This window comes from Coregonus clupeaformis, chromosome 17 (genome assembly GCF_020615455.1).
Source record: "Coregonus clupeaformis isolate EN_2021a chromosome 17, ASM2061545v1, whole genome shotgun sequence".
NCBI lineage: Eukaryota > Metazoa > Chordata > Actinopteri > Salmoniformes > Salmonidae > Coregonus > Coregonus clupeaformis.
Window position 1 is genome coordinate 69,309,374 of NC_059208.1, and position 129,685 is coordinate 69,439,058.

A 129,685-nucleotide genomic window follows, 5' to 3' on the forward strand; every position below is an offset into this window, starting at 1 on the left:
TTGTTTCACTGAAACACCCGAATATAACTCTCCCAACTTCCACTTTAGAAATTATAATTGTTGTAAACTACAGCGGTTCAATGTTTCTAGGAATAGACTCTAACTTACTTTATTCAGCTAGTTAACTTGGTACAGTATTCTTCCATGAAAACCGCCCAGGGCACCGTATCCTATGACGCCATAGCTAACTAGCATGTTAGCATCCAATAACACACGGTTTAGCACCAATACTTGGTTACAACAAACTACCAGTAGTGTGTTAACACACTAAACAGATAATTCGTGTCGGTGTCTAGTTCCTTTCATAACGCAGCAATAATTAAACGTTGGCTAGCTAGCACAAAGTCAGTCATGCTAGCTACACAAGTGGACTACACATCTCGAATGTTCAGAAAGGGAAGCTTTATGTTGCAAAATTCTCATTGACTAAAATTATATTGTATTTAGCTGCTACAGTACTGCTAGCTGGTAGTGTTGGCTAGCTAGCAATGGCTGTGGTGTTGACTTTGTTTGAAAAACGGCGTCGCTGCGAACGAATGTAGCTGGCTAAAATGATATTGTATTTAGTTGCTACAGTACTGCTAGCTGGTAGTGTTGGCTAGCTAGCAATGGCTGCTGTGTTGACTTTGTTTGAAAAACGGCGTCATGGCTACGAACGAATGTAGCTGGCTAAAAATTATATTGTATTTAGTTGCTACAGTACTGCTAGCTGGTAGCGTTGGCTAGCTAGCAATGGCTGCGGTGTTGACTTTGTTTGAAAAAACGGCGTCGCTGCGAACGAATGTAGCTGGCTAAAAGGATATTGTATTTAGTTGCTACAGTACTGCTAGCTGGTAGTGTTGGCTAGCTAGCAATGGCTGCGTGTGTTGACTTTGTTTGAAAAAGCGGCGTCGCTGCGAACGAATGTAGCTGGCTAAAAGGATATTGTATTTAGTTGCTACAGTACTGCTAGCTGGTAGTGTTGGCTAGCTAGCAATGGCTGCGGTGTTGACTTTGTTTGAAAAACGGCGTCGCTGCGAACGAATGTAGCTGGCTAGCTAACCTCGATAGTTTCTCTATACTACACCTTTATCTTTGATACAAATACAACTATGTAGCTAGCTAACATTACACTAATCAAATCGTTCCATTGTAATGTAATGTGTCATATTACCTGCGGAGCGAAGTACAGCACGAAGTACAGCATGACATCACGCATTCTACATGAATATGTATTATATCTTAATGCATACTTGTCGCCCTGTGGCAATGCAGGTGGATGGCTTCCTGCAGGCGCTGGTGTCGTATGACAAGGAGCACATCACTGAGTCATGTCTGGTGGTGGTGAAGCAGGAGTACCTGAGGAACCCAGAGTTTCACCCTGACCTGGTCAGGACCAAGTCCACCGCCGCCGCAGGACTCTGTGCCTGGGCCATCAACATCGTCAGATAATACAAGGTCAGACAGAGACCAGTCTGAAATAGAGCTTTGATGTGTATCATTAAGACAGTTTGAATGTCAGATGATATGGTCCTGTGTGGCTCAGTTAGTAGAGCATGGAGCTTTGCAACGACAGTATACGGAAATGTAGAACTGTAAGTCACTTTGGTTAAAAGCATTTGCTAAATGGCACATATTATTATAATATCAGATTGAATGACATTGATAGAATATCATTAAATCATTCATCAATTGTTTTATTCATATACAGTACCAGTCCAAAAATGTGGACACACCTACTCATTCAAGGGTTTTTCTTTATTCTTACTATTTTCTATATTGTAGAATAATAGTGAAGACATCAAAACTATGAAATAACACATATGGAATCATGTAGCAACCAAAAAAGTGTTAAACAAATCTACATATATTTTATATTTGAGATTCTTCAAAGTAGCCACCCTTTGCATTGATGACAGCTTTGCACACTCTTGGCATTTTCTCAAACAGCTTCATGAGGAATGCCTTTCCAACAGACTTGAAGGAGTTCCCACATATGCTGAAAACTTTTTGGCTGCTTTTCCTTCACTCTGCGGTCCAACTCATCCCAAACCATCTCAATTGGGTTGAGGTCAGGTGATTGTGGAGGCAAGGTCATCTGATGCAGCACTCTCCTTCTTGGTCAAATAGCCCTTACACAGCCTGGAGGTGTGTTTTGGGTAATTGTCCTGTTGAAAAACAAATGATAGTCCCATTAAGCGCAAAACAGATGGGATGGCGTATCACTGCAGAATGCTGTGGTAGCCATGCTGGTTAAGTGTGCCTTGAATTCAAAATAGATCACAGACAGTGTCACCAGCAAAGCACCCCCACACCATCACACCTCCTCCATGAAGGCCTGATTCACACAGTCTCCTCTGAACAGTTGATGTTGAGATGTGTCTGTTACTTGAACTCTGTAAAGCATTTATTTGGGCTGCAATCTGAGGAGCATTTAACTCTAATTACCTTATCCTCTGCAGCAGAGGTAACTCTGGGTCTTCCTTTCATATGGCGGTCCTCATGAGAGCCAGTTTCATCATAGCGCTTGATGGTTTTTGTGACTGTACTTGAACAAACGTTCAAAGTTCTTGACATTTTCCTTATTGACTGACCTTCATGTCTTAAAGTAATGATGGACTGTCATTTCTCTTTGCTTATTTGAGCTGTTCTTGCCATAATATGGACTTGGTATTTGACCAAATAGGGCTATCTTCTGTATACCCCCCTACCTTGTCACAACACAACTGATTGGCTCAAACGCATTAAGAAGGAAAGAAATTCCACAAATTAACTTTTAACATGGCATACCTGTTAATTGAAATGTATTCCAGGTAACTACCTCATGAAGCTGCTTGAGAGAATGCCAAGAGTGTGCAAAGCTGTCATAAAGGCAAAGGGTGGCTACTTTGAAGAATCTCAAATATAAATTATATTTTGATTTGTTTAACACTTTTTTGGTTACTATATGATTCCATATGTGTTATTTCATAGTTTTGATGTTTTCACTATTATTCTACAATGTAGAACATAGTAAAAATAAAGAAAAACACTGGAATGAGTAGGTGTGTCCAAACGTTTGACTGGGGGTGTACATGCAGGAAGGAACAATGCAATTATTAGCACAGTTAACAAAATTGTCTGTACATAGTTGAATTTCAACGCTAGTTAATGTAGTATGCCTGTTTTTTCTTTTTCTGTTTGTCTCAATGATAGGTTTACTGTGAGGTAGCACCAAAGAGACAAGCTTTGTCCCAGGCTAACAGCGAGCTGGAGAGTGCAACAGCCAAACTGCTGACAGTTAGAAAGAAACTGGAGGTAAGAAGTGTTATATTATCAGTCACCATGCTGGGTTGAAATCACCAACTCTCACAATGACCATATGCCACTCAGCATTGTCTTGTCATGAAGCCTATCTAATCTGTGGTGTGTTGAACAACAGGGGTTGGATGTGAACCAATGACCAGATGACATTCCACATTGTTTTGTCATGTGTCTGTGATTCTGTGGTGTTTCTGTCAACCTGCAGAGCCTCACAGTCCAGTTTGAGACGGCTGCTGATGAGAAGGTCCAGTGCCAGGAGGAAGTGACCCATCGAGCTGGCCAACCGGCTGGCCAAGGGCCTGGAGGTACAGAGAGGAGGGGCTGGGCCGGGGGTCAGTCCTGTTATGCCTGATACAAACTATAGAGCCAAACCCAGCTGCTCTGGACTGCGTGGTGGTTACAATCCACCGTAGTTTCTGGAACCGTGCTGGAAAGGACAATGTGAAAAGAAACTACACAAGCCAGCACCGTACGGTTCGGCACTACAGTGTGTATCAGGGATCAGTGTGTCAGTGTGTCTCATCTGGCATAGAGGAAGTGACTGGTCACAGGGCCCGAGGTACGGTGTCTACCAGGAGGTGGGGTTGACAGAAGTGCATCAGTAACCTGGATGAGGACTTGTTATAATGTCCCTGTGATGTGGCTGTGTTTGGTTGTAGTGTGGTGGAGGGGATGGAGCTTCAGGTGTGGCTAGCCAGCCTGTTGGGGATCAGGGACGAGGGGGATGGACCACAGCAAATGCACCATTAAACTGGGCAACTGTCTCTCTGTCTGGCCAACGGCCCAGAGGAGAAGAGATATGGTAGGAAGGCTGCATGGACAGTACATTCAAGCTGGGCAGCAGACTGGCCTGAAGAAGTGTGTGTGTGTGTGTGTGTGTGTGTGTGTATGTATTCGGTATTGATATGTATACATTGTAATTGATACTGCTCTTTAGTATCAATCTTTTGACCAGTATTCATGCTAAATTGTTTGGAATTCATATTTTGCCTACAGTGTCTTATATTCTACGCACATCAAGTCCAGGTGTTACCTCTTAAAACCAAGTGGTCCTGTGGATATCCAACATCTTTATGTCGGTCCGTTAATGTGAAATCCCAAAAGGGAGTCATGTTTTTCTGCAATGGCCATATTCATACGTTCTACTTTCTTATTCAACAAAACAAATGTGGCTAGCATGGGACAGCTTGGCTTTTCAACATATCAAGATAAATGATTTGTCTTTATGGCATTGATCTGGAAGCGATGGTGTTTAAACTAATAAATCAGACAGTCTATATTTAATCATTAACTTACCTCACAGGCTCAACAGCTGTTGGAAATTAAAAACACTTCACCCCAAGACTGAGTGATATTACAGACAACCCATAATAAAATTATAGTGATTTTTAACTGTCTGGGAATTTATTATGCCCAGATTCTGGCCCCTTGTGAAGAAACGCCACACGTGATTTACCGTGTTCAAGATGTCACAGATGGTCATACTATTGAAGGATTAAATGGATGCTAAATAAAACCTGAGCGAATTTGCAGGCAAACATTCAAAGCCAGTTTGGTGGAATTACCGTTGTATACTTTATTGCTTTAGGTTTTTCTAGTTTGGCCGATAGACTGGGTGGGGAAATACATTTCAGCCTAGATTAACAGTTCATCCCATAGTTTGAAATATTTGAGGTGGCTTTGAAGCTAAATGTTTATACCAATTTTCCAGTTCATCCTAAAAGGGATCATATACATATATTGTAGACTACATTTCATACTGCTTTTGGTGGTGTATATTGTCATGAAGAAGCCTGGTGTGTGTGTGTGTGAGTGTGAGTGTGAGCGTGTCCCAGTCAGAAAAGGAGCGGTGGTCCCAGGCAGTAGTTCAGTATGAGAACCAGGAGAAGACTGTGTGGTGATGTTCACCTCACCTCAGCATTCATCTCCTACGTGGGTTACTTCACCAGGCCCTGCCGACACCAACTGCTCTACGAAGCCTGGATACCCTTTGTACAGTCACAACGGGCAAGATCCCAAATGGCACCCTATTCCCTATGTAGTGCACTACTTTTGACCAACAGTGCAGTATAAAGCTTCTCATTTTTCCTTTATTGTGTAGATATATCCTAAACTGTCTTTATTCATGGTCTTTAATTTATTTTATTTGAACATTTTGAGTTTGGATGTTAATTTAGGGATAACCCGCCTGGAAATGAATCTTGGTGAAACACTGTTGCCTCTCTCTCTCTCTCTCTCTCTCTCTCTCTCTCTCTCTCTCTAACAGTCTGTACCCCACACACAGCCAACCGAGTGACATCACCGCCTCACTGCTGTCGCTTCCAAATGGCACCCCATTCCTTATGTAGCGCACTATAAAGTGAACAGGGTGCCATCTGTCTGTCTTTCCGTGTGTTCCAGGTCCAAATCCCCCTGACAGACGGCCTGGACCCTGTCCTCATGCTTACAGACGACGACGCCGTGGCTGCCTGGCACAACCAGGGCCTGCCAAACGATAGGATGTCCACAGAGGACGCCGCCATCCTGACCACCGGCGAGCGCTGGCCACTCATGATCGACACCCCAGCAGCAGGGCATCAAGTGGCGCCGCAGGCGCTGTGGGCCAGAGCTCAGGGTGGAGCAGCTCCACCAGATGGGGTGAGAGAGGGAGGGCGTTGTTTTGATGGATTTCATCAATGATAGTAGAGATTTCAGAGGGGCTGTGAAAAAGGAAGGGAAGCAAGTTGGACTTGGAACATTGATGGTCACAAGGGTTTGTTTTGTATCACTGGACAGTGTCTGTCCAAGTGGTCCAGTCTGTTTGTGCTTTAGCCAAACATATACAGTAGGGTATGATAACCATAGAATATGGTGTCTGGACAGTAGATTCAGGATGGGACCAGGCTAATCCCTGGTCACTACTAATCATCAACTACATAAGTGTCCAGTTACACAATGTCAAAAAGTATTCAAGTTACCTCTTCTAGTGAATCATTCTGGTAACACTTTATATGAAATACTTACTGTACGTTTAATGCTTTATAACATCCTTTATAATGCTTCATAATACAATTGTAAGTGTATTATAAGTCAATATACAGGATGTTATAAAGCATTATTCGTATGTACTTCCTATAAAGTGTTACCATCATCATTCTCTACAGGTATTTGGATGTGGTAGAGCGAGCCCTGGCCTGTGGAGAGACTGTTCTGATTGAGTTGACCCATTCCTGGAGCCACTCCTGGGGAGAAACACCAGAGACTGTTCTGATTGAGAACCTACAGGAGAGAGTTGACCCATTCCTGGAGCCACTCCTGGGGAGAAACACCAGAGACTGTTCTGATTGAGAACCTACAGTAGAGAGTTGAACCAGTCCTGGAGCCACTCCTGGGGAGAAACACCAGAGACTGTTCTGATTGAGAACCTACAGGAGAGAGTTGAACCAGTCCTGGAGCCACAACTGGGGAGAAACACCAGAGACTGTTCTGATTGAGAACCTACAGGAGAGAGTTGACCCATTCCTGGAGCCACTCCTGGGGAGAAACACCAGAGACTGTTCTGATTGAGAACCTACAGGAGAGAGTTGAACCAGTCCTGGAGCCACTCCTGGGGAGAAACACCAGAGACTGTTCTGATTGAGAACCTACAGGAGAGAGTTGAACCAGTCCTGGAGCCACAACTGGGGAGAAACACCAGAGACTGTTCTGATTGAGAACCTACAGGAGAGAGTTGAACCAGTCCTGGAGCCACAACTGGGGAGAAACACCAGAGACTGTTCTGATTGAGAACCTACAGGAGAGAGTTGACCCAGTCCTGGAGCCACAACTGGGTAGAAACACCATCAAGGAAGGAAGGCAAGTAGTGACAATGGTCCTTGGTTTACCTGTCCCTATACAGATCTACTGGCTCAGGAATCGACCAATGAAATCTCTAGGTGGGGCGGTTTCCCAGACAGATTAACCCTTTTACTGGACTAAAAAGCACTTTCAACTAAGAATTTCCATTGAAAGTCCTTTTTAGTCTAGGATTAGCCTTAATCTGTGTTCAGGAAACTGGCCTTGCAGGAGACAAATCGTGAGGCTTTTTGTCTTTAAGCCACAGTTGCCCTATGCAATTACCATACTGTACACAATGTGCTTTCTTTGCTAAAGCTATTTATTCTAGAGTTGTGCTAATAGCCTGTAACTAGTCTTGTCTACACATTACTAATCGATCCATGGTTTTATATCCTTTGATATACAAGTCAATACTAGCCCAACGTGTCTAAATATGGGCCTGTGGGACAGTATTAGACAATGTCTGCGATCCCGAATGGCTGCGAACCCTATTCCCTATATAGTGCACAACCCTATGGGCCCTGGTCAAAAGTAGTGCACTATATACAGTGAGGGAAAAAAGTATTTGATCCCCAGCTGATTTTGTATGTTTGCCCACTGACAAAGACATGATCAGTCTATAATTTTAATGGTAGGTTTATTTGAACAGTGAGAGACAGAATAACAACAAAAAAATCCAGAAAAACGCATGTCAAAAAATTTATAAATTGATTTGCATTTTAATGAGGGAAATAAGACCCCTCTGCAAAACATGATTTAGTACTTGGTGGCAAAACCCTTGTTGGCAATCACAGAGGTCAGACGTTTCTTGTAGTTGGCCACCAGGTTTGCACACATCTCAGGAGGGATTTTGTCCCACTCCTCTTTGCAGATCTTCTCCAAGTCATTAAGGTTTCGAGGCTGACGTTTGGAAACTCGAACCTTCAGCTCCCTCCACAGATTTTCTATGGGATTAAGGTCTGGAGACTGGCTAGGCCACTCCAGGACCTTAATGTGCTTCTTCTTGAGCCACTCCTTTGTTGCCTTGGCCGTGTGTTTTGGGTCATTGTCATGCTGGAATACCCATCCACGACCCATTTTCAATGCCCTGGCTGAGGGAAGGACATGGCCCCGTCCATCGTCCCTTTGATGCGGTGAAGTTGTCCTGTCCCCTTAGCAGAAAAACACCCCCAAAGCATAATGTTTCCACCTCCATGTTTGACGGTGGGGATGGTGTTCTTGGGGTCATAGGCAGCATTCGTCCTCCTCCAAACACGGCGAGTTGAGTTGATGCCAAAGAGCTCGATTTTGGTCTCATCTGACCACAACACTTTCACCTAGTTCTCCTCTGAATCATTCAGATGTTCATTGGAAAACTTCAGACGGGCCTGTATATGTGCTTTCTTGAGCAGGGGGTCCTTGCGGGCGCTGTAGGATTTCAGTCCTTCACAGCGTAGTGTGTTAACAATTGTTTTCTTGGTGACTATGGTCCCAGCTGCCTTGAGATCATTGACAAGATCCTCCCGTGTAGTTCTGGACTGATTCCTCACCGTTGTCATGATCATTGCAACTCCACGAGGTGAGATCTTGCATGGAGCACCAGGCCGAGGGAGATTTACAGTTATTTTGTGTTTCTTCCATTTGCGAATTATCACACCAACTGTTGTCACCTTCTCACCAAGCTGCTTGGCGATGGTTTTGTAGCCCATTCCAGCCTTGTGTAGGTCTACAATCTTGTCCCTGACATCCTTGGAGAGCTCTTTGGTCTTGGCCATGGTGGAGAGTTTGGAATCTGATTGATTGATTGCTTCTGTGGACAGGTATCTTTTATACAGGTAACAAAGTGAGATTAGGAGCACTCCCTTTAAGAGTGTGCTCCTAATCTCAGCTCGTTACCTGTATAAAAGACAGCTGGGAGCCAGAAATCTTTCTGATTGAGAGGGGGTCAAATACTTATTTCCCTCATTAAAAATGCTAATCAATTTATAACATTTTTAACATACGTTTTTCTGGATTTTATTGTTGTTATTCTGTCTCTCATTCTGTCTCTCACTGTTCAAATAAACCTACCATTAAAATTATAGACTGATCATTTCTTTGTCAGTGGGCAAACGTACAAAACCAGCAGGGGATCAAATACTTTTTTCCCTCACTGTAGGGACTAGAGTGCCATTTGGGACACAAACAATGCCAGAGGATTTGCCTGACTGACGCTAGAGTCTCACTGAGCGGTGGACAGCTCCAGGGACATGACTGAGTGGGATATGATTGCTCCCTGCTCTTTAGATTATAGATGAATTTGTATTGCGTGTTCTGAATCCCTGAGGCAGATGTATCGACCGAACCTCTCACGCCTGATGATAGATGTTCGTTTGCCTGCTCATAGTCTTTATGTGGTGAATATTGAACAGTTATTCTGCAGTGGTTAGCCCTGAATAGTGGGCAGCCAGCCTCTCTTGTGGGTAAGGGACTTTTGCCTTTCCCTTTCTGAGAACGAATGGGAACAACACAACACCACCACCACACTCAACAGCTCCTTGGTCAGGAGTGTATCCAGGACAATCTCCAATACACATCATTAGGCTGCATAGGCTTATCATTAGGCTACATAGGCCTATCATTAGGCTACATAGGCATATAATTAGGCCACATAGGCTTATCATTAGGTTACATAGGCATATCATTAGGCTACATAAGCCTATAGTTTGTAGTTGATTTGGACATTTGCAGTAGCGTATGTTATGGAAAGAAGATGATGAATCCACTATGATGTGAAAAAAAAATTTTTGTGGATATATTTCAATCTATTACACGGAGTCCCTTTGAACCAATGGAGCAAATAATCCAATCCCCAAGCGTATTAATTCACCTCAACACCACCGTTGTTTTATGATTATCTGAGTTCAATCCTCTAAATGAACAACATATCACAATGTAACAAGAAGTAACTACGGTGCGAACGGAAAAATGAAAATACTATAAATCGACCTCCTGTTTTCAACCACCGACACACATCTTTCTTGTTCCTTCCTTTCCCTGTGAAACCAAAGTGTCTGAATATTATTTAACATCTGAAATTGGACATGTATTGAACTCCTACCAGATACAGTGCTGCTGCTGTCTGTCGACCCGTGACAATTCATCCCTGTGGTAAATCTGATTATAAGTTCATCCGCTGTAGATGACCCGCTCTTGTTTCTGCTTGTGATTAATACAACCTGCTGTGGTGGCCATGATGGATATGGTGGGGCTCCACAGCTGAAGTTCATTAATAATTGGAATGTTGTAGAGTGTGAAGTAATGAATACTAATTATTTCCTTTCATGGCTGACGGAGGACTACAAGCCAATCCATCAGCCCGGGACTTTAATTTGGTGGAGTAATGGTTCTATCAATAGTACATTAATTTTTTGCTTGTGAAGATATAGAGTGAAACATGATCCGGGCCATGGGAAACCTGGGCCCTAAAAAATGGGGGCCATTGCCTGACATGGGAAGGGTAATTAGTGAAAAATGAAAAGCAACTGGGTCGGGTTTGTCGAGCCTCTGCTAATTGAATTGAAATGCAGGAACAGATAAATACTGTATCGGCTGCTTTGGGAGACTATAGATTATCTCTTGGATTTATTTAAGATTATTAACCTGTGGTTAACATTTTAAACCATTCAAAGTTTGGAGTAGCGTGAGGATTTCTGACCAGAGGGCTTCTGGTTTAAAGGGATACTTCGGGACTGTATCTACTTCCCCAGAGTCATATGAGCTCGTGAATACCATTTGTATGTCTCTGTGTCCAGTATGAAGGAAGTTAGAGGTAGTTTTGTGAGCCAATGCTAACTAGCGTTAGCGCAATGACTGGAAGACTATGGGTATCTACTAGCATGCTAGCAGATACCCATAGACTTTCTAGCAATTGCGCTAGCACTAGTTAGCAACTTCCTTGAAACTGCACACAGAGACATAAAAATGGTATCCATGAGTTCATCCGACTCTGAGGAGGACCTTATTGCCAAAATCCCGAAGTATCCCTTTAAAGATCAAGTGGGCTAGTGTAATTACTGCAATACACATGAGTAATAGAATGATAATATCACAAGTTATACAGTATATTATACAGGATTATGAATGCAGGTATTGTATCTATCTTGGTGTATAAATGCTATGTACTGTACATGATAATCAGGGTCAAATGAATCATACAATACCATCACTGTGCATCCTGCTCTGACACAGGTACATTTGGCTGGGGGGTAAGGAGTGTGAGTATAACAGCAGCTTTTAGCTCATCCTCCAGCTCACCCCTCTTCCCCCCCGGAGCTGCAGGCCCAGACCAGCCTCATCAACTTCACAGTGACCCCTATAGGTCTGGAGGAGCAGCTGCTGGGACAGGTGGTGACCCACGAGAGACCGGACCTGGAGACACTCAAGGTCCACAGCACACAACCTGCTGAGGAACCGATCATGTGTGCAGCAGTTACCTATTATAATGGAGTCCACAGCCCCACATACTGGAGAAGCAGAGAGAAGTATCGAAAAATTCTCATTCTCTCCTGCAAGACTCTTTAGTGATCATTGTATATGTCAGTTGTTACATTGTAGACCTGGGTGCTGGGTTGAATACTCCAAAATATTTGAGTTGCACTTGATTTGACTTGCTGGGTACAATTGAACCAATGGAAATGGCAAACCACAGTAGAGTAGTATTTGGGAGTTAATAATAATAATATGCCATTTAGCAGACACTATCCAAAGCGACTTACAGTCATGCGTGCATACATTTTTACGTATGGGTGGTCCCGGGGATCGAACCCACTACCCTGGCGTTACAAGCGCCATGCTCTACCAATTGAGCTACAGAGGACCACAGTTAAGTAGTTGAAGCTGAAGGGTCACTCTGATGTACAGTAGAGTAGTATTTGGGAGTTAAGTAGTTGAAGCTGAAGGGTCACTGATGTACAGTAGAGTAGTATTTGGGAGTTAAGTAGTTGAAGCTGAAGGGTCACTCTGATGTACAGTAGAGTAGTATTTGGGAGTTAAGTAGCTCTGGTTTAGGATGTCTACTAGCGTCAAGACTTAAATTCCATGTGTTATTATATAGGCCTACTGTTTTATAGTCTAGTTAGTAGAACAATGTGCGCTCCATTTCACCGTGTTAGCTGCAAATGACATGTACTTATGGCTACGCTGAAATGGGGAGAAATCTGGAGCATAACTAAGGCCATAGTTCATAGCTCATTGTGTTAACTGACACACACACACACACACACACACACACACACACAGGTGGTGGAGGCCAGAGAGATCGAGACAAAGATCAACGAGGCCAGAGAGCCTCTCTGTTCTACTTCGTCATCTACGACCTGCACAGAATCAACCCCATGTAACAGTTCCCCCTCAAGGTGATTATAACCTCTTATAACCCCATGTACCAGTTCTCACTGAAGTTGATTATAACCTCTTATAAACCTCTTACAACCGCATGTACCCGTCTCCCTGTACCCGTCTCCCTGTACCCGCCCCCATGTACCGCCTCCCTGTATCTGTCTCCCTGTACCTGTCTCCCTGTACCTGTCTCCCTGTATATGTCTTCCTGTTTATGTCTCCCTGTCCATGCCTCCCTATATCTGTCTCCCTGTAGTATATGTCTCCCTGTATATGTCTCCCTGTATCTGACTCCCTGTACCTGTGCTCCAGACCTTCAACATAGTCTTCCACAAAGCCATGGAGCGAGCGGAGTGGGACGAGGACGTGAGGGCCAAAGTGCTCTCCTTGACCGAGGCCGTCACCTACTCAGCATTCCTCCGCACCAGCCGGGGCCTCTTCCAGAGAGACAAGTTAACCTTCCTGTCACACAACGCCTTCCAGGTAAGTGGCCCGGGGCCGCCCCAAAAGGTTGGGCCCCCCTGTCATCCTCATCAATCAAAGCACTTATTCTGGCCCCACATTAGCTTCAATTAGAGGCCGTCAGCAGGACAGAAGCACCATACGCTGCTTTTGATTAGCTCTCCTATCTGGCCTGGCCAAAGCTGTTCAGACTGTTACCTCTGACAGGTGGTGTGGCCTGACGGCAGAATGCTAATATCTGTCATGGCCACCAGCCTGTCGCCAACTGTTCTCAACTCCACTGTGAGAAAGGGTCTATCGTAAGGCTGTCATTCACATGGTCATGGCTTCACATGTCTCTGTTTCAGATGACTGTTTCTGGTAGCTGAGGCCATAATCTTGTTTGATCAAAAACGTTATTGATATGATAGAAGCTCTGATATGAAGAATCTACTTTTCTAATCTAAACCTGTTGTTATCTTTCTGTTCTCCCTCCTCTCCAGATTCTGCTGACCCGGGGGCAGATTGAGGCCCAGGACTTCCTGTTGCATTTCCCAGTGGAGCCCAGCGGAGCCAGTCCTGTCTCATTCCTGTCCCCACAGGCCTGGGGTATCGTCAGGGTAACACACATCTCCAAGGCTGCACCTCAAATCACACCCTATTCCCCATAGAGTGCACCAATCACACCCTATTCCCCATAAAGTGCACTAATCACACCCTATTACCCATAGAGTGCACTAAAATGAGTGCACTAAGAAGTACTGTAGCACACTGTGTGTGCGATCCAAATGGCAGCTTATTCCCTATGTAGTACACTACTTTTGACCAGGGCCCATAGGGAGCCTGCACTGGGGCATTGGGAGCTTAGGGTGGTGTGATGATGATCTCCTCAGACCCTGTCTACCCTGGATGAGTTCCGGGTGTTGGACCGGGACGTTGAGGGCTCAGCCAAGTGCTGGAGGATGCTGGTGGACTGAGTATCCTGAGAGAGAGGGGTTTCCTCAGGACTGGAAGAATAAGAGCTCCCTACAGAAACTCATTATGCTGAGAGCCATACGCCCTGACAGAATGACCTACGCCCTCAGGTGAGACATCGGTTGTGTCCCAAATGGCCCCCTATTATTCCCTATATAGTGCCCATGGGGTTCTTGTCAAAAGTAGTGTACTATGTAGGGAAAAGGGTACCATTTGGGACTGAGACATTAGCATTACATATTCAACAGTATTCTTTCATTTCTGGTGAGGAAGTGTGGCCCCTGCACTTGTTTGATGTAACTGCAACAGTGTTTCATGTACCTCAAGTGTTGCCAGTAAGGAAATTATAGTGACGTACTGTATTTCACCTCTATCAGTCCCATAGTGAGTAGGTAACTAAATCTGTGATTTGAACTGTGACAGGAGCTTTGTGGAGGAGAGCTTGGGAGCGAGCTATGTGGACGCTGCCAGGGTGGAGAGCAGCCCCTCCACGCCTGTGTTCTTCACCCTCTCTCCTTTAGTGGACCCGCTCAACGATGTGGAGAACCTGGGTACACAACACTACAGTCGAACACCGGGCTGCCAACCCTCCTCCTAGAGTGCTACTGGGTTGTGCAGCAGACTCCAGTTCTGTTCTTACTGTACACATCAAATCACATTTTATTGGTCACATACATGTGTTTAGCAGATGTTATTGCAGGTGTAGTGAAATGCTTGTGTTTCTAGCTCTGACAGTGCGGTAATATCTAACAATTTCACAACATATACCCAATACACACAAATCTAAGAAATGCAATAGAATTAAGAATATATAAATAAATATATGGACGAGCATCCTACACACCTGATTCAGCTACATCCTGATGATAAGAAGCACATGGTGACTGTAGAGAGAGATTCTGAGTGTCCTGTGTTGTAGGCTCCTCATTCCTGTCCCCACAGGCCTGGGGTATCGTCAGGGTAACACACATCTCCAAGGCTGCACCTCAAATCACACCCTATTCCCCATAGAGTGCACCAATCACACCCTATTCCCCATAAAGTGCACTAATCACACCCTATTACCCATAGAGTGCACTAAAATGAGTGCACTAAGAAGTAACTCCTGAGTGGCGCAGTGGTCTAAGGCACTGCATCGCAGTGCTAACTGTGCCACTAGAGATCCTGGTTCGAATCCAGGCTCTGTCGCCGCCGGCCGCGACCAGGAGACTCATGGGCGGCGCACAATTGGCCCAGCGTCGTCCAGGGTAGGGGAGGGAATGGCCGGCAGGGATGTAGCTCAGTTGATAGAGCATGGCGTTTGCAACGCCAGGGTTGTGGGTTCAATTCCCACGGGGGGCCAGTATAAAAAAAAATATATATATAAAAAAATATGTATTCACTAACTGTAAGTCGCTCTGGATAAGAGCGTCTGCTAAATGACTAAAATGTAAATGTAAATGTAAATGTAGGCTTGAGGCTTGGTTTTTCCATAGAGCTGGGGACTCTACACAACGTGTCTCTGGGTCAGGAGGAGATGGCTGACAGGGCCCTGCAGAAGGCCTCTCAACACGGACACTGGGTCATCCTGCAGGTAGGGAACAGCAGACACTGGGTCATCCTGCAGGTAGGGAACAGCAGACACTGGGTCATCCTGCAGGTAGGGAACAGCAGACACTGGGTCAACCTGCAGGTAGGGAACAACAGACACTGGGTCATCCTGCAGGTAGGGAACAACAGACACTGGGTCATCCTGCAGGTAGGGAACAGCAGACACTGGGTCAACCTGCAGGTAAGGAACAACAGACACTGGGTCATCCTGCAGGTAGGGAACAGCAGACACTGGGTCAACCTGCAGGTAGGGAACAACAGACACTGGGTCATCCTGCAGGTAGGGAACAGCAGACACTGGGTCATCCTGCAGGTAGGGAACAGCAGACACTGGGTCATCCTGCAGGTAGGGAACAACAGACACTGGGTCATCCTGCAGGTAGGGAACAACAGACACTGGGTCATCCTGCAGGTAGGGAACAACAGACACTGGGTCATCCTGCAGGTAGGGAACAACAGACACTGGGTCATCCTGCAGGTAGGGAACAGCATCTGAAATAGTGTCAACTTGATTGTATTTGTGTGTTTCCGTCAGTATGGAAGTATTTAATTGTGGTTGCATGGCTCAGTTGAACAAATGGAATAGTCCAAAAAGTGCATACAGTACCCTGGCCTTCAGGCACTCAGACTTTCACACTATTTTCTGAATGCTGTTTCTGAATGCTTTATTACAGTGTACAGCAGAGCTGCCCAATTCCAGTCCTGGAGGGCTAAAACACTTCTGGTTTTTGTTTCTACCTGGTAGTTAATTACACTCTGAATCAGTCCTTGATTAGAAGGAGAGGATGAAAACCGGAAGTGTCTCTCCAGGACCGGAGTTGAACAGCCCTCCTGTACACTGTAATACAGTAAGGAAGCCTAGACTAGTGGTAGTCTGGAGTGTCATAGTGACTGTATGATATTGTTCCAGCCAGCCAGTCCAGAGCACCTGATTCAACATTATTATCTGCCTTCCTGAGCTGAGCCAGGGAACCTAAGGCAATTTGGTTCAATCAATTTGGTTCAATCAAAAGCGTGATTAGATTAGATCAGCTAAATCAGCTGCTTCAGTACTTGGCTGGAACAAAAGCGTTTAGGTCTTGTTTCTAGAAACATTTCCCTTCATTAAGCCACCTTGATGAACACATAAAAGCCAATAAATACAGTATAGTGTGTGTGTGCTTTGGTCAGAATGTGCACTTGGTGGCGCGTTGGTTGCCCACTCTGGAAGCCCTCCTGGAGAGGACCGGGTGAACAGCCACCCTGACTACCGGGTGTTCATCAGCGGGGAGCCGGCGCCCAGCCCTGTCCAGCACGTCATCCCCAGAGGCATCCTGAATACTCGTTCAAGATCACCAACAAGCCGCCCACCGGCATGCACGCCAGACTGCACGCTGCCCTCCACAACTTCAACCAGGTCAGAGGCAAACATATGGCTGATTAAAAAAAGTTGTTTTATAGATATAGAATTTAGCTATTGCTCTCTCTCTCTCTCTCTCTCTGTTTACAGGATACTCTGGAGATGTGTTCTTGGGAGCAGGAGTTCAACGGTCTGTTCTTCTCCATCTGCTACTTCCATGCTTGTGTGACGGAGCACAGGAAGTTTTGTCCCCAAGGCTGGAACAGATCTTACCCCTTCAACACAGGAGACCTGGCCATCTCTGTCAACGTGATCTACAACTAACTGGAGGCCAACACCAAAGTAATGCTCACATTCGCCTTAGGGATGCAACAATGGGCCCTGTGTAGCTCAGTTGGTAGAGCATGGTGCTTGCAACGCCAGGGTTGTGGGTTCGATTCCCACGGGGGGCTGGTATAGAAAATAAAAATTCAATAAATGTATGCACTCACTAACTGTAAGTCGCTCTGGATAAGAGCGTCTGCTAAATGACTAAAATGTAAAAAAAAATCCAAGGTTTTCCACAAATCCAGGTTGGAGAAATCAGGATTTACTCAGTAAATAATTTACCATTCGCTAAACCCCGCCCCCTCAGGTCAACATTTTCCCGGGAAGCCCGTTTCCCTATGCGAACCGCTGGCGAAATCCCCTCACAATGATCTCAAACTCTCCGGTAAATTGTTGTGGACTGTCATTACAATCGCTTCACGGGAACCTGGTAAAATGACGGTTGTAGTGTGTCTAGCCACTGGATGGCTCTGAATGCACTGTCAGCATGCAGCCAAAACTAGAAAACTAGTGGTGTGCTGATCTCATCATACTCGAAAATCGGATTTACTGGTGTTCGGAAAACCCGAAAGTGCGTTTTAAATACCGGTAAAGCCTATACCTCAAGTGCACATTACTGCTCCATCACTCAGAGTGCATCATTATGTTCCTTCACACACACGACCCCGACAGATGAAAATGCACATTATTTACTTTGTCCTATTCAATTATCAACGAAATAGGCTAATAAATAGCCTAATGCATAGATGGCTACTGCGGCCTGCATTTATTCCAGACACAGATTTAAAAAAAAATGTCATTTAGCAGACGCTCTTATCCAGAGCGATTTACAGTTAGTGAGTGCATACATTTTCCATATATTTTTTTTTAGATGAAGGTAGGCTAATGTGCTTGCTCCATATATTGTTTCACTTTCGAGAAGAGCTAAACTTCTCTCCCGACACTTATGCCACAACATTTGTACAATCAAAATCGTCATTTTATTTTCTAATGATCTGTCGCTCAGGAAACATGCCTGGGCGAGAAGAAATAATAATAGCAAGCATGGGTTTAGATCACGACATAACAACAGACGTCGTCAGCAATGGACTATTTATACGGATAGACAAAGTGGTAACCTACTAAACAGCGTCAAGAAGACAGACAAACAACGATGTGGCCTCAGAAAAGTCAACAGAAAATAACTAGATTGCAAGCTAGAACAATGACTAGCCACGGATTCTGATTCACACACAATGTTTGGAGAAGGGGAGATTTGTGACTATGTGAGTGATTAAAAGTCGCGCGTTTTCTAATCCAATCCAATCGTTGCACCAAGCTCAACCGATATCCCACCCGTTTCTTTACAGATAGAACAAGCTAATTGTTGTTTAGAGCACACAGCGCTTCATACTGTTTGAGAGAGATTTCTGATCATGGATAATAATAAAAAATACTTAAAATCATATTCGGAAAATTCTCCATATCCGTTACGATACTCGTTTTGTCAGAGTACTCGGCACACCACTACTACTAACCACTTTTGGGGCTTACTAGTGCTCTCAAATCATATCCTGATGTCGACAGCATATGAGTTGTTTTCATTACATTTCTAACTTAACTAGCCAACATACATTTTGAAAAAAAAAAGTTATATTAACTGGCTAGCTAGTGTTAGCAACATTGGGTGGTCAATGCGACTGAGACTCAGCTGAGCTAGCAAACAATGTAACAAAAGTATAATTTCAGATTCGAAAAATACTCCCAACAGGCTCTGCATTTCAGGAATCATTTCTGGTTCACTGTTAAATTATTTAGCCATTTTAAACAATTTGTTTTTTAATGAAAACTCTCCATCTTTGCAATGCCCTCAATGGCTTCCATGTGTTTAAAACGGGAGCTTGTCAGAGGTGTCGGACTCGACAATAGTTGCTATCCATTGGAGCGCTGCAATTGGTTGCCCCAAATTCTGGGGTGTGGCTTAGTGAAGGGGCAATAAGAGTCCATTGGAAACTCATCCAAGATATGAGATTTCAGATTTGTATTAAGACAATATATTTTGATCAATTACTTCAATTCGTTTTTAAAATATAGTAATATAAGTTATTTCAATAAGCAAAACAAGTGCAGTTAGTAAATGTTCCATTCATATGCAGTGAAATCTTCCACACTTAAAAAAGGACATAATTTCCATTCCTATCATACTCTATATATACTAAAGTATGTTGACACCCCTTCAAATGAGTGGATTCGGCTATTTCAGTCACACCCGTTGCTGACAGGTGTATAAAATCGAGTGCATGGCCATGCAATCTCCATAGACAAACATTGGCAGTAGAATGGCCTTACTGAAGAGCTCAGTGACTTTCAACATGACACCGTCATAGGATGCCACCTTTCCAACAAGTCAGTTCGTCAAATTTCTGCCCTGCTAGAGCTGCCCCGGTCAACTGTAAGTGCTGTTTTTGTGAAGTGGAAACATCTAGGAGCAACAATGGCTCAGCCGCGAAGTGGTAGGCCAAACAAGCTCACAGAACGGGACCGCCAGGTGCTGAAGCGCGTAGCGCATAAAAATCGTCTGTCCTCGGTTGCAACACTCACTACTGAGTTCCAAGCTTTCTCTGGAAGCAACATCAGCACAATAACTGTTCGTTGGGAGCTTCATGAAATGGGTTTCCATGGCCGAGCAGCCGCACACAAGCCTAAGATCACCATGGGCAATGCCAAGTGTCGGCTGGAGTGGTGTAAAGCTCTGGAGCAGTGGAAATGCGCATTGGAAATGCGTTCTCTGTATGATGAATCACGCTTCACCATCTGGCAGTCCAACAGATTAATATGGATTTGGTGGATGCCAGGAGAACGCTACCTGCCCGACTGCGTAGTGCCAACTGTAAAGTTTGGTGGAGGAGGAATAATGGTCTGGGGCTGTTTGTCATGGTTCGGACTAAGGCCCCTTAGTTCCAGTGAAGGGAAATCTTAACGCTATAGCATACAATGACATTCTAGACAATTCTGTTCTTCCAACTTTGTGGCAATAGTTTGGGGAAGGCCCTTTCCTGTTTCAGCATGACAATGCCCCTGTGCACAAAGCGAGGTCCATACAGAAATGGTTTGTCGAGATCGGTGTGGAAGAACTTGACTGGCCTGCACAGAGCCATGACCTCAACCCCATCTAACATCTTTGGGATGAATTGGAACACCGACTGCGAGCCAGGCCTAATTACCCAACATCAGTGCCCGACCTCACTAATACTCTTGTGGCTGAATGCAACTCCCCGCAGCAATGTTCCAACATCTAGTGGAAAGCCTTCCCAGAAGAGTGGAGGCTGTTATTAGCAGCAAAGGGGGAACCAACTCCATATTAATGCCCATGATTTTGGAATGAGATGGTCAACGAGCAGGTGTCCACATACTTTTGGTCATGTAGTGTATCTTCACATCTCCACTCACACAGCCCAACCTATCACATCACTGTATCTCCACTCACACAGCCCAACCTATCATATCACTGTATCTCCACTCACACAGCCCAGCCTATCATATCACTGTATCTCCACTCACACAGCCCAGCCTATCATATCACTCTATCTCCACTCACACAGCCCAGCCTATCATATCACTGTATCTCCACTCACACAGCCTAGCCTATCATATCACGGTATCTCCACTCACACAGCCCAGCCAATAATTTCACTATCTCCACTCACACAGCCTAGCCTATCATATCACTGTATCTCCACTCACACAGCCAATCATTTCACTATCTCCGACACACAAAGAAAGAATCCTTCCGTTATTATTCTGTTGCGCCCTTCAGTCACACTCACAACAACTAATGTGTTTTTCTCTTCTAAACACCATTCCTATTACTCCGGTCACAACCAATTATCTCCTCAGATTCTGCCCACCAAAAAACGAATGTCCTTCATTATGTTAACCAAACACTAACCTGTATTACACAGAGAATTCATTAGGGGGGAAATGAAGCGTTGGTCTCGGTGTAATTACACGCAGGCCGACGTGACAGTTCACCACGCCGCATAAGTGATCGCTGCAATTAGTGCTGAAGAAGAAAGTCATTTGCTAAACAATACAGGTACAAATGGTTGTGATCTCCATTTTTTGTCATTTGTTATTATAAATCACACACATTCCTTTCTTTCCTCCGTCACCCTCATGGATCATCATCGCTTTCTACTGAGGAAGAAGAGAGTGTTGTGTCAGAGATGGCCTGTACGCCAAATGGCGCCCTATTCCCAATGTAGTGCACTACTTTTGACAAGGACCCATAGGGCTCTGGTCAAAAGTAGTGCACTATGTAGGGAATAGTGTGCCATTTCAGATGAAGAGAGTGTGAATGTTTGTTCATTTCAGATAAAAGTAGATCTGCAATTGCTATGATCCATTTTGACACCTGTTATGTCGTCTGAGAAACGTGGCCTTCATAGCAAATCTGGTGCCTGCTAGTGTAGCGGACGTGAGTCGTTCATGGCTGCTCATTGTCACGTGATGGGTAGCCCCGCCTGCGACTTCAAAATCAGTGTTGGCCCTCGGGTCAATAGAGCATTTCCTCTTGGTCTAATGGTCAAGACGTTGGTTTCTCCCGCGTTAGCCGTGGGTTCATCCCGCCGGTTACACTAGCACAGTTATCCAGTTTGTTGTTAATTCAGTATCAGCTTTGATACTGTGGCACCTTGGAAATATTGTGCCATGGCTCATGGCTGTTAGTAGCAGATAACTCCAACATTCAGTGTGTTGTGTTTCAGACAAACGAAGAGGTGGAATTGGTTCGCACCCAAAAATATGTCGCATAAAGATTACTTCATTATTCAATGTTTGTAAATATTTTCAATGCATCAGGGATAGTGTACACATGTTTCGGGTTTACAGCCTTCTTCAGTGTGTAGGTAGAATTTTATTTTAATTCAAAACAACATTTGTAAAGAACAACAGATGAGCAGCAGGTGCTTTCCTCCAGGTAGAATAAAAAGTACATCTACACACTGTTACAAAGCTCCCAAAGTGTTTCATAGAGCAAGGTTTAGACCCGGTACTGGGTCTTTATCAGGACAAAATGTTCACCAAGTACAGTATACAAATCACAGGAGGTTGGTGGCACCTTAATTGGGGAGGACGGGCTCGTGGTAATGGCTGGAGCGGAATTAGTGGAATGGTTAAAATACATCCAACACATGGTTTCCATGTGTTTGATGCCATTCCATTTGCTCCGTTACAGCCATTATTATGAGCCGTCCTCCCATAAGCAGCCTACACTGATACAAATACGTTCAATGTTTCCTCCAGGTGCCTGGGGAGGACCTGGAGAGATAATGTATGGAGGACACATCACAGTCGACTGGGACAGAAGACCACACTGGACCTACCTACAGGAGTACGTGCATCCCAACACGGTGAACCTAACCCAGGCATATGTCTTTTGAGCTCTACCAACCAACAGTGGTAAAGTAATGACCATCTCAGCCATAAACACTGATCTGATTGTAACAGGGGAGGCTGCTGAGGGGAGGACGGCTCATAATAATGGCTGGAAATTACCAAATGGAATGGCATCAAACACATGGAACCTGTGTGTTTGATGCATTTGATAACATTCCACCAATTCCGCTCCAGCTATTACCACGAGCCTGTCCTCCCCAATTAAGGTGCCACCAACCTCCTGTGGCTTGTCATAATGTCAAACAAATAGCGGACAACATTACTCATCTTGTCTAAGTTGGAATTGATATGATTCCTTTTTTTTAAGTCCCAAAAGAGCTTCAGATTCAGAGTACTGTATGTACCAAAGGTAAAGGGTGCCCTCTTGAAATGTGTGCATAAATTGCAATTATACAGTGCCTTGCAAAAGTATTCATCCCCCATGGCATTTTTCCTATTTTGTTGCATTACAACCTGTAATAATTTTTTTTATTTGGATTTCATGTAATGGACATACACAAAATAGTCCAAATAGGTGAAGTGAATTGAAAAAATAAATTGTTTCAAAAAATTATAAAAAATAAATAACGGAAAAGTGGTGCGTGCATACAGTGGGGGAAAAAAGTATTTAGTCAGCCACCAATTGTGCAAGTTCTCCCACTTAAAAAGATGAGAGAGGCCTGTAATTTTCATCATAGGTACACGTCAACTATGACAGACAAAATGAGGGAAAAAAATCCAGAAAATCACATTGTAGGATTTTTTATGAATTTATTTGCAAATTATGGTGGAAAATACGTATTTGGTCAATAACAAAAGTTTCTCAATACTTTGTTATATACCCTTTGTTGGCAATGACACAGGTCAAACGTTTTCTGTAAGTCTTCACAAGGTTTTCACACACTGTTGCTGGTATTTTGGCCCATTCCTCCATGCAGATCTCCTCTAGAGCAGTGATGTTTTGGGGCTGTCGCTGGGCAACACGGACTTTCAACTCCCTCCAAAGATTTTCTATGGGGTTGAGATCTGGAGACTGGCTAGGCCACTCCAGGACCTTGAAATTCTTCTTACGAAGCCACTCCTTCGTTGCCCGGGCGGTGTGTTTGGGATCATTGTCATGCTGAAAGACCCAGCCACGTTTCATCTTCAATGCCCTTGCTGAATGAAGGAGGTTTTCACTCGAAATCTCACGATACATGGCCCCATTCATTCTTTCCTTTACACGGATCAGTCGTCCTGGTCCCTTTGCAGAAAAACAGCCCCAAAGCATGATGTTTCCACCCCCATGCTTCACAGTAGGTATGGTGTTCTTTGGATGCAACTCAGCATTCTTTGTCCTCCAAACAAGACGAGTTGAGTTTTTACCAAAAAGTTATATTTTGGTTTCATCTGACCATATGACATTCTCCCAATCCTCTTCTGGATCATCCAAATGCACTCTAGCAAACTTCAGACGGGCCTGGACATGTACTGGCTTAAGCAGGGGGACACGTCTGGCACTGCAGGATTTGAGTCCCTGGCGGCGTAGTGTGTTACTGATGGTAGGCTTGTTACTTTGGTCCCAGCTCTCTGCAGATCATTCACTAGGTCCCCCCGTGTGGTTCTGGGATTTTTGCTCACCGTTCTTGTGATCATTTTGACCCCACGGGGTGAGATCTTGCGTGGAGCCCCAGATCGAGGGAGATTATCAGTGGTCTTGTATGTCTTCCATTTCCTAATAATTGCTCCCACAGTTGATTTCTTCAAACCAAGCTGCTTACCTATTGCAGATTCAGTCTTCCCAGCCTGGTGCAGGTCTACAATTTTGTTTCTGGTGTCCTTTGACAGCTCTTTGGTCTTGACCATAGTGGAGTTTGGAGTGTGACTGTTTGAGGTTGTGGACAGGTGTCTTTTATACTGATAACAAGTTCAAACAGGTGCCATTAATACAGGTAACGAGTGGAGGACAGAGGAGCCTCTTAAAGAAGAAGTTACAGGTCTGTGAGAGCCAGAACTCTTGCTTGTTTGTAGGTGACCAAATACTTATTTTCCACCATAATTTGCAAATAAATTCATTAAAAATCCTACAATGTGATTTTCAGGAATTTCTTTTCTCAATTTGTCTGTCATAGTTGACGTGCACCTATGATGAAAATTACAGGCCTCTCTCATCTTTTTAAGTGGGAGAACTTGCACAATTGGTGGCTGACTAAATACTTTTTTTCCCCACTGTATGTATTCACTCCCTTTGCTATGAAGCCCCTAAATAAGCTAAATAAGATCTGGTGCAACCAATTACCTTCAGAAGTCACATCATTAGTTAAATAAAGTCCACCTGTGTGCAATCTAAGTGTCACATGATCTGTCACATGATCTCAGTATATATACACCTGTTCTGAAAGGCCCCAGTGTCTGCAACACCACTAAGCAAGGGGCACCACCAAGCAAGCGGCACCATGAAGACCAAGGAGCTCTCCAAACAGGTCAGGGACAAAGTTGTGGAGAAGTATAGATCGGGGTTGGGTTATAAAAAATATCTGAAACTTTGAACATCCCATGGAGCACCATTAAATCCATTATTAAAAAATGGAAAGAATATGATACCACAACAAACCTGCCAAGAGAGGGCCGCCCACCAAAACTCACGGACCAGGCAAGGAGGGCATTAATCAGAGAGGCAACAAAGACACCAAAGATAACCCTGAAGGAGCTGCAAAGCTCCACAGCGGAGATTGGAGTATCTGTCCATAGGACCACTTTTAAGCCATACACTCCACAGAGATGGGCTTTACGGAAGAGTGGCCAGAAAAAAGCCATTGCTTTAACCAAAAAATAAGCAAACACATTTGATGTTCACCAAAAGGCATGTGGGAGACTCCCCAAACATATGGAAGAAGGTACTCTGGTCAGATGAGACTAAAATTGAGCTTTTTGGCCATCAAGGAAAACGCTATGTCTGGCGCAAACCCAACACTTCTCATCACCCCGAGAACAACATCCCCACATTGATGTCCTACCAACGGGACATTAAAAACTGTAATATATTATGTTTCACCGAGTCGTGGCTGAACGACGACATGGACAACATACAGCTAGCGGGCTATATGCTGCATCGGCAGGATAGAACGGCTGACTCCGGTAATAAAAGGGGTGGCGGTCTGTGTATATTTGTAAACAACAGCTGGTGCAAAAAATCAAATACTAAGGAAGTCTCGAGGTTTTGCTCGCCTGAGGTGGAGGATCTTATGATAAGCTGTAGACCACACTATTTACCAAGATAGTTTTCATCTATATTTTTCATAGCTGTCTATTTACCACCACATACCAATGCTGGCATTAAGATTGCACTGAATGAGCTGTATAAGGCCATAAGTGAACAGGAAAACGCTCATCCAGAGGCAGCGCTCCTAGTGGCCGGGGACTTTAATGCAGGGAAACCTAAATCAGTTCTACCTAATTTCTACCAGCATGTTAAATGTGCAACCAGAGGAAAAAAACCTCTAGACCACCTTTACTCCACACACAGAGACGCATACAAAGCTCTCCCTCACCCTCCATTTGGCAAATCTGACCATAACTCTATCCTCCTGATTCCTGCTTATAAGCAAAAACTAAAGCAGGAAGCACCAGTGACTCGGTTAATAAAAAAGTGGTCAGATGACGCAGATGTTAAGCTACAGGACTGTTTTGCTAGCACAGACTGGAACATGTTCCGGGATTCTTCAGATAGCATTGAGGAGTACGCCACATCAGTCACTGGCTTCATCAATAAGTGGATCGATGACGTCGTCCCCACAGTGACCGTACGTACATACCCCAACCAGAAGCCATAGATTACAGGCAATATCCGCACTGAGCTAAAGGGTAGAGCTGCCGCTTTCAAGGAGCGGGACTCTAACCCGGACGCTTATAAGAAATCCCGCTTTGCCCTCCGACGAACCATCAAACAGGCAAAGAGTCAGTACAGGACTAAGATTGAATCGTACTATACCGGCTCTGACACTCGTCGGATGTGGCAGGGCTTGAAAACTATTACAGACTACAAAGGGAAGCATGGCCACGAGCTGCCCAGTGACACAAGACTTCCAGACGAGCTAAACCACTTCTATGCTCGCTTCGAGGCAAGCAACACTGAAGCATGCATGAGAGCACCAGCTGTTCCGGATGACTATGTGATCACGCTCTCCGTAGCCGATGTGAGTAAGACTTTTAAGCAGGTCAACATTCACAAGGCTGCAGGGCCAGACGGATTACCAGGACGTGTACTCCGAGCATGTGCTGACCAACTGGCAAGTGTCTTCACTGACATTTTCAAAATGTCCCTGACTGAGTCTGTGGACACTAAGATAACCTGCCTAAATGACTACCGACCCGTAGCACTGATGTCTGTAGCCATGAAGTGCTTTGAAAGGCTGGTCATGGCTCACATCAACACCATTATCCCAGAAACCCTAGACCCACTCCAATTTGCATACCGCCCCAACAGATCCACAGATGATGCAATCTCTATTGCACTCCACACTGCCCTTTCCCACCTGGACAAGAGGAACACCTACGTGAGAATGCTATTCATTGACTACAGCTCAGCATTCAACACCATAGTGCCCTCAAAGCTCATCACTAAGCTAAGGATCCTGGGACTAAACACCTCCCTCAGCAACTGGATCCTGGACTTCCTGATGGGCCGGCCCCAGGTGGTAAGGGTAGGTAGCAACACATCTGCCACACTGATCCTCAACATGGGGGCCCCTCAGGGGTGCATGCTCAGTCCCCTCCTGTACTCCCTGTTCACCCATGACTGCATGGCCAGGCACGATTCCAACACCATCATTAAGTTTGCCGACAACACAACAGTGGTAGGCCTGATCACCGACAACGATGAGACAGCCTATAGGGTGGAGGTCAGAGACCTGGCCGTGTGGTGCCAGGATAACAACCTCTCCCTCAACGTGACCAAGACAAAGGAGATGATTGTGGACTACAGGAAAAAAAATAGGACTGAGCACGCCCCCATTCTCATCGACGGGGCTGTAGTGGAACAGGTTGAGAGCTTCAAGTTCCTTGGTGTCCAAATCACCAACGAACTATCATGGTCCAAACACACCAAGACAGTCGTGAAGAGGGCACGACAAAGCCTATTCCCCCTCAGGAGACTGAAAAGATTTGGCATGGGTCCTCAGATCCTTACAAATTCTACAGCTGCACCATCGAGAGCATCCTGACTGGTTGCATCACCGCCTGGTATGGCAACTGCTCGGCCTCCGACCGCAAGGCACTACAGAGGGTAGTGCGTACGGCCCAGTACATCACTGGGGCCAAGCTTCCTGCCATCCAGGACCTCTATAACAGGCGGTGTCAGAGGAAGGCCCTCAAAATTTTCAAAGACTCCAGCCACCCTAGTCATAGACTGTTCTCTCTGCTACCGCACGGCAAGCGGTGCCGGAGTGCCAAGTCTAGGTCCAAAATACTTCTCAACAGCTTCTACCCCCAAGCCATAAGACTCCTGAACAGCTAATCATGGCTACCCTGACTATTTGCACTGCCCCCCCACCCCCACCCCATCTTTTTACGCTGCTGCTACTCTGTTAATTATTTATGCATAGTCACTTTAACTCTACCCACATGTACATATTACCTCAACTACCTCAACTAGCCGGTGCCCCCGCACATTGACTCTACACCGGTACCCCCATGGAAATATATAGCCTCCCTACTGTTATTTTATTTTACTTCTGCTCTTTTTTTCTCAACACTTTTTTGTTGTTGTTTTATTTTACTTTTTTATAAAAAAATAAATGCATTGTTGGTTAAGGGCTGTAAGTAAGCATTTCACTGTAATGTCTACACCTGTTGTATTCGGTGCATGTGGCCAATAAAATTGGATTTGATTTGATTTTAAGCATGGTGGTGGCAGGATTATGCTGTGGGATGTTTTTTATCAGCAGGGACTGGGAAACTGGTCAGAATTGAAGGAATGATGGATGGCGCTAAATACAGGGAAATTCTTGAGGGAAACCTGTTTCAGTCTTCCAGAGATTTGAGACTGGGACGGAGGTTCACCTTCCAGCAGGACAATGACCCTAAGCATACTGCTAAAGCAACACTCGACTGGCTTAAGGGGAAACATTTAAATGTCTTGGAATGGCCTAGTCAAAGCCCAGACCTCAATCCAATTGAGAATCTGTGGTATGACTTAAAGATTTCTGTACACCAGCGGAACCCATCCAACTTGAAGGAGCTGGAGCAGTTTTGCCTTGAAGAATGGGCAAAAATCCAAGTGGCTAGATTTGCCAAGCTTATAGAGACATACCCCAAGAGACTTGCAGCTGTAATTGCTGCAAAAGGTGGCTCTACAAAGTATTGACTTTGGGGGGGGGGGGTGAATAGTTATGCACGCTCAAGTTTTCTGTTTTTTGTCTTATTTCTTGTTTGTTTCACACAACAACAAAAAAAATCTTCAAAGTGGTAGGCATGTTGTGGTAATCAAATGATACAAACCCCCCAAAAATCCATTTATATTCCAGGTTGTAAGGCAACAAAATAGGAATAATGCCAAGGGGGTGAATACTTTCGCAAGCCACTGTATATTTGATATTATAATTGTGTGTGTGTGTGTGTGTGTGTGTGTGTGTGTGTGTGTGTGTGTGAGAGATACAGTTCCTCAAATATAAAATACATAGGGTGAGTAAGTGGGACACGTTCTGAAAATGTGCTTTCTGGAACCCCTTACAGAATCATCTCATTGTCTTAACCCCCAACATGATACCATTCTAGATAGCTTTAGAACTCTACTACACTAGACATAAGAAAACACTAAGAAATATTAAACACAGGAATTGTCCTGAGACCACATTTTGTCCTGAGACCACATTTTGTCAGCCGATACTGGCAAATTGGGACACCTTGATTGTCAGTGGGACGTGTAATCCTTTACTGCAAAGAAGGATACATGAGAGTATATGATTAATTTCAATATTTTAATGATAAACTATTATTTATACAAATTACATGTATTAACATTCTTTAGTTATTTTTGTGTAATGTTAATAATGATCATTTATTATTATTATTAATATCATACTTGATTATAATTATATGATGTAGCCTATATGTAATTGTATAGCCTATAAATAACATAAAATTAACTACATCTAGGCCTATAAGCTCAACATTCTCAACACTTTACTCTAGTGGACATTTCGTAGAATGCAACCAGAAAGACCCCTCAACAATTTCAGTGACTGTTTTATTGTCAACAGAGTCAAATACAGTAAAATCAAACTTTTTGGTCATAAACCTGTACGGTTATGACTATAGCTAGCTAATGTTTTTAGTGTTGGTGAGGTAATATCCTTCTAAGTAAAATGCAGCTATGCTAGCTTTCGCTTGCAAGCTAGCTGATAGCAGATTTGAGAAATGAAATTGAACATTTGATCCTATTTAGAAAATTGATTTCTGTTCCGAAAGCATGCATTTCATAATCCCCCAAAACATATTTTCTCCATTAAAATGACCTAGAGGAGTGTCCCAGTTTGACAGTAACAGGATGTCCCAGTTTCACAGTAGGCCATTGGCATTCTGGGACACTGTCAAAATGTCAACATTCGAAGAAGGTGAGATTAGTAAATCATTATGATTCACAATTACATACAAAATATGTTGTAATGAGACACTGAATATCCTTTCTTAGTTTTTTATAACCTTAACATTATTTACCTCCGAACGCTGTCATTTTACTTACCGCTATGCCTCCGGAGATGCGGGTCATTACACGGGGTGCCACGCCCACAGTGATGACGTCATACCCATTGAACCCATTGTTTATCATCACATACTTTCTCATTAACACAGAGGCATTGATTGTAGGTTATGTTATTGTGCATGTTTAAAGATATCCATTACAAAGCTTAAATCTCCCACTTCGCTACGTGTCCCACTTAACCAATACTCACCTGACATTAGACACCATGTTTTGGATTTAGAGCATCTGTAGGTATCCTAAGGTCTTATTTTATTTCAACACCAAATTAATTCCACGCAGAAAATGATACATTTTGCACTCAAATGAAGCCTTTTCAATTGCATCACTTAGCTACCAAAAACCGATCATCCCAAAGTGGTCCAGCTCAAACTGTTCTGGAAACTTTGTTTTTGGAACAGATGTATTTAGGTGGTAATCAATAGCTGGGACAGCAGTGTTAGTGGGAGATGGATGTTGCTGTGCTATACAGCCAACCACATTGACAGATGACTGCTAGTCCTGGGCCCTAATAGCACCTTGGTCAGGAGGAACAGTGGTGGGGTGAATACATACCTGACTGCTTTAAGGTATATCTGATTGTGTAGAGGTGTAATCAGAGCAGGTTGACATGTGTTGTCATGAGTCTTGTCCTGGAGCGATTTCCCCTAAAATAGGCCAGCTGAAAAGTCAGAATTGGCTATATTGTAAAAATGTCTGAAAAGTAAAATGAGCTTTTTGGTCTTAATTTAAGGTTAGTATTAGGAGTGTGGTTCAAACCCTTTCCTGCAGTCAAATGACCAAATCACCCTCTAGTGGCCTCATGGGTGGAATGTTATTAATATCTTTCATAATTATGAAAATAAAACGTTCTTTAAAAATCCGGTGTTTCTATGTCAAATGGTTTTGTTATATTTCTGTCTTCTGTGATGCATATAAAGTGTTATATTGGGGTGCAAACTCAAAATTGAATATATTTCAACTCGATATCTGACATGGTACAGGTGTCTTAACCATGTCCCATAACCATGTGTGTGAGGTGTATACTTTTGTTTCAAAGTAGATTTGTTGAAGACTACCAAGAAACACTGTGTGACCGTGATTTAGCCCACTGCAGTAAAAGGTTAAATCTAACCCTAACCTTAATAACCTTTTACTGCAGTGGGCTAAATCAGGGTCACACAGCTAGGTAGGTCCTACAGGCCCTAGTTTTGTCGCACCTGGACTACTGTTCAGTCGTGTGGTCAGGTGCTACAAAGAGGGCAATTGGCTCAGAACAGGGCAGCACGGCTGGCCCTTGGATGTACACAGAGAGCTAACATTAATAATATTCATGTCAATCTCTCCTGGCTCAAAGTGGAGGAGAGATTGACTTCATCACTACTTGTATTTGTGAGAGGTATTGACATGTTGAATGCACGGAGCTGTCTGTTTGAACTACAGGCACACAGCTCAGACACCCATGCTTACCCCACAAGACATGCCACCAGAGGTCTCTTCACAGTCCCCAAGTCAAGAACAGACTATGGGAGGCGCACAGTACTGCATAGAGCCATGACTACATGGAACTCTATTCCACATCAAGTAACTCATGCCAGCAGTAAAATTAGATATAAAAAATACACTTTATGGAACAGCGGGGACTGTAAAGCAACACAAACATAGACACATGCATACACACGATAACATACGCACTATACATACATGTACACATGGATTTTGTGTTATAGATATGTGGTAGTAGAGTAGAGGCCTGAGGGCACACACTTAATATGTTGTGAAATCTGTTATGAATGTATTGTAATGTTTTTAAAATGTATAACTGCCTTAATTTTGCTGGACCCCAGGAAGAGTAGCTGCTGCCTTGGCAGCAGCTAATGGGGATCCATAATAAATACAAATACAAATATGGTGGTGTTCAAGCTGAGGTTAATCAATAAATGCAAACAGCTATTTTGATTACCTATCATTACCTAGCTAACGTTAGCTTGCTTGTCCAGCAGATAGCCTCTGTAGCTAGCTAACACCAGTCAGCTGAAAGTTAGCTAGCTAACGAATAGGCAAACAAAGTTAGCTAGCTAACACCAGTCAGCTGAAAGTTAGCTAGCTAACGAACAGGCAAACAAAGATAGCTAGTTATATTTGGTTATGGAAGAGGAAGAGAGAGGCCCAACATGGCAGAAAAACGGTTTCCCTCCAGCATGAGGCATTTTTTGTTGTTTCGCCCACCAAGCAAGGAGTTTCTGTATGGAGGTCAATGAGTGTGTCGAATTTGGTCAACAACAAAAAATTATGTGTTATTTCCTATGTGAGGTTTATTTGATTGAATAGAAGTTTCGTAACGCTTAAGTTGTTACGAGCGTACTGATATAAGCAGTGCTTAATTTGTAAATCGGGAGGTGCCGGAACAAAAAGTGAGCGCTGACCTGGGGAGCTCTGATGTACCGGAGCGCATGAGAAAAAAAAAAAATCACCTTTATAATAAAGCATTGCTTATCATCACATTTGCATAGAGGCATAGTGCAGTAGAGTAGAGGCACTTACATAAATTGCACACATAGGATTTATTTTGGTGGCCTAGAGTCTGGGAAATATTTGGCCTTTTATAAACATATGTCATGCAATTTTACGTCATTTTACATGACTGGAGACTTTGGCATAATCTTTTTTTAATGCCACATTCAAAACAACTGGGAACTCTGAGCTGGGAAATCTCAGACTTCAGTGCGTTCAAGACAACTGGGAAATCAGGAAAAAACAAGCTCCGACTGAGAACATTAATTTTGAACGGTCATCCAACTCGGAATTCCAAGTGGGGAACTCTGGCCTCTTTCTAGAGCTCTGACTTTCCGACCTGAAGATCACTAACGTCATGATTCGACCTCGTTTTTTTCAGAGTTCCCAGTTGTCTTGAAAGCACCATAATACCGCACAAATTATCGAAAAGAAACGCTACTTTGACACTGACAAACTGAGAATCTAAGATCAATGAAAACGAACGTCTTGAATCCATCAATAGCCTAGGCCTAGGAGTGTGGCGATACATTGTATGCTACAGTATGAGGAAGAAATTATAGTTCTAAAAATGCTTTCCAGTTTCACTGACTCACCCAATGATGCACAGCTAACTCGCTGGTGATGGCATATGTACTCGTGCCAAAAGCCTCTCTCTCTCTCTCTCTCTCTCTCTTATTTTATCTTTTTAAAACAATATTTGGATGTTGATCAAATATTTTGGTAGCCTACAACTGAACGATTAGTCTTCTCTTTTCAGCAGGAGCCATTTGCTTTCCAACCTGAGTTTTCCTGTGATTGTAGACTATTTTAAGTATTGCAAAAGGCCAGTTCTTTCTGTATGCTGTTTGTTCACTGACAGATTTACCGCTCGTTCCCGACTGTAGGCTATGCCCTGTTATTGGGCTAGACTTCCATAGCTAGGCTATTTTTAAAGTAAGTTATTTATCCTCTGTGGCTAAATTTTAGGCTTTCTCGTGGTGTAGTATGCTATTCTGAATTATTTAATTTCTTTCTGAACAGACAGTGATGTGTAGTTTTAATGGGTTATCAGATGAAATTGAGTTAATCATGAACATATAGTTAAAATTCTTTGTGGCTGACTGAATTGGGCCTTTTGTTTTTGTCTCTCTCTTCAAACACAGTGAAGGGAGCGGCACCAGGGTTGAATAGAGTTTGGGCTAGACCTTTAACTCCTTGGTATCTTCTTAATTGATTACAGCTTGAGGGGGTGAGGTACAGGGGAGCGGGTGATTGGTTGGAGTAATAGTTCAGCCGTCCTCAGGGACAAAGGAAGTGGGCGGAGCAATAAAAGAGCGAGAAAACGGAAGAGGACTATATAAGGTGGAGAAAGACCTTAAGAAGGGGTGCTCCTCTGCAGACGGGTATCGGCTTTGTTGAAAACTTTAATAAAGTCATTTTTTGATGCAACAAAAACTCTGTAAGACCTTATTTGTAATAAAATATGGTGGTTATTTTCCACAACAACAGCAGTAACTCTATAACTTTTGGCAAACTTTTTTCAACTTATCAGGCGTCCTGCAGCTCTGAGATGGAATAAGGATGAACGTGTGCCAGCAATTTACCCGTGGCCAAGTCTGCTGGTGATTAAGTATGTGAAATACTTCCCCTGCCATTGTTTAGTTGGAGCCCGCCTTTTGTTAAATTATCTAGGGGAAACACTGATCTAACCACTGACACTGAGCACAATGACAACTGTTTGATTGGTAAAGCAGCATAGTGTTCCATGCTGTGTCATGTGGGGATTATGTATTACCAGGGGCGCAATTTTCACTGGGGACGGGGGGGACATGTCCCCCCCACACACATTCTGAAATTGCATTTTTGTCCCCCCCGTTTATCATTGGAATGTGATAGAAAACATGGCAACTGTGTGCTTTAGGACCATGCGGACGCCTCCAAGCGGTCGGGTAGGCGCCCCTCTGTATTATGGTGTGGTGTGTCTCTTGAATCAGTAGAACAAGAAACTATTAGTATTTTTTTAGCTTTTATAACATATAATAAGCTAAGGATTTTAAAAAGTACTAATTCCTATGTTATATAAGCAATAACTAATATACTTTTCTCTGAATGTATTTTTGAATTACTTTCAGTATTACACCAATGCAAATTAAAATGTCAATATGAATAAAGAGGAATTCATGAAAAGATGTACTTGCTGGTGTACATATGTGTGTGTGAACTACTCCCCTGAGACTGTTTACCCAAGAGGGAGCAGGATTTGTCGGGAGCTTATGCTTCTATTTGGACCATCTAATTCAGTATGGAGAGCATATTTTATTGGAAGGTCGGCTAACTGAATGATACACAATAGCGTCTGGAGCAGAGTCCCAGGCCTGGCATTCCCAGGAGATGTGTGCACGGCGCCTATTGACTTTTAAATGAGCTGCGTTTGATTTTGACCTTTTTGTACACCGGAGACAGAATAGTAACAGGCTGGTGTAATTCATTCAGGGCATGCAATAATGATAATCAACTCTATATATAACTAACCATTTCATAATGTTCAGTTTAAACGGTGTACCTTTAAAAATGATCAATATTATTGTTTGACATTGCTGATGTATACGGGGTGGGAAGGTGGGAGGTGGTGGTAACATCACAAAGATGCCTTAAACTGATGAGATGACAGTTGCCTGCTGCATATAAAGGCTATGACGCCATCTGTTGGCCCTGTTCCATAGTACTCAGAGGGGAAAGACGTGACACCTCTTTAAAGGTCCAATGCAGCCGTTTTATCTCAGTATCAAATCATTTCTTGGTAACAATTAAGTACCTTACAGTGATTGTTTTCAATTAGAATGGTCAAAAAGAAACAAAAATAGCTTCTTACCGTCTTAGCAAAATGCAATTTCTCAAGCTATAATTTTGCTAGGACTGTCTGGGAGTGGTCTGAGAGAGGGGCATAATTGGAGGAGCCTAATGGGAAGGATGTGTAACCTGAACATTTCCTGTTATTGGTAGAGAGGAGGGCAAACTCTCTTTGTTATTGGTCTATTAACCAAAAACTCCACCCAGCCACACAAGCTGAAATCTCACACAAGCTGACACTAAAAGTTCATTATCATAATTTTCCCAATTTCACAGTAATATTCCAACCTCATAGTGTGGAAATATATTTAAAAAACACACAGGAAAACCACATTTTTGACTACACTGCCCCTTTACAACCACGCACTTGCGTGAAGTGTGTATGACTGACGCACGTTTTGTGTTGTTAAACTCATTAAATTACACACTTCTATGAGCACTTTCACCAATTAATGTCGCCACGGTAATCTCTAGTTGGGAGTCCTACTTAGAAGGATTCTGTCTTCTCACCCGGCACCTAACGCACGCCGACGCAAATAGCTGTTGTGTTGCACTTAATTCCTTCCTGGGAGCCAAAGTGGCTTCTACACTGTCAGGCTACAACAACAGAACAGGCAGCAGATGGAAGATTGATTCTGTGGGTTTATTGTATCCTCAACGGGGAAATTGAGCCTTCTCTCCGCTCTCTAGGGCTACGTCCAAAATGGCAACCTATTCCCTCTCTACATAGTGCACTACTTTGGACCAGAAGTAGTCTAAAAGTAGTGCGCTATATAGGGAGTAAGGTGCCATGTGGGACAGAACCTAGGCCTTCATCTGCCTCCTCTCTTCCCCCCCCCCCCATTAGCGTGCGGTGGCGGCGGTTAGGCAGTCATTAGGTGACAGGGAAATGAGGGGGTGCCTGCGATGTTGGGGAGGAAATGGCAGGGTGCACAGCCTGGCCCAGCAGGGCGCATGTCATAGAGAGGCATGTTAAAGGCCACACAGGGCACCTGGTTAAGGTCAATGAGGGCATTGGGCGGGGGAACAGACGCTTTTAGGGAACTGGAGGAAAGCTGGTCTTGTTTGTCGTTGTACAGGGCTCTATGCAAAGTGTGCAGATAGTGATATTTGAGAGATTTCTGTTTGGTAAATAGCAACCTTGAGGATGAAGACTGAATATTTAAGGCATTATTTCTTTGAGAACATGTTGTATTTTAGTTACTAAACATGAAGAAAAAAAACCACCCAGAATTGTAAATATGAGTTAAGAAAGTGTTAACGTCAACATCTGTGTTCATGAATTGAAATGTTTATCGCTTGACCATGTGATAGTAGTTTCAGGATAGGAGCGCTCAAAGTTGTGCCACTAGGAAGCAGTGGTAGACTGATGTACCTACTCTAACTGTATTGGTCTGATTCCATTTAAAGGCAGACTCAGCGAGATGCAGAAAGTAAACAGCATAGTGGGTACATTTCCGTAATTATTAAAAGCGTTGAAGTGCTAGGCTCTGCTTCTCTGTACACAGCGTGAAGCGAACCCGCGCACATGCGCAGACACTGTGTGTATGAAGTCGTGCATCTCGCTCATCTCAATATTTGTGATGCTGCTCGTGGCAACGTCATTTCGCTGAGTCTCCCTTTAACATGTATTCGCACTTATTTCCAAAGAAACTCAACACACTGTATTCATAAAACAAAACATTTGATTTATTATTTAAAATTTCAAAATGATTGTAAAAAATGAAATGCATAAAGAAAACAGTGATGCGAGAGAAGATAATTGACTTTGTATTGCTTTGTTGCCCTTTTGGAAATAATATTTCTTAGTATAGGCTAATTTGGGCATTGTAGCGACATGTAGAATAAAAGTAGTTTACAAGGAAATTCTTATTGTTACATGCATATTTTACTTGGTGGTCAATCCATGGCTTTGCCACATCATGCAGACCAGCTCCTAACCCATTGGAACCATGGCAGGTACTAAACACTTGGTGTGCGTCCCAAATGGCACCCTATTCCCTACATAGTGCACTACTTTTGACAAGAGCCCTATGGGACCTGGTCAAAAGTAATGCACAATAGGGAATAGGAGGCCATTTGGGGCGCAGACACGACATGGAAGGGAATTATATTCAGCCAAAGAGCAGCAACTATACAAGTAATAAATATAATAATAAATAATTATCCATCTCCATGTCCAACCAGCGAATGCACAACATACTACAGTATATACATGGAATCTATAGTACATGACCTGCCTCAAAACACTATACACACCATAGATATAGATCTGTTCTATCTCTATGATACACACGTTACATATCAGGGGAATCCACAACAGGAGAACTGATGGTGGTACTGAAGAATCTCTATATCATGGTCTAATCTATTTTCAAAACCAGTGAAACATTCACAAAGAGGATTCCCTAGAATAGGATACAACATCCTGAGGGTGGATACGTGTACAGTTTATTGTTAAAAGCCATTTCTACAAGCTGAACTAATACTGCCACTGAAAGAAATAGGCAAAGGCATTTTCAACTGGACTAGAATGTTCAAAGGCAAAAGTGTTGACTTGATGTATTGCTGTTTCTTTATAGTGCCAGATACAGAGACATGACAGGTAATGTAAGGATCTGATGCCTCAAGCTACGTCTCTGATTGTCCACAGCTAAGACCAAACATCTAAGTCCACCGCTAAGTCCATAACTGTAGCATAACCCTTCTACTACTGTTGAGGATGGTTTTATTACATTATCTATAACTGTAACATAACCCTTCTACCGTTGGATGGTTTATTAGATTATCTATAACTGTAACATAACCCTTCTACTGTTGAGGATGGTTTATTACATTATAACTGTAACATAACCCTTCTACTGTTGAGGATGGTTTATTACATTATCTAGAACTGTAACATAACCCTTCTACCGTTGAGGATGGTTTATTACATTATTTATAACTATAACATAACCCTTCTACTGTTGAGGATGGTTTATTACATTATCTATAACTGTAACATAACCCTTCTACTGTTGAGGGTGGTTTATTACATTATCTAGAACTGTAACATAACCCTTCTACCGTTGACAATGGTTTATTACATTATCTATAACTGTAACCTAACCATTGTACCGTTGAGATGGTTCATAACATTATCTATAACTGTAACAAAACCCTTCTACTGTTGAGGATGGTTTATTACATTATCTATAACTGTAACATAACCCTTCTACTGTTGAGGATGTTTTATTACCTTTCTCACTTTACTCAGAAAATGAATCTTAAAAAAACATAATTTCAGTCCTTGAGCCTATTTGGAAGTGACATTTATGCAATAATCACACACACACACACACCCTTTTCAATATTGTTGTTTAAATCAATTTAGCTTAACAGCAGTCTAGTGTGTGGTGGTCATGTACTGGAGGTCTGGCAAGTGTAGTGTCCTGGTTTATTTTTTAAATTTTTTTTCTCATTTAGCAGACGCTCTTATCCAGAGCGACTTACAGGAGCAATTAGGGTTAAGTGCCTTGCTCAAGGGCACATCGACAGATTTTTCACCTAGTTTGCTCGGGGATAAGAACCAGCGACCTTTCGGTTACTGGCACAACGCTCTTAACCACTAAGCTACCTGCCGCCCGGGGTAAGTGTCGTGGTTTGAAAGTGTCCTGGTTTGAAAGTGTCCTGGTTTAAAAGTGTCCTGGTTTGAAAGTGTCCTATTTTGAAAGTCCCCAGAAGGTTGATGCTTTAATTGGTTTTGTGTAGATAGATAATCAAGGTGTGGTCACCTGTTTGGAAGCAGATAACAACAACCTGAAGCTATCAATACACAATTACTGAAGCAGGGTCCACATTCATAAAGCGTCTCAGAGTAGGAGCATTGGTGTAGTGGAGGAAGGGCCCCAACAATGTACCCACCTTTTGCAGAAAAATGCACTGAAAGAATAGGAAGCCTTACTTTTTTCACTGCAACCAGCGATCCGAGTTTATCCAGCTATTTATCCACCACGACATACTGAATAGGAGTGCTGATCTAGGTCCCCCCTGTCCATTCATTATGATCTAAAAGGCTAAACTGATCCTAGATCAGCACTCCTATTCTGGGATCCTTTGATCAATACGGATCCAGATCTATTTGTTCAACTGAGAAGCTCTTTGGTTATCTCTGCTCCATCGTTGCTCAGTATTCCAGTATGCCTTTTGGCGCCATCTTGTGGTTGGCCAGCGTCACACGGTCATCTCTCTGTCGGCTCTGGCCAACCCTACTCCCGGGGAGCTTCAGGGCATGCAGGCTTTTGTTCCAGCCCTGCATTAACCCACTTAATTAAACTCATCAAAGTCCTGCTGTGTGTGCAGCTGATTAGTAGAACCCTGTGTGTGTCTGTGTGTGTGTGTGTCTGTTAGAGCTGGGCTGGAACAAAAGCCTCCACACTTTGTAGCACTCTAATAGAGTTGGCTAACCCATGTTTCTCTAGGTTGATAACCGAGTGCTGAGGGATGTTTCCAGAGACTGGTTGGTACCCTGCTCCTTGGTTGTCTGACTTTGAGGGGTGGAGGGAGGGAGGGAGGCAGCCTCAGAGAGTGTATGTGTGGTCTATCTACACACGGGGCTCCAGTCTGTGGGAAAGTTCAAACAGAGTCTGCTGATTGTCAATGACGTGAAGGTAGTCGACATAGGCCCGCAGCTCCGGACTGATCTTCTGGGGCATCCCGTTCCCTAGGAGGTAAACCACACAGTAAATACACACATTTACACTTACACACTCACGCATGCACACACGCACGCTCACACTCACACACTTAAACACACACACATGCTGGCTGAGCATTATCCTTGACAGGAGATAGTCGTTGGTGCACTGTCTTCATTACTGTAAGTGGTTGTGTACTGTATGGGGTTCTCAGCATCAATGAGTCTATCAATTTACTATAGTAACACATCATGTTGTTATTGATGAACTGATGATCTAATTGGATACTGTTATTCTGTTGACTGCTGTAGTTGAGTCATTTTGAATGGACAATGACTGTAGAAAGTCAACACTGTGACATGTTTACTGCGTTATAGGGGATGACTGTAGAAAGTCAACACTGTGACATGTTTACTGTGTTATAGTGGATGACTGTAGAAAGTCAACACTGTCACCTAATAACTGTGTTATAGTGGATGACTGTAGAAAGTCAACACTTTTACATGTTTACTGTTATAGTGGCTGACTGTAGAAAGTCAACACTGTGACATGATTACTGTGTTATAGTGGATGACTGTAGAAAGTCAACACTGTGACATGATTACTGTGTTATAGTGGATGACTGTAGAAAGTCAACACTGTGACATGTTTACTGTGTTATAGTGGATGACTGTAGAAAGTCAACACTGTGACATGTTTACTGTTATAGTGGATGACTGTAGAAAGTCAACACTGTGACATGTTTACTGTGTTATAGTGGCTGACTGTAGAAAGTCAACACTGTGACATGTTTACTGTGCTATAGTGGCTGACTGTAGAAAGTCAACACTGTGACATGTTTACTGTGTTATAGTGGCTGACTGTAGAAAGTCAACACTGTGACATGATTACTGTGTTATAGTGGATGACTGTAGAAAGTCAACACTGTGACATGTTTACTGTGCTATAGTGGCTGACTGTAGAAAGTCAACACTGTGACATGTTTACTGTGTTATAGTGGCTGACTGTAGAAAGTCAACACTGTGACATGATTACTGTGTTATAGTGGATGACTGTAGAAAGTCAACACTGTGACATGTTTACTGTGTTATAGTGGCTGACTGTAGAAAGTCAACACTGTGACATGATTACTGTGTTATAGTGGATGACTGTAGAAAGTCAACACTGTGACATGTTTACTGTGTTATAGTGGCTGACTGTAGAAAGTCAACACTGTGACCTGTTTACAGGATGTAAGTAATGACTTGAGCATGGAGGTTCAAGGCTCATCAAAGTTGATGGTCATTGATCTAAGACCGTGTGAGAGTAAGACACACAAGTACACACATACACGTACACACGCACACACACACGCACACACGTACATGCACACAAACACACACACACTCTTCACCCACCCATGTGATCCTCCTGACAGTGTCTGATGAGACGCACAGTGTCGGCTATCATGTGCTGCAAGAGGAGATGGACATCATCATATACATCAAATACACATCAATCACATATTTTAGATGACATGTTTTCTGCGTTATAGATTGTCTATAGTTGAGGAGTTGAGGAAACACGAGGTACATTGACATGTTCAACACCCTCCATCATAATGGAGCGACTTACCAGCTTTTCAAAATTGACCAGGTTATCGAGAAACGTTTTGTTGCCCTCGTGAATGAACGTGATGTCTAAGAGAAAGGGAGTAATGTACCAGCGTTAAAATACTGAGCGCTAGTGCGTCGATCCTGATTTTAAATTTAGCTCACAATATTCCTGTTGGCATTTCAGACCACTGCAGGGTTCAGGAGGCAGTGATGACAGTAACATTTCAGACCACTGCAGGGTTCAGGGGGCAGTGATGACAGTAACATTTCAGACCACTGCAGGGTTCAGGGGGCAGTGATGACAGTAACATTTCAGACCACTGCAGGGTTCAGGGGCAGTGATGACAGTAACATTTCAGACCACTGCAGGGATCAGGAGGCAGTGATGACAGTAACATTTCAGACCACTGCAGGGTTCAGGGGGCAGTGATGACAATAACATTTCAGACCACTGTAGGGATCAGGAGGCAGTGATGACAGTAACATTTCAGACCACTGCAGGGATCAGGAGGCAGTGATGACAGTAACATTTCAGACCACTGCAGGGATCAGGAGGCAGTGATGACAGTAACATTTCAGACCACTGCAGGGATCAGAGGGCAGTGATGACAGTAACATTTCAGACCACTGCAGGGTTCAGGGGGCAGTGATGACAGTAACATGCAGTGTTCTCTGAGTCTAGGCACCTTTCAGTAACAGAAGAAGGAAAGGGATCTTGGGCGTCTTCATCTTCTTGAAAGCGTCCCTGTAGGCTTTGTGGTTGAGAGAGGGGTCCTGTGAAGACATGTTCAGACAGATGTGATGTGTGACGCTTGTCTTTGGCGAGAAACGTGTTCTGCTGCGTTCCAAATGGCAACATATACTTATGACTAGGGCCCATAGGGGGTCCATAGGGCTCTGGTCAAATGTACAGTGAGGGAAAAAAGTATTTGATCCCCTGATGATTTTGTACGTTTGCCCACTGATAAAGACATGATCAGTCTATAATTTTAATGGTAGGTTTATTTGAACAGTGAGAGACAGAATAGCAACAAAAAAATCCAGAAAAACGCATGTCAAAAATTTTATAAATTGATTTGCATTTTAATGAGGGAAATAAGTATTTGACCCCTCTGCAAAACATGACTTAGTACTTGGTGGCAAAACCCTTGTTGGCAATCACAGAGGTCAGACGTTTCTTGTAGTTGGCCACCAGGTTTGCACACATCTCAGGAGGGATTTTGTCCCACTCCTCTTTGCAGATCTTCTCCAAGTCATTAAGGTTTCGAGCCTGACGTTTGGCAACTCGAACCTTCAGCTCCCTCCACAGATTTTCTATGGGATTAAGGTCTGGAGACTGGCTAGGCCACTCCAGGACCTTAATGTGCTTCTTCTTGAGCCACTCCTTTGTTGCCTTGGCCGTGTGTTTTGGGTCATTGTCATGCTGGAATACCCATCCACGACCCATTTTCAATGCCCTGGCTGAGGGAAGGTTCTCACCCAAGATTTGACGGTACATGGCCCCGTCCATCGTCCCTTTGATGCGGTGAAGTTGTCCTGTCCCCTTAGCAGAAAAACACCCCAAAGCATAATGTTTCCACCTCCATGTTTGACGGTGGGGATGGTGTTCTTGGGGTCATAGGCAGCATTCCTCCTCCTCCAAACACGGCGAGTTGAGTTGATGCCAAAGAGCTCGATTTTGGTCTCATCTGACCACAACACTTTCACCCAGTTCTCCTCTGAATCATTCAGATGTTCATTGGCAAACTTCAGACGGCCCTGTATATGTGCTTTCTTGAGCAGGGGGGACCTTGCCGGGCGCTGCAGGATTTTAGTCCTTCACGGCGTAGTGTGTTACCAATTGTTTTCTTGGTGACTATGGTCCCAGCTGCCTTGAGATCATTGACAAGATCCTCCCGTGTAGTTCTGGGCTGATTCCTCACCGTTCTCATGATCATTGCAACTCCACGAGGTGAGATCTTGCATGGAGCCCCAGGCCGAGGGAGATTGACAGTTATTTTGTGTTTCTTCCATTTGCGAATAATCGCACCAACGGTTGTCAACTTCTCACCAAGCTGCTTGGCGATGGTCTTGTAGCCCATTCCAGCCTTGTGTAGGTCTACAATCTTGTCCCTGACATCCTTGGAGAGCTCTTTGGTCTTGGCCATGGTGGAGAGTTTGGAATCTGATTGATTGATTGCTTCTGTGGACAGGTGTCTTTTATAGAGGTAACACGCTGAGATTAGGAGCACTCCCTTTAAGAGTGTGCTCCTAATCTCAGCTCATTACCTGTATAAAAGACACCTGGGAGCCAGAAATCTTTCTGATTGAGAGGGGGTCAAATACTTATTTCCCTCATTAAAATGCAAATCAATTTATAACATTTTTAACATGCGTTTTTCTGGATTTTATTGTTGTTATTCTGTCTCTCACTGTTCAAATAAACCTACCATTAAAATTATAGACTGATCATTTCTTTGTCAGTGGGCAAATGTACAAAATCAGCAGGGGATCAAATACTTTTTTCCCTCACTGTAGTGCACTATGTAAGTCATAGGGTGCCATTTGGGACTCAAACATGTGCACTGAAGGAGCCCTCACAACCCCTACCATATGTTACTGTGTCCCCAGAGACCAGACCTAGTGATAATTATCAAGCCTGCTGCTTCTATTAACTCAACGTTGAAAACGTGTAGCCTGTTTAATGGCCAGATGACCCAACATGTTCTTAATACTAGACGTGCAACACAGAATTCCATGTAGAGTCACGTTCATTATTACAGGATCTCTATACAATCTGAGAAAAATGAACTTACTGTCAACATCTCCAGCTCCGAAAACTGTTTTTTGAATTTTCCTGGAACTTTCTGATGGAAAGAAAAACAGGTTGAGTTGGGGACAGTTCGAAATGTACTGGGTCTACTCAGACCCTCCCCTTGTACTGTAAAAATATTTGTATTATTACCACCATAAATAACAATAACTGTAGTAACCCTGTGTTTGTAAACGTGGATATCGACTTTGCCACTTCAGCATGGTTTTGTGGCACAGTCGATGCCGCACAGGGCTACCGGCCAGAAGGTCGACCACCACATACGAGCTCACTCTCCCTGGTTGTCTCATTACACTACGATCAGACCCGGCTGTAGACAATGATCAGCTAAGGGGAAATCAGATTTTCAACAGTTTGATGCTATATTTATAATTATATACAATATTTGCACTTAATTTCCCACCAGGGGAGGATGCTGAGGAGAGGACGGCTCATATTAATAGCCGGAACTGAACAAATGGAATGTCATCAAACACATGGAAATCATGTTTTGTTGTATTTGATACCATTCCACTTATTCCGCTCCAGCCATTACCACAAGCCCGTCCTCCCCAATTAAGGTGCCACACCAACTTCCTGTGTTTTCCACCAACAGGTTTCTATGCCGATGCACCACACACAACCATTAAGCAACGCATACCGATTACTGACTTAGAGCGCTTATCATCATGGTTTGCGTTTTTAACATCACAATCAAGTAGAGTTTGTCGATCTCCAAAAACAGGAAATACATCCCTCCCTACTCAGTATCGAAGGCTTAGTGTGACAATCTCCGAACGTCATTAAACTTTTTGGTGTTTTGTAACAGATGTCTCTTTCCATTAATCGAATGGTCGTTGCGCAGTTAAGATGCTGGAATTGAGTGTACAAAACATTAGGAACACCTGCTCTTTCCATGACATAGTCTGACCAGGTGAATCCAGGTGAAAGCTATGATCCCTTATTGATGTCACTTGTTAAATCTACTTCAATCAGTGTAGATGAAGGGGAGTAGAAAGGTTAAAGAAGGATATTTAAGCCTTAAGACAAATGAGAGATGGATTGTGTATGTGTGCCATTCAGAGGGTGAATGGGCAAGACAAAAGATTGAAGTGCCTTTGAACGGGGTATGGTAGTAGGTGCCAGGCACACCGGTTTGTGTGTCAAGAACTGCAATGCTGCTGGGTTTTTCACGCTCAACAGTTTCCTGTGTGTATCAAGAACGGTCCACCACCCAAAGTACATCCAGCCAACTTGACACAACTGTGGGAAGCATTGGAGTCAACATGGGGCAGTATCCCTGTGGAACGCTTTCGACACCTTGCAGAGTCCATGCCCCGACGAATTGAGGCTGTTCTAAGGGCAAAAGGGGGTGCAACTCAATATTAGGGAGGTGTTCCTAATGTTTTGTACACTGTGTATATTAGAGTGGAGTGGATGAACGTGAGCAAGTAGCCTACAGGAGACTTTTGAAGTAGCCTTATCAGATTAAAACATTGTGACTATATTTAGGCGTTTAGGTTCTAGGTCGAAGAATAGCCGCTCAGATGGGAAAGGAGGCAGAACGCGTGTTAAGCTTTCCTGAATAACTGGGCCTGCTGGGAGCACAGGCCTACGTGGAGAAGACTTGGGAGAATGACGATCGGCAACAGACAGTGCATCAGCTGTAAAAATACAGCCAGACTGACCTGCTACTGTGCCTTTCTAGAATCTGTAGAGAGTAGACCCACAACTGATCCATGGAATGAAACATTCAAATAACACGGCTTTTACGCCATTATTCAAATGACATTTTCACTACAGTCTACAGCCTAGAGTAGAATTGTACTCACTTGAAAACAATAATGGAATTATTCATTCCATTGTGGTGTTGTAGGCTAGTTCAGGTAGGATCATTGTATTGTCCCTAAACAAGACCAATAGGGGAGCTTTTTGATTTACATTTTACATTTTTTTTTATTTAGCAGACGCTCTTATCCAGAGCGACTTACAGGAGCAATTAGGGTTAAGTGCCTTGCTCAAGGGCACATCGACAGATTTTTCACCTAGTCGGCTCTGGGATTAGAACCAGCGACCTTTCGGTTACTGGCACAACGCTCTTAACCACTAAGCTACCTGCCGCCCCCTTTTGAGCTGCATGTCTTCACTCTTCTTTCATGCGCAATGATGCACCTGGCCTGTCTGCTGCCTATCAGCTATTCCTCTATCCTGGGGATTTATATTGAACATTGGTGCAGATTTGAATGATTTTATATGTGGTATGATTGCTAGTTAACCTATTGCAGATCTGGACAAAGTATCCACCTACTACTGTAGTCACTGGATAGAGGGCAGTTAGACTGGTACACTATATATGATCCACCTGCTACTGTAGTCACTGGATAGAGGGCAGTTAGACTGGTACACTATATATGATCCACCTGCTACTGTAGTCACTGGATAGAGGGCAGTTAGACTGGTAGACTATATATGATCCACCTGCTACTGTAGTCACTGGATAGAGGGCAGTTAGACTGGTAGACTATATATGATCCACCTACTACTGTAGTCACTGGATAGAGGGCAGTTAGACTGGTAGACTATATATGATCCACCTGCTACTGTAGTCACTGGATAGAGGACAGTTAGACTGGTAGACTATATATGATCCACCTGCTACTGTAGTCACTGGATAGAGGACAGTTAGACTGGTAGACTATATATGATCCACCTGCTACTGTAGTCACTGGATAGAGGGCAGTTAGACTGGTAGACTATATATGATCCACCTGCTACTGTAGTCACTGGATAGAGGGCAGTTAGACTGGTAGACTATATATGATCCACCTACTACTGTAGTCACTATGGATAGAGGGCAGTTAGACTGGTAGACTATATATGATCCACCTACTACTGTAGTCACTGGATAGAGGACAGTTAGACTGGTAGACTATATATGATCCACCTACTACTGTAGTCACTATGGATAGAGGACAGTTAGACTGGTACACTATATATGATCCACCTGCTACTGTAGTCACTGGATAGAGGGCAGTTAGACTGGTAGACTATATATGATCCACCTACTACTGTAGTCACTATGGATAGAGGACAGTTAGACTGGTAGACTATATTGACCTGTGGTATAGAAAGCATGTGGAAAAGCATAGTGCAGAAGGGAAGTACCAAAACACCTTGATAGGGGAGGTGCATGCAAGCAGATGAGGAAATGTGTCTATATGGAAGACATTATATAGTAAACCAGAGAAAAATGCACTACCCTCCCCTGTGCCCAATAAAAACACTATCCTCCCCTGTGCCCAATAAAAACACTATCCTCCCCTGTGCCCAATAAAAACACTACCCTCCCCTGTGCCAAATAAAAACACTATCCTCCCCTGTGCCCAATAAAAACACTACCCTCCACTGTGTCCAATAAAAACACTACCCTCCACTGAGCCCAATAAAAACACTATCCCCCACTGTGCCCAATAAAAACACTATCCTCCACTGTGACCAATAAAAACACTATCCTCCACTGTGCCCAATAAAAACACTACCCTCCCCTGTGCCCAATAAAAACACTATCCTCCACTGTGACCAATAAAAACACTACCCTCCACTGTGTCCAATAAAAACACTATCCTCCACTGTGACCAATGAAAACACTACCCTCCCCTGTGCCCAATAAAAACACACTACCCTCCCCTGTGCCCAATAAAAACACTACCCTCCCCTGTGCCCAATAAAAACACTACACTCCACGGTGCCCAATAAAAACACTACCCTCCACTGTGTCCAATAAAAACACTACCCTCCCCTGTGCCCAATAAAAACACTACCCTCCCCTGTGCCCAATAAAAACACTACCCTCCCCTGTGCCCAATAAAAACACTATCCTCCACTGTGACCAATAAAAACACTACCCTCCCCTGTGTCCAATAAAAACACACTACCCTCCCCTGTGCCCAATAAAAACACTACCCTCCCCTGTGTCCAATAAAAACACTACCCTCCCCTGTGCCCAATAAACACTCAACCCTCCCCAAAGCAACAAAAGAAAGTTACACAACTCTCTCCTATTTTGACAATGAAGACAATCATAAACAGTCACGTACAGAAGCAGATACACACTACAGAAGCAGATACACACTGACCTCCCAGGTCTGACTGAGGCGGCTAACTGCTGCGGTGTTCAGACCCATAACGATGGCAAAGAAAGAGTTGAGGTTCCTCTGGGCTTTACAGCTGAGGAAATAAAGACAGACACACTGTTAACACCAGCTTCATACAGTGGTGAGACAGGAATACTATCTGTAATTCCTCACTAAACCACAGGAGGGGGCATCCTGTCCATGCAAACCTCACTATTGAATACGTTAGACCAGCTATAATAGGATTGTAGATTGCTGTAGTTGAAGTATTGGGCTCTTAGTGAAATGGACCAGTCATACTGCTGTAGAAGAGGACATCAGTACATTTTGAGGGTGTAACAACTCTGCTCTGAATGCTGGATCCTACTATGTTGTGGTCAGAGAAGAGGAGAGGGAAGAGGAGAGTTGCTCACTGGGCAGCGATCTTGATGAACTTCTTGATGAGCTGGACTCTCTTGCAGAGCGTAGGACACATCAGGACTTCTGTCATCACCCACAGCTGTACCTCGTTGCAGCGTTGCAGCAGAAGCTCCAGCGCCACCGTGTGGCCACCACTGGCATGACGGCTGAACGTGAAGTACACAAGCTCTTGCTGTACGGGAGAGAGACCGGACCGGACCGGACAGGACAGGGTTGAGCTTGTAGAAAGCTTTGAATCACTAAGATCTTTAACTGTGTCCCAAATGGCACCATATTCCCTTTATAGTGCAGTACTTTGGACCAGAGCTCTATGGGCCCTGGTCAAAAAAAAGTGCAGTATAGTGAATAGGGTGCCAATTGGGACGCATGCATAGTGTAGGTGATGGACAAAAGATGATGTCACGGACCTCATGTATTGAGTTGAAGATGCTCCAGTCAAAGTTTGTAAGGGTGACAGCCACGTCCCATGTGTTCGTACTCAGCATGCGAGCTGACCTCTGTTGTAGCTCTGTGTTGTCTGTGAACGGGTTCTGAGAGGAGAAATGAATGTGTTATATGTTCTGTTGGGACATGTAATAACATTATTTTCTGATGTTATTACCCTGTGGGTTATAGGCTGGAAGCAGGTCCAATAGGTATCAGGAATAGAATGTGATAAACCAAATAATAAGTTGTTTGATAGGAGGCCTGAGTACTGTCAAATCTGCTAGATTCATTCACATTGTAGCCTGCTGAGGAACTTCATTGAAGTGGACTCATTGTGATTCCTACCATGACTTCACTCAGGTCCTTTCTGCGCACGTGCAGCCTCCCCACCGCTGTCAGCGAATCAGAGTAGAGCCTGTCCTGAGGCTTCAGGAGGAGTTTCTCTGGAGAGAGGAAGCATCACACACACACAGACACACACACACACACAGCACAGCACAGCCATTATAAATATGTCAGCCAGCGTGTCACCTGCTATCTGGTGTAGATAAGTGTCCGTTCTGTTCTGCACGGAGAGTCAGTCAGTGTAGGGTTGGGTCTGTTCTGCAGGAGTCAGTCAGTGTAGGGTTGGTTCTGTTCTGCAGGAGTCAGTCAGTGTGGTGTTGGTTCTGCTCTGCAGGAGTCAGTCAGTGTAGGGTTGGTTCTGCTCTGCAGGAGAGTCAGTCAGTGTAGGGTTGTTTCTTCTCTGCAGGAGTCAGTCAGTGTAGGGTTGGTTCTGCTCTGCAGGAGTCAGTCAGTGTAGGGTTGGTTCTGCTCTGCAGGAGAGTCAGTCAGTGTAGGGTTGGTTCTGCTCTGCAGGAGTCAGTCAGTGTAGCCACAGCGGCTGATAACAGAAAAGGACTACATGTCGGGACCGCAGGCCTTTGTTCATTCCTGCTCGCTTTCCAAGTCTACAGAATTTCACTCATTCATTTAACAGAATATATAATGTTGTGTCACTGGGCGTTAAGGTCAGTAGATGACGGCATGGTTTAATCATTGTTTTTACAGTCGTGCTTTCAGAGTATCTGGATGTGTATATTAATCATTGTTTTTACAGTCATGTGCTTTCAGAGTATCTGGATGTGTATATTGGCTATAGAAGGAGATACTGTCCCAGAATACTGCATCTACACAGAGTCAAAGACAGGCAGACAGGTGGACAGACTTTATATGTATATACTGTATTCTTGTCAAGGCTCATCCTATATAACTAATGCTGTACACACCTTTTCTATTCATATACTGTCCATACTGTCTTTACACACCATTATATGGACATAATATACATATATATATACAGTGAGGGAAAAAAGTATTTGATCCCCTGCTAATTTTGTACGTTTGCCCACTGACAAAGACATGATCAGTCTATAATTTTAATGGTAGGTTTATTTGAACAGTGAGAGACAGGATAACAACAACAAAATCCAGAAAAACGCATGTCAAAAATGTTATTAATTGATTTGCATTTTAATGAGGGAAATAAGTATTTGACCCCTCTGCAAAACATGACTTAGTACTTGGTGGCAAAACCCTTGTTGGCAATCACAGAGGTCAGACGTTTTTTTGTAGTTGGCCACCAGGTTTGCACACATCTCAGGAGGGATTTTGTCCCACTCCTCTTTGCAGAACTTCTCCAAGTCATTAAGGTTTCGAGGCTGACGTTTGGCAACTCGAACCTTCAGCTCCCTCCACAGATTTTCTATGGGATTAAGGTCTGGAGACTGGCTAGGACACTCCAGGACCTTAATGTGCTTCTTCTTGAGCCACTCCTTTGTTGCCTTGGCCGTGTGTTTTGGGTCATTGTCATGCTGGAATACCCATCCACGACCCATTTTCAATGCCCTGGCTGAGGGAAGGAGGTTCCCACCCAAGATTTGACGGTACATGGCCCCGTCCATCGTCCCTTTTGATGCGGTGAAGTTGTCCTGTCCCCTTAGCAGAAAAACACCCCCAAAGCATAATGTTTCCACCTCCATGTTTGACGGTGGGGATGGTGTTCTTGGGGTCATAGGCAGCATTCCTCCTCCTCCAAACACGGCGAGTTGAGTTGATGCCAAAGAGCTCGATTTTGGTCTCATCTGACCACAACACTTTCACCCAGTTCTCCTCTGAATCATTCAGATGTTCATTGGTAAACTTCAGACGGGCCTGTATATGTGCTTTCTTGAGCAGGGGGACCTTGCGGGCGCTGCAGGATTTCAGTCTTTCACGGCGTAGTGTGTTACCAATTGTTTTCTTGGTGACTATGGTCCCAGCTGCCTTGAAATCATTGACAAGATCCTCCCATGTAGTTCTGGGCTGATTCCTCACCGTTCTCATGATCATTGCAACTCCACGAGGTGAGATGTTGCATGGAGCCCCAGGCCGAGGGAGATTGACAGTTCTTTTGTGGTTCTTCCATTTGCGAATAATCGCACCAACTGTTGTCACCTTCTCACCAAGCTGCTTGGCGATGGTCTTGTAGCCCATTCCAGCCTTGTGTAGGTCTACAATCTTGTCCCTGACATCCTTGGAGAGCTCTTTGGTCTTGGCCATGGTGGAGAGTTTGGAATCTGATTGATTGATTGCTTCTGTGGACAGGTGTCTTTTATACAGGTAACAAACTGAGATTAGGAGATTTCCCTTTAAGAGTGTGCTCCTAATCTCAGCTCGTTACCTGTATAAAAGACACCTGGGAGTCAGAAATCTTTCTGATTGAGAGGGGGTCAAATACTTATTTCCCTCATTAAAATGCAAATCAATTTATAACATTTTTGACATGCGTTTTTCTGGATTTTTTTGTTGTTATTCTGTCTCTCACTGTTCAAATAAACCTACCATTAAAATTATAGACTGATCATTTCTCTGTCAGTGGGCAAACGTACAAAATCAGTTCCATTTTTTTCCCTCACTGTATATATATATATATATATATATATATATATATATATATATATATATATATATATATATATATATATTCTGGTCTCTGACATTGCTTGTTCTGATATTTCTTAATTTCTCTGGATTTTTCTGGATTCTGTGTGTGTTGTGTTTTTATTTGTATTTATATAATTTTTTATATTGCTAAGTATTACTGCACTGTTGGAGCTAGAAACACAAGTATTTCGCTGCACTTGTGATAACATCTGCAAATCTGTGTACGTGACCAATAAACTTTGATGTGATATGATTTAGACAAGCAGGCAGACAGACAGACAGATCATTGAAACTCTAGTGAATCCCTGTGTGTGTCAGATTGTGGTTAGTTACCTCCAGGGTAGGTGACAGCCAGCAGGACCAGCTCCTCCAGTGTATTGTATTAGGTATGGTTAGGTTGTGGTTAGGGTAGAATAGATACTATTTTCCATTGGTTGGAAACTAAATGTGTCTTCTGCCTTTTCCAGCATCCCCAGATACACGCACACACGCACGCACACACGCACGCGCGTGCACACACACACACGCACATGCACGCACGCACACACACACACACACAAACACACAGGGTCAGCTGCAGTGTAGCATCACTGGATGGAGAGCAATTGTGTGGGGTTTAGTGCCTTGCTCAAGGGCACAACGGCATGAAACAGTACTTAGGATCAGAGACCAGCAGCCATCCAGCTGCCAGTTCAGTTCCATTCCCATTTTTTGGTGTCGCCCGGCCCGGGGCTTGAAGCTTCCGGTTGCTGGTCCACCTCGCTAACCCCTAGGCTACTGGCGTCAGGTTAGAGTAAGGGTTAGGCTATGGTTGGGGTTAGGTTATGTCGTGTTAGGTTGCGGTTAGTAACCTCAAGGGTAGGTGACAGCCAGCAGGACCATCTCCTCCAGTGTGTTGTGTTATGGTTGGGGTTAGGTTATGGTTAGGTTAGGGTTAGGTTGTGGTGAGTTACCTCCTGGGTAGGTGACAGCCAGCAGGACCATCTCCTCCAGTGTGTTGTGTTGTGTTAGGTTAGGCTATGGTTGGGGTTAGGTTATGGTTAGGTTGTGGTTAGTTACCTCCAGGGTCGGTGACAGCCTGCAGAACCAGCTCCTCCAGTGTGTTGTGTTGTCTTAGGTATGGTTAGGTTAGGGTTAGATTAGATACCTCCAGGGTAGGTGACAGCCAGCAGGACCAGCTCCTCCAGGGGGACATCCAGTCTCTCAGCCACCTCCTGCAGCAGCCCCTGGGCCACAACACTGGCCAGGCTCCTCACACTCAGATATGAGTCCATGGTCACGTACACATGACACAACACTGAGGAGGAAGGGAGAGAGGTAGAGAGAACACTGTTTATCCCATAGAAGTAGAACAAATAGAACGGAGTTGGAACTTCTGACCATAGCAATTTGAATGGTCAACTCATGGGTGTTCTCAAATGGCAAACCTGCTACATAAAGTGGTAAATAAGATGATGCATGTGAATTATGAGACCATTAAACAGAAAATTGGGAATTTCATTGTCTCATTCTGTCCAACCTCAAGGATTCCCATTGTTACTCTGTCTCCTCACAGTGCCTACTGATGTTTAGACAGCGACGGGTGAGGTTGTGTCTCTCTCTGGCGGGAGGTAAGCTTGGCTCATATGGTGTCGAGTAAAGATTAAACCATGTATTTAGATTGTAGGTAGGTAGGTATTGTAGTTAGGTATTGTAGGTAGTTTATCTAGGTAGTTATTGTAGGTTATTGTAGGTAATTATTGTAGGTAAGTATTGTATTCGGCTGAGCCCGGTGAAGCACGAGGCTAGCTAACTCACTACCTGGACCAATACTGGTAACTATTAGCAACTGTGGATAGTTGTTTCCAATGTTATTCCATGCTTAAGAGTACCTGTAATTATGCCAGCTAGCTACCTACCATTCAGCTGTTTTTCTAACCTCATTATCTGAAGCGTTAACGTTAGGTAGTTTGTAGCTACTGTACTCGAAATGTAGCTACCTGGATAGCTAACTAAACAATAGCTGGAACGACCTAGCGTTAATATTTGGAGACGCTTTCTCTCCGTTGGGACAGACGCGAACTGGCTGAATTGATTCAGTGGCTAGCTTTGCACTTAACTGGCTAACAGTAGCTACTAAGGGTAAGCTATAACCTACATTTATTTTTGTTTTGTTTTTACATACTGGTAACCAGAGTCGTTCAAGGGAATTCGGGACATGGGTGACTAGCTAACGTTAGCTTGGCTCTCTGTGTGTTCGTGCCGTGGGAGGAGGGGTTAGTTCATTGGCAGAGAGCAATGGCTAGCTAGTATGCTAACTATTCTAGCTAACTAACTGGCTGAATAAGTTGACGACGTACTCACTCAAACTGTCAAAACTACCCCAAAACTTTACACAACGTTAGACACGGACACGAATGATCTGCTTGGCGTGTTAACACACTGGTGGTTTGTTGTAACCGAGTATTGGTGCTAAACCGTGTTATTGGAGGCTGGCATGCTAGTTGGCTTTGGCGTCATATGATTCGGTGTACCAAGTTAGCTAGCTGAATAAACTAAGTTAGAGTCTATTCCTAGAAACATTGAACCGCTGTAGTTTACAACAATTATAATTTCTAAAGTGGAAGTTGGGAGAGTTATATTTGAGTGTTTCAGTGAAACGTAAGTGAGGGAGGCCCCGCTCTCTCGCTTTCCCAGATGTTTAGTTCATTTCATTCCGATCTCCTTTGCATTATTGTAGCCTTTCTCTGTAGCCTGTCAACTATGTGTCTGTCTATCCCTGTTCTCTCCTCTCTGCACAGGCCATACAAACGCTTCACACCATGTGGCTGTTGCCACTCTAATCTGGTGGTCCCTGCGCGCATGACCCACGTGGAGTTCCAGGTCTCAGGCAGCCTCTGGAACTGCCGTTCTGCGGCCAACAAGGCAGAGTTCATCTCAGCCTATGCTACCCTCCAGTCCCTCGACTTCTTGGCGCTGACGGAAACATGGATTACCACAGAAAACACTGCTACTCCTACTGCTCTTTCCTCGTCTAACCATGTGTTCTCGCATACCCCGAGAGCATCTGGTCAGCGCGGCGGTGGCACAGGAATCCTCATCTCTCCAAAGTGGACATTCTCTCTTTTTCCCCTGACCCATCTGTCTATCTCCTCATTTGAATTCCATGCTGTCGCAGTCACTAGCCCATTCAAGCTTAACATCCTTGTCATTTATCGCCCTCCAGGTTCCCTTGGAGAGTTCATCAATGAGCTTGACGCCTTGATAAGTTCCTTTCCTGAGGATGGCTCACCCATCACAGTTCTGGGTGACTTTAACCTCCCTACGTCTGCCTTTCACTCATTTCTCTCTGCCTCCTTCTTTCCACTCCTTTCCTCTTTTGACCTCACCCTCTCACCGTCCCCCCTACTCACAAGGCAGGCAATATGCTTGACCTCATCTTTACTAGATGCTGTTCTTCTACTAATCTCACTGCAACTCCCCTCCAAGTCTCCGACCACTACTTTGTATCCTTTTCTCTCTCGCTCTCCTCCAACACTACTCACTCTGCCCCTACTCAGATGGTAATGTGCCGTCGCAACCTTCGCTCTCTCTCTCCCGCTACTCTCTCCTCTTCCATCCAATCATCCCCTCCCTCTGCTAAATCCTTCTCCCTCCGATCTCCTGATACTTCCTCCTCAACCCTCCTCTCCTCCCTTTCTGCATCTTTTGACTCTCTATGTCCCCTATCCTCCCGGCCGGCTCGGTCTTCCCCTCCTGCTCTGTGGCTTGACAACTCATTGCGAGCTCACAGAAGAGGGCTCCGGGCAGCCGAGCGGAAATGGAGGAAAACTAGACTCCCTACGGACCTGTCATCTTTTCACTCCCTCCTCTCTACATTCTCTTCCTCTGTTTCCGCTGCTAAAGCCACTTTCTACCACTCAAAATGTCAAGCCTCTGCCTCTAACCCTAGGAAGCTCTTTGCCACCTTCTCCTCCCTGCTGAATCCTCCTCCTCCTCCCCCTTCCTCCTCCCTCTCTGTGGATGACTTCGTCAACCATTTTGAAAAGAAGGTTGACGACATCCGATCCTCATTTATTAAGTTAAATGACACCGCTGGTCCTGCTCACACTGCCCTACCCTATGGTTTGACTTCTTGCTCCCCTCTCTCTCCAGATGAATTCTTGCGACTTGTGACGGCCGGCCGCCCAACAACCTGCCCGCTTGACCCTATCCCCTCCTCTCTTCTCCAGACCATTTCCGGAGACCTTCTCCCTTAACTCACCTCGCTCATCAACTCATCCTTGACCGCTGGCCATGTCCTTTCCATCTTCAAGAGAGCAAGAGTTGCACCCCTCCTCAAAAAACCTACACTCGATCCCTCCGATGTCAACAACTACAGACCAGTATCCCTTCTTTCTTTTCTCTCCAAAACTCTTGAGCGTGCCGTCTCTAGCCAACTCTCCTGCTATCTCTCTCAGAATGACCTTCTTGATCCAAACCAGTCAGGTTTCAAGACTGGTCATTCAACTGAGACTTCTCTTCTCTGTGTCACGGAGGCTCTCCGCACTGCTAAAGCTAACTCTCTCTCCTCTGCTCTTATCCTTTTTTATTTTATTGTATTTCACCTTTATTTAACCAGGTAAGCCAGTTGAGAACAAGTTCTCATTTACAACTGCGACCTGGCCAAGATAAAGCAAAGCAGTGCGATAAAAACAACAACACAGAGTTACATATGGGGTAAAAAAGGATCAGAAAATATATATACAGTGTGTGCAAATGTAGCAAGTTATGGAGGTAAGGCAATAAATAGGCCATAGTGCAAAATAATTACAATTAGTATTAACACTGGAATGCTAGATGTGCAAGAGATGATGTGCAAATAGAGATACTGGGGTGCAAAAGAGCAAAATAAAAAACAATATAGGGATGAGGTAGTTGGGTGGGCTAATTTCAGATGGGCTGTGTACAGGTGCATTGATCGGTAAGGTGCTCTGACAACTGATGCTTAAAGTTAGTGAGGGAGATAAGAGTCTCCAGCTTCAGAGATTTTTGCAATTCGTTCCAGTCATTGGCAGCAGAGAACTGGAAGGAATGGCGGCCAAAGGAGGTGTTGGCTTTGGGGATGACCAGTGAGATATACCTGCTGGAGCGCAGACTACGGGTGGGTGCTGCTATGGTGACCAATGAGCTAAGATAAGGCAGGGATTTGCCTAGCAGTGATTTATAGATGGCCTGGAGCCAGTGGGTTTGACAACAAACATGTAGTGAGGACCAGCCAACAAGAGCGTACAGGTCACAGTGGTGGGTAGTGTATGGGGCTTTGGAGACAAAACGGATGGCACTGTGATAGACTACATCCAATTTGCTGAGTAGAGTGTTGGAGGCTATTTTGTAAATGACATCGCCGAAGTCAAGGATCGGTAGGATAGTGAGTTTTACGAGGGCATGTTTGGCAGCATGAGTGAAGGAGGCTTTGTTGCGAAATAGGAAGCCGATTCTAGATTTAACTTTGGATTGGAGATTCTTAATGTGAGTCTGGAAGGATAATTTACAGTCTAACCAGACACCTAGGTATTTGTAGTTGTCCACATACTCTAGGTCAGACCCGTCGAGAGTAGTGATTCTAGTTGGGTGGGCGGGTGCCAGCAGCGTTCGATTGAAGAGCATGCATTTAGTTTTACTAGTGTTTAAGAGCCGTTGGAGGCTACTGAAGGAGTGTTGTATGGCATTGAAGCTCGTTTGGAGGTTTGTTAACACAGTGTCCAATGAAGGGCCAGATGTATACAAAATGGTGTCGTCTGCGTAGAGGTGGATCTGAGAGTCACCAGCAGCAAGAGCGACATCATTGATAAGAGTCGGCCCAAGAATTGAACCCTGTGGCACCCCCATAGAGACTGCCATAGGTCCAGACAACAGGCCCTCCGATTTGACACATTGAACTCTATCTGAGAAGTAGTTGGTGAACCAGGCGAGGCAGTCATTTGAGAAACCAAGGCTATTTAGTCTGCCAATAAGAATGCGGTGGTTGACAGAGTCGAAAGCCTTGGCCAGGTCGATGAAGACGGCTGCACAGTACTGTCTATTATCGATCGCTGTTATAATATCGTTTAGGACCTTGAGCGTGGCTGAAGTGCACCCATGACCAGCTCGGAAACCGGATTGCATAGCGGAGAAGGTACGGTGGGATTCGAAATGGTCGGTGATCTGTTTGTTAACTTGGCTTTCAAATACTTTCGAAAGGCAGAGCAGGATGGATATAGGTCTGTAACAGTTTGGATCTAGAGTGTCACCCCCTTTGAAGAGGGGGGATGACCGCGGCAGCTTTCAATCTCTGGGGATCTCTGACGTTACGAAAGAGAGGTTGAACAGGCTAGTAATAGGGGTTGCGACAATTTCGGCGGCTAGTTTTAGAAAGAAAGGGTCCAGATTGTCTAGCCCAGCTGATTTGTAGGGGTCCAGATTTTGCAGCTCTTTCAGAACATCAGCTGTCTGAATTTGTGTGAAGGAGAAGCGGGGGGCATGGGCAAGTTGCACGGAGAGTGCAGAGTTGGTGGCCGGGGTAGTGGTAGCCAGGTGGAAAGCATGGCCAGCCGTAGCAAAATGCTTGTTGAAATTCTCGATTATTGTAGATTTATCGGTGGTGATAGTGTTTCTAGCCTCAGTGCAGTGGGCAGCTGGGAGGAAGTGCTCTTATTCTCCATGGACTTTACAGTGTCCCAAAACGTTTTGGAGTTAGTGCTACAGGATGCAAATTTCTGTTTGAAAAAGTTAGCCTTTGCTTTCCTGACTGCTTGTGTATATTGGTTCCTAACTTCCCTGAAAAGTTGCATATCACGGGGGCTATTTGATGCTAATGCAGTACGCCACAGGATGTTTTTGTGCTGGTCAAGGGCAGTCAAGTCTGAGGAGAACCAGGGGCTATATCTGTTCTTAGTTCTGTATTTTTTGAATGGGGCATATTTATTTAAGATTGAGAGGAAATTACTTTTAAAGAACAACCAGGCATCCTCTACTGACGGAATGAGATCTACAGTGGGGGAAAAAAGTATTTAGTCAGCCACCAATTGTGCAAGTTCTCCCACTTAAAAAGATGAGAGAGGCCTGTAATTTTCATCATAGGTACACGTCAACTATGACAGACAAATTGAGATTTTTTTTCTCCAGAAAATCACATTGTAGGATTTTTAATGAATTTATTTGCAAATTATGCTGGAAAATAAGTATTTGGTCACCTACAAACAAGCAAGATTTCTGGCTCTCACAGACCTGTAACTTCTTCTTTAAGAGGCTCCTCTGTCCTCCACTTGTTACCTGTATTAATGGCACCTGTTTGAACTTGTTATCAGTATAAAAGACACCTATCCACAACCTCAAACAGTCACACTCCAAACTCCACTATGGCCAAGACCAAGAGCTGTCAAAGGACACCAGAAACAAAATTGTAGACCTGCACCAGGCTGGGAAGACTGAATCTGCAATAGGTAAGCAGCTTGGTTTGAAGAAATCAACTGTGGGAGCAATTATTAGGAAATGGAATACATACAAGACCACTGATAATCTCCCTCGATCTGGGGCTCCACGCAAGATCTCACCCCATGGGGTCAAAATGATCACAAGAATGGTGAGCAAAAATCCCAGAACCACACGGGGGGACCTAGTGAATGACCTGCAGAGAGCTGGGACCAAAGTAACAAAGCCTACCATCAGTAACACACTACGCCGCCAGGGACTCAAATCCTGCAGTGCGAGACGTGTCCCCCTGCTTAAGCCAGTACATGTCCAGGCCCGTCTGAAGTTTGCTAGAGTGCATTTGGATGATCCAGAAGAGAGAGATTGGGAGAATGTCATATGGTCAGATGAAATCAAAATATAACTTTTTGGTAAAAACTCAACTCGTCGTGTTTGGAGGACAAAGAATGCTGAGTTGCATCCAAAGAACACCATACCTACTGTGAAGCATGGGGGTGGAAACATCATGCTTTGGGGCTGTTTTTCTGCAAAGGGACCAGGACAACTGATCCGTGTAAAGGAAAGAATGAATGGGGCCATGTATCCTGAGATTTTGAGTGAAAACCTCCTTCTATCAGCAAGGGCATTGAAGATGAAACATGGCTGGGTCTTTCAGCATGACAATGATCCCAAACACACCACCCGGGCAACGAAGGAGTGGCTTCGTAAGAAGCATTTCAAGGTCCTGGAGTGGCCTAGCCAGTCTCCAGATCTCAACCCCATAGAAAATCTTTGGAGGGAGTTGAAAGTCTGTGTTGCCCAGCGACAGTCCCAAAACATCACTGCTCTAGAGGAGATCTGCATGGAGGAATGGGCCAAAATACCAGCAACAGTGTGTGAAAACCTTGTGAAGACTTACAGAAAACGTTTGACCTGTGTCATTGCCAACAAAGGGTATATAACAAAGTATTGAGAAACTTTTGTTATTGACCAAATACTTATTTTCCACCATAATTTGCTAATAAATTCATAAAAAATCCTCATTTTCTAATTTTGTCTGTCATAGTTGACGTGTACCTATGATGAAAATTATAGGCCTCTCTCATCTTTTTAAGTGGGAGAACTTGCACAATTGGTGGCTGACTAAATACTTTTTTTCCCCACTGTATATCCATCCAGGATACCTGGGCCAGGTCAATTAGGAAGGCCTGCTCGCTAAAGTGTTTTAGGGAGCGTTTGACAGTGATGAGGGGTGGTCGTTTGACCGCGGACCCGTTACGGACGCAGGCAATAAGGCAGTGATCGCTGAGATCCTGGTTGAAGACAGCGGAGGTGTATTTAGAGGGTAAGTTAGTCAGGATGATATCTATGAGGGTACCCATGTTTACGGATTTAGGATTGTACCTGGTAAGTTCGTTGATAATTTGTGTAAGATTGAGGGCATCTAGTTTGGATTGTAGGATGGCCGGGGTGTTAAGCATATCCCAATTTAGATCACCAAGCAGTACGAACTCTGAGGATAAATGGGAGGCAATCAATTCACATATGGTGTCCAGGGCACAGCTGGGGGCTGAGGGGGGTCTGTAGCAAGCGGGAACAGTGAGAGACTTATTTCTGGAAAGGTGGATTTTTAGAAGTAGAAGCTCAAACTGTTTGGGCACAGACCTGGATAGTATGATAGAGCTCTGCAGGCTATCTCTACAGTAGATTGCAACTCCACCCCCTTTGGCAGTTCTATCTAGACGGAAAATGTTATAGTTGGGGACATTTCAGAATTTTTGGTGGCCTTCCTAAGCCAGGATTCAGACACTGCTAGAACATCAGGGTTGGCGGAGTGTGCTAACGCAGTGAATAACTCAAACTTAGGAAGTAGACTTCTGATATTAACATACAAGAAACCAAGGCTTTTGCGATTACAGAAGTCAACAAATGATAGCGCCTGGGGAGTAGGAGTGATACTGAGGGCTGCAGGGCCTGGGTTAGCCTCTACATCACCAGAGGAACAGAGGAGGACTAGAATAAGGATACGGCTAAAGGCTTTAAGAACTGGTCTTCTAGTGCGTTGGGTACATAGAATAAAGGGGGCAGATTTCCGGGCGTTGTAGAAAAGATTCAGGGCATTATGTACAGACAAGGATATGGAAGGATATGAGTAAAGTGGAGGTAAACCTAAGTGTTGGGTAACAATGAAAGAGATAGCATCACTGGAGGCACCGATTGAGTCGGTCTCCGCGTGTATGGGGGGTGGGACAAAGGAGCTATCTAAGGCAGGTTTAGCTGGGCTGGGGGATCTACAGTGAAATAGTACAATTAGAAATAACTGAAACAGCAATAAGCAAACCATATTGACATGGGAGAGAGGCATAAAGCAATCACAGGTGTCATTTGAGAGAGCTAAGACAACAGCTGGTAATGACGACACAGTTTGGGCTGAGGCTAAACATAAACAGGATGCGGTACCGTAAAAAGGAACAGTCCAGCAGGCATCAGCTGTATAGCTGAGTTATCATAAGGTCCGGTGAACAGCAATAGGATAGTTCGGAGGTAGTTTGGGGGCTGCTAAAGCACTAGCGAGCAAGAGGCCATGGCTAGCGTGTGCTAGCGGGCCGGGGCTAGCAGATGGAATCTTCGTGGTCGACGTCGTAACGGGAAGCCTGTTGTAACCACATCAGACGATTTCGTCGGCAGACCAGTCGTGTAGGATCGGCGGGGCTCCGTGTCAACACTAGGTGGTCCCGTCCGGTTGACAGAGAGGTAGATAGCCGGGAGATGGGCCTAGCTCAGGATGATTAGCCAAACCATAACGTCCATTTTGTTGCAGCTAGCTGGTAGCGTTAAATCCGGAGTTAAAGGTCCAGTGATTCAGTGATTCCGGCAGAAAAACTGATATGTTCTGGGTCGATAATGCGCTGTGCAGACAGTGCAGACTGGCCGAATAATAGTCCAGGCTAGAGCTGGCTGGTAGGTGGAGCAGGCCACGGACAATGGTGAAAAACCGCTAACGGTAGCTAATAGCAAGTAGCTAGTTAGCTGGCTACTCCCGTCCGGTAGACTGAGAGGTAGATAGCCGGGATATGGGCCTGGCTCTAGGCTAGCTCGAGGCTAACTGGTGCTTGCATCGGGGGCAGTGGTGATTAGCCAAACAACAACATCCATTCGGTTGCGGCTAGCTAGTTGCGATTCGGTGATTAATGTCCAGTGATTAAATTATTCCGGCAGAAAAATCCAATGTTCTGGGTGAAATACCGCTAACTGTGGCTAATAGCAAGTAGCTAGTTAGCTGGCTAGCTAGTTTCAACTGGAGATTCTAGATAAAAGGTAAGTCAATAATAGAATCTGTTCCACATTGAGTGAGGCGGGTTGCAGAAAAGTATATTTTGTAGAAGGATGAAAAGTCTGATAGGGAAATATGTACGAAAAATAAAAAAAAAACAGGGTATTTACAGGCTATTTACAGAAACACGACAAAAACAGGACTGCACTACTACGCCATCTTGGATCTATATATATCCTTCTAGACCTATCCGCTGCCTTTGATACTGTGAACCATCAGATCCTCCTCTCCACCCTCTCCGAGTTGGGTATCTCCGGCGCTACTCAATTGCGTCCTACCTGACAGGTCGCTCCTACCAGGTGGCGTGGCGAGAATCTGTCTCCGCTCCACGTGCTCTCACCACTGGTGTCCCCCAGGGCTCAGTTCTAGGCCCTCTCCTATTCCCTCTATACACCAAGTCACTTGGCTCTGTCATATCCTCACATGGTCTCTCCTATCATTGCTACGCAGACGACACACAATTAATTTTCTCCTTTCCCCCTTCTGAAAACCAGGTGGCGAATTGCATCTCTGCATGTCTGGCAGACATATCAGTGTGGATGTCGGATCCCCACCTCAAGCTGAACCTCGGAGCTGCTCTTCCTCCCTGGGAAGGACTGCCCGCTCCATGATCTCGCCATCACGGTTGACAACTCCATTGTGTCCTCCTCACAGAGTGCAAAGAGCCTTGGTGTGACCCTGGACATCAGCCTGTCGTTCTCTGCTAACATCAAAGCGGTGAACCGATCTTGCAGGTTCATGCTCTACAACATTCACAGAGTACGACCCTACCTTACACAGAAAGCGGCACAGATCCTAATCCAGGCACTTGTCATCTCCCGTCTGGATTACTGCAACTCGCTGTTGGCTGGGCTCCCTGCCTGTGCCATTAAACCCCTACAACTTATCCAGAACGCCGCAGCCCGTCTGGTGTTCGACCTTCCCAAGTTCTCTCATGTCACCCCGCTCCTCCGCACACTCCACTGGCTTCCAGTTGAGGCTTGCATCTACTACAAGACCATGGTGCTTGCCTACGGAGCTGTGAGGGTAACGGCACCTCCTTACCTTCAGGCTCTGATCAGACCCTACACCCAAACGAGGGCACTACGTTCATCCACCTCTGGCCTGCTAGCTCCCCTACCTCTACAGAAGCACAGTTCCCGCTCAGCCCAGTCAAAGCTATTTGCTGCTCTGGCACCCCAATGGTGGAACAAGCTCCCCCACGACGCCAGGACAGCGGAGTCACTGACCACCTTCCGGAGACACTTGAAACCCTACCTCTTTAAGGAATACCTGGAATAGTATAAAGCAATCCTTCCCCCAACCCCCCCCCATAAAAAAAAAGAAGAAAAAAAGTGGTTGTCCCACTTGCTATCATAAGTTGAATGCACCAATTTGTAAGTCGCTCTGGATAAGAGCATCTGCTAAATGATGTAAATGTAAATGTAAATGTGCTAGCTACCTCAAAAAGAATGGCACTGAAATGCTCTATACAGAACGTCATCAGCAGACACAAACTGTGGAAACAATGCATGATGGGAGGAATGTAGGAAGAAAAAAGAAAGACAGGGTCTGCGTCCCTTAATGGCCATAGGGCCCTGCTCAAAAGTAGTACCCTATATAGGGAATAGGGTGCCATTTGGGACGCAGACAGGTTTTATGACCGACTCACCTTCCCTGGTCTCTCTTTGTGTTCCTCTGGTGTGGCGCCCGTTCTCTTTCAGGCTCAGTTGGTGGGAAAGAAGTTTGCTCTAAATGGAGGGACATACATGGAATTCAGAACACATTCATACTGTGTGAGAACACATTCTAACTGTTCTGGACTGTTGTGGTGTGGTTTCTACAGGAAATAAGAGGACAATAGTCTTTAACAGCCCAAACTGTTACAAATAGGCTATAAGGAAACCTGGCTATTCAAAAGTAAACATATCCCTACAACAGGGATCCTCAACTAAATTCAGCCGCGGGGTGATTTTTTTCTTGAGCGGATGGTCAGGGGGCCAGAACATAATTACAAATAATTTGTAGACTGCAAATTAACCGCAAGAAGCCCAAACAGATATAATATTTTACTAAAAGATAATAATTTCAAACCTTGCTTACATTTGTATTCAATCACATATATCTCTCTATTATGCGTGGTAATACTTTGGAACAGATTTCCAAAATAAAAAATCACTTGGAGCTGATTTGCTGGAGTTTTTTACTCAGAAAACTTGGGGGCAAAATAAAATCACCGGCGGGCCAAATTCGGCCCGTGGGCCGCCAGTTGGGAAACCCTGCCAACAATGATGTACTCTTACCACAGGAGGTTGGTGGCACCTTAATTGGGGAGGACGAGCTCGTGGTAATGGCTGGAGTGGAATTAGTGGAATGGTATCAAATACATCCAACACATGGTTTCCATGTGTTTGATGCCGTTCCATTTACTCCGTTCCAGCCATTATTATGAGCTGTCCTCCCCTCAGCAGCCTCCTGTGACTCATACAATAGCTCCATTACATCTCATGCAGTTTGGCCTATTACCTTTCTGTGGGGTGAATAGTCATCTCACGCAGTTTGGCCTCTTACCCTTCTGTGGGGTGAATACTCATCTCATGCAGTTTGGCCCCTTACCTTTCTGTGGGGTGAATAGTCATCTCATGCAGTTTGGCCCCTTACCTTTTTGTGGGGTGAATACTCATCTCATGCAGTTTGGCCCCTTACCTTTCTGTGGGGTGAATAGTCATCTCATGCAGTTTGGCCCCTTACCTTTCTGTGGGGTGAATACTCATCTCATGCAGTTTGGCCTCTTACCTTTCTGTGGGGTGAATACTCATCTCATGCAGTTTGGCCCCTTACCTTTCTGTGGGGTGAATAGTCATCTCATGCAGTTTGGCCCCTTACCTTTCTGTGGGGTGAATAGTCATCTCATGCAGTTTGGCCCCTTACCTTTTTGTGGGGTGAATACTCATCTCATGCAGTTTGGCCCCTTACCTTTCTGTGGGGTGAATAGTCATCTCATGCAGTTTGGCCCCTTACCTTTCTGTGGGGTGAATACTCATCTCATGCAGTTTGGCCTCTTACCTTTCTGTGGGGTGAATACTCATCTCATGCAGTTTGGCCCCTTACCTTTCTGTGGGGTGAATAGTCATCTCATGCAGTTTGGCCCCTTACCTTTCTGTGGGGTGAATAGTCATCTCATGCAGTTTGACCTCTTACCTTTCTGTGGGGTGAATAGTCATCCACTGTACTGGAGAGAGAAACAAAATCAAACAATTAGACCATGAGACAAGAACGACAAAAAAACTATACACAATCAAATAGTAACATAGTACTGTGATTTTCCATCAATCAATTAGTAACCTGGTATTACTGTGATTTTCCATCAATCAATTAGTAACCTAGTAGTACTGTGATTTTCCATCAATCAACTAGTAACCTAGTAGTACTGTGATTTTCCATCAATCAACTAGTAACCTGGTATTACTGTGATTTTCCATCAATCAACTAGTAACCTAGTAGTACTGTGATTTTCCATAAATCAACTAGTAACCTAGTAGTACTGTGATTTTCCATCAATCAACTAGTAACATAGTAGTACTGTGATTTTCCATCAATCAACTAGTAACCTGGTAGTACTGTGATTTTCCATCAATCAACTAGTAACCTGGTAGTACTGTGATTTTCCATCAATCAACTAGTAACCTGGTATTACTGTGATTTTCCATAAATCAACTAGTACCCTGGTATTACTGTGATTTTCCATCAATCAACTAGTAACCTGGTAGTACTGTGATTTTCCATCAATCAACTAGTAACCTGGTAGTACTGTGATTTTCCATCAATCAACTAGTAACCTGGTATTACTGTGATTTTCCATCAATCAACTAGTAACCTGGTAGTACTGTGATTTTCCATCAATCAACTAGTAACCTGGTATTACTGTGATTTTCCATCAATCAACTAGTAACCTGGTATTACTGTGATTTTCCATCAATCAACTAGTAACCTGGTAGTACTGTGATTTTCCATCAATCAACTAGTAACCTAGTAGTACTGTGATTTTCCATCACTCAACTAGTAACCTGGTATTACTGTGATTTTCCATCAATTAACTAGTAACATAGTAGTACTGTGATTTTCCATCAATCAACTAGTAACCTGATATTACTGTGATTTTCCATCAATCAACTAGTAACCTGGTATTACTGTGATTTTCCATCAATCAACTAGTAACCTGGTAGTACTGTGATTTTCCATCAATCAACTAGTAACCTGATATTACTGTGATTTTCCATCAATCAACTAGTAACCTGGTAGTACTGTGATTTTCCATCAATCAACTAGTAACCTAGTAGTACTGTGATTTTCCATCAATCAACTAGTAACCTGGTAGTACTGTGATTTTCCATCAATCAACTAGTAACCTGGTAGTACTGTGATTTTCCATCAATCAACTAGTAACCTGGTAGTACTGTGATTTTCCATCAATCAACTAGTAACCTGGTATTACTGTGATTTTCCATCAATCAACTAGTAACCTGGTAGTACTGTGATTTTCCATCAATCAACAAGTAACCTAGTAGTACTGTGACTTTCCATCAATCAACTAGTAACCTAGTAGTACTGTGATATTCCATCAATCAACTAGTAACCTGGTAGTACTGTGATTTTCCATCAATCAACTAGTAACCTGGTATTACTGTGATTTTCCATCAATCAACTAGTAACCTGATATTACTGTGATTTTCCATCAATCAACTAATAACCTGGTAGTACTGTGATTTTCCATCAATCAATTAGTAACCTGGTAGTACTGTGATTTTCCATCAATCAACTAGTAACCTGGTAGTACTGTGATTTTCCATCAATCAATTAGTAACCTGGTAGTACTGTGATTTTCCATCAATCAACTAGTAACCTGATATTACTGTGATTTTCCATCAATCAACTAGTAACCTGATATTACTGTGATTTTCCATCAATCAATTAGTAACCTGGTAGTATTGTGATTTTCCATCAATCAACTAGTAACCTGGTAGTACTGTGATTTTCCATTAATCAACTAGTAACCTAGTAGTACTGTGATTTTCCATCAATCAACTAGTAACCTGGTAGTACTGTGATTTTCCATCAATCAACTAGTAACCTGGTAGTACTGTGATTTTCCATCAATCAACTAGTAACCTGGTATTACTGTGATTTTCCATCAATCAACTAGTAACCTGGTATTACTGTGATTTTCCATCAATCAACTAGTAACCTGGTATTACTGTGATTTTCCATCAATCAACTAGTAACCTGGTATTACTGTGATTTTCCATCAATCAACTAGTAACCTGGTAGTAGAGCTTCTCGGTGGAGAGCTTCTCATATGGTGTTGAGTAAAGCTTAACCATATATTAGATCGTAGGTTGGTAGTTAGTTGTAGTTAGGTATTGTATTTATTATAGGTTAGTATTGTTGTTATTGTAGGTTTCCGTAGGTAATTGTAGGTTAGTATTGAAGCACGAGGCTAGCTAGCTAGCGGGTAGCTACTGGTAACGATTAGCTGTTTCCAATGTTAAATGTGCTGCTAGCCAACGTTTAATTTTTGCTGCGTTATGCGTTATGAAAGGAACTAGACACGGACATGAATTATCTGTTTAGTGTGCTAACACACTCTTGGCAGTTTGTTGTAACCAAGTATTGGTGCTAAATTGTGTGTTAATGGATGCTAGCTTGCTAGTTAGCTACGGCGTCATAGCTAGGTATCGTGGGTAGTTACTGTGTCTTGGCAGTGTCTTCCGCCGTGCCGGCTGTAGCACGAAGCGAGCTAACTAGCCGTTTTTTCGAACAGAGTCAGAGTCAACACAGTAGCCATTGTGTGCCGGGTGTAGCACGAAGCTAGCTAGCTAGCCGTTCTTCAAACAAAGTCAACACAGTGGCCATTGCTAGCTACCCAACACGACCAGCGAACTGTACGGTAGTAGCTAATTACAATATACTTGTCCTAGCTAGCCAACGTTGAATCATTGCTGCGTCATGAAAGGAACTTGACACAGACACGAATGATCTGTTTAGTGTGTTATCACACTATTGGTGGTTTGCTGTGACCAAGTGTTTGTGCTAAACTGTGTGTTACTGGATGCTAGCATGCTAGTTAGCTAGTTAACACACTATTGGTGGTTTGTTGTGACCAAGTATTGGTGCTTAACTGTGTGTTAAACTGTGTGTTATTGGATGCTAGCATGCTAGTCAGCTATGGTGTCATAGTTAGCTAGCTGAATAAAGTGGGTTGAGTCTATTCCTTTAAACATTGAACAACTGTGGTTCACAACAATTTCTGATTTCTAAAGGTGGAAGTTGGGAGAGTTTCTTGTTCGGGTGGTTCAGTGAAACAATTTTAGTTTCTGAGGTAGAAGTTTTTGGTGAGGAGGCCCCCTCTCTCCTCTCCCAGATGCTTAGCTCATTTCATTCCGATCTCCTCTGCATTTTTGTAGCCATTTGCTACAGCCTGTCAACTATGCCTCTGCCTATCCCTGTTCTCTCCTCTCTGCACAGGCTACACAAACAACGCACCACACCGCGCGGCTGCTGCCTCTCTAACCTGGTGGTCCCTGCACGCACCCCCTCACCTGGAGTTCCAGGTCGCAGGCAGCCTCTGGAACTGCCGTTCTGCTGCCAACAAAGCTGACTTCATCCCAGCCTATGCCAACCTCCAGTCCCTCGACTTCCTGGCGCTGACGGAAACATGGATCACCACTGAAAACACGGCTACTCCTACTGCTCTCTCCTCGTCTGACCATGTGTTCTCGCATACCCCGAGAGCATCTGGTCAGAGGGGTGGTGGTACAGGAATCCTCATCTCTCCCAAGTGGACATTCTCAATTTTTCCCCTAACCCATCTGTCTATCTCCTCATTTGAATTCCATGCTGTCACAGTCACTAGCCCATTTAAGCTTAATATCCTTGTCATCTATCGCCCTCCAGGTTCCCTTGGAGAGTTCATCAACGAGCTTGACGCCTTGATAAGTTCCTTTCCTGAGGATGGCTCACCCCTCACAGTTTTGGGGGATTTCAACCTCCCTATGTCCACGTTTGACTCATTTCTCTCTGCCTCCTTCTTTCCACTCCTCTCCTCTTTTGACTTCACCCTCTCACCGTCCCCCTACTCACAAGGCAGGCAATACGCTTGACCTCATCTTCACTAGATGCTGCTCCTCTACTAATCTCACTGCAACTCCCCTCCAAGTCTCCGACCACTACTTTGTTTCCTTTTCTCTCTCGCTCTCCTCCCACACTACTCACTCTGCCCCTACACAGATGGTAATGCGCCGCCGCAACCTTCGCTCTCTCTCTCCCACTACTCTCTCCTCTTCCATCCTATCATCTCTTCCCTCTGCTCAATCCTTCTCCCTCCAATCTCCTGATTCTGCCTCCTCAACCCTCCTCTCCTCCCTTTCTGCATCCTTTGACTCTCTGTGTCCCCTATCCTCCCGGCCGGCTCGGTCCTCCCCTCCAGCTCCGTGGCTTGATGACTCACTGCGAGCTCACAGAACAGAGCTCCGGGCAGCGGAGCGGAAATGGAAGAAAACTAAACTCCCTACCGACCTGGCATCTTTTCACTCCCTCCTCTCTACATTTTCTTCATCTGTTTCTGCTGCTAAGGCCACCTTCTACCACTCTAAATTCCAAGCATCTGCCTCTAACCCTAGGAAGCTCTTTGCCACATTTTCCTCCCTCCTGAATCCCCCCCTCTCTCTCTGTGGATGACTTCGTCAACCACTTTGAAAAAGAAGGTTGACGACATCCGATCCTCGTTTGTTAAGTCTAATGACACTGCTGGTCCTGCTCACACTGCCCTACCCTATGCTTTGACTTCTTTCTCCCCTCTCTCTCCAGATAAAATCCTGCGACTTGTGACTGCAGGCCGCCCAACAACCTGCCCGCTTGACCCCATCCCCTCCTCCCTTCTCCAGACCATCTCCGGTGACCTTCTCCCCTACCTCACCTCGCTGATCAACTCATCCTTGACCGCCGGCCATGTCCCTTCCGTCTTCAAGAGAGCGAGAGTTGCTCCCCTTCTCAAAAAACCAACACTCGACCCCACTGATGTCAACAACTACAGACCAGTATCCCTTCTCTCTTTTCTTTCCAAAACTATTGAGCGTGCCGTCTTTAGCCAACTCTCTTGCTATCTCTCTCAGAATGACCTTCTTGATCCAAACCAATCAGGTTTCAGGACTGGTCATTCAACTGAGACTGCTCTCCTCTGTGTCACGGAGACTCTCCGCACTGCTAAAGCTAACTCTCTCTCCTCTGCTCTTGTCCTTCTAGACCTGTCTGCTGCCTTTGATACTGTGAACCATCAGATCCTCCTCTCCACCCTCTCCGAGCTGGGCATCTCCGGCGCGGCTCACTCCTGGATTGCGTCCTACCTGACCGGTCGCTCCTACCAAGTGGCGTGGCGAGAAGCTGTCTCCGCACCACGTGCTCTCACCACTGGTGTCCCCCAAGGCTCAGTTCTAGGCCCTCTCCTTTTCTCCCTATACACCAAGTCACTTGGCTCTGTCATATCCTCACATGGTCTCTCCTATCATTGCTACGCTGACGATACACAACTAATCTTCTCCTTTCCCCCTTCTGATAACCAGGTGGCGAATCGCATCTCTGCATGTCTGGCAGACATATCAGCATGGATGACGGATCACCACCTCAAGCTGAACCCTGGCAAGACGGAGCTGCTCTTCCTCCCGGGGAAGGACTGCCCGTTCCATGATCTCGCCATCACGGTTGACAACTCCGCTGTGTCCTCCTCCCAGAGTGCGAAGAGCCTAGGCGTGACCCTGGACAACACCCTGTCGTTCTCCGCCAACATCAAGGCGGTGACCCGCTCCTGCAGGTTCATGCTCTACAACATTCGGAGAGTACGACCCTGCCTTACACAGGAAGCGGCACAGGTCCTAATCCAGGCACTTGTCATCTCCCGTCTGGACTACTGCAACTCGCTGTTGGCTGGCCTCCCTGCCTGTGCCATTAAACCCCTACAACTCATCCAGAATGCCGCAGCCCGTCTGGTGTTCAACCTTCCCAAGTTCTCTCACGTCACCCCCTCCTCCGCACACTCCACTGGCTTCCAGTTGAAGCTCGCATCCGCTACAAGACCATGGTGCTTGCCTATGGAGCAGTGAGGGGAACGGCACCTCTGTACCTTCAGGCTCTGATCAGTCCCTACACCCAAACGAGGGCATTGCGCTCATCCACCTCTGGCCTGCTGGCTCCCTTCCTCTGCGGAAGCATAGTTCCCGCTCAGCCCAGTCAAAACTGTTCGCTGCTCTGGCACCCCAATGGTGGAACAAGCTCCCTCACGACGCCAGGACAGCGGAGTCACTCACCACCTTCCGGAGACATTTGAAACCCCACCTCTTTAAGGAATACCTGGGATAGGATAAAGGAATCCTCCCCCAATTGTAAAGTGGTTATCCCACTGGCTATAGGGTGAACGCACCAATTTGTGAGTCGCTCTGGCTAAGAGCGTCTGCTAAATGACGTTAATGTGCCCTTGAGCAAGGCACTTAACCCTAATTGCTCCTGTAAGTCGCTCTGGATAAGAGCGTCTGCTAAATGACTAAAATGTAAATGTAAAATGTAGTACTGTGATTTTCCATCAATCAACTAGTAACCTAGTAGTACTGTGATTTTCCATCACTCAACTAGTAACCTGGTATTACTGTGATTTTCCATCAATTAACTAGTAACATAGTAGTACTGTGATTTTCCATCAATCAACTAGTAACCTGATATTACTGTGATTTTCCATCAATCAACTAGTAACCTGGTATTACTGTGATTTTCCATCAATCAACTAGTAACCTGGTAGTACTGTGATTTTCCATCAATCAACTAGTAACCTGATATTACTGTGATTTTCCATCAATCAACTAGTAACCTGGTAGTACTGTGATTTTCCATCAATCAACTAGTAACCTGGTAGTACTGTGATTTTCCATCAATCAACTAGTAACCTGGTAGTACTGTGATTTTCCATCAATCAACTAGTAACCTGGTAGTACTGTGATTTTCCATCAATCAACTAGTAACCTGGTAGTACTGTGATTTTCCATCAATCAACTAGTAACCTGGTATTACTGTGATTTTCCATCAATCAACTAGTAACCTGGTAGTACTGTGATTTTCCATCAATCAACAAGTAACCTAGTAGTACTGTGACTTTCCATCAATCAACTAGTAACCTAGTAGTACTGTGATTTTCCATCAATCAACTAGTAACCTGGTAGTACTGTGATTTTCCATCAATCAACTAGTAACCTGGTATTACTGTGATTTTCCATCAATCAACTAGTGGCCTGATATTACTGTGATTTTCCATCAATCAACTAATAACCTGGTAGTACTGTGATTTTCCATCAATCAATTAGTAACCTGGTAGTACTGTGATTTTCCATCAATCAACTAGTAACCTGGTAGTACTGTGATTTTCCATCAATCAATTAGTAACCTGGTAGTACTGTGATTTTCCATCAATCAACTAGTAACCTGATATTACTGTGATTTTCCATCAATCAACTAGTAACCTGATATTACTGTGATTTTCCATCAATCAATTAGTAACCTGGTAGTATTGTGATTTTCCATCAATCAACTAGTAACCTGGTAGTACTGTGATTTTCCATTAATCAACTAGTAACCTAGTAGTACTGTGATTTTCCATCAATCAACTAGTAACCTGGTAGTACTGTGATTTTCCATCAGGACTACATGGCTCTATATCACCATGCTAGTGTATAAATAGTAACAATAGCACCATTCAGATTCACAGCCTTTATTGTCAAGGTGAAATGAGTCATGGTCCTGATTAGATTAATCAAGGCTAGGTGACATGAGTCATGGTCCTAATTAGATTAATCAAGGCTAGGTGACATGAGTCATGGTCCTAATTAGATTAATCAAGGCTAGGTGACATGAGTCATGGTCTCTAACGTTGCATTATTAAAGGTGCAATATGTAGAAATCGCTCCGCCATTTCCTCGTTGCTAACATTCTAATAGTTTGCCTAATTTCAGTTTATGTGACAACAAGGCATGTATAGTGTAGAGAATCATTGTATTATCTAAACCGCTGTGAAATATATTTTCTATAACCAAAAATATTGTATTTTCAGCTGTTTGAAGCTGGTGTACAAAACCGAAAGTAAAAGACGCAAAAACTAAACTCAAGAACGGGAAGCATAGAAAGAGCACACATAGACCAGATCTACCACTCCTTAGACTTGCTTTCAATGAGAATAACAGATATATAACTCACATTTCTATGTGAATTTGGTCTGGAGGGAGTAGGTGAGGAGAAGGAAGGGAGGAGGGAGGAGAGGAGGGGAGGGGAGGGTTGACATGGGATGTGTCCCAGTGTCTGTGGGGAGGGGAGGGTTGACATGGGATGTGTCCCAGTGTCTGTGGGGAGGGGAGGGTTGACATGGGATGTGTCCCAGTGTCTGTGGGGAGGGGAGGGTTGACATGGGATGTGTCCCAGTGTATGTGGGGAGGGGAGGGTTGATATGGGATGTGTCCCAGTGTGTCTGCTGTTCTCTGACAGAAAGCAGAGGGTTGTTTTCACTCCCAGGTCAAAGGGCAAACACAGAGATTCTCTCTGAAGCATTTCTATTCAACATGAAGGTCTAGTTGACATGCAGCCATGTCTGTACCTAGAGGAACGAGCCTAGAAGACCGTAGCACACTAACTCACTGGTTTATAATATCGATCAGAGGAAGATGCATTGTACTCGATGGACACCATGTTCAATATTCTGGGTGTTCTTGGATGTGTGTGTTTGTCACAAGGAAGGAATCCTCAATGCTATTGGCAATAATAGAACCAACAGTACAAATGGAACAACAGGCCTCTCTGTCACAGCTGGTGCTTTCCCAGCTATTCTTCCTACGTGTCTTAGACCGCTGACACAGAGGGAGAGGAACTCAGTGACCTTCACATTTCAGTACAACAACACAGCCCCCAACAGCACAACAACACTCCCCAAACAGTACAACAACACAGCCCCAAACAGTACAACAGCTGTTTACCAGCTACAGTGGGGAAAAAAAGTATTTAGTCAGCCACCAATTGTGCAAGTTCTCCCACTTAAAAAGATGAGAGAGGCCTGTAATTTTCATCATAGGTACACGTCAACTATGACAGACAAATTGAGAAAAAAAAATCCAGAAAATCCCATTGTAGGATTTTTTATGAATTTATTTGCAAATTATGGTGGAAAATAAGTATTTGGTCACCTACAAACAAGCAAGATTTCTGGCTCTCACAGACCTGTAACTTCTTCTTTAAGAGGCTCCTCTGTCCTCCACTCGTTACCTGTATTAATGGCACCTGTTTGAACTTGTTATCAGTATAAAAGACACCTGTCCACAACCTCAAACAGTCACACTCCAAACTCCACAATGGCCAAGACCAAAGAGCTGTCAAAGGACACCAAAAACAAAATTGTAGACCTGCACCAGGCTGGGAAGACTGAATCTGCAATAGGTAAGCAGCTTGGTTTGAAGAAATCAACTGTGGGAGCAATTATTAGGAAATGGAAGACATACAAGACCACTGATAATCTCCCTCGATCTGGGGCTCCACGCAAGATCTCACCCCGTGGGGTCAAAATGATCACAAGAATGGTGAGCAAAAATCCCAGAACCACACGGGGGGACCTAGTGAATGACCTGCAGAGAGCTGGGACCAAAGTAACAAAGCCTACCATCAGTAACACACTACGCCGCCAGGGACTCAAATCCTGCAGTGCGAGACGTGTCCCCCTGCTTAAGCCAGTACATGTCCAGGCCCGTCTGAAGTGCATTTGGATGATCCAGAAGAGGATTGGGAGAATGTCATATGGTCAGATGAAACCAAAATATAACTTTTTGGTAAAAACTCAACTCGTCATGTTTGGAGGACAAAGAATGCTGAGTTGCATCCAAAGAACACCATACCTACTGTGAAGCATGGGGTTGGAAACATCATGCTTTGGGGATGTTTTTCTGCAAAGGGACCAGGACGACTGATCCGTGTAAAGGAAAGAATGAATGGGGCCATGTATCGTGAGATTTTGAGTGAAACCCTCCTTCCATCAGCAAGGGCATTGAAGATGAAACGTGGCTGGGTCTTTCAGCATGACAATGATCCCAAACACACCGCCCGGGCAACGAAGGAGTGGCTTCGTAAGAAGCATTTCAAGGTCCTGGAGTGGCCTAGCCAGTCTCCAGATCTCAACCCCATAGAAAATCTTTGGAGGGAGTTGAAAGTCTGTGTTGCCCAGCGACAGCCCCAAAACATCACTGCTCTAGAGGAGATCTGCATGGAGGAATGGGCCAAAATACCAGCAACAGTGTGTGAAAACCTTGTGAAGACTTACAGAAAACGTTTGACCTGTGTCATTGCCAACAAAGGGTATATAACAAAGTATTGAGAAACTTATGTTATTAACCAAATACTTATTTTCCACCATCATATGCCAATAAATTCATTAAAAATCCTACAATGTGATTTTCTGGAATTTTTTTTCTCATTTTGTCTGTCATAGTTGACGTGTACCTATGATGAAAATTACAGGCCTCTCTCATCTTTTTAAGTGGGAGAACTTGCACAATTGGTGGCTGACTAAATACTTTTTTTCCCCACTGTACATGTTCGGAATTCACACTTAGGAGAGATAATCCACGCATACATTACACATAAATACACTATATATACAAAAGTATGTGGACACTCCTTCAAATTAGTGGATTCGGCTATTTCAGCCGCACCCGTTGGTGACAGGTGTATAAAATCGAGCACACAGCCATGCAATCTCCATAGACAAACACTGGAAGTAGAATGACCTTACTGAAGAGCTCAGTGACTTTCAACGTGGCACCAACATAGGACCTTTCCAACAAGTCAGTTCGTCAAATTTCTGCCCTGCTAGAGCTGCCCAAGTCAACTGTAAGTGCTGTTATTGTGAAGAGCAACAACGGCTCAGCCGTGAAATGGTAAGCCACACAAGCTCCCGGAACGGGACTGGCGAGTGCTGAAGCACGTAGCACGTAAAAATCGTCTGTCCTCGGTTACAACACTCATCACTGAGTTCCAAACTGCCTCTGGAAGCAATGTCAGCACAAGAACTGTTCGTCAGGAGCTTCATGAAATGGGTTTTAATGGCCGAGCAACCGCACACAAGCTTAAGATCACCATGTGCGGCTGGAGTGGTGTAAAGCTTGCCGCCATTGAACTCTGGAGCAGTGGAAATGCGTTCTCTGGAGTGATGAATCATGCTTCACCATCTGGCAGTCCGACGGACGAATCTGGGTGGATGCCAGGAGGATGCCAGGAGAACGCTACCTGCCCGAATGCATAGTGCCAACTGTAAAGTTTGGTGGAGGACTAATAACTGTTTTTCATGGTTCGGGCTAGGCCCCTTAGTTCCAGTGAAGGGAAATCTTAACGTTGCAGCATACAATGACATTCTAGTCAATTCTGTGCTTCTAACTTTGTGGCAACAGTTTGGGGAAGGCCATTTCCTGTGCACAAAGCGAGGTCCATACAGAAATGGTTTATCGAGATCGGTATGGAAGAACTTGACTGGCCTGCACAGAGCCCTAATCTCAACCCCATCCCCACCTTTGGGATGAATTGGAACGCCGACTGCGAGCCAGGCCTAATTGCCCAACATCAGTGCCCGACCTCACTAATGCTCTTGTGGCTGAATGGAAGCAAGTCCCCACAGCAATGTTCCAACATCTAGTGGAAAGACTTCCCAGAAGAGTGGAGGCTGTTATTAGCAGCAAAGGAAGGGACCAACTCCATATTAATGCCCATGATTTTGGAATGAGATATTCAACGATGTTCCACATACTTTTGGTCATGTAGTGTAACTAATTCATCATATAAATTATTCCATTATTCAATTCCTAAGTCTCGCATGTTAAATATATTGGTGGCTACAGTGGTCTACAGTGGTCCTCTGTAGCTCAATTGGTAGAGCATGGCGCTTGTAACGCCAGGGTAGTGGGTTCGATCCCCGGGACCACCCATACGTAAAAATGTATGCACACATGACTGTAAGTCGCTTTGGATAAAAGCGTCTGCTAAATGGCATATTATTATATTATTATTAAATGCATTATATGGCCACTCACTGTCTGCGATGCAGCCGCAGGAGTTTCTGTAGATCCTTCTGCTCCTTCTCCAGAGTTGGATAGTCATACAGGTCATCCAGAAGGAAACGATACAATGTCTGAAACACAAAGACAACATCTAATGTCTGTTTTCACCCTCCCTTATCATGATATCACTTATTTTAGGGTCATCTCACTGTCCCATATCCCTAGCCTGGCCCCAGATTTGTTTGTGCTGTCTTGCCAACTCCTTATAAATGACTGAAGGAGTTTGAAAGACAGCACAAACAGATCTGGAAACAAGCTATAATATCCCTTCTTCTCCTCCCTCGCTCCGTCATACCTTCATGAAGAGTTTCACATGCTCGTCTTCTTGTAGGAAGTCCCTGTAGAGTGTTGTCCACTGTGTCACCAGGTGCAGGACCTTACGTTTCCTGTCCAGAACCTCCTTCCCTTCCTCTTTCCCCCGGTGGTGTCTCTTTGAACAATAGGTGGGCTCTATGAGTTAAGGCATCAACACAGCAGGAGAGAGGTCTCTCAGTAGGCGTTGTGTGTATTGACATTAGCCAGGCCAACAGGATCAACACCGCTATTTTTAATTGTTCCAAGTTGTGAGGTGTATGTGTGCAGTGATTCTATGGGTGAGGTTTGTGTGTGTGTGTGTGTGTGTGTGTGTGTGTGTGTGTGTGTGTGTGTGTGTGTGTGTGTGTGTGTGTGTGTGTGTGTGTGTGTGTGTGTGTACAGTACAGAAAAGCCGGTAGCTTTAGAGGTAAGGGTGGTGTACTGTATCTAGAGGTAAGGGTGGTGTACTGTATCTAGAGGTAAGGGTGGTGTACTGTATTCTAGAGGTAAGGGTGGTGTACTGTATTCTAGAGGTAAGGGTGGTGTACTGTATTCTAGAGGTAATGGTGGTGTACTGTAGTCTAGAGGTAAGGTTGGTGTACTGTAGTCTAGTGGTAAGGGTTGTGTACTGTAGTCTAGAGGTAAGGGTGGTGTACTGTAGTCTAGAGGTAAGGGTGTTGTACTGTAGTCTAGAGGTAAGGGTGGTGTACTGTAGTCTAGAGGTAAGGGTGGTGTACTGTATTCTAGAGGTAAGGGTGTTGTACTGTAGTCTAGAGGTAAGGGTGGTGTACTGTAGTCTAGAGGTAAGGGTGGTGTACTGTATTCTAGAGGTAAGGGTGTTGTACTGTAGTCTAGAGGTAAGGGTGGTGTACTGTAGTCTAGAGGTAAGGGTGGTGTACTGTAGTCTAGAGGTAAGGGTGGTGTACTGTAGTCTATAGGTAAGGGTGGTGTACTGTAGTCTAGAGGTAAGGGTGGTGTACTGTAGTCTAGAGGTAAGGGTGGTATACTGTAGTCTAGATGTGACCACCACTGCCTGTAGTAGAAGGATATTGTCCCAAAAGAGCCTGACACAGATCACTGGTTGACATGAACACCAGGTATGTCAGCAGGAAGTCATCCAGGAGAGGCTCTGTAAAACAGGAAACAGAACAACTTCCAATAGAACTGGGTAAAACTGATTCAAATCCAATGTAATTGGATAGAATGTAATTAATGTTTAATTATTAATGACCAAACCAAGCTTGTATGATCCTTAAAGCTACCTTCAAGCATCCGTAGGCTACTTCAAAGATGCAGACCATACAAAATTGTGCTCATACAGTAAATTAATTAAACAAATGGAAAAAGCCTGATCTCTGAAAAGTGAATTCCACCTTCTGACATCTTTTGTAACGTTTCTCTTTAACTATATTAATCTAAACTCCTCCCACCTGCTGTTACCATTAGCTCCAACGCCATCCAGCTCTCCGCTCTACCTACAGCATTTCTATGTTCACACTGTGCCAAGCTCATTTAGTACTGACCTTGAAGAACTCCATGGAGGTTTTCAATCACTACACTGTCTATTGAAAGTAATGTCTTCAGTTAGCAATGTGTAAAACATATTAGCAAACCTGTGGATGGACACAAAATAAGTACCAATCGGGCAACCCCAATGCATAGTGGGGAAGAAATTACATTTGAATATATGAATATAATCATTGCGAAAAGCATCCCCCAAGACGAGAATTTATGAATATATATCCCCGGCCTACACAATGTCTCAGTGTTGTGATATAAATATGCAAAAAAACACATTGGCTTAAAGAAATCATTAAGGCAAAATTATTTTAATTAGATAAGGGTGACAGGTCTCACCCAGTGAAAGTAATTACTCCTAACAATCAGTGAAAGATCCTTGTGCAATGTGAAAATGACTCTAAAACACATATAGAGCCCATCCCAAATGGCACCCTATTCCATTGTGTTCTACTTCTGACCAGGACCCATCTAGGGAATAGGGTGCCATTTGGGACACAGACTATAGACTCTCGAAATGAGAATGTTAACGAATGAACACAGGATCGGAACACAGGTTGAAAGAGAGAGAGAGAGAGATTGAGAGAGGATCTCAATGTGTGTGAGTGACCTTTCCACTGGTCCTGACCTCCTAGTTGACTCATCGTTATTCTAAGTCACTCAGGGAATGACTCACACGCTTTCCAATGATGATTGTTCCATTTTAATTTGCTCCCTGGATACTTAAGCTATGTCGAATGACTCCCTCCTTCCCCTGTAGCCTGATCATTAATGTATACTGGGCTGTTCTCTGTCTGCTACAGGCAGTAGCAGGGAAGATAAGGCTACGTTGTTAACTTGCCGCTTGACACTGGTGTAAAGTACTTCAGTCAAAATACTTGAAAGTTCTACTTACAGTAAGTAGTTTTTTCGGGTATCTGTACTTTACTTTACTATTTATATTTTCACAACTTTTACTTTTACTTCACTACATTCCTAAAGAAAATGATGTGCTTTTTACTCCATACATTTTCCCTGACACATTTCTTTTTTTAATGCTTAGCAGGACAGGAAAATGGTCTAATTCACACACTTATCGAGAGAACATCCCTGGTCATCCCTACTGATGCTGATCTGGTGGACTCACTAAGCACATGCTTAGTTTGTAAATTATGTCTGAGTATTGGAGTGTGCCCCTGGCTATCAGTAAAAAATGTAATAAAAAATGAGGCCGTCTGGTTTGCTTAATATAAGGAATTTAAAAGTATTTATACTTTTACTTTTGATACTTAAATATATTTTAGCAATTACATTTACTTTCGATACTTAAGTATAGTTAAAAGCAAATACTTTTAGACTCAAGTAGTATTTTACTGGGTGACTTTCACTTTTACTTGAGTCATTTTCTATTAAGATATCTTTAATTTTACTCAAGTATGACAATTGGGTACTTTTTCCACCATTGCTGCTTTACTCTAACCACCGGTCCAGTCGATGCTCTAAATCAAATTATATTTCCAATGCCGTCGTAGCAATCTGATATTTGCTTAGCCTTAACCCATTGCTTTAATGTGTTTACAAGCATCATTGACGGTCGCTGCGTCCTTGTGTGCAGACATCTCAAGGTTACAGGACATGTCATTCCTAGATATATGCTTTGATTTCATTATTAACAATGGCTTTGAACATTATCTAATAAACAGATTTGTCAATATGAAAATACCAACTCAGCTGGAAAATCAATTCAATGTTGTTGTTTGTTCTAGATCATTTGTTGTGTTTTCTTTGGTAAAAGTGCACCATCGTGACAATAAACAGTTCCATTTGAGAGGAATTTCAAGGGATCTCGTCAGATAACTACTCTATGATTATTTGCTATTTTTGTCAGTTGCATTAAGAGGTTTGTTGTTTGTTTGTTTGTAACTGCATATTTAGGTCTTGAGCATCCCAGAAACAATTTTTGAAGAAGACATTTGGAAATCCAAACGCTTGGGGCGGGTTGACATTCTGTGTTGTGCAGGCCCAGAACTGATCGTCCAAGTTATGCAAGTCATTGAGAGGGAGGGAGAGTGTCCGTGCCTGTGTGCGTGTGTGTGTCTGTGCATGCCTGTGAGCGTGTGTGTGTGTTTCCAGAAAAGATGCCATGCAGCCAGGCCACAGAGTAAAGACAAGCTGTTCAAATCCTATTAGTAAGAATATGTTCCCTCCCCAGCTCTGTGTCAGTGTGCCTCACATCCCAGCATTGTACGTTGTCCCCTTTCATTTCACACTTACTTCCCTGGGCTTTGTGTGCTGCGTTCAGCTCCACAGAACACTGCTCCCTCCCTCCCATCGTTATGTTAATCCACAGCACAGCGTACAGCTGTAGACACATCACTCACTCAGCGCTTTATGAGGAGAAACATGCAAACAGAGCAACATTCAACACACACACTGAAACACCACATACTGTCGTAGGCTAGTTCAGCAGACAACTCCCAACACCCAAACACACATCCTGTATGATGTGCAAGAACACAAACACACATGCATACACTAATGCACACACACTCACACACACTCTCACACACTCACACTCACACACATTCACACACACTCACACACACACTGTACACACACACACACACCTCTTCTGCCGCTGGTACTACATTAAATCTCTTGTGTCTGTTATTTCCAGGTAACCCTGACCTGACCCCAGTCTCAGGACTAACCATAATACACACTACTACCCACTAAGCAGGGCAAGCAGTAACCATAATACACACTACTACCCACTAAGCAGGGCAAGAAGTAACCATAATACACACTACTACCCACTAAGCAGGGCAAGCAGTAACCATAATACACACTACTACCCACTAAGCAGGGCAAGTAGTAACCATAATACACACTACTACCCACTAAGCAGGGCAAGTAGTAACCATAATACACACTACTACCCACTAAGCAGGGCAAGCAGTAACCATAATACACACTACTACCCACTAAGCAGGGCAAGCAGTAACCATAATACACACTACTACCCACTAAGCAGGGCAAGTAGTAACCATAATACACACTACTACCCACTAAGCAGGGCAAGTAGTAACCATAATACACACTACTACCCACTAACCAGGGCAAGCAGTAACCATAATACACACTACTACCCACTAAGCAGGGCAAGTAGTAACCATAATACACACTACTACCCACTAAGCAGGGCAAGTAGTAACCATAATACACACTACTACCCACTAAGCAGGGCAAGAAGTAACCATAATACACACTACTACCCACTAAGCAGGGCAAGCAGTAACCATAATACACACTACTACCCACTAAGCAGGGCAAGTAGTAACCATAATACACACTACTACCCACTAAGCAGGGCAAGTAGTAACCATAATACACACTACTACCCACTAAGCAGGGCAAGCAGTAACCATAATACACACTACTACCCACTAAGCAGGGCAAGCAGTAACCAACCATAATACACACTACTACCCACTAAGCAGGGCAAGTAGTAACCATAATACACACTACTACCCACTAAGCAGGGCAAGCAGTAACCATAATACACACTACTACCCACTAAGCAGGGCAAGCAGTAACCATAATACACACTACTACCCACTAAGCAGGGCAGGCAGTAACCATAATACACACTACTACCCACTAAGCAGGGCAAGCAGTAACCATAATACACACTACTACCCACTAAGCAGGGCAAGTAGTAACCATAATACACACTACTACCCACTAAGCAGGGCAAGCAGTAACCATAATACACACTACTACCCACTAAGCAGGGCAAGCAGTAACCATAATACACACTACTACCCACTAAGCAGGGCAGGCAGTAACCATAATACACACTACTACCCACTAAGCAGGGCAAGCAGTAACCATAATACACACTACTACCCACTAAGCAGGGCAAGCAGTAACCATAATACACACTACTACCCACTAAGCAGGGCAAGCAGTAACCATAATACACACTACTACCCACTAAGCAGGGCAAGCAGTAACCATAATACACACTACTACCCACTAAGCAGGGCAAGCAGTAACCATAATACACACTACTACCCACTAAGCAGGGCAAGCAGTAACCATAATACACACTACTACCCACTAAGCAGGGCAAGCAGTAACCATAATACACACTACTACCCACTAAGCAGGGCAAGCAGTAACCATAATACACACTACTACCCACTAAGCAGGGCAAGAAGTAACCATAATACACACTACTACCCACTAAGCAGGGCAAGAAGTAACCATAATACACACTACTACCCACTAAGCAGGGCAAGCAGTAACCATAATACACACTACTACCCACTAAGCAGGGCAAGCAGTAACCATAATACACACTACTACCCACTAAGCAGGGCAAGAAGTAACCATAATACACACTACTACCCACTAAGCAGGGCAAGTAGTAACCATAATACACACTACTACCCACTAAGCAGGGCAAGCAGTAACCATAATACACACTACTACCCACTAAGCAGGGCAAGCAGTAACCATAATACACACTACTACCCACTAAGCAGGGCAAGCAGTAACCATAATACACACTACTACCCACTAAGCAGGGCAAGCAGTAACCATAATACACACTACTACCCACTAAGCAGGGCAAGAAGTAACCATAATACACACTACTACCCACTAAGCAGGGCAAGCAGTAACCATAATACACACTACTACCCACTAAGCAGGGCAAGCAGTAACCATAATACACACTACTACCCACTAAGCAGGGCAAGCCGTCTTCTATGAGTTAAAAAAGCGACTGCGTCTTAATTGGCACCTGGTCAAATGTAGTGCACTACAGGGAATAGGATGCCAAAACCAACCAACTAATATTTAATTATGGGATGGGGCTAGACTCGGCTAGAGGCTTAGTTCAGTAGCAGGTTCTGCTTCCCATCATGCACTTCTCTACAGTATGAAGCACTCTGCTCTAGAGTCATGTTTTGTTCAATTGCACCATGACTTCCTGAAATGAGTCTCCCTGCTTGTACAAAAAATATTACATTAAAAAGAGAAAATCCAACTCCTATGGACGGTGAGGTCCAACGGCAATAACTACTGTAATCCTGCAATGTTAGGAGACCACAGTGAAGGAAAGAATATACTATGGACTGAGCAATGCTTGGGCTTGCAAAATTCTCAGGTTTTTCTGAAATCCCAGTTGGAAAGGTCCTGGATTTAGGAGGATAGAAGCAGGAAATCCAGAATCCTCCAACCAGAATTTCTGGAAAACCTGGGAATACTAGGAAATGTACTACCATTTAGCAAGTCTAGCCATGCTGGAAATATCTCTTACATGATAAATATTACTCACAGCTAACTACAATAGGAGCCCAAGTTTTCCTCCTTACTGTTTTCATACTGAAGCAGTCTGCAGGATCAGTGAATAGCCTGGGGACATAGACTCTATTCTATTAACCAACGGTCAGTGAATCTCTTCTGTGTCCCAAATGACACTCTATTCCCTATATAGTGCATTACTTTTGACCAGTGTCCATTGGGCTCCCATTTGGGACCACAGTCTCTGGTCTGCCTTTACTTCACTGAACACAGCTCATGTAGGCACACAGCCCCTGTTACTACCACTAGACCTTGACCAGGGAGAGATTAGTTGAGGACACAGTCCACATCTTCCACTTAATCAGGGTAGGAGAGAAAGGAGCACTCCAGAAGTACAGAAAATAAAAATGGATTTGCATGAGAAACTGTACATTGATGTTATTCATCTATATCTCTATGTACTATGTGCATTGATATCTATTCATATTCTCCCTACAAGGGAAGTTACTTGAAAGAGAAAGCTAACATGGAATGAATACGTAAGTAACATTGTAAGTGTATGATTATTATTATTACTGTAGCATGTGCATGCAATTCTATCATACAATAGCCTTGACTTCATCCAAACATAAACATCAGACCAGATTACTTCAACTACCTCAACTAGCCGGTGCCCCTGCACATTGACTCTGCACCGGCACCCCCCTGTATAAATGATGTAAATGTAAATGTAATATATAGCCTCCCTACTGCTATTTTATTTTACTTCTGCTCTTTTTTTCTCAACACTTTTTTTGTTGTTGTTTAATTTTTACTTTTTTGTTAGAAATAAATGCACTGTTGGTTAAGGGCTGTAAGTAAGCATTTCACTGTAATGTCTGCACCTGTTGTATTCGGCGCATGTGGCCAATAAAATTTGATTTGATTTGATTTGATTTACTTTCCCATTATACAACAAGCATCCCATGATGGAATGCATTAATTCACTCATTCAAATGATTAAGCTATGCATTTCAATAAGCATTCATCTCTGATAATATACCAGAGAGTAGCAGTAGTCATCTCTGACAATATACCAGTAGTCATCTCTGACAATATACCAGTAGTCATCTCTGACAATATACCAGTAGTCCTCTCTGACAATATACCAGTAGTCATCTCTGACAATACACCAGTAGTCATTTCTGACAATATACCAGTAGTCATCTCTGACAATATACCAGTAGTCATCTCTGACAATTCACCAGTAGTCATCTATGACAATATACCAGTAGTCATCTCTGACAATACACCAGTAGTCATCTCTGACAATATACCAGTAGTCATCTCTGACAATACACAGTAGTCATCTCTGACAATATACCAGTAGTCCTCTCTGACAATATACCAGTAGTCATCTCTGACAATATACCAGTAGTCATCTCTGACAATACACCAGTAGTCATTTCTGACAATATACCAGTAGTCATATCTGACAATATACCAGTAGTCATCTCTGACAATACACCAGTAGTCATCTCTGACAATATACCAGTAGTCATCTCTGACAATACACAGTAGTCATCTCTGACAATATACCAGTAGTCCTCTCTGACAATATACCAGTAGTCATCTCTGACAATATACCAGTAGTCATCTCTGACAATACACCGTAGTCATCTCTGACAATATACCAGTAGTCATCTCTGACAATATACCAGTAGTCCTCTCTGACAATACACCAGTAGTCATCTCTGACAATACACCAGTAGTCATCTCTGACAATATACCAGTAGTCATCTCTGACAATACACCAGTAGTCCTCTCTGACAATACACCAGTAGTCCTCTCTGACAATACACCAGAGAGCAATTACATAGAATCATAATGAAGGCTTCCAATCACATACAACAACTTATGCATAATGCAGTGGTCTGGTTATTATAATGTAGGCCTACCATGTATGTGTCCCAAATGGCACCCTATTCCCTTTGTAGTGCACTACTTTTGACCAGGGCTCTGGTGCACTATAGGGAATAGGGTGCCATTTGGGACACAACCCGTAAAAGCAGTATTGCTATGCCTTATGAATTAAGAATCAGTCTGCTCGTTAGCGAACAGGACAGACCTCAAACCAAAACATCCATCTGCTTTGTTGACAATCTCTTCTCTCGTTAAGTAGATGGTAACACAATGTTCCAGTTGGGCCTTGTTTGTTTGTTTTGTGATGTGTACTTTCTGGTATTGAGTGAATCTGTGCTGAGGCAGAATCAATAGCAGCTCTCAGAGGTTTGATGTTTGGCTCAGGGAGAGAAGGTATGTATGAACGCTACTCAACACTGAACAATGGTTGCATCCCAAATGGCACCCAAATGGCACCTTTATAGTGTACTACTTTTGACAAGAGCAGTGGTATTTAAACTTTTTCAGCGGGACCACATTTTTTTCGCAATAATTTCTCGAGACCCCACCCCAAATCTAATGACGCAACCTTAAAATCGGTAAATTTCGTTTTTTACATCATCAAATAATAATTGCATTTTCAAAATGAAAAGAAACCAATAAATACATTTACTCAAAAATATTATATTTGTCATTATCTTTCTCAAAAACGTTTGTACATTGTCCCATACAATGATCTGTCCTCTTATTACTTTGTTCCCCAAAAAAACGACCGCACTGCAGTTCCCCTGCGACCCCGACTTTGAATACCACTGGGATATAGTGTATAGTAGAATACATGCTGTGTAGAGCTGTACATTACAGTATCGGCTCATGGTGATCATGTCTTCCTCAAACATGTCTGTGGTGTTCGTTAAAAGAAGTGCTATCTGGCAGAAAGATATATTTTGCATTCTTTATAATGTCTGGGTTAGCCTGGGTATCTGGCAACTAACCTTCAACAGCTATAGCAGCTTGAATATTGTATTTGTAAGGATTGTTCTTTGATCCCAACTCTTCACTTCGTTGAGATATCAATTATATATGAGGAGATTTATATTAGCTATGCTTTTCATCAATCCCCAACACATTGACTACAACGTCCTAAATGGCACCCTATTCCCTATGTAGTGCACTACTTAGAGAATAGGGTGCCATTTGGAACAAAACCATATGTCTTCACATGGCTGGCTGCCTGCGTGAAGCTACTGACTTCTCATCCGAACACCACCACCTCCATGTCCTCCCAGGGAGCCTCATGATAGGTTTAGTAGAGACGATGTTTTATAGTTGTATGGTTTTTAGTGAAGCTGAGATCCCATATTATCCCATATGATCTCCCACCCCCCCTTGTTATTCTGGAGGGAGCAGTGAGGAGAGCCGCCCAGGGCCCCAACAACAGCATTAGCAGGGCTGCAGAATTAAGGGAGCGAGAGCGAGGGGAGAGGGAGAGAAAGGAGGGAGGGAGAGGAGAGAGAGATGACTAGTTTAGAGGAGCCAGGACCGAATGGACTCTGGGGTCATTTTTGTGGAGGATCATTGACCAGCGATCAGTGCCTCATTGGGACGTACAGAGCTGATTCCCTAAGTCCCTGTCCCCTGCATATAGAACACCAATCTGAACATCAAATTGACCTGAAAATCAGAATTTCCTCATACATCCTCTGCACTGCTTCCTGCATCTGCTCCTGATTATAGAACCCTCACTAGAGAAGGTCTAGGTGTTCAGATCAGTTCAGTGACTCCACACACACACTAACTCATCAGAATGAGCAATGATCTGTGGTCTGGCAGGGGCAAGGCATGGAGCAGGCAGCCTGATGGGAACTCATCTGTGACCGGCTGCATCCATCTCCCTTCTCCCATCTCCCACCGCTCTATATATCAGCCTCCCATCTCCCTTCTCCCATCTCCCACCGCTCTATATATCAGCCTCCCAGGAGCAGCCTGCATCTCTCACTTTATCTCTCTCTCTCTCTCTCTCTCTCTCTCTCTCTCTCTCTCTCTCTCAATCTATTTTTCTCCCTCATTATCTCTCTTTCTTTATCGCCCTATTTCATTCTCTCTCTCTCTCTCTCTCTTTCTCTCCCTCCCTCTCGTTCTCTTGCAATCTCTATCACTCAATTCATCTCTCCCTCTCAGGCATTTCCTCTCATCACAATATACACAGTCATCTATCCATCTTCAGTAAGAGACACTCTCCTCTCTCTAAACTGGTTCTCTCTCTCTCTCTCTCGCTCTCTTTCTCTCTCTCTCCTCTTAAAAATAGCATAGATGAACATAGATTAAAAGTAGTAGCCAGAGGCCAAACACATTGATTTGGGGGTTAAGTGACTGACCTGACTCCTTGGTCTGTTGTGTGCTCCCCTGGTCATCATGGTGGTGGTCCAGCCTCAGGACAGACAGCAGGTGTTCTAAGATCTTCTCTGGGGTCCCTGACACCACCAAGTACCTGTCAGAGACAACACTGTCACTGGACAAGTCCTCCTCGATGGAGGACTGAGAACGACTGCTGCTCCACACCTCCTCTCCATCCCGCTCTCCCTCTGTCTCTTCCTCGTCTATGTAGCGGAAGTAGGGGACATCGAAGGTGGGGACTTTAGTGGTCTTGGCCCCGTCCTCTGCCCGGCTGGCGCTGTCACTGCCCCCGCTGCTACTGCTACTTTCCTCCTCATCCTCATCCTCCTCCTGCTCCACAAGAGCCACCGATGCCAGCAGCCTGCCCTCCTCCCACGGCCGAGTGCCCATCGTCAGCGTGTCCCTGTGCACCTTACAGCCGGTACCACTGTTGCCGTGGTTACTGCTGCATGCCCTCCCTCAGCCACCCATTTGCCCATCCGCCTAGCTGTCTACCTGCTGCAGTTGCTATAGAGCCCTGGGAGAACCCTGGTCCTGTGGTCTCCCTACCCCAGAGAGAGCTCTCCACACCCAGCCTGAGACGGTGACACTCTCCCCTGTGTCTACACAGCCAGTCAGCCAGCAAGCCAGTAAGTGGAGCTACGGCTCACTCCCGGCTTACTCACTCTCTCACACACACACACTAGCTCCATCCATCTGTGTGCTGTGAGCTGCAATGCAAGCACACGCCGCCTGTGTTTAGAAGTGTGTGTGTGTGTGTGTGTGTGCCAGAGACTGAGGAGAAGAATGACTAGAGGGAGGGAGGAAAGAGAGCGAGTGAGAGGGAGGGGGGGAAAGCGGAGAGACAGAGAGGCTTACCTCCTGTCCCCCTCCTCCGGTCTCCCCCCTCCCCTGGCCGATGCGGAGGGGTCTGGCCGCTGTGACGACACTCTCTGGAGCACCAGCACCTCCTGGCCCCGCTCCCGCAGACACACACGGACTGCCTCGTCACTGTGGGCCTGGAGGGAGGGAGGGAAGGCGGGAGAGAGAGAAGGTGGGAGGGATGGATGGATGGATGGATGGAGAGAGACAGAGCGGGAGAGAGAGAAGGTGGGAGGGAGAGAGGGAGGGAGGGCAGGAGGGAGAGAGAGGGAGGGAGAGGGGGTGAGAGGGAGGGAGGAAGAGAGAAATGGAGTGAAGAGAGAGGGAAGGAGGGAGGTGCATAATCACTAAGGAGGTTCCATGTCTTTTCTCCTCTCACCACATCCCATTGATTTCCATCACAATAGCCCTGTCAAATCCAGCCCTCTGAATGAAAGACCCTCTCCATAGATTACAATAATCATTCATTCATTTCTTATCAGTAAACCCCAGTCAGGAATTGAATTTACATTCACATAATCAAACTCATACATATTTTAATTAACAATTGTTCTTTAAATTATATTAATTAATAGATCATGATGTCTAGACCATGATTTATCTATTTTCCTTCAGTAACACGTTGGATGAGTTTTTATGTGCCTGTGCTTTCTAGTGAGGAGCAGGTCTTAGTGTGCAGTAAAAACACTGGGTTTTAATGGTTTGCTGTTGGGCTTAGATGAGAGAGCTCTGGGTTTTCTAATGTCACCCCTGTGTGCTCTGTGTGTGAGGGTTTCATAAGAAAGAGAGATAGGGACTGGTGGAGAACACACGTTCACACACAGGAACACACACACACTGCGTCGGCAATGTCACTTAATCACCAGAGTGTTATCAATCTTTCCCAGCCTTCAGGCACATGGGGAAAAGACTAGACTGGTCATCTCTCTCTCTCTCTCTCTCTCTCTCTCTCTCTCTCTCTCTCTCTCTCTCTCTCTCTCTCTCTCTCTCGCTCTCTCTCTCTCTCTCTCTCTCTCTCTCTCTCTCTCTCTCTCTCTCTCTCTCTCTCTCTCTCTCTCTCTCTCTCTCTCTCTCTCTCTCTCTCTCTCTCTCTCTCTCTCTCTCTCTCTCTCTCTCTCTCTCTCTCTCTCTCTCTCTCTCTCTCTCTCTCTCTCTCTCTCTCCCCCTCCCTCCCTCCCTCCCTCTTTCTCTCGCTCCATCCTCTCTCTCCCTCCCCCTCTCTCCCTCCTCCCTCATTCCCTCCCTCACTCTCTCTCCATCCTCTCTCTCTCCCCCTTTCTCTCCCTCCTCCCTCTTTCCCTCTGCCCCCCTCCCCCTCTCTCCCCCTCTCTTTCCACTCACACAGGAACAACAAAGCGCTCTGCTGCGTATTCCTGTCCTCTGGCCACCCAGTCTTACCTAGTCATGGGTCAATGATAGCAGTTTAACCCACTGAGACAATTACCACAACAACAACTACAACAACAACACATGACTGCTCCTCACATGCAGTAGAGCAGAATACGCTGTGAAGCAGAATCCATTACTATACAGTATATCCATGTATGTTCAGTAGTAGTCACATTATGCAATCCACACTCTCTGTGGGAATACCCAGGGCTTGAATTGGGATATTGTAGTAGGAACTGTCCCCGATAATGGTCTTAAATGTTATTGCTAGGGTATTGCTAGTGTCACTCTAGATTAAAGAGGTAATGAAAGTGTGTGTGTGTGTGTGTTGGCACGCGCACGTGTGTGCATGCTCTGACGAACTGTCATGTTTTTTCCCCCCTCAAGTCCTAATCAAGCTCAGGAGTTCATTATCTTAATTTTTTTGTTACTTTTATTTAACTGGGCAAGTCAGTTAAGAACAAATTCTTATTTACAATGACGGCTTTTATCAATACCATTGGTTCAATAAGACAATAATGTCTTGAAGGGTGTGTAAATGAGAAAGAATGCTACATCATCACTATAATCTGTTTAGAGGGCTACAGCGGCACCAACGCAGACAGAGGGGAAGTAACACATTGAACCAATTAGGCCGGGGGATATTGGCTGGAATGGAAACCAAGGGACACATAACGGCCATTAGGAATCGAGGTTGGGATGATGTGCTAGAGAAGTGCAGTGGGGGGTTGTGGGAACTGGGGAAAGGAAATCACGTTCAACCATTTGTAGCTGTGTGGGTCCTAACTGGAGAAAGAAACACACAGAGATGCAGAAATACCAGATGAATATCATTCTTCAGTTACTTCAGAGTGCATTAGAGAGTAGTAGAGGGAGTGGATGACTACTGGAAAACATTCATTCTTTTTTTCAACAAAGTAGCCTTTAATGGTGATTGTAATGGTGATTGTAATTGACTGGTTGAAGCAAGGACTAGTGATTCTACATCTCTTCCATTCCATCTAATTATTTCTCTCATCGGATGTCTGAATATCAGCTTTGCAAGTAGCCATGCATGATCATTTCTGCCGAGTATATAGTTTGCATAATATACCAATTAAATTAATGGTTGAAGCATTTGACATTCAGTAAAGTCATCGATATGTACGCAGTAGATACAGAGTCAGAATAGTACCCTATTCCCTATATAGTGCACTACTTTTGACCAGAACCCTATGGGTACGGGGTGTGGAATAGGGTGGCATTTGGGACACACTATACTAAGAGATGGTAGAGTACAGTAGATTAATAGGTGGTAGAGTACAGTAGATTAATAGGTGGTAGAGTAGACTAGATTAATAGATGGTAGAGTACAGTAGATTAATAGATGGTAGAGTACAGTAGATTAATAGATGGTAGAGTACAGTAGATTAATAGGTGGTAGAGTACAGTAGATTAATAGGTGGTAGAGTAGACTAGATTAATAGATGGTAGAGTACAGTAGATTAATAGATGGTAGAGTACAGTAGATTAATAGATGGTAGAGTACAGTAGATTAATAGGTGGTAGAGTAGACTAGATTAATAGATGGTAGAGTACAGTAGATTAATAGATGGTAGAGTACAGTAGATTAATAGATGGTAGAGTACAGTAGATTAATAGATGGTAGAGTACAGTAGATTAATAGATGGTAGAGTACAGTATATTAATAGGTGGTAGAGTACAGTAGATTAATAGATGGTAGAGTACAGTAGATTAATAGATGGTAGAGTACAGTAGATTAATAGATGGTAGAGTAGACTAGATTAATAGATGGTAGAGTACAGTAGATTAATAGATGGTAGAGTACAGTAGATTAATAGATGGTAGAGTACAGTAGATTAATAGATGGTAGAGTACAGTAGATTAATATATGGTAGAGTACAGTAGATTAATAGATGGTAGAGTACAGTAGATTAATAGATGGTAGAGTACAGTAGATTAATAGGTGGTAGAGTAGACTAGATTAATAGATGGTAGAGTACAGTAGATTAATAGATGGTAGAGTACAGTAGATTAATAGATGGTAGAGTACAGTAGATTAATAGATGGTAGAGTACAGTAGATTAATAGATGGTAGAGTACAGTAGATTAATAGATGGTAGAGTACAGTAGATTAATAGGTGGTAGAGTACAGTAGATTAATAGGTGGTAGAGTACAGTAGATTAATAGATGGTAGAGTACAGTAGATTAATAGGTGGTAGAGTACAGTAGATTAATAGATGGTAGAGTACAGTAGATTAATAGATGGTAGAGTACAGTAGATTAATAGGTGGTAGAGTACAGTAGATTAATAGATGGTAGAGTACAGTAGATTAATAGGTGGTAGAGTACAGTAGATTAATAGATGGTAGAGTACAGTAGATTAATAGATGGTAGAGTACAGTAGATTAATAGATGGTAGAGTACAGTAGATTAATAGATTTTAGAGTACAGTAGATTAATAGATGGTAGAGTACAGTAGATTAATAGATTTTAGAGTACAGTAGCCATGCAGAATCTAGTCATGTCTGTTGCTGGTGTAATTGGTGCCCATTGCATGTTTGACAGTGCTGGGTCTGGACTGGAGTTCTTAGTGTTTCTTAATGAGGAGTCTACTGCATAGTACACACACACACACACACACACACACACACACACACACACACACACACACACACACACACACTGGTCCTGCAGCGGGTGGGCACACACACACACATCAGTCAACACAAGCCTCTGCATGCAATTAGGCAGGCAGACAGGCTGGAAGTGGCTGCAGTTTTCTGCTCTAATTGACTACTGCACTGAGGCATCCAGAGACCTTCAGCACAGCACGACTTCCTGACACACTTAAACTGATCCCAAAGCATGGCCACACACACACACACACGCACAAACTAATGCACGTCCACACAAGCGAAAAGCTGTCCATTACTGAGCGGAGCACTTTCCCTAACACAGGCATTACAAAATCACACAATCACCGATCTGGTCCGCATCCCAAATGGCACCCTATCCCAGGGAGGGATTTTTAAAATGCGTATCAAAAAGACCATTAATGGTAATGTTATTGGCAGTTCCTTACACAGTACAGTGTATGTGTCCCAAATGGCACCCTATTCCCTACATAGTGCACTACTTTTGACCAGGGACCATAGAGCTTTGGGGACAAGCAGTGCACTATGTAGGGAATAGAGTGCCATTTGGGACTTTGGCAGTGAGTCAAGGTGGGATTTGCAGAACATAACAGTTTCCCAGAATGTGAGGGCAGTACTTTTCAGCATCCTGCTTCACACCATGACTAAGGCTTAACAACACAGCTTTCTATGAAACCTGTGAAAGGCACTGTGACAGACTAACGTCCTGTCCAGGGGGTGTACTTGTACACTAAGGTGCCTCACGCTAGAGAAACAGGCTGCTGCCCCTGTGGGGCATTCTGGCTCAGACAAGGCTTACTTACTCTGAAACCTACATGGTGATGTCACCTCATGTACATTTCCAACCATAGCTCTATTTAGGTTGTACAGTATTTAATATCATCAGATTATCCACTGATCGACAGCAATCAACAGCTTGGCAGTGCATGATGTGTACTCTAGCAAGGTGTACTAGGGTGCTCCGTGTCGGATAATTCCAATACCCTCAACCCTGGTGGTATATTAACTGTAGTGTTCCAAACAATTACACAACAACAGAGTAAACAGATTTTGGCCAAGAGATCTGTGGAATAAGTTTACAGGGTGTAATACAATGCAATGCAATATTATTAATCTACAATTGAAGAGTTCATTACCAAAACGCTATAGCCACAATTTTTTCACATTTGTGTTTTTTCATGTCGGTGTCATAACCAGCCATAAAATAACGCGGTATATCTCCCAACAGGTGTAAATATATGGGTCATGACAGTGTTATGACATATTATGACATGGTTATGACCGTGTCATAATGTGTTATTACACTGGGTGTCAAGTAAAGTGTTACCGTTATTTGTTACATTTGAATGTGTAAAACTTAGCAGTACTACTTATTTCTCTGAGAGTGAGGTGGATTTATAACATTTTGCAAAAAAACATGATTGTTTGTCTCTCTGAAATGAAATCATCAAGTGATAGATTTTAAGCAAATACTTGTCTGTCATTGAACAACCCTATGCCATGATTAGATAGTGAAAAAACACACCAATCGCTTTCATAATTTCTTTAAACAATAAAAGCTAATTTACCAACATTTCTGTAAATGGATACATAACGTTTCGGAATGAAACTCTTCAATGTATGTTCTTATTAACCCTGGGTAACATGGGCCTGGGAGGCTCACAGGGAAATTGTTATCCACAGTACTCCGCCAATGTGACATTTTTAACTCAATACTTCTTGTATTTTTTTAATACATAAATGCACTGTAATTGAAGCTTTAAAAGCACAACGTTTTCTCTCTGCCCCATGACAAAATGTGTAGAATTCTAGGATTTTAGCTTTAAAGCTGCAACAACTAAAAATCTCTCTGCCCCATGACAAAATGTGTAGAATTGAAGGAAATGATCTTGAGAACAGCAACATTTTCTTCTCGCTAATAGACGGGCCTTTAAAATGTTCCTTCTCAGGGCCCGAGAAATGATTCGTCCGGCCATGCACTGCCGAAGACAAAGTAAAACTCCTTATATGGTATTTTTATCTCACTCTAGTTGTGTTCTGATTATGAGGGGTCCCTGATGAATTTGCAATCACAAAAGGGGTTCCCGGACTCAAAAAAGTTTGAGAACCCCTGCTCTAAAAAACAACAACCTTAAAGACAGATACTGTATGTTGTGCTTCTTGAACAGTAAACCAAACTCAGGTGTAGAATCTGAGAGTGCCTCTGACCGGTCAACCAGCATCAGGCCAGGCATGCCTCTCCTCTCCTCCCCCCAATGAGTTATTGATCCTCCAGTCCACTCCAGACTGGATGCTTTTAATGAGACAGAGTGCATCTCTCTCTCTCTCTCTCTCTCTCTCTCTTCTCTCCTCTCTGGGACACAGTGTTCCTGTAGAAGTGGTGGACGTGACCTCCAGTACCACTGGAATGTTTCCTAACATAAACACTGTGGAGGATAAACGTAATCATCACTTAGACCCTGATAGGTCACGTCCAGTTGGGCTAAACTCCTAACCCGCTACTGTGGCCAGCCAGTGAAGCTCCCTCTGTTGGCTTCTTGGCTTCCACTCTGCGAGATGCTTTAGTTATTTCAAAAAAAAAAAAATCCCTGCCTAGAAATGTTAAGTTATGTGAATTCCAAGAAATCAAGTTGAGCTGACAAAACGTACGTTTGATAAATTGATACCACTTAACATTTCAAGTCAGGGTGGTAACAGCGTTCTAAATTGAAACACTCCAGATGTTATTTTCCCGTCCAGAGGCACCGTGCAGGCTTAAAGGATGCTGGGTGTCGGCATTCTCTGTGTAGCTCAAACATGTTCAGTATGGAGTACTTAGCAGGACCTGGAGGGTCTTGATAGAACACAGATACACATTAAATTCTCTCTCTCTGAGAATAGTTTGCGTCAGAGGAGTTTAGAAGAAGACCTTAAATCAAAACAAATCAAATTTTATTTGTCACATGCGCCAAATACAACAGGTGTAGACCTTACTGTGAAATGCTTACTTACAAGCCCTTAACCAACAATGCAGTTCAAGAAATAGAGTTGAGAAAATATTTACTAAATAAAGGTGCACATCATTAGAGTATGTGGTTTTGGAAATAAGTAATGTGACGCAAGTCTGCTTGGTTACTATCCAAAAGTGAGTTACTCAAATTCCTGCTTAGGCCGTTAAGCTCCAGTCCGTCTCTAGGAATTGGCTCTGTGATGAAAATAGATAAACATAGACATCTGCACATTATCTCAAACTGTTCTGTTCTGCAAGTGGACAAAAAAGGAACAAGAAAACAAAGAAGACTGTGTCAGATGATCAGAACATCGATCCACTGTTACAGAATCCTTTAGGAAAACATAGAAGCTCTCTAACATAGGGAAACAGAAGCTTGTGGAATATTTATGCCCTGACAGCAATAACCTTCCATATCAACACACGCTTCCTAGTAAAGAAGACAAGTCTCATAATCAGTGCCATACATCATGCTGTGCTGGCAGACTTGAAAAATCACCAATTCACAACAACATGTAGGACACTGCCTTTTGTGGTAAGAGACTGTATGTACTGTACTGTGGAGAGTTATCTCTGTGTAAAAAATTGATTTGTCCTGGTAGGCTAGGAATGAAAAATGCTCAAAAAGTGCATTTTCTATGGAGGTGCTATAGATTACAACGACGTTACAGGTAGCAATACGAGTATACACAGATATAAGTACACAGCTGCCCCTGAAAATACAACTGCAACGATAACAGACTAGAATAGGTGTAGAATACATGGAATGCATTATTATGCTTCATGAAGGAAATATTTTTACAACTGCATTGCAGAACATACTGCGTTAAAATTCAGAATACTTTCAAGCCAGATCTTCTAATAAAAACATAGTTTTTGAGTGGTATTTTCCTTTCAGAACTAGTCAAGCAGTCAAGTTTTCAAGATGTAGGATTTTCAAGGAGCAAAGTGTCACATGCTACATCATCATGATGATGCGTTTTGCACTACTATGACGAAGTGGCAAGTGCCACTGCTTCTTGAGAGCCCAGCTGACTTCCTTCCTATATACAGTAATTGAGAGCCCAGCTGACTTCCTTCCTATATACAGTAATTCAACTCCCCAACAGGTCGATGAAAACAGAGCATCTGTCAGGTCAAGAACTGCACCACTGTACCAGGTTTTGTAGGATACTGCTTGGATGTTTTCATGAGGGTAGAGGTCAGTCTATGTTACAGGGAGTATACTGGATGTGTTGGAGTGTCTTTCATAATTCCTTTCCTTTAAACTGGAGCTCTTCATATTTCAGAGCCATGCCATGCCTGGAATGTTCTCTATTATAAACCAACTCAGATCTTTGCCTCTTGGTTGTACTCAGATCACACCAACAAAACAAAACAAGTTCTCCTTTCTTTTTCTGTGGGAAAATTATTAATTATTATTAACTATTAAAAAGGTTGAGAATAAAAATAGGTTTGAGGCACAACCCTAGTTGAGACACCCAGCTTGATGTAGTAGGCTAGTCCTATTGACGAAGAAGGTGACATTTACTGAAAGAACAACGACAAGGAGATGCTATCATCACATCTAAGATGGCGTTTAAGGCCATGCTACAGTGTACAGTACAGTCACGTTCATTGTGGTGAATTATGACAGGCAGGGCTACAGTAACCAACCCTGCTCCAGGGTGCGTTCCAAATGGCACCCTATTCCCTATATAGTACTTTTGACCAGGGTCCATAGGGCTCTGGTCAAAAGTAGTGCACTATATAGCGAAAAAGTGCAGTTTGGGACCTATCCCCAGTGTTTTGGAGAAAAGGTCAGGGACCTGCAGCATTGAAATCCACCCTGAAACCAACACAATGTCTTGGGATGGTGGGGAGACTGAGGGGACAGCCCGCGGTGGGGCCAGCCAGGGGCCTGTGGAACTTGCGTCAGCTTCCTGACATTGTTGCTGTGCCGTTCTGCTGCACAGATAGAGACAAAGCTGGCCAGTCAGGAATGGAAGAACTGAGGCCACCATGGGCTCAGCACTCCAGGGTGTTTCTAGGTACAGACCTAGGATCAGCTTCCCAAAATGCTAAATTGACCTGAGATCAGCATCTGGGGGCAACTGCACCCGACACCGAGCTAGCCAATCAGCACACCACCTTCTCTCAAGCGTTCTAATAGGCTGTTGGATTTTGACACAAAATTGAGTGAGCGCTCTTAACCACCCAATAACACTGATAAAGAACAGATTGGATTCAGTTAAGGGTATTGACGTTATGATGGTTCTAAGTATATCATAATTAGGAGCGAAATGAATCTAATTTGTTTTTAACAGGTTAATAAGGCAGTCACAGTAGCTAGCTAGAGGATTGTCATTAATTTGCCATAGCTCTTAGGTGTACTCCAAGTCTACTGAATGGACTGATACGTAGGGCTTAATACCACTCCCCTCACAGATGCTTCTAGTTCTCAGAATAACAAGTGAACGTGCAGGCAGTAGGCCTGGATCACTAGGGCAGGGCTCTCCAACCCTGTTCCTGGAGATACCCTCCTGCAAGTTTTCACTCCAACCCTGTTCCTGGAGAGATACTCTCCTGGAGGTTTTCACTCCAACCCCATTTGTAACTAGTGGTGCTCTAGAGGGAGTGGTGCTTATGGAGGGAGTGGTGTTTATAGAGGGAGTGGTGCTCTAGAGGGAGTGGTGCTCTAGAGGGAGTGGTGCTTATAGAGGGAGTGGGGCTTATAGGGGAGTGGTGCTTATAGAGAAAGTGGTGCTCTAGAGGGAGTGGTGCTTATAGAGGGAGTGGTGCTTATAGAGGGAGTGGTGCTTATAGAGGGAGTGATGCTCTATAGGGAGTGGTGCTTATAGAGGGAGTGGTGCTTATAGAGGGAGTGGTGCTCTGGAGGGAGTGGGGCTTATAGAGGGAGTGGTGCTCTAGAGGGAGTGGTGCTTATAGAGGGAGTGGTGCTTATAGAGGGAGTGGTGCTTATAGAGGGAATGGTGCTCTTGAGGGAGTGGTGCTTATAGAGGGAGCGGTGCTCTAGAGGGAGTGGTGCTTATAGAGGGAGTGGTGCTTATAGTGGGAGTGGTGCTCTAGAGGGAGTGGTGCTCTAGAGAGAGTGGTGCTCTAGAGTGAGTGGTGCTTATAGAGGGAGTGGTGCTTATAGAGAGAGTGGTGCTCTAGAGGGAGTGGTGCTTATAGAGGGAGTGGTGCTTATAGAGGGAGTGGTGCTTATAGAAGGAGTGGTGCTCTTGAAGGAGTGGTGCTTATAAAGGGAATGGTGCTCAAGAGGGAGTGGTGCTTATAAAGGGAGTGGTGCTCTAGAGGGAGTGGTGCTTATAGAGGGAGTGGTGCTTATAGAGGGAGTGGTGCTCTAGAGGGAGTGGTGCTTATAGAGGGAGTGGTGCTCTAGAGGGAGTGGTGCTTATAGAGGGAGTGGTGCTTATAGAGGGAGTGGTGCTTATAGAGTGAGTGGTGCTTATAGAGAGAGTGGTGCTCTAGAGGGTGTGGTGCTTATAGAGGGAGTAGTGCTCTAGATGGAGTGGTGCTTATAGAGGGAGTGGTGCTTATAGAGGGAGTGGCGCTCTAGAGGGAGTGGTGCTCAAGAGGGAGTGGTGCTCTAGAGGGAGTGGTGCTTATAGAGGGAGTGGTGCTTATAGAGAGAGTGGTGCTCTAGAGGGAGTGGTGCTTATAGAGGGAGTGGTGCTTATAGAGGGAGTGGTGCTTATAGAAGGAGTGGTGCTCTTGAAGGAGTGGTGCTTATAAAGGGAATGGTGCTCAAGAGGGAGTGGTGCTTGTAAAGGGAGTGGTGCTCTAGAGGGAGTGGTGCTTATAGAGGGAGTGGTGCTTATAGAGGGAGTGGTGCTCTAGAGGGAGTGGTGCTTATAGAGGGAGTGGTGCTCTAGAGGGAGTGGTGCTTATAGAGGGAGTGGTGCTTATAGAGGGAGTGGTGCTTATAGAGTGAGTGGTGCTTATAGAGAGAGTGGTGCTCTAGAGGGTGTGGTGCTTATAGAGGGAGTAGTGCTCTAGATGGAGTGGTGCTTATAGAGGGAGTGGTGCTTATAGAGGGAGTGGCGCTCTAGAGGGAGTGGTGCTCAAGAGGGAGTGGTGCTCTAGAGGGATTGGTGCTTATAGAGGGAGGGGTGCTTATGGAGGGAGTGGTGTTTATAGAGGGAGTGGTTCTTATAGAAGGAGTGGTGCTCTTGAAGGAGTGGTGCTTATAAAGGGAATGGTGCTCTTGAGGGAGTGGTGCTTATAAAGGGAGTGGTGCTCTAGAGGGAGTGGTGCTTATAGAGGGAGTGGTGCTTATAGAGGGAGTGGTGCTCTAGAGGGAGTGGTGCTTATAGAGGGAGTGGTGCTCTAGAGGGAGTGGTGCTTATAGAAGGAGTGGTGCTTGTAGAGGGAGTGGTGCTTATAGAGAGAGTGGTGCTCTAGAGGATGTGGTGCTTATAGAGGGAGTAGTGCTTGTAGAGGGAGTGGTGCTTATAGAGAGAGTGGTGCTCTAGAGGGTGTGGTGCTTATAGAGGGAGTAGTGCTCTAGATGGAGTGGTGCTTATAGAGGGAGTGGTGCTTATAGAGGGAGTGGCGCTCTAGAGGGAGTGGTGCTCAAGAGGGAGTGGTGCGCTAGAGGGATTGGTGCTTATAGAGGGAGTGGTGCTTATAGAGGGAGTGGCGCTCTAGAGGGAGTGGTGCTCAAGAGGGAGTGGTGCGCTAGAGAGATTGGTGCTTATAGAGGGAGGGGTGCTTATGGAGGGAGTGGTGTTTATAGAGGGAGTGGTGCTCTAGAGGGAGTGGTGCTCTAGAGGGAGTGGTGCTTATAGAGGGAGTGGGGCTTATAGAGGGAGTGGGGCTTATAGAGGGAGTGATTTCTATAAATCACTGCTAGGCAAATCTCCGCCTTATCTTAGCTCATTGGTCACCATAGCAACACCCACCCGTAGTATGCACTCCAGCAGGTATATCTCACTGGTCATCCCCAAAGCCAACACCTCTTTGGCCGCCATTCCTTCCAGTTCTCTGCTGCCAATGACTGGAACGAACTGCAAAAATCTCTGAAGCTGGAGACTCTTATCTCCTCACTAACTTTAAGCATCAGTTGTCAGAGCACCTTACCGATCACTGCACCTGTACACAGCCCTTCTGAAACTACCTCATCCCCATATTGTTATTTATTTTGCTCATTTGCACCCCAGTATCTCTATTTGCACATCATCTCTTGCACATCTGTCATTCCAGTGTTAATATTAATTGTAATTATTTTGCACTATGGCCAATTCATTGCCTTACCTCCATAACTTACTACATTTGCACACACTGTATACAGTGGGGAAAAATTTTATTTAGTCAGCCACCAATTGTGCAAGTTCTCCCACTTAAAAAGATGAGAGAGGCCTGTCATTTTCATCATAGGTACACGTCAACTATGACAGACAAAATGAGGAAAAAAAATCCAGAAAATCACATTGTAGGATTTTTAATGAATTTATTTGCAAATTATGGTGGAAAATAAGTATTTGGTCACCTACAAACAAGCAAGATTTCTGGCTCTCACAGACCTGTAACTTCTTCTTTAAGAGTTTTCTCTGTCCTCCACTCGTTACCTGTATTAATGGCACCTGTTTGAACTTGTTATCAGTATAAAAGACACCTGTCCACAACCTCAAACAGTCACACTCCAAACTCCACTATGGCCAAGACCAAAGAGCTGTCAAAGGACACCAGAAACAAAATTGTAGACCTGCACCAGGCTGGGGAAGACTGAATCTGCAATAGGTAAGCAGCTTGGTTTGAAGAAATCAACTGTGGGAGCAATTATTAGGAAATGGAAGACATACAAGACCACTTATAATCTCCCTCGATCTGGGGCTCCACGCAAGATCTCACCCGTGGGGTCAAAATGATCCCAAGAACGGTGAGCAAAAATCCCAGAACCACACGGGGGGACCTAGTGAATGACCTGCAGAGAGCTGGGACCAAAGTAACAAAGCCTACCATCAGTAACACACTACGCCGCCAGGGACTCAAATCCTGCAGTGCAGACGTGTCCCCCTGCTTAAGCCAGTACATGTCCAGGCCCGTCTGAAGTTTGCTAGAGTGCATTTGGATGATCCAGAAGAGGATTGGGAGAATGTCATATGTCATATGGTCAGATGAAACCAAAATAGAACTTGTCGTGTTTGGAGGACAAAGAATGCTGAGTTGCATCCAAAGAACACCATACCTACTGTGAAGCATGGGGGTGGAAACATCATGCTTTGGGGCTGTTTTTCTGCAAAGGGACCAGGACGACTGATCCGTGTAAAGGAAAGAATGAATGGGGCCATGTATCATGTGATTTTGAGTGAAAACCTCCTTCCATCAGCAAGGGCATTGAAGATGAAACGTGGCTGGGTCTTTCAGCATGACAATGATCCCAAACACACCGCCCGGGCAACGAAGGAGTGGCTTCGTAAGAAGCATTTCAAGGTCCTGGAATGGCCTAGCCAGTCTCCAGATCTCAACCCCATAGAAAATCTTTGGAGGGAGTTGAAAGTCCGTGTTGCCCAGCGACAGCCCCAAAACATCACTGCTCTAGAGGAGATCTGCATGGAGGAATGGGCCAAAATACCAGCAACAGTGTGTGAAAACCTTGTGAAGACTTACAGAAAACGTTTGACCTGTTTCATTGCCAACAAAGGGATATATAACAAAGTATTGAGAAACTTTTGTTATTGACCAAATACTTATTTTCCACCATAATTTGCAAATAAATTCATAAAAAATCCTACAATGTGATTTTCTGGATTTTTTTTCCTCATTTTGTCTGTCATAGTTGACGTGTACCTATGATGAAAATTACAGGCCTCTCTCATCTTTTTAAGTGGGAGAACTTGCACAATTGGTGGCTGACTAAATACTTTTTTTCCCCACTGTATATATTTTCTGTGGTATTTTTGACTTTATGTTTTGTTTTACCCCATATGTAACTCTGTGTTGTTGTTTTTATCGCACTGCTTTGCTTTATCTTGGCCAGGTCGCAGTTGTAAATGAGAACTTGTTCTCAACTGGCTTACCTGGTTAAATAAAGGTGAAATAAAAAAATAAAAAAAATAAAAACCATGCAACACACATGCATATGCAAGAACACACGCATGCACACACACACACACACACACACACACACACACACACACACACACACACACACACACACACACACACACACACACACAACCAGACAGCAATGTACTGGTATTGTATGCCCCAGAGTCAGACACCTAATGTGTCTAATGTAGTGGGACTGTGTGTGTAAGGGAATAGTATGCTAATTGGGATAGATACAGAAGGAATACACGATAAGAGTATCATTTGAATTAGAGACTTATTGATCCACCCACTCTGATAAGGCAGCTGGTACTGTACTGTTAAAATTATGCTTTGTGCAATTTAGTGTGAGATCAAATGGGAGCATGTTTCTTCATTAAGATTGTGCCTTCATCTCCTACACTATTGAATGACATTAGTAACAAAGCCAATAGTCACGACTTCTGTATGAGGAATACACACTCTCCAAAACATATTGTCTCCACATACCTTTACTTTCATTCATATCAAATAGATGCACTGACTGAATTACTTGTTGAAGGAAGTACATTGGTCATCTCAAGATGGCTCACAATCATAAAACAGACAATTTTATGTATTGTTCAAACTGATAACTAGTTTTGCTACAGTACAGCACACACATCACTTTTCAATCCCCCTCATTCGGTCATACAGTGCACTCTTAGAAAAAAGGTGCTAAATAGAACGATACAGGGTTTTTCGGTTTGTCCATATATGGGAACCCTTTTTGGTGCTGGGTAGAACCCTCTATGTAGGGTTCTTCAAAGAACCCCCTGTATATGGTTCTACCTAGAATCCTCTGAAGGGTTCTGCCTAGAACCGTTTATGAAGGGTTCTACCGAGAACCCTTTTATCTTTGGACGGTTCTTCCTAAAACCCTCTATAAATGGTTCCACCAACCAATGTTATTATTTTTGACAATACATTACATATATCATAAGGCCTTTCTTTGAGGGCCTAGTTATACCCTGACACAGTTTATGAAGGGTTCTACCGAGAACCCTTTTATCTTTGGACGGTTCTTCCTAAAACCCTCTATAAATGGTTCCACCAACCAATGTTATATGTAATGTCAGGAATCTCCTGGTTTACAGGCCACATCAGACCTGTAATTCACATTATGCTGGCTTGTGTAATTCCTACTGGAATCCAGCCAGTGTTAGGACATCCAACATTGTTAATCACCTGCAACCTGTATTCAAAATAAGGAGGGAGGCAGGTAGCTTAGTGGTAAGAGCGTTGTGCCAGTAACTGAAAGGTCGCTGGTTCTAATCCCCGAGCCAACTAGGTGAAAAATCTGTCGATGTGCCCTTGAGCAAGGCACTTAACCCTACTTGCTCCTGTAAGTCGCTCTGGATAAGAGCGTCTGCTAAATGACTAAAATGTAAATGTAAAATGACTGCCAGGGTAGGGAAGATTGAATACTGAGGCTACCTCAATCAACTAAACTGGAACAACCATCTCAGTAAAGGGTGCTATAAATCCGACAGAAAGGATATGTTATTTATCTTTGTGTAGCATAAAATTAATCCAAATTAATAAATGTACATGCAAAAACACAGATATTACAGTAAATCAAAACATCTGAAAATCTCCCTGCAATAGAGCATGCTGGGAAATATTATATATGGTTCTATGTTAAACCCTTCTTGCTTTCCAAATAACCCTTTCTTCCAAAAATTGTTCTTAGGATGTTAATGGTTCTAGGTGGAACCCATTACCTTACAAAGAACACTTGTATTCCAAAAAGGGTTCTTCTAATCAAAACAGTTCTTGGTAGAACCCTATCCCTTCGCAAAGAACCCTTTTGGAACCCTTTTTTTCTAAGAGTGTAGTGTTTGAGTGTGTGGTGATTTCTCTAGACTAACTCTGTCATAGTGTTTGAGCGTGCGATGATTTCTCCTGATCTGTCACAGGGTTTCTATTGGGTGAATGCAGTGTGACGTAGTCTCTCACCTCTGCTGTCCTCTCCGGGAGGGCCTTGCTGCTGCTGTTGTTGTGGTTCTGGAGGAAGCGGCATCCGTCCTTGGCCAGTCTCTGGACCATCTCCAGACGGGACAGGTCCTCCTTGTCGTGCAGGTCACACACACCCCGCGGCTGCAGCACCGGAGACACAGAGAACATGTACCTCAGGCCACAGTCCCACGACATGACTGTAGAGTAGAACCAGCACGGTGTAGCGCACTCCAAAGGTGTGTGTGAGGGGGATGGGCCGGGCAACCTTGAATGTGTGTGTCTGTCTGTGTGTGTATGTGTGTGTATGTGTGTGTGTGAGCGCAGGTGGGTCACAGCCTCCTCTCACTGAGCCAAAGCAGATCCCCGTAGAAGCACCAACAACACCTCCGGCTGGCTCTCTAGTTGGGCTGCAGATGCAGAGATAGAGAGATAGAGATGGCTGTGAAGCAGCAAGGACTCCAGGTGCCTCTGTTCTATATGCTTAGATCCAGAGAGAGAAAGAGACTGACTGCTACTCCCTCCTTCCCTTCCCTTTCACTGCTGGAGGGAGGGAGGGACAGAGGGAGGGAGGGAGGAGAGGGAGAGAGGGAGGGAGAGGAGAGAGAGGGAGGGGGAGAGGGGGGAGAGAGGGAGGGGGAGAGGGGGAGAGAGGGAGGGAGGGAGAGAGGGGGGGAGAGAGGGAGGGGGAGAGGGGGAGGGAGGGAGGGAGATAGAGAGAGGGAGGAGAGGGGGGAGGGAGGGAGAGAGAGAGAGGGGAGAGAGAGGGAGGGAGAGAGAGAGGGGGAGAGGGGGAGAGAGGGAGGGAGAGAGAGAGGGAGGGGGGAGAGGGAGGGAGAGAGAGGGGGGAGGGGGGAGAGAGGGAGGGTGGGAGAGAAAGAGAGGGGCGAGAGAGGGGATCAGGAAACATCTGGTAAAGCGTTCCAGACCAGCCCCTGCAGAGGAAGTTTCACAATCTCCTCTAAACGGGACAGAGCCTGTCCAGGCTGGCTGAGGTGGGCCAGGAAGTGGGGTCTGGGAACCCCCTGAGAGAACACACACAGAGGTGAATACAGTGGATGAATCTAGTTTCTTCCAAAAAATAAAAGGTGATATCACTTTCCAGCAATGACTGCCACAACCAGATCTTTTAGTTGTTAGCGCTTTCCAGAAGAATACTCAGTGCTGCTGTCACAGGGTGGTCGTCCTCTTCTTGCTCCGTTCTGTACTTCCTGTTATTGAGTAGGTGGGCCAGACTGAAGAGTTGGGGTTGAGTGACATTGAACGTCCTTTACACACCCTAGCTCCTACAGAACCCCAACAGGATGCACATGACGATGGCTTTTTTTTTAACCTTTATTTAACCAGGTAAGCCAGTTGAGAACAAGTTCTCATTTACAACTGCGACCTGGCCAAGATAAAGCAAAGCAGTGATGTAAAAACAACAACAACACAGAGTTACATATGGAATAAACAAAACGTTCAGTCAAAAACACAATAGAAAATCTATATACAGTGTGTGCAAATGTAGTAAGTTATGGAGGTAAGGCAATAAATAGGCCATAGTGCAAAATAATTACAATTTAGTATTAACACTGGAGTGATAGATGTGCAGAAGATGGTGTGCAAATAGAGATACTGGGGTGCAAATGAGCAAAATAAATAACAATATGAGGATGAGGTAGTTGAGTGGGCTAATTACCGATGATTGCAGTGATTGGTAAGCTGCTCTGACAACTGATGCTTAAAGTTAGTGAGGGAGATAAGAGTCTCCAGCTTCAGAGATTTTTGCAGTTCGTTCCAGTCATTGGCAGCAGAGAACTGGAAGGAATGGCGGCCAAAGGAGGTGTTGGCTTTGGGGATGACCAGTGAGATATACCTGCTGGAGCGCAGACTACGGGTGGGTGTTGCTATGGTGACCAATGAGCTAAGATAAGGCAGGGATTTACCTAACAGTGATTTATAGATTACCTGGAGCCAGTGGGTTTGGCGACGAATATGTAGTGAGGGCCAGCCAACGAGAGCGTACAGGTCACAATGGTGGGTAGTATATGGGGCTTTGGTGACAAAATGGATGGCACTGTGATAGAGTAGAGTGTTGGAGGCTATTTTGTAAATGACATCGCCGAAGTCAAGGATCGGTAGGATAGTCAGTTTTACGAGGGCATGTTTGGCAGCATGAGCAAAGGAGGCTTTGTTGCGAAATAGGAAGCCAATTCTAGATTTAATGTTGGATTGGAGATGCTTAATGTGAGTCTGGAAGGAAAGTTTACGTTCTAACCAGACACCTAGGTATTTGTAGTTGTCCACATATTCTAAGTCAGACCTGCCGAGAGTAGTGATTCTAGTCGGGCGGGCGGGTGCAAGCAGCGTTCATTTGAAGAGTATGCATTTAGTTTTACTAGCGTTTAAGAGCAGTTGGAGGCTACAGAATGAGTGTTGTATGGCATTGAAGCTCGTTTGGAGGTTTGTTAACACAGTGTCCAATGAAGGGCCAGATGTATACAAAATGGTGTTGTCTGCGTAGAGGTGGATCTGAGAGTCACCAGCAGCAAGAGCGACATCATTGATATACACAGAGAATAGAGTTGGCCCGAGAATTGAACTCTGTGGCACCCCCATAGAGACTTCCAGAGGTCCAGACAACAGGCCCTCCGATTTGACACATTGAACTCTATCTGAGAAGTAGTTGGTGAACCAGGCGAGGCAGACATTAGAGAAACCAAGGCTATTTAGTCTGCCAATAAGAATGCGGTGATTGACAGAGTCGAAAGCCTTAGCCAGGTCGATGAAGACGGCTGCACAGTGCTGTCTTTTATCGATTGCGGTTATAATATCATTTAGGACCTTGAGCGTGGCTGAGGTGCACCCCATGACCAGCTCAGAAACCAGATTGAGAATAGAGAAGGTACGGTGGGATTCGTCAATTGATTTTAAACAAATATCTTTAGATCTGTTATGAATCACTTCGTAAGTGCCCACATAATAATCATATAAGCCAATTACAATATTACTCAGACTCTATGACGTACAGATGTAGGCTCTTAATTTGATCACCCCGTTGCAGGAGAACTTTCCAGGAAATGTTAAACGTTGAGGTTTAAAAATGCTTCTTAAGTTTGTAATTTCCACTTTGAAATTTCAGACTTGATTTTCCCTTACGAAAAATGTATTAACCCCTACAAAAATGTTAATTCATTATAATCCACATAATAATTGCTGCAGGATTATTTTCCTGCTGTAGAAAACTGGCTCAAATTATGCTTCATCTGTACTGCTACTATGTGGAATATGTATGATAAGGAAATTATACAAAAAATAAATAGCAAATCCTATTTCTCCAGAATTGCATTTCCTCTGTAAGGCACTTTGTCCAATTAAACATGTATTTTTGGAGCAAAAATTATAATCATACGATGAATGACCTTTGTGACCTTCTCCTTTCTAATAATGAACGATAACGTCTCTGTCCCAAATGGCACCATATTTCCTATGTAGTGCACTACTTTTGACCAGAGCACATAGGGCTATGGTTAAAATAAGTGTACTATATAGGAAACAGGGTGTGATTTGGGACGAAGGTAATGTCTCCTGAAGAAAGACAGGGCTTTCACCTACTGTACATTATGCATTTAACACTATGCTCTATATCGTTTGACCCCTCTTCCTGTTATCATAGAAAACCTCTCAACCCTCTGTCAAACGATGTGGTAACACATTTTTTATGATGAACAGAAACACATAGCAAGTCAATGCTGGCATAAATCTAAACAACCAAGTCTTGACATTATAGATGTCATGCATTGAGCTACAGTAGTGTATTGATATATCTGCCTCTGTTGGCTGTGCTACCCAACCTTGGGTGTGTATTAAATAAACACTTGTCTGGTACCAGCACAGTCCATTCCTGGTCTGAATAGCCCACCACCACCACCCACTGACTGTACAGTACAAGACAAAGGCAGATGTGGGTCCAGTCACCTGGGCTCTGTCAGGTGCGCTCTCATTCCTAGTGTGAACAAACCAAACCATAGACCTTAACCACATCAGAGAGATTCCCCCTCAAGTCTTCTTAGCCTCTCCCCTGGCTCTCTGCCATCCACTCAGTCCAAAAGATGTAGCTGTTGACAAGGCCAGAACACAGCTGTTGACAAGGTCAGAACACTGCTGTTGACAAGGTCAGAACACAGCTGTTGGTGGGTATGGGGAGATCTCAACTGAAGGATTACTTTATACTATTCCAGGTATTCCTTAAAGAGGTAGGGTTTCAAGTGTCTCCGGAAGGTGGTCAGTGACTCCGCTGTCCTGGCGTCGTGGGGGAGCTTATTCCACCATTGGGGTGCCAGAGCAGCGAATAGCTTTCACTGGGCTGAGCGGGAACTGTGCTTCCGTAGAGGTAGGGGAGCTAGCAGGCCAGAGGTGGATGAACGTAGTGCCCTCGTTTGGGTGTAGGGTCTGATCAGAGCCTGAAGGTAAGGAGGTGCCGTTCCCCTCACAGCTCTGTAGGCAAGCATGGTCTTGTAGTAGATGCGAGCCTCAACTGGAAGCCAGTGGAGTGTGCGGAGGAGCTGGGTGACATGAGAGAACTTGGGAAGGTTGAACACCAGACGGGCTGCGGCGTTCTGGTTAAGTTATAGGGGTTTAATGGCACAGGCAGGGAGCCCAGCCAACAGCGAGTTGCAGTAATCCAGACGGGAGATGACAAGTGCCTGGATTAGGACCTGTGCCACTTTCTGTGTAAGGTAGGGTCGTACTCTGCGAATGTTGTAGAGCATGAACCTGCAGGATCGGGTCACCGCTTTGATGTTAGCGGAGAACGACAGGGTGTTGTCCAGGGTCACGCCAAGGTTCTGGGAGGAGGACACAATGGAGTTGTCAACCGTGATGGCGAGATCATGGAGCGGGCAGTCCTTCCCCGGGAGGAAGAGCAGCTCCGTCTTGCCGAGGTTCAGCTTGAGGTGGTGATCCGACATCCACACTGATATGTCTGCCAGACATGCAGAGATGCGAGTCACCACCTGGTTATCAGAAGGGGGAAAGTAGAAAATTAATTGTGTGTCATCTGCGTAGCAATGATAGGAGAGACCATGTGAGGATATGACAGAGCCAAGTGACTTGGTGTATAGAGAGAATAGGAGAGGGCCTAGAACTGAGCCCTGGGGGACACCAGTGGTGAGAGCACGTGGTGCGGAGATAGATTCTCGCCACGCCACCTGGTAGGAGCGACCTGTCAGGTAGGACGCAATCCAAGAGTGAGCAGCGCCGGAGATGCCCAACTCGGAGACGGTGGAGAGGAGGATCTGATGGTTCACAGTATCAAAGGCAGCGGATAGGTCTAGAAGGATAAGAGCAGAGGAGAGAGAGTTAGCTTTAGCAGTGCGGAGAGCCTCCGTGACACAGAGAAGAGCAGTCTCAGTTGAATGACCAGTCTTGAAACCTGACTGGTTTGGATCAAGAAGGTCATTCTGAGAGAGATAGCAGGAGAGTTGGCTAGAGACGGCATGCTCAAGAGTTTTGGAGAGAAAAGAAAGAAGGGATACTGGTCTGTAGTTGTTGACATCGGAGGGATCGAGTGTAGGTTTTTTGAGGAGGGGTGCAACTCTCGCTCTCTTGAAGACGGAAGGGACATAGCCAGCGGTCAAGGATGAGTTGATGAGCGAGGTGAGGTAAGGGAGAAGGTCTCCGGAAATGGTCTGGAGAAGAGAGGAGGGGATAGGGTCAAGCGGGTAGGTTGTTGGGCGGCCGGCCGTCACAAGTCGCAAGATTTCATCTGGAGAGAGGGTATGGGGAGATCACAGCTGTTGGTGGGTATGGGGAGATCACAGCTGTTGGTGGGTATGGGGAGATCACAGCTGTTGGTGGGTATGGGGAGATCACAGCTGTTGATGGGTATGGGGAGATCACAGCTGTTGGTAGGTATAGGGAGATCACAGCTGTTGGTGGGTATAGGGAGATCACAGCTGTTGGTGGGTATGGGGAGATCACAGCTGTTGGTGGGTATAGGGAGATCACAGCTGTTGGTGGGTATGGGGAGATCACAGCTGTTAAGGGATGACTTTAGTGGTCTTGGTCTGCATCCCGAATGTCACTCTATTCCCTACAGTGCACTACTTCAGAAGCCCAATGGGCCCTGGTCAAAAGCAGTGCACTATATAGGCAACAGGGATGCTGTCATGGTCTTTTTTGTGTTGAGCTGTTGAGCTGCAACACCACTACCACCAGCCACCCCCCTCTTAATGAACTTCATTTGAATTTCCTTGCTTCCTGTGCTGGGTCGACTGTTCAGTCTGCTCCTATTACCGGACATTATTTAATTATCTACGGCTCTATTCAATCCGCATCACGGAAGTTCAGCTTTACAGCGTGATTGAAATTTAAAGGCAATGCTCCCGCTTTGGCTGAGGCTGTGTTCACGGTAAACGCTGCATATGTCGGATCAATCTAAAATTACCTTAGCGTTTCTATTGCGTAATCGTTAAAGCTTCAGCTTCAGAAACCCGAGTCTCAGATTCATGGACATTTCATGTCAGACATTAACTGCTCAAATGAAGCTTGTCTGGAGCCCTGTGTAATTACATACAGTTGAAGTCGGAAGTTTACATACACCTTAGCCAAATACATTTAAACTCAGTTTTTCACCATTCCTGACATTTAATCCTAGTAAGAATTCCCTGTCTTAGGTCAGTTAGGATCCCTACTTTATTTTAAGAATGTGAAATGTCAGAATAATAGTAGAGAGAATTATTTATTTCAGCTTTTATTTCTTTCATCACATTCTCAGTGGGTCAGAAGTTTACATACACTCAATTAGAATTTGGTAGCATTGCCTTTCAATTGTTTAACTTGGGTCAAATGTTTCGGGTAGCATCCAAAAGCTTCCCACAACAAGTTGGGTGAATTTTGGCCCATTCCTCCTGACAGAGCTGGTGTAACTGAATCAGGTTTGTAGGCCTCCTTGCTCGCACACGCTTTTTCAGTTCTGCCCACACATTTCTATAGGATTGAGGTCAGGGCTTTGTGATGGCCACTCCAATACCTTGACTTTGTTGTCCTTAAGCCATTTTGCCACAACTTTGGAAGTATGCTTGGGGTCATTGTCCATTTGGAAGACCCATTTGCGACCAAGCTTTAACTTCCTGACTGATGTCTTGAGATGTTGCTTCAATATATCCACATAATTTTCCTTCGTCATGATGCCATCTATTTTGTGAAGTGCACCACCCCCACAGCATGATGCTGCCACCCCCGTGCTTCGTGGTTGGGATGGTGTTCTTCGGCTTGCAAGCAACCCACTTTTACCTCCAAACATAACGATGGTCATTATGGGCAAACAGTTTTATTTTTGTTTCATCAGACCAGAGGACATTTCTCCAAAAAGTACGATCTTTATCCCAATGTGCAGTTGCAAACCGTAGTCTGGCTTTTTTTATGGCGGTTTTGGAGCAGTGGCTTCTTCCTTGCTGAGCAGTCTTTCAGGTTATGTCGATATAGGACTTGTTTTACTGTGGATATAGATACTTTTGTACCTGTTTCCTCCAGCATCTTTACAAGGTCCTTTGCTGTTGTTCTGGGATTGATTTGCACTTTTCGCACCAAAGTACGTTTATCTCTAGGAGACAGAACGCGTCTCCTTCCTGAGCGGTATGGCGGCTAGGTGGTCCCATGGTGTTTATACTTGTGTACTATTGTTTGTACAGATGAATGTGGTACCTTCAGGCGTTTGGAAATCGCTCCCAAGGATGAACCAGACTTGTGGAGGTCTACAATCTTTTCTTCTGAGTGCTTGGCTGATTTCTTTTGATTTTCCCTTGATGTCAAGCAAAGAGGCACTGAGTTTGAAGGTAGGCCTTGAAATACATCCACAGGTACACCTCCAATTGACTCAAATGATGTCAATTAGCCTATCAGAAGCTTCTAAAGCCATGACATCATTTTCTGGAATTTTCCAAGCTGTTTAAAGGCACAGTCAACTTAGTGTATGTAAACTTCTGACCCACTGGAATTGTGATACAGTGAATTATAAGTGAAATAATCGGTCTGTAAACAATTGTTGGAAAAATGACTTGTGTCATGCACAAAGTAGATGTCCTAACCGACTTGCCAAAACTATAGTTTGTTAACAAGAAATGTGTGGAGTGGTTGAAAAACGAGTTTGAATGACTCCAAACTAAGTGTATGTAAACTTCCAACTTCAACTGTATGCGCTAGAGCAGGCTAAAACAAGGACATTAATTCTCAGTATGATATGTGCTAGAGCAAGCTAAAACAAGGACAGTAATTCTCAGTATGATATGTGCTAGAGCAAGCTAAAACAAGGACATTCATTTTCAGTATGAACGCTTTATCTATCACTCTTATATATTGTTTTCACCCTGTCAGCAATGTGCTGCTGTTTGACTGGGTCTTATCAAAACCCTTCAACTGTACAGGGAAAAAACTGCTGATGCACACGAAAGCTGAATGAGAAATAACCCTCTTCTCTTCTCTGGTCCCCAGTATTGGAAGGGGTTTCCTGCCTGCATCCTTAACCATGTGAGGTTCAGTTGAGTTCTGTGAGGACATGTTCCTTTTCGTTCTTCCATGAGGAATTGGCAGGTGTCCTCCCATCCATCTCTTTGAGAATCCATAACTGGCCATTTCTACTACATTTATATACGCTGCGTCTCAAATGGTACCCTATTCCCGATGCATTAGTTTTGATCAGGGTCCATAGTGCCACTTACAGTGCATTTGGAAAGTTTTTAGACCCCTTGACTTTTTCCACATTTTGTTACGTTACAGCCTTATTCTAAAATGGATTAAATAAAAACAATTCCTCATCAATCTACACACAATACCCCATAATTGTCACGTTCGTTGAATGACGGGTCAGACCAAGGCACAGCGTGATATACGTACATATTTATTTTAACTATTAAACACACGACAAAACAACAACCGAAACAAACCGTGAAGTCCAAGGTAGAACAAACAACATACCTTACAAGGAACAAGATCCCACAACTAGACAGTGCCAATAGGCTGCCTAAGTATGGTGCCCAATCAGAGACAACGAGCGACAGCTGCCTCTGATTGGGAACCACACCGGCCAACATAGAAATACACATACTAGATAATACAACATAGAACATACACAACAAAGAATGTACACACCCTGACTCAACATATAAGAGTCCCCTGAGTCAGAGCGTGACAATAATGACAAAGTGAAAACAGGTTTTTAGAAATGTTTGCAAATAAATAACAAATAAAAAACAGAAATACTTTATTTACATAATTATTCAGACCCTTTACTATGAGACTCGAAATTGAGTTCAGGTGCATCCTGTTTCCATTGATTATCCTTGAGATGTTTCTACAACTTGATTGTCCACCTGTGGTAAATTGAATTGATTGGACATGATTTGGAAAGGCACACATTTGTCTCTATAAGGTCCCACAGTTGACAGAGCATGTCAGAGCAAAAACCAAGCCATGAGGTCGAAGGAATTGCCTGTAGACCTCCAAGACAGGATTGTGTCGAGGCACAGATCTGAGGAAGGGTACCAAAACATTTCTGCAGCATTGAAGGTCCCCAAGAACACAGTGGCCTCCATCATTCTTAAATGGAATACTTTTGGAACCACCAAGACTCTTCCTAGAGCTAGCCGCCCGGCCTAACTGAGCAATCAGTGGAGAAAGGCCTTGGTCAGGAAGGTGCCCAAGAACCCAATGATCACTCTGACTGAGCTCCAGAGTTCCTCTGTGGAGATGGGAGAACCTTCCAGAAGGAAAACCATCTCTGCAGCACTCCACCAATCAGGTCTTTATGGTAGAGTGGCCAGACGGAAGCCACTCCTCAGTAAAAGGCACATGACAGCCTGCTTGGAGTTTGCCAAAAGGCACCTAAAGGAATCTGGAGGAAACTGGCATCATCCCTACGGTGAAGCATGGCGGTGGCAGCATCATGCTGTGGGGATGTTTTTCAGTGGCAGGGACTGGAAGACTAGTCGGGATCAAGGGAAAGATGAACTGAGCAAAGTACAGAGAGATCCTTGATGAAAACCTGCTCCAGAGCGCTCAGGACCTCAGACTGGGGGCGAAGGTTCACCTTCCAACAGGACAATGACCCTAACCACACAGCCAAGACAATGCAGGAGTGGCTTCGGGACAAATCTCTGAATGTCCTTGAGTGGCCCAGCCCGAACTTGAACCATATCGAACATCTCTGGAGGGACCTGAAAATAGCTGTGCAGCAACGCTCCCCATCCAACCTGACAGCGCTTGAGAGGATCTGCAGAGAAGAATGGGAGAATCTCCCCAAATACAGGTGTGTCAAGCTTGTAGCATCATACCCAAGAAGACTTGAGGCTGTAATCGCTGCCAAAGGTGCTTTAACAAAGTACTGAGTTAAGGGTCTGAATGTAAATAATTTCTAACAACCTGTTTTTGCTTTGTCATTATTGTGTGTAGATTGATGAGAAACAAACAACAATTTAATACATTTTAGAATAAGGCTGTAGCGTAACAAAAATGTGGGAAAAGTCAAGGGGTCTGAATACTTTCCGAATGCACTGTATAGGGAATAGGGTGCCATTTGGGACGCAACCATAGACTACACGGCACATTAATCTCTTCCTCTCTTATTTCTTATTTCTCCTGTTTGTTTGTTTTTCATATTTTTTATTAGTTATACTATTTTGATATTGAATACTGCAGGGCTTACAAGTTAAGCATTTCACTGAATTTGTGCATGTGACAAATAAATTAATCTGCTTTTTACTGGAGGAACAAAACTAGTGCTTCACTACTAGAGCCTTGTTTTAAAGTGTCCATCTTGACCAGGCAGATCAGCTACTCTTTAGAAGGGCTGTCCCTCAGTGGTTATGGGCTGAGGAGGAACGTCAGCTGCACAATGAATACAAAATGCATCCAATACATCATTTTCCTCCAGACGGGAGGGCAGATCTGCTGTCACCGTAGTCAGGCCAGAGTAACCAAGGGGAATGGGGGTGTTTAGGTATGCTCAAGCAGCAGACTCCTGTCATAACTCCTGTATCCCCATAGGTATTGGTTTGCTGTTGTGGCCCTTCATGCCAAAGGTGATCGTGTGTGTCGGGTTGGCTGCATCAGCTGTTGCTGAGACTAACAAATGGCTGTTGTCATAAGCATATAAATTGCTAAAATCCCATAAAATGACAACATTACTAAAGCAGAGGATAACATCTGATGCATGCTTAAGTGTACTGGTCTCACTATGAGTCAAGAAATGTGTGTTTACCACAGTTTTGACAAGGCATTATGTCATTACGTAATTCATATTATTTGTGAAATAAACAGGCGGGTTTATGTGAATAAAACTGTTAAGGGCTCTCTGAGTCTCTCTGCAAGATAGAGTGCTTTGGGAAACACTACCCATCCGATAGTTTGTCTGAGGAAACACTTTGCTCAACAAGACAACAGCTAGAACACTGTTGTAGGTAGTCTGGGAGCAGACTCAGTGGAGGAAGAGGAGGAGTAGTCTGGGAGCAGACTCAGTGGAGGAAGAGGAGGAGTAGTCTGGGAGCAGACTCAGTGGAGGAAGAGGAGGAGTAGTCTGGGAGCAGACTCAGTGGAGGAAGAGGAGGAGTAGTCTGGGAGCAGACTCAGTGGAGGAACAGTAATGGACAGAGGAGTCTTGAAGCTATGCCACATCACCCAGATATTCATGCAAATGCAGAGCTCTATGTCCCAAATGGCACCCTATTCCCTACATAGTGCACTCATTTTGACCAGAGTCTTATGAGTCCTGGTCAAACGTAGTGCACTATATAGGGAGCAATTTGGGATGAACACATGTGTTCTATCTGCAACACTGATCTAACTACAGAGCCACAAGGATATCATTCCTATCCTCTTAATTAACACAGTCTTACTACAGAGCCACAAGGATATCATCACTACCCTCTTAATTAACAGTCTAACTATAGAGCCACAAGGATATCATTACTACCCTCTTAATGAACACATTCTAACTATAGAGCCACAAGGATATCATTACTACCCTCTTAATTAACACAGTCTAACTTGTATGTCTTAGATTTGGTAGATTATGTGCTGACTTAATCAATTACCAAAACTACACTGAGTGTACAAACATTAAGAACGCCTTTCTAATATGATTTCTGCCCAAAGAACAGCTTTAATTTGTCGGGGCATGGACTCTACAAGGTGTCGAAAACGTTCCACATGGATGCTGGCCCATGTTGACTCCAATGCTTCCCACAGTTGTGTCAAGTTGGCTGGATGTCCATTGGGTGGTGGACTATTCTTGATACACAGGGGAAACTGTTGAGCATGAAAAACCCAGCAGCGTTGCAGTTCTTGACACAAACCAGTGCACCTGGCACCTACTGCCATAACTCGTTCAAAGGCACTCAAATGTTTTGTCTTTCCCATTCACCCTCTGAATGGCACACATAAACAATATACAATTTAGTCATTTAGCAGACGCTCTTATCCAGAGCGACTTACAAGAGCAATTAAGGTTCAGTGCCTTGCTCAAGGGCACATCGACAGATTTTTCACCTAGTCAGCTTGGGTATTTGATCCAGTGACCTTTTGGTTACCAACCCAACACTCTTAACCACTAGGCTACCACCTTTCTAACAGCGTTGAAGTTCTTGACACACTCAAACCGGTGCGTCTGGCACCTACTGCCATACCTCATTCAAAGGCACTTAAATATTTTGTCTAGCCCATTCATCCTCTGAATGGCACACATACACAATCCATCTCTCAATTGTCTCAATATTAAAAAGCCTTCTTTAACCTGTCTCCTCCACTTCATCTACACTGATTTGAAGTGGATTTAACAAGTGACATCAATAAGGGATCATTGCTTTCTCCTGGATTCACCTGGTCAGTCTGTGTCATGGAAAGAGAAGGTGTTCATAATGTTTTGTACACTCTGTGTATACATTAAAAATGGCAGTGAGGATGATGGAATTCAATATTAGATTAGGGAGTTAAAATAGATTGCCTGTGTGAACATTTTGGGATGTAAAACATCCATCTTGGATACATGTTCCTAAAATGACATACCTAGCATTCTTATATAAAGTGTTCATCCCTGCAATGGCATGAGTGTAGATAAGTCAAGCCATTCCTCAACAGTTAGTTTTGGAGTGAATGTGAGACTGTATCTTTTCTACAGTGAATAAATACATTTCAGTTAAAGACATGCTCCGGTCCTTTGGTGACTAGTAAGTCTTTTTTTTTACCTCCCGCTTTGGGCTGGATGTGTCAATTTGTAGCTCATACATGCATAATCTATGAGCAGAATTACTGTCTTACCTCAATTAGCCATGACATCCCTAGTTTGAAAGCGACGTTTTGTGAAAGCTGTGCGGCACCATTTTCCCTACATTTACCCCCATGTGAGCCAGCCCCCTAGCAATTTGAGTTTCAGCCAATGAGCTCCAGCCCCTCGACATTTGAGTGACAGCTAGCAAGATGCGCACACCGTAGAGTAAAAGAGAGAAAACAATTACGTTGTGCACATATCTGCACATTTGTGATTTAGTACACCATTTTCAGAGACCACTTTTGGCTCGTGGGCTTTTGGCTCATTCAGAACTACTAGCTAAAAAGTATTTTTAAAAAGTACTGGAGAATATCTTTAAAGAGTTCAACAGTAGAAACAGGCCCAGAAAGTGACAGGCTACATAAATCCTAGCATGCCGATCTTTCACTGTGGATGGGAGTCTCTCCAGGACCTTCATGTGAAGTATCTCCCTGTACACACTCTCCCTCCCCATGGAGCTTCTCCTTAGGCCTGTGTGGAGACAACCACAATCTAAAGAGACAGAGTCTGCGTCCCAAATGGCACCCTATTCCCTACGTAGTGAACTTCTTTTGACCATGGCCTATGTCTTTGGTGAGAAGTATTGCATTTATACTGTGGTGCCATTTTGGGACACAGAGAGAGAATGTCCTCACACTCTGCAGCACACCGCTTCTTTAAGACTTAAAATCTACCAATTGGGGGTCCATGGGTGATGAGTTGAGGGTTGAGAACGAAATACATTATAGTCTGCCTGTCTGTACTGTATCTTACCACTTTGAACTTTTCCTGACACTTGTTGTACTCTGATATGAATATTGAGGCAACACCACATTCAGAAAAACACTTTAAGCATTTTCCATAATTTATTATTTCAAAATAGAAAGTAAAGCATAGAACAGGTAAGGTCGGGGTAATCATGTGACGTGGGTGCAGGCTAGTCAGGGCTGGTGAAGCCACTCAGAGGAAACTGACTTCCCTATCCCCTCTCTTCACTTTCCCTCCTATCCCCTCTCTTCACTTTCCCTCCTATCCCCTCTCTTCACCTTCCCTCCTATCCCCTCTCTTCACCTTCCCTCCTATCCCCTCTCTCTACCTTCCCTCCTATCCCCTCTCTTCACCTTCCCTCCTATCCCCTCTCTTCACCTTCCCTCCTATCCCCTCTCTTCACCTTCCCTCCTATCCCCTCTCTTCACCTTCCCTCCTATCCCCTCTCTTTACCTTCCCTCCTATCCCCTCTCTTTACCTTCCCTCCTATCCCCTCTCTCTACCTTCCCTCCTATCCCCTCTCTTCACCTTCCCTCCTATCCCCTCTCTTTACCTTCCCTCCTATCCCCTCTCTTCACCTTCCCTCCTATCCCCTCTCTTTACCTTCCCTCCTATCCCCTCTCTTCACCTTCCCTCCTATCCTCTCATCATTGGTCTAAGACCATCATCTAACCCTGCTGTGTTCACTGGTTACAGTACATCATTGGTCTGAGACCATAATCTAACCCTGCTGTGTTCACTGGTTACAGTACATCATTGGTCTGAGACCATAATCTAACCGTGCTGTGTTCACTGGTTACAGTACATAATTGGTCTGAGACCATAATCTAACCGTGCAGTGTTCACTGGTTACAGTACATCATTGGTCTGAGACCATAATCTAACCCTGCTGTGTTCACTGGTTACAGTACATAATTGTTCTAAAACCATAATCTAACCCTGCTGTGTTCACTGGTTACAGTACATTATTGGTCTGAGACCATAATCTAATAAGTGTTCACTTGGCTATAGAGCTGTTTCTCTTCTGGGTTTGAAACAGCCCTAAGCTCCTCCAAATCAAATCAAATCAAATGTTATTTGCCACATGCGCCGAATACAACAGGTGTAGACATTACAGTGAAATGTTTACTTACAAGCCCTTAACCAACAATGCAGTTAAGAAAAATATATATATACAATGAGGGAAAAAAGTATTTGATCCCCTGCTGATTTTGTACGTTTGCTCACTGACAAAGAAATGATCAGTCTATAATTTTAATGGTAGGTTTATTTGAACAGTAAGAGATAGAATAACAACAAGAAAATCCAGAAAAACGCATGTCAAAAATGTTATAAATTGATTTGCATTTTAATGAGGGAAATAAGTATTTGACCCCTCTGCAGAACATGACTTAGTAATTGGTGGCAAAACCCTTGTTGGCAATCACAGAGGTCAGACGTTTCTTGTAGTTGGCCACCAGGTTTGCACACATCTCAGGAGGGATTTTGTCCCACTCCTCTTTGCAGATCTTCTCCAAGTCATTAAGGCTTCCAGGCTGACATTTGGCAACTCGAACCTTCAGCTCCCTCCACAGATTTTCTATGGGATAAGGTCTGGAGACTGGCTAGGCCACTCCAGGACCTTAATGCACTTCTTCTTGAGCCACTCCTTTGTTGCCTTGGCCGTGTGTTTTGGGTTATTGCCATCCACGACCCATTTTCAATGCCCTGGCTGAGGGAAGGAGGTTCTCACCCAAGATTTGACGGTACATGGCCCCGTCCATCGTCCCTTTGATGCGGTGAAGTTGTCCTGTTCCCTTAGCAGAAAAACACCCCCAAAGCATAATGTTTCCACCTCCATGTTTGACGGTGGGGATGGTGTTCTTGGGGTTGTACTCATCCTTCTTCCTCCAAACACGGCGAGTGGAGTTTAGACCAAAAAGCTCTATTTTTGTCTCATCAGACCACACGACCTTCTCCCATTCCTCCTCTGGATCATCCAGATGGTCATTGGCAAACTTCAGACGTGCCTGGACATGTGCTGGCTTGAGCAGGGGGACCTTGCGTGCGCTGCAGGATTTTAATCCATGACGGCGTAGTGTGTTACTAATGGTTTTCTTTGAGACTGTGGTCCCAGCTCTCTTCAGGTCATTGACCAGGTCCTGCCATGTAGTTCTGGACTGACCCCTCACCTTCCTCATGATCATCGATGCCCCACGAGGTGAGATCTTGCATGGAGCCCCAGACAGAGGGTGATTGACCGTCATCTTGAACTTCTTCCATTTTCTAATAATTGCACCAACAGTTGTTGCCTTCTCACCAACCTGCTTGCCTATTGTCCTGTAGCCCATCCCAGCCTTGTGCAGGTCTACAATTTTATCCCTGATGTCCTTACACAGCTCTCTGGTCTTGGCCATTGTGGAGAGGTTGGAGTCTGTTTGATTGAGTGTGTGGACAGGTGTCTTTTATACAGGTAACGAGTTCAAACAGGTGCAGTTAATACAGGTAATGAGTGGAGAACAGGAGGGCTTCTTAAAGAAAAACTAACAGTTCTGTGAGAGCCGGAATTCTTACTGGTTGGTAGGTGATCAAATACTTATGTCATGCAATAAAATGCAAATTAATTACTTAAAAATCATACAATGTGATTTTCTGGATTTTTGTTTTAGATTCCGTCTCTCACAGTTGAAGTGTACCTATGATAAAAATTACAGACCTCTACATGCTTTGTAAGTAGGAAAACCTGCAAAATCGGCAGTGTATCAAATACTCCCCACTGTATATGTGCTTTCTTGAGCAGGGGGACCTTGCGGGTACTGCAGCATTTCAGTCCTTCACGGCATACTGTGTTATCAATTGTTTTCTTGGTGACTATGGTCCCAGCTGCCTTGAGATCATTGACAAGATCCTCCCATGTAGTTCTGGGCTGATACCTCACCGTTCTCATGATCATTGCAACTCCACGAGGTGAGATCTTGCATGGAGCCCCAGGCCGAGGGAGATTTACATTTATTTTGTGTTTCTTCCATTTGCGAATAATCGCACCAACTGTTGTCACCTTCTCACCAAGCTGCTTGGCGATGGTCTTGTAGCCCATTCCAGCCTTGTGTAGGTCTACAATCTTGTCCCTGACATCCTTGGAGAGCTCTTTGGTCTTGGCCATGGTGGAGAGTTTGGAATCGGATTGATTGATTGATTGCTTCTGTGGACGGGTGTCTTTTATACAGGTAACAAGCTGAGATTAGGAGCATTCCCTTTAAGAGTGTGCTCCTAATCTCAGCTCGTTACCTGTATAAAAAACACCTGGGAGCCAGAAATCTTTCTGATTGAGAGAGGGTCAAATACTTATTTCCCTCATTAAAATGCAAATCAATTTATAACATTTTTGACGTGCGTTTTTCTGGATTTTTTTGTTGTTATTCTGTCTCTCACTGTTCAAATAAACCTACCATTAAAATTATAGGCTGATCATTTCTTTGTCAGTGGGCAAACGTACAAAATCAGCAGGGGATCAAATACTTTTTTCCCTCACTGTATATACACTATCGTTCAAACGTTTGGGGTCAATTAGAAATGTCCTTGTTTTTGAAAGAAAAGCATTTTTGGTCCATTAAAATAACATCAAATTGATCAGAAATACAGTGTAGACATTGTTAATGTTGTAAATGGCTATTGTGACTGGAAACGGCTGATATTTAATGGAATATCTACATTGGCGTACAGAGGCCCATTATCAGCAACCATCAGTCTGTCACGATCGTCTACCAATGAGGAGGACCAAGGCGCAGCGTGATAAGCGTACATACTTTATTTGTACTGAACACGACACAAAAACAATAAACAACGATGCGTGACGTCCTGAAGTTATACACAACACAAACCTTAACGGAACAAAATCCCACAAACCCGAATGAAAAACAGACAGTTTAAATATGGCTCCCAATCAGAGACAACCAACGAACAGCTGACACTCGTTGCCTCTGATTGGGGAGTCACTAAAACAAACATAGAAAACAACAAACCAGAACCCCCAACATAGAAACACACCACATAGAACAAACACACCCTGGCTCAACAACTAGAGTCCCATAGCCAGGTTGTGACAGTACCCCCCCCTCAAAAAGAGCAAAACAGGGGAGGGCTGGGTGGGCATACCTCCTCGGCGGCGGTTCTGGCTCCGGGCTTGACCCCCACTCCTTCTCTAACCCCCCAAAGTACCCCTGGTCCGGTCTGGCCCTGCTGGCCGGAGCTGGACTGAACACTGGTGGAGCGGATTGCTCTAGCTCCGACGTGAAGCCTCTGACGGTGCCGGACCAGCCACCGTGGAACAGGCAGGCCGTGCCGGACTGGCGACGCACACCACTGGCTTGGTGTGGGGAGCAGGAGCGAGCCGAGCCGGGCTGTCGAAGCGCACCCCTGACTTGGTGCGGGGAACAGGCACGGGCCGTGCGGACTGACGACGCACACCACTGGCTTGGTGTGGGGAGCAGGAGCGGGCCGAGCCGGGCTGTCGGGCGCACCCCTGACTTGGTGCGGGGAGCAGGAACGGGCCGAGCCGGGCTGACGAAAACGCACCACTGACTTGGTGCGGGGAGCAGGAATGGGCCGGACCGGGCTGACGACGTGCACCACTGACTTGGTGCGGGGAGCAGGAATGGGCCGGACCGGGCTGACGACGCCGCACCACTGACTTGGTGCGAGTGGCAGGAACAGGCCGGACCGTACTGGGAACACACACCACTGGCCCTACGTGGGGATCAGGAACAGGCCGGACCGGACTGGCAACACACGCCAGTACCTCTCGCCGTGCCTCTACAACCTCCTTCCCCCTGGTGACCAGTGACTCCCGTAACCTGGCGTCCTCCTCTGCCAATCCGCTGGGCCGCTCTGCCGCGGTCTCCTGCTGGCCCGTCGTCCACGGCGTTAGCCCCCCTAAAAAAATTTCTGGGCGTCTCCCCTACCCGTGGACCAGGTCTCCATGTCCCTCGCCAGCCTTTCGCCCTTCTGCCACAAGGTCAAGCCCTTCTCCTCCTCACTCGGCTTGACCCAGTCTAGGAGGCGAAGGAGATCTGTTAGGGATCTCCCTGGCGATGGCTCCTGGACACGCTGCTTGGTCACATCTTGGTGGGATTTTCTGTCACGATCGTCTACCAATGAGGAGGACCAAGGCGCAGCGTGATAAGCGTACATACTTTATTTGTACTGAACACGACACAAAAACAATAAACAACGATGCGTGACGTCCTGAAGTTATACACAACACAAACCTTAACGGAACAAAATCCCACAAACCCGAATGAAAAACAGACAGTTTAAATATGGCTCCCAATCAGAGACAACCAACGAACAGCTGACACTCGTTGCCTCTGATTGGGAGTCACTAAGGCAAACATAGAAAACAACAAACCAGAACCCCCAACATAGAAACACACCACATAGAACAAACACACCCTGGCTCAACAACTAGAGTCCCATAGCCAGGGTGTGACACAGTCCTGTGTTCCAATGGCACGTTGTGTTTGCTAATCCAAGTTTATCATTTTAAAAGTGTAATTGATCATTAGAAGACCATTTTGCAATTATGTTGGCACAGCTGAAAACTGTTGTGCTGATTAAAGAAACAATAAATCTGGCCTTCTTGAGACTAGTTGAGTATCTGGAGCATCAGCAATTGTGGGTTTGATTACAGGATAAAAATGGCCATATTCTGAAACTCGTCAGTCTATTCTTGTTCTGAAAAATGAAGGCTATTCCATGCAAGAAATTGCCAAGACACTGAAGATCTCGTACAACGCTGTGTCCTACTCCCTTCACAGAACAGCGCAAACTGGTTCTAACCAGAATAGAAAGAGGAGTGGGAGGCCCCGGTGCACAACTGAGCAAGAGGACAAATACATGAGTGTCTAGTTTGAGAAACAGAAGCCTCACAGGTCCTCAACTGGCAGCTTCAATAAATAGTACCCGCAAAACACCAGTCTCAACGTCAACAGTGAAGAGGCGACTCCGGGATGCTGACCTTCTAGGCAGAGTTGCAAAGAAAAAGCCATATCTCAGACTGGCCAATAAAAATAAAAGATTAAGATGGGCAAAAGAGCACAGACACTGGACAGAGGAATATTGGAAAAAAGTGCTATGGACAGACAAATCGAAGTTTGAGGTGTTCGGATCACAAAGAAGAACATTTGTGAGACGCAGACCAAATGAAAAGATGCTGGAGGAGTGCTTGATGCCATCTGTCAAGCATGGTGGAGGCAATGTGATGGTCTGGGGGTGCTTTGGTGGTGGTAAAGTGGGAGATTTGTACAGGGTAAAAGGGATCTTGAAGAAGGAAGGCTATCACTCCATTTTGCAACGCCATGCCATACCCTGTGGACGGCGCTTGATTGGAGCCAATTTCCTCCTACAACAGGACAATGACCCAAAGCACAGCTCCAAACTATGCAATAACTATTTAGGGAAGAAGCAGTCAGCTGGTATTCTGTCTATAATGGAGTGGCCAGCACAGTCACTGGATCTCAACCCTATTGAGCTGTTGTGGGAGCAGTACCGTATGGTACTTAAGAAGTGCCCATCAAGCCAATCCAATTTGTGGGAGGTGCTTCAGGAAGCATGGGGTGAAATCTCTTCAGATTACCTCAACAAATTGACAACTAGAATGCATGCCAAAGGTCTGCAAGGCTGTAATTGCTGCAAATGGAGGATTCTTTGACGAAAGCAAAGTTTGAAGGACACAATTATTATTTCTATTAAAAATCATTATTTCTAACCTTGACTACATTTCCTATTCATTTTGCCATATTTCCTATTCAAACTCATTTCATGTATGTTTTCATGGAAAACAAGGACATTTCTAAGTGATCCCAAACTTTTGAACGGTAGTGTATATATAAAACAAAATACGAAAAATAAAAAAAATAAAAATAACAGCCTTCACTGGGCTGTTTAAAGAGTGCACGGTGGGTGGAGGAATTGACCTACAAATCTATGGATATAGCAGTCTAGAGCCTAATTTTGTTTGTCAAACAGGTAGGCCTACCTCTTATTTCATAAATAGGAAGAAAGGCTCCAACACAAAGCCCTCTTGCTTTTAGTAAAGTCTAATTAAAATGAAGACGGCTTAAATTAATTATGTTTGCTCGAATTTGCCTACTTTTAGCACAATGAGCTGTCCATTTCTGATTGATTGTGCCGCGGCTGCTGCTTCAAGTTTCACCACCACAATGTAAGTTACTCGAATCTGTCTTATTGTGAGGTCAATAACTCTGAAAAATACATCATGGGTAAGAAACATATTGTTTTTAATAAAATCATTTATAGTAGTAGCGAGCTATCAAAGTTGACCTCCGGTCCTCCTTCTCATCTTCACTCTCTCCTTCTCAAACTGAACAGAACATAGGCTATAGGCTAGTCCACATGTCAGGCCTAATACAAAAATATTTTCAGAAGAAGCCTTTGACTCTCCTCCTGAACTGCCACCGTAGCCCTACACAGCACAGCCATTGGTTAGGCAGCAAAAAAAACGTGTTTGATCAGCAAGAGCAGAGTAGGCCGGGCTCAGGGTTGGAATATCCATTGCAGTGTTTAATGCAGCCTAGTTTTATTTACACCATCCCAACAGCCATCTTACAAATATAACTTTGCTTTGTGCTTCTCCGAGCACGCACTTCATTTGATTGAGAACACGCTAAATAGCCTATAGGCGCACTTGATATTGCGCGCCCAGCTGAGAATTAGAGATGAGCGGCGACATCGGGCACACATCCATACATAGCCTAATAAGCAACTAATTCTAAAACACTGAGAAATATTGAAATGTCTTCAATTACAAATTATATGACCCTCCCCTGGACTAGATATTTTTTTTAAACACTAAACCCTCCCCTTGACTGAAATTGAAAATACATGAACCTCCCCCATTTCCTCCAGCTACCCATTATATACATTTTGATCCATCCCTAAGAAGAGAGAATGTGCCTAAAATCTGACTCACTCCAACTCCACTATCTCTGTCTAGCTAGACTACCTCTGTCTCATGTCATTTTAAATTCACTTCAAATTCACTTCAATAACTGAACTGATGATATTTGATATTGCACAATATCATACAGGGATTCATTCATATTATTAATATAATGTAATAACATGATGAAGATACTGTAACAGTAATATCAAGACGATGGTATGTTATTGTGATCATATGAGTTCGCACTCTATTAAGAGGGCCAAGAATAAGCCTGAGATATCAGTCCATTTTGCCATTTGCTGCATTGAATCCAGATTGACATTGAGTTGGACTGTGTCGTTAGTCTGTGTTGGCCCCGAAGATAAATCCATCCCAGACCAGAATAATCTCCTCTGACAGCTCGTGACAGCCCCTGAGAGTTTAGCAGCTCTGAGGATCCGCTCCATCATTAAATTGGGTATATTGTTGGGTAATATTGCACACTGCCTGAAGCAATCCCAATTGACAGGTTTACTTGGGGATTTCTTGTGCTTGACATCCCAGAGTGACATTGACCTCTGCTGGCCATGAGAGTCATTGCAGGTGAATTTGCCTGAGGCAAATTATATTACTAAAAAAGAGTGTTGAGATAATTGCCACAGCCTGATCCCCTCCTCTTCTTCCTCCTCCCTTTTCATCTATCTATCTATCTATCTATCTATCTATCTATCTATCTATCTATCTATCTATCTATCTATCTATCTATCTATCTATCTATCTATCTATCTATCTATCTATCTATCTATCTATCTATCTATCTCTCTCTCTCTCTCTCTCTCTCTCTCTCTCTCTCTCTCTCTCTCTCTCTCTCTCTCTCTCTCTCTCTCTCTCT

The 129,685-nt window shown here is 44.2% G+C and overlaps 1 protein-coding gene across 1 annotated transcript; it reads right to left on the bottom strand.

The window, feature by feature from the left end:
• Positions 1 to 39,157: 39,157 nt before the first annotated feature.
• On the bottom strand, positions 39,158 to 107,296 carry LOC121586934 (rap guanine nucleotide exchange factor 5). Its single transcript, XM_041903995.1, has 18 exons — positions 106,826 to 107,296; positions 90,754 to 90,893; positions 89,877 to 89,989; positions 79,858 to 79,936; positions 78,809 to 78,956; positions 78,487 to 78,584; positions 66,536 to 66,566; positions 65,007 to 65,085; positions 53,759 to 53,908; positions 49,993 to 50,090; positions 49,629 to 49,751; positions 49,215 to 49,393; positions 48,805 to 48,895; positions 44,673 to 44,723; positions 42,564 to 42,651; positions 41,897 to 41,961; positions 41,680 to 41,734; positions 39,158 to 40,308 (listed from the first exon to the last, which is right to left on the bottom strand). The coding sequence occupies exons 1-18, from the start codon at positions 107,018 to 107,020 to the stop codon at positions 40,190 to 40,192; spliced, it is 1,902 nt and encodes a 633-aa protein (XP_041759929.1). The 5' UTR covers positions 107,021 to 107,296; the 3' UTR covers positions 39,158 to 40,189.
• Positions 107,297 to 129,685: the final 22,389 nt, after the last annotated feature.

Excerpts from the sequence above, each read along its gene's own strand:
- LOC121586934 (XM_041903995.1), bottom strand. The coding sequence starts at position 107,020 with ATGTCGTGGGACTGTGGCCTGAGGTACATGTTCTCTGTGTCTCCGGTG. Across the intron at positions 90,894-106,825 it reads TCCCGGAGAGGACAGCAGAG|GCCCACAGTGACGAGGCAGT; the intron begins GTGAGAGACTAC and ends CCCTCCCTCCAG. Across the intron at positions 65,086-66,535 it reads ACTATTCACCCCACAGAAAG|AGCAAACTTCTTTCCCACCA; the intron begins GTAAGAGGTCAA and ends CCCTCCATTTAG.